Consider the following 111,353-nt stretch of genomic DNA (forward strand, 5'->3'; position numbering starts at 1 on the left):
GAAAGCGTGAGAGAGAGCAAAGAAAAACATTGTGAGAAAATAATGCCTAATAAAAATGAATGCAGACTGTTGAGAATTTGGAAAATGTACAACATATTGAATGAATATTCTAATACATTGGTGTAAAGCCACCAATGAGCACATGTATTTGAGCCAAGGTAATGTAAATGAATCTGTACACACCAATTATGACTTGCTGTACTAATTAGCTGTTGGCTTTAGAGAACACTGCCATTTCTAACTAATGAGTTATTTAGTTGTTTATCCCCCTCACCATCCTCAGAAGATAGAAATGATTCTCTGTGTTGTGGGGTGGGGGCAGTAGGAAGAGTGTCATTGGCTACTGCAGAAGGTTAATTGACTTTGCGTTTAACATGCTAAATTATTCCAGTATGCCTGCATGGCATTAGCGTTAGTGAGCCTCTCACTGCCGAGGTCAGCCCAGACCAGTCATTAATTAAACTTGTGACATTTAACCAGATGAGTTTCCTTTGAGTGAAGATGATATTATTAATATTAACAGCCTCATGTGAATACTAGCTGTAACTGACCATGTTTTAATAGTATCAGGGAGATTGAATCTTCTTTAAGAAGCAGATTTTAAAAATAGAGGGCTGGTGCTCAGACCCCCTAAGGCAACAATAAAGAGTTAAAGTAATATTGTGTGGCAGACATTTTGTGTGTGAAATCTAGTGTTGTTTGGCAGACATGTTATGGATGAGCTCTGTATGGGTTTCTCTGCTCTTAATAAGCAATGTAAGATAACAGGGTGGGGGCTGTTTATTCTACAACAAATTGCCCCAGCATTCTGAAATGGGACTAACGCTAGCCATGAGGTATGCGTAAACTAAAGGTAACTGGTGCCATGACGGACATTTTAAGGGGGCACATAAGGCTCATGAGGAGGAGTTTATTCTCTCTCTCACTCAGGGAACCCCCCCCCCCCCCCCTTAATTGCATTTTCTAACATGGGGCTATAAAATTATGATTGATGAAATTTAATTTCACAACTGCTCCCTCCAACTGATCACCCACTGAAATACGGGGTGAGTGAGTCATTACTGATTGCAGGTGTACAGCAGTGAGAGAAAGTAAATAAAAAGGAGTCTGCTATTGCTGTAACTGCTGCATGACTATAACCTCCCCCCCCTCATATTAATATTGGGCAGAAAGAGACCATGGTAGTGATTTCAGCACCTCTCTCTCTGATAGATGGGACTTGCTGATATATGATCTATGATGCTTGCGCAGAAAGGCCAGCCCATCTTTATTCATGAGTCTTGCAATGTCATTTTCTATTAAAGTGGCAGAACCCACATTCTCAGCTGCAGATCATTTCCACACCTTAATAGTGACACAACCTATGTTGTGCTTTTGTGATTTTAACAACCTTCCCAAGGGTCCTTAAGATCATGTGAATTATGAAACGCTCCTCAAAATGATACTTGTTTAGAGGATATTGTTTGTTTCAGATCTCATGAATGTTTTTCACAGAAGATTAGCTTTTAAAGGCATTAGCATTATTTTTCAGTTCCACCTTTTAAATACACTGGTCAAGTATACACCGTGTTGTCTCTCTCCAGTCAAACTCTTTTATTTATTATAATGATCATCTGGGAAGACACCACCCCAGAAGCTGCTCATTAGAGCTTGCTACATGATCTGAGTGCAGGGGTTGAGAGAGATAGCCAGGGACTGAACATATGTACATAAAATAAAAGCTAGAGATGTTTTTTTTTTTCTTCAGGGTTTTTTACCCCTCTTTCTGCCTCCCTTTCTTCCTGTCTCTCTCTTTCTTGCACTGGTTTCCTGCAGTAGATGTAGGAAGAACCTGCCGCCTATCTGTCTCTGAAATGACTTTTTAATGGCCAACTGGATTTGTTCATCTATCACAGGCCTGTGTCTTTCCTGATTCTCAGATAAACTCTAATGGATACTGTCCCTAATGCTCACAGTCACCAGAGCCAGCTCCCTGGTTCATGTGTACTATTATACGTTTTATATAAATGCAATTGTTAACGTTTTTCAGATATTGGGCACTGGTTAGAAAAATATACCTGCAAATATCACACACTGCTAAAAAAAAACAAAACAATACAGTATAGCTGTACGCACATTGCAAAATCAAACATCTTTGCATATTTCTCGCATAAAGTAGGGCTTCCTCAGGTTTTAGCAGATTGCTGTTGTTAATCACAGTCGGGTTAAGATCAGATGTAGCAGGGTGAGCAGAGCAACCATGTTCCAGGGCGAGCAGGTTGGGAGGGTGAGGCTGGGCGGGGGGGGGGTGTGTGACCAAGGCAGGGGACTTTTTTAGAAGTCAGCCCTGTGAAATGAGATGCTAATCAGAAGCAGCAGGAGCATGAAGGGGCTGCGCGTGGCCACCGTGAATATCTCACACTGATATGATAAATTATGCTAAATCTCTGACCCTGCGTGAGCCGGGAGAGGCTTGCCGTATAGGGCCGTGATGCTGTCGGGAGGCAAGATGGATGGTGGCTTGGGAAAGACAGCACAGTGGGAAGATTAGCAGCGTGGTTAGAGTGCCATGAACACTTCAGAAGGCATTGGGGGACTATCACAGGTAGGCCTGGTGTAAAGGTAGTATAGCAAAGGAGTCCGCATGGCGCACAGACTTGGGGAGGGTGTCTGGCTGGGTGTAGCACTCTGCAGCTCATTAGCATGAGAAAAGGACAATGCACAGTAGTTATGCTGCTCTGTCCTGGGTTGATAACGGCAAGAAGCGTGCCAGACAAACACACACTTAATGATACATGACATCTCACCAGGTGGCAGCGTGGCACCACATGTCTTCCCCTACTTTCTGGGCTTTTCCCCCCCATTCTTTCCTTTTCTGAAGAGAGTAAATCCCTAGAGCACCGTTTGCCCCTCGGTTGTTGCTTGCGAGCAACTCATAAGGGCTCATCTAAAAGAGAGCCTCGTTTACGTCCAGTCGGGACTGGGATTGGAAAGGGGTGATGGAAAATTGTGTGCTTGCAATTAGAGTTGAAGTGGGATTACAGTTCATTATTAAACGATTTTCAAGCATGCTTCAAGTATAGATTAGAATGACTCAGAACAGTCTTGGCATTAACTGACCCATGTTTCTTACTGATTTTGTGACGGAGAGGGAGAAAACGACTGTAATATTCTATATAGTACTATGACAGAGCTAATAGAAGAATATTTTAATACAATTTTATATTAGCACCCCCATACACATACACATCCTGTCACTTCTTCATTATGCATGATGGATAGCCCAATTTAAAAAGCTGCTGAGAGAGTCTAATTTAGGCATGAGATTTTTAACGAGATTAAACATTTCACATTCACAGCGGGTAATCAATGCAGACGTTTCTATCAGACAGACCTTGCAGCCCCAGTGTTTACATACACGTTTAAATATATCCGTCAGGGAGTAATTACATTAAAGTCATACTGGTATTCAGTCATTTTTTTTTGTTTAGACATTATCCTCTCTTTTGTGCTTATGTATAAAGAATCACCATATGTATGTAGATATTTCATGAAGAAGTATACATTTCAAATCACGATACATTGCTCTTCTCTCTTTTCTATAATTAACAGGTGATAAAGAATAATAGTTCTTTTCCTTATTACTCTCACGGTCGTTTATGTGCGATACACAATCCCAAATGTTCCTCATCTCTCTTCTGCTCGCTGGCCGTCCCCTCCTGTGACTCAGGGCAAGTAGCACAGGCACTCTTTAGTGGGCTGCAGTCTGAGGCATGATTTATTTTAGTTATGTTTGAATGTCCAGTGTAGAATAGCCCATTGTGCTCATCACAAAGAGAAAAGCCAGTCTCAGCAGCTAGGCAGATGGCACATTTTAGAATTAGAGACAATAGTGTTCACCCACAGTTCTATTAAAGAACGCACTGAGCTGCATACTAATCATGCATACATTAAAATAGTGGCCGGTGAAAGCCACACATGAAAGGTTTTACATTCTCCTTAACATAAAATCAGAGATGAGGTAGTTTTCCATATAGACCTATCATATCTAAAGCCTTCTGTTATATGTTTCCTAGGTATGATGAGATCACTTTCTAACTTCAAGTGAGCAGTTTAGAGAGTAGTCATCCAGTATCATGGTACATGTTGATTGAGGAACTTCTTAAGAGTAACATCAGTCCTAAGGTGTGATTACAAACAAAGGCCACAGAAAAAACATACAGGTAGGCACAATTTCTAACTCTGCTACTGTAAGACACATTGATTGTGTTTTCATACAAGCAAACAACTTTAGATTATGCACTTGAGCCAAAAGCCACACATTGAAACAGTTCTCTTATTTCTATTCTATACCAGCTTTGCTCTCTCCTCCCCCTTTTTGCAGGTGCAATTTAATGAGATGCAAATGAGATATGCGTACAACCAATCTCCCGTGCCATGATTAAGCACAAGAGATTAACCATTCTCTCTCTCTCTCTCTCTCTCTCTCTCTCTCTCTCACACACACACACACACTTTCTCACTCTTTTCCTCATTTTGTTAATTCCATTGTATTTTCTGTCACATCATTACAGAACTGGTGCAACAGTGATATCCAACAGAAAGAACAAGACAAGAATTCCCCCAATTTATCATGTTTTTGCAAATGTTTGCTCCTGTCCAGCTTCAGCCTGAAGTCAGCCTGAAGCAATAACACAGGAGATCCTAGCCACCATTTTCTCTCTCTGTCTCCTCCTCCCATATGTGTTGTCTCTTTTCTTTGACTGCACCCTTTTGTGGTCTTTTTTTATCCATTTGCATAATGAAGATGAGGTGAAATTAAGATCCCCAGCGGAGTTGAGATGAGAAGGCTGACGATCCAAACCTCATTAACACGATGAGATTAGCATATCCACGCGTAATCCTGCTCAACTGCTATAAAAAAGAGAAGAAAAAAAAAAGAAAATTCAGCCATGACAAATTAATTCACTAATTTCGCAAGGTCGTTAATGTCTATTTCCAAGCTGTCATAAGGAGGGTATCTCCGATAAACAATGCCTCTGTCGAAATAAATTGTTAGCCTCCGACTGTCGCTACCCACAAACGAAGAATTGAGGAGGTGATGCCAACGCAACATCTGAAGCACAAAGGTCTGTAAATCCCTCCCTTCTGAGAGAGGAAAAACAGAGAATGACGGAGGGACACAGGAGAACAAATGTGCATTATTTATAACCCTCACCCATGTCAAATATCCAGGAAAGATTCTCTCAGAGTTGGCATACTTTCACATTTTTCCCTGAGTATGGGTCAGATGAAATGGGTGTTCAGCCTTTTTGGACTTACAAACTCTTCTTGCTTTTTCCATGGTGAAAAGTTAGGTACGTTGTAAAAAGTGATGAGGTTGCTGGAATTTCAGAGGTGCAAATGTAAGTCCAAATCACTTGGAGGGATTCCGGTTGTCCATCCATTGACAGCCCGAGAAAAAGGCAGTCCTCCATGCCATGCATCCTGTGCTGCCCAACACATCACACACAGCTGCTCACCTGTTCACTGTGTAACACGTTCTGAAGTGTGACACTTTCTCAAGTCTACATGGAGACTTTTCATCACTTAAGGAAAACCCAGTGTTAAAAAAACAAGTGTAAGCATTGCAATCTGATTTCTATGTCATTGCCAAGTACTCTGAGGCCTCTAAGGTTCCTCTCTCCACATTCTCTCACTTCCTCTCCACTCTCGTCCACTTATCCTCTCGCCTGTTTTTCAGTCAAACCATGTTTCTGATCCCAGTTTCTATGGGCGAAACCAAAGACCCAAAGAATGTGTGAGATTCTCTCATGTGCTCTCTTCATCATCTTCTCCATCATCTTCTTCTTCTTCTTTGGTGTATCCCATCATTCAGCCATTCTTGGATCACCAGGAGCAGAATACACAGTGAACAAGGCAAGGGCACCAGTCTTCTGGCAGTGCTGGCATTCGCCGACGTTCCTTCACATAGCCATGCCCGCCCGTTGCTTTTGTTCTCACACGCGTTGCTGCCACATCTCTCCTCTGTGACCATATCTGTCACACTAATTAACCCAACAAACTCTGTTGGTGTTAATTAAGCTGTCGAATCAAGAGTGTTTGTCGCTCTTTTGTTTTGGGTTCCTGTCCCTCGGGCTCTTTGTCTTTGCCAAGTGGCACGCGTCAGGAGCTGTTGCCGCAGAGACACGCTGGCACCGTGCCATTCTTGAAGCCGAGCCAGGAATCCGGCACCAGACGGTGTGGCAGCGATCCTGGCATGCCGCCGAATATTAGCGAGTGTTAATGCGCAGTGCCAACGCAAAGATGCGGCATGTACCCCAAGTGTATCGGTATCCCCGTGGATGCACCCCTGAAGGATGGCAAAGACAGAGGGCAGTGCCTTGCTGGAAGAATCACTCTGTCCCTCTTTCAAAGGAGGACACATGGAGAAAATCTTTGGTGGTACACCGACCACCATGAGGTAGGACAGGATGTACCGAGTTAGAGAGAAAGCGAGAGAGAGAGAGTCGAGGAGAGAATCTTCTCTGTCTTACATTAAATATGTGACATTGTGGAGCTATCTGAAAGAATCTGTTCCATCCCTGAAAAATAAAGAGAAAAAACATATTTGTCAGCAGACTCAGAGTTCTCCTCAATGTGGTGAAAACATGTATTGCATCCACACTTACTCGGGGGAGATCTTCAGTGCCTGGTGTAGTCTGAAACGTTGCCCAACTTTTCCTAACTTCCTCGCAACACACACCCTACAAATCACTTCACTGTGATGGCAGCTGGATGATGACTATTTCTGTCTCCCTTCTGTTCCTCTCACTGATGCCCGCATGCCTAAACACGCTTGCTAGCGCCAGTGCTGAGTGGATGGCACTGTGCCAACCTAAAACGACCACCGAGCTCATTCGCCACTCCGCATCAGGCCCTTCCCCCCAGCCTCCCCTTCAGCTTTCGACAGCACTTTCGTCTCCACTACTCTCCCCTGGACTTTAGATCAGCAGATGAGAACATAATCGTTAAAGATATATAGGGCAGGGTGTGATCCTACAGGAAACACATAAAATTAAGTCACACACATAAAAACACCTGGTCGTGCGCAAGCATGCTTGCACACGTGCGCAAGCATACACAAGCACGTCTCAGGGCTCAACGTTCTTTTTTTCGGTTTGTGTGAACAGATGGTCTTAGCTGTGAACGTGATTCGGTCATTGCTTAAGGCACCCAGACTTTTGTTTCTCCAATCCTGTCAAGTGGGCCCCAACAAGTTGTTTTCTCCTTCTGTCCTTTTTTTCTTTTCTGCTCCCACTTAATTCAAACAAACCAAGCGTGAAGCACTCCGCAACAGGAGGTAACCACAAAGCAAATTAACTGTATTAGCATATCATTTAATAGCATGAATATGCAAAAAAAAGATGTGTAATTTATGAGAATCTGTTCTAAACATTTCAGATCCCTCCTAACAACTTTTTTTCTCGTCTTCTCTCCTTTTTTCTCTTTCTGTTTCTCCCCTTATCTCGTGTCTGTGTGGAAGGCTGATTCAACGATAATGATCAGGAATCAGGTCTATAAATAAGAGGACAGTGGTGACCAAGAGAAAAACTTTGATTCCATTACAAGTTGAATGTTAAATTCTAAATTCTATCTATAGCTTTAACAATGCAATTATTCCAAGTAATATTACAAGAACAATGCAGTAACAATATGAGAGCTCTGGGTTGTTTGATACTCAAATACTGCAGAGGAAAGAAACCTCTGCTGGTTCACATCATGTCTGCTCATCCTCGTCTTAAGGATTCATGAAGTGCATGAAACACCAATCAAAGAGATGAAAAGCTATCTGAAAGACTGGTAGACGTTCCTGGGGTGGAAAATATTTTAGTTTCCATTTTAGTCTGTATATGTCTATTTCTGCTCTACTGTCAATGTGAAATGAAGTGATCCAAAATCTGAATGGTAATGATTAGGATGGCCATTCAGTGGGATCCAATGATGCTGTCCTGAACCCTATAACTCTGCTTCCTGTTCAACACTGCTTTGTACAGATTTATACTTTTCTGAGTATTTTCAAACCATAATATCTATATTCAAGTGTATTTGCAAGCAAACCTATGCTCACAAATTATTTTGTTTTATTTATTTATTTATTTATTTATTTATTTATTTTACATGTTTAGCCATTGTATGTGTGTTTCAATATTTAGTTTGTTGATGAAAGGTCCTGGTCTGCTTTGATCTTGGTCACACCCCTCAATTTTGTGCAGTACATTTTTATTTTAGACCAGGTGCATTATAAAAAAAATCAAGGAATGCTGGTTAATAAACTGCACTTACTATGCTAATAAATGCCATTTGTATAAAGTTGCGCTGTAATTCTGTCAGTGCCTAAGGCCTTTTCAACTGCTTTTTTAGTTTTCTCCTACCAAAGTTCTTTATTGATGGAATTTTACTTCTACTTTATTACCATTATATAATCTAAGTAACATTACTTTTACTTCAGTATGGTTATAGGCTGCTCTACACAGCACTGAACAATACTGCAAATAAGCAGAGCCAGTGTCATCATGTTCAGGTGATCGTATTGCGTCTAAACCTAAATTTGCCACACACAGATTGGATGATCATCTTTATTCGCTGCTTCTGTTAGGTTTCTTACATTCACACAAATATGCACATGCACGCACACAAGTGAGTTATAGTAAAGGGGGACTAGCAGAACACAGTGGCATATAAATCACATTTGCCATCAGCCTTTGGTGTGACCATTGACCTGAAGAGTTGTATGGTTTTCAGGAAGGTGTATGTGACCTGGTCGATAGTTACAAGGTCTCTGCTCCACTACACCATATTATTCTTACATCTGTCCATTAGTGGGGCAGAGAGAGTAAATCTCTCTCAAGCACACTCTCTTTCTTTTCCCCTCTTTTCCAGCTCTCATGCAAGAAGGAGAAGGAGAGAAGATAGAGAGAGAGAAAACGCATGGGAAATATTAGGAACAGCATGGAATTACAATTGCCATGCATGTCACGGGGCCTTCAGGTAGTGTTGCCATGGAGATCAACAGAGGGAGGTGTCCTATTATGTGAAGGTATCATATTTGACAGGGATGCTGCCTCTTACAGGATTGTGTATGTGTGTCTATATACACACATACATAAATATATATGTGCACATGTGTATGAGAATTCCCTCTGATCTGTTTTCAAATATCCTTTCTTTGGAAAAGAAAAGCCATCCGAGTGTTTTATCTTCTTGTCCTCTTGTTTCATTCACTGTCTTCAATTCTGTGAAAACATCTTAATTCATTTTTAATGCATATTATTCTCATTTTCTTTGTAGGAATGGTTGATAACACAGCTTTTTACTAAATCTAACCAATAAATAGATATGGATTTTCTGAGTTAATATGACAGACAACAATGCCATCGGTACATTTGCTGCAGCCAAACCGCTCTGCAAATTGTTCCTACAGTGCCACAAAGGTAAAGCTATAAATGTTCACTGGAATGATGGGGATCAGCTATATATAACTGACAAGGAGATTCATGGATTATCTGAATTAAGTGAATTATTACAACATGAGTGGACATTCTGGGGGATTGCAGAGGGATCCATGCAGATGGTGATCTGGGCTGGTGACAATGAATGTGTATGAGTGTGTGTGTGTGTGTGTGTGTGTATGAGAGAGAGAGAGAGAGAGAGAGAGAGAGAGAGAGAGAGAGAAAGAAAGAAAGAAAGAGAGAGAGAGAGCACCCTGACTTGACTGCTTGAACTGGGTTAAGATGACAGTAGGAAACCAGACCATGCTATTAAATTGTCATTGTATATGAATATAAATGTTTATGTATATATGTTAAAATTTTGAACTTAAAATTCACAATATCTTAAATCCGAGTTTTAGTTTTTTCACACACTATTCACCAAAGGTCTTACATAAAAAATCACACTGAATTAATAGTCATACAGAAAAAAAAATCAAAAGATCAAAAAGCTGTTGCAGAAAATGTAGGCATAAACACCAGGGGGCTAATTCTGTGTGTCCCGTGAAATGAAATTCAACACCATTTGGAGAGCATCTTCAAGTGAATATAGAAGAACAAAGAAGCGTGGTCTTTCTTGTTCATCTTCTTGTCCCTATCTGCCACTGTGTTCTTGTTATGAGCTAATTCTCTCTTAAGCAGTATTTACTCTTTTTCACATTTCTGTGAAACATAGCTGTTTCTCAAAACACACACACACACACACACACACACACACACACACACACACACACACACACACACACACACACACACACACACACACCAGCCCCTGAGTAGAAATAGTCATATATATTGTCTGGCATTTTTTCTCTCTTCTGTACCTTCCTAGTCTGCAGTATTGCCAAGAGGAGAATACAATGATCGGCCCCTGCCAGTAAATCATGCGCGTGGTTCAGCATTCATGGGCAGATGATGACCCCCAGGGGTCATATGCTGAATTGCAGACATTATTAATTCATCTGCTGTATTCGTCACAATCATTCAACTGCTATTCTTTAAGCACAGCCGAGAGCTCTTTTACTGTACCATGTTTCGTATCAAGATACAAATATTGTTCTTTCTCACTGATTATCATACAGATAACTATTACATGAAAAACACAACCTCTCATACTTGATAAATTAGGCTAGTGCACATAATGGTTATAAGAATTTATTAAGAATTTACAAAAAATCACAAACTGTGTATAAAACTTTTGTTACATTATTTATAATGGGTGTTTTGCTTATAAATGCAATATAAAAGTCATCGCCAGTGCGTTTTCTGTCTGTCATGTTTATACCCTGTCTCATCTGCAGCTGTCTCCCTCTCTCTCCGTTTCCCCTTCCTTCGTCCTCCTGAAAGGCTGCAGTAATGTGATTTCTGTAATGTCATTTGTCTGTGGTGTCTGGTGTGTGCGGGTGCGTGTGTGCATGTGGACAGTGGGGAGGATCTTGCTCCAGTCTAGATGATTTATGATCTGCGTTCTGCCGTTTCTCTAAAACACGTTTCTCTTCATTTATTTTTAATCTGCAAAGTGATTAGTTCTTCCTGTCACCTGCTACACCATGTCTGAGCTTCGCGTTAATGAGACAAGAAAGAGAATTCATAGAGAAAGCAGGGGAAAGATGCAGGCTTTTAGGTGAGGGAAAACCAAAATGATCAGGAGATAAAATGAAGGCAAATTCCATGCTATTTTCTGTGATTCCCACTCTTAAATGACAGTTTCACTATATATGTAGTAAAAACAGGAGACACACGGTTGTCCTCTGGGACAGGGCGCTCCACAGCCCTAGCTCTCGGTCTCTCTTTATGTCTTTAAATGAACAATCAGCAAAAATGGAGGTCAAGCCACTGCACCCAATCCAAATCAGTCCGTTTATTTCCATGGCAACACCTTCCTCTATGCACTTGGTTTCTTTGTTTTCTTCTCTGCTCCCCCTGTGATCTTGCTACTGTTGTCCTTTAGCAGTGTGTTTCTCCACTTCACTGTCCTTCGCTTAAAGTCCTACTACGTGTCTACAAAATCCCTTTAATTGAATTTCTGTTGGACATAGAGTGGGGGTGTGGGTTGTGCAGCCATACAGCTGTCTACCTGGTCTGGTTTTTCAAGCACTGGGGCCCTCGTCCATGTTCAGCTTTGCATCAACAAATAAGGCTGTACAAATTTACGTTCTCATTTTCTCTGCTATACTACTAGATCATAGGCCATGCTATAGCACTATAACTGGATACCTGTCATTTAGGGCTCAATTTTATGCATCAGAATAGTCTGCAAAACAAAGATCAGTTGATATTCTGGTGAATTTGATTCACTGTCAATTAGCTATACTTTATTTATATATATATATATATATATCGTTGCATATCATGGGACAATACTTACTGTTTTAGTTTTTATTGAAATTGACAGTCTCTCTCTCTCACTCTCTCTTGCTCTCTCTAATTACTGCACATTCACCTCACTAGGGAGCAAGCTTTAAATAAAGACCTGATCAGATTTTATGAGGTCAGTAGGACAACACACACACACACACACACAGAAAGAAAGAGAGACAGAAGGGTGTTTCTCCTCTGTATTGATCTGCTGTCAGTAAGGCTTGTTCTGCTGTCTAAACATTATTGATTACTCCTCCCTCAAGTATAGGCTCTCTGTTCAATTTTCATTTTCCAGCTATTTGTTCCTCTTTAAAGGGACCTGATTCTGCTTGTAAGTCAATACACATAAAAGAAAAAGACTGTTTGACAGAAAACTGTAACACTGTTACATTTCCTTGCTCCCTTTGTGCTTTTTATCGAACTTATCTAATTTATCCCCCAAAGGTTCAGTCGTAGGATCAGCTCCTTCTTCTCATTATTATTATTATTATTATTATTATTATTATTATTATTAGGTAGTAGTAGAAGTAGTAGCATTAGTTGAGACGTGGTAGTGCTAATAGTATTGCCATTGCCTTGATGTTACCACCACCTACTGGCAAGAATTTAAATGGCTATATTTTGCTATCACTATTCACCTATTTTGGAAAATTCATAAGACTCAACTAGTAGCGTAAGGTACAATAGAAAAGTAGAGTTATATGGCTAACATGTATTAAACATTCACTTGACAATAAACTGAACCATAGGCTAGTGGTAGACTCAAACATAGATAAAATAGCCTCAAATTATTCACACCTAAAACATTTACTGAGTAGACTATTCAGAATTTATTTGGTTTTGTTTGTCTGATTGATTAAAGTTTATATATATATATATAGATAAGAAAGTACTATGTGCTCTTTTCTGACCGCACTGTTGGTTCTCTGATTACAGGAATATGGTATGTAACCTAGTCCTTCAACATGCAAACACAGGAATCCAAGAATGGAGTGATGTTATATCGGAACTTTCTAATCTGTGCTACAACATGTAGAACACGTATCTCTTGCGCAATTTGACCTAGGGACTCAACGTCTCTTTCACCGCCTTGTAAATTGCTGTTAGTCGAGCAGTTGCAGTGCGGTATAATCATGAATGACCTGGGGGAGTTTATCCAAAACGTTTGTAACACCAACTACTTCTTTATCTCGTGCTTAAGAACATTCCTTAAGAAAATTCCTAAGTTTTCCAAAACATTGCGTAACTAACTGCTGAGTTATTGCTGTACACATTTAAATGAATTAAATTACTTTCCCAAGTGTAATAGTAGCAGTTTGCGCTTCCGGTTTGCCGTGCTTCTGGACTGATGCTGGAAAGGATAATTGTGTGCGTCAAGGCTTGATATGCGATAGAAAGAAATTGCACGCGTTTTTTGTTTTTATATTGTTAATTTAAATAATTATTAGTTTTATAATGTTTCCTTAACAATACATAATAATAATAATAATAATAATAAAAAACCAATATAACTAGAAAATGTATGTAACTGAGTAGTCCGAGTTTCAACTGGCGGTGAGTTTCCAGCGCAGGTGGAGAGGCCGGGTCACAGCAATACTAAAACCTGGTCTAAGAACTGGCCTTCTCAAACTTACGTCGTTCTCAGTAGTGGTTCCTAAATCGAAAAGCTCCCTGGGAAATGCACCCCTGTACAGTGAGCGCTGCTTTCTCTAAAAATGTGTAAAATGTAATAGGCTTACACGTCTCTGAAACGTGATTGTCTCTTCCAAAAGGATCTAAAGTCGGTCAAATGCTTAGGGCACTATTGCTTGGGGAACGTGCTTAGGGAATCTGCTATCTGCTTTTCTGTTTCTGACAAACACACGTTCTCACGCATTCGGATACTTAATAAAGTCCCTTTCCTCGTTCAGCTGTAAGATACAAGTCAGTTTACAACCATATTTCTAAATGAGTTATTTCAGGTAGCTTTCGTCTACGTCCACTACGAGACCTTCTTTACATTTGAACACCACGTAGTCCTATTTTGTTCACAGGATAAGGCCCGAGAAGTGTTATGGTGTATTCAAATTAAATACAAATACCGAGATTATCCGGTTCTACATGAAGATGAATTAAAAGCGGACAGGTTTGTTTGTTTTTTTAAATCCATGACACTAAGGCTCTATACATTAACATGTGTTTTTGGTAAGCAACTTCAGATGACCGCATGAAAAGGCAGGTGTAAACACACAAGATGCACTGCGATCGGAACACTCAAAACACATCACGTAATGCCAGTGTGAACGGAATGTGTTCTGTATCCGCATACCATTACAAAAGTGGAAATGCGTCTGCTCTTACTGAAAAAGCAAAAGCCAAACAAAGCCTTCTCCTGTGCTGAAGCAGGGGATTTGCTGCCTGATCCTTTCTGCTTTCACAGCGTATAATGCACTTGCAATAGCCCGTAAAGAACCATATTTACCAGTATGCTTCATGAAGTAAAACGGAGACGATTCGTAGGTTTGGTGTGCTTTAACGCGGGCAAGCAAGATCGGATCTTGTGGTCACACCGGGGTTAGTGAAGTGTAAACTGAATCGCGCATATGTAAATACAGATACAATGCGGATACGAAACGCATATCAACGCAAGCCATTTTAGACAAAACCTCTTAAAAACAGAAACTGCGTAAGAGTTAAAAGCATGCTAGAACTCGAGATGAACATATCTATAGAAAACTGCTACCACCCATTATTTATTGCATGCCTAAAACCACTCAGCACTGCACAGCACACTGTGAGTGAAAGAAATCCACTGGTCCCCTGATTTGTGCAGTTATGATCTCCTTTAGCACAACCCACCTATGCTCAGCTATCTAAAACTAGGTGCCTCAGTCAACAATTGCACGATTTCTCACTTCCATTAAATGTGCTTGACTTTATAGTACTGGTTAGCGGTAATGACTTCTAAGCGCCTGTGGAATGCTAAAAGAGCAAACTCAAAACAAACTGCCCTGAAAGAAAAAAAACAAAAAACAAACAAAAAAAAGGCCTCAGATCATTCACCATGGTTAGTAACATTACTATTAAAAAAAAAAAAAAAAAAAAAAAAAGTTGAGAAAATGAGTCATCCTTTAATGAAAGTTAATGTCCAGCTACTCTAAATATGAGTATGGATCAGATCAACATCTGTCATCAACACAGAAATGAACAAAGTACCTCTCCCTTACAGGATGTGCTCTCCAACCTAAGTAATACTGGAAGAGTGGTCATGAAAATAAATCATGTCAAATTCTCAATCATATACCTCCCTTCAATTCACCAAATTTCACTGTACTGTAACTGCCAAGCATGGCTGCAAAGTGGTACAGTGCAAGCCTGTAGTGAATGATTACTTCTAGTCTGGATAAAACAGTTGGTTATCGTGTGCGTCTTAGAGTCTGGAATATGACTAATATAAAAAAAAACACAACAACAACAAAAGAGGGGAAAAAAAGAAGGAAAGGAGAAAAAAAGTACACCATATGCAGTGTGCAATTCACAAATGTGGACTAGAGCAGTTTTTTCCTCCAGTGGTGCCCTCCATGATCTGTTTAGTGTTTGGAGGCTAATGTACTTGTTCTGTTCTAGGTCTAGCTACACTATAGCAGCTACAAGCAGAGAAATCAGTAGTGAAGAAACAGCTGGTCCACAGTTGACCACATTGTCTTTGTCCCGCTCGACCACAGGGACATTCACGCGCATATAAAACTCAAACGCTAGTGGTTCCGGTCAGTTACTAGTCCTCTATAGATCTGACGTATTTCTCATAAGCAGCTTCATCCATTAGAGCATCCAGTTCCTCCGGTACTGATACTGTCATTTTAATCAGCCAGCCTGCACAGTACAAGAATAACATTTGTTAGTTTTATAACAATACCAACACATTCTAGCAGTGCTAATTGTAATCACTGCATCAAAATATTTTCCTCACAAAGAAATGTTAACTCGATTCAAATAAATAACAGTGACAATCCACTCGAATACATAAATATTACATAGTTAAAAGACTGGTCACTGTGGATCAGGCATTTCAAACCAACCCCACTAGGGTTGTGCAGGTAAGAATGTCACCGTCTATCGTTGATGGCTGACAGTGTTGAACCAGCATTGTGCTGCCCCCTCCTCCTCCCACCAACACTAAAGGTTACCTAATCTTTATTTTAAATAGAACACACTCACACCAGGTTTTAGTGACTAACAAAATAAATAGACTTGTTGTTGCAAAAGCTCAATTAATTAATATGAATTAATTAATTTTAATACCAATATAACATTTATAGAACCTTTGTAAGACTATTCATCCATGCCTTCCCAAACCTAAACTCTACACACCCCCTTTCAAATATGTGAAGTTATCCAGAAAACACAGGAACACTGTACACTGATCTTACCATCTTTGTAGCAAGACTTATTCACCAGTCCTGGATTCTCAGAAAGGGCATGGTTAACCTCTGTCACCTCCCCGGTTAAAGGTGAGTACAGCTCACTTGCTGCCTTCACACTCTCCAGAGCACCAAACTCGTCTATATCCATCCATCCATCCATCCATCCATCCATCCATACATGCACAGATTATTGCACATGCCTATAGCTTAACAATAATACTTGTGCGAATCCAAGATAGAAAGCTAGAAAGTGTTTGCTCAACTACATTATCCATGCACTGTATAGTGTGACATGTCAAAAACAAGTTGATTTATATAATAGTTGTAATACAAGGATGAATGACTTCATGGTATCTTGCGTCACCCTATTATTAAAGAATTAACAGCAAAGCAGGTACGGACAGCTCATTACATAGAGTACCATAAGACTGGCTTTGGAAAAGCCTGTAGAGCAATAGATCCAACAATCACAAAAAACATCCACTCAAATCGTACCCGACTGGGAGAGCTTTGCACCCACATCAGGGAGACCACAGTAGACAACGTCGCCCAGTGCTTCCTGAAAGTCAGGATACAGCAGAAGATGCTCACTAAAGGCTGCTAAACATACAACATCTGTGGCAAAGGCTTCAATTCTAAAGTAGGCTATGCAAACTCCATACACAACCTACAACCATACACAACCATCTGAAACATTCTTATGTTTCAGAGTGTTTAAAAGCAGTATTGGTGGGGAATGACAGTTGCTCTGTTGTATGTGTATTTTATAATTTATTTTAATATTTACTGTATTGTGCAAACATCTTAGGCCACTCAAGAAATTAATGCTATAAAGTTATTTATCTGGGCAAAACATTTATTTGCACATAACTTTAATGCAACATAAATAAACAAGAAAACAATAACATATCAACACAAAAACAATGACTCCACCCACCTGAGCAAAATTACTGATACCCACAGTACCAAGGCCATCTTCCACTCGTACCCACTCATGTTTGTCTGTGTACTTCAGTGCTGCAGAGTGAAACACACATGTTGCAGCTGAAGAGGGAGGACCAGGACAGTGCATCAAGAAATACATTTGCATAACATACTTACAGTGCAAGTACTAAGATTGCAGTTCATGAATACTGAATTTCTGCTACACTGTGAAGTATGAGAGATGATTCCCTGACTCGTGCAAGGAATCTGAACTCATTGATAAAAGATGAAGATAACACAATGTTCACCCATGTCATAATTAGTCCTCCATTAGATATGACACTAGTTTTTAAAAAATAATAAATAAAAAAATAAATAACAGTAAGTAATGATAAAAGCAAAAATAAAACGCGCACTCAAACTCCTTTCAGCATGGCCACCAAATAAAAGCTATAACGCTAGCTAATAGATTACGCATTGGGCAGAAAACCATTTCATGTAACCTTTCGATAGTTGGTCATCACTGGGCAAGTATTCTTAGGTGATTGTGGACTTAACTGTTTGTTTTCGCGCTATGACTTGCACCTGTTTGATGCATCACTAAAAAGGCTGCAAGAAACAACTTCACTTTCGCCTGCTTTCTTTACAAAATGTCATATACATTGTGAAATGGCCTGGCCCTACGTTGCAATATAGGCAGTTGGCTAGCGTTAGCTAGCTAGTACAGCCTGCTCCTCCTGATGTTCCTGTCTTGTGAAACAGGAAGCGAAGCAGGCAGCTAGGTTAGGTTGCTACCAGCAACGAACAAGATTTAAAGTTCAGTTCGCCACATTAGTACTCATCAGATAACTAACGTGAAATTATACATCTGCCAATCATCTGCTCCTTAGTACTAGCTAGTTAGCTAGCGTTGGTTAGCTAACGTTCTAGCCCAAAAAAAAAAAGTTCATAAAAAGTTTCGTGCATTCTAAGCAATCATGTACATACTTGAAGACACAGCCAAGGTTTCTCATACCTGTACAAAAGCGAGGAGTCATGGACAGGTCCCTTTTAAAACATGATCTCCCCAACATTCGGGCAGGAGATAACATATTTGTACACGAAAGCCGGGTCAGTGTATACGTTAAGTTGGCAGAAGCACAACGCAACAAAACACGCGCCGCCATTTTCTTCTATTACGTCTAAAGCAATGGACTACTCGCGGCGCGCCTCCGCCAAGTCACTCTTGATGGATTTCTGCGGCGAGCGCTCCAGGATTGCAACTTCAAAGTCCCATAGGGCACGAATATGGAAAGCAGTTTTAACATATAGGTTTCTTCTGAATCTACAAATGAGTAAGAATGATAATTTAAGAATTATAATTTAACTATTTAAAATGAAAATTAAGGATATCTGGTTTTTTTAAATATCTAAATATGGGTCATAAACGTTTTCTAGCAAACACACCAATGAAAAGTAACGATCCGTATTTATACTATTAATTAACAAGCAAGGAAATGTGCGCCAAGTGTTGAGTAATCTAAATCATGCATAGGCCTATTAAACTGACGTAAGTAAGGCTATACAAATGTTCATTCTACCAGACGACTAACCATACTTGATTAAATAGTAACATTTTCTTTTTGAATTTCTCACTTGGAATGGAATCGTAACTATCAGTAATGAGCAACACCTGTAAGACTACAAACACATGATACACCAATTAAATGCAATGACAATCAATGACAACTCATTCACTACAATGATAACATAAAGAGTGTTTTGTACTGGAAAGAAAACTACATATCTGTGCAGAATTTAATCATGGACTAGGCTTGAGAGGTACCTAATCAGGGTGGCACTTTTTTGTTTCAATTTTCAATTCTCAAATTAAATCTATCAGAGAAAAATATGATTGAAAGACCATTGAAAGACTTTTTTCCCCCATAAATGGATCTACTTTCTCAGACAGACATGGCAATAAAGTCATTTTATCTTAATTGCTGTGATTTCCTACAGGTTTCCTGAACAGGACAGGTGATGTGTTAAGATCTCATTAAAAAATCTCATGAAAGGAGGTTTGCTTTCATCTGCTCCTCTATAGATAATCTCTCCATTATCATAAAATCCTCAGGAGAATTTTCACTAGATAACACAGATAATAAGACCATTTATTGACTTAGAGATTGAACAGTATTTCAGTCTTGGAATGAGTGACCGAAAGAAAAGTAATCACATACAATGGAATGAATGTTATGATTTAAACATTGACTGGTTTTACCTCCAGGTACTTCAGCTACATCCTCTTTCTCTGGAAACCTTGTGTACTTCATTGGAATTTTGACTACATCTACATCTTTTACTATGTATACTGCAATTACTCTCTGAAAATACTAGAATACTGTAGAAATACAGGGATCAATGCTGATAGCTAGAAATACAACATACATAAGATCTATTTTAGACAATGATAAGTGCAATAAACAATAAGTACTAGAGTTAGTTAACATCAGTGTAATAAACAATACCCTACAATAAGTATTAGTTTCAGTTAGTCAACATAGGAGCAGGGTTAGTGGTCATTTAAATATTCCATGAATAGATGGGTCTCCAGTCTGCAAGGGACTCTGCTGCCCGGACAGCAAGCAGAAGTTAATTTCACCATCTAGGAGCCAGGCTCCATGCATCCATATACACATACATATTTATGCAGTATATATAGCCTCAGAATTTTAATTGGATTTTACAGATAATGTGCCATGGGTCATTTCATTCTGCTCTCTTTCCTTTAGTGAAGATGTGGGTCGTGGACAACACATGGCACAACTAGAACTCAAACCTCAAAAGAAAACATGTTTATTTGGTTCCTTTTTGTATATTCGGTCATTTTTAACATTTACATAAAAATGGATAGTTTTTGCTTTATATAAAATTTCAGGAACACGTTAGTCTACTTAAAGTCTGATGTTTCATTTATAGAAGATCATACAAAGCAATTAGGTGCTGTAAACAAGTATTTTACATGAATTATGTTAAGATCCAATTTGATCTTATTTTGAGTACATTTTTAAACCTCTTTAACGTCAAGTAGGCTACAGTCAAGCCCTTATACTTGATATTCTGCAGCACAAGGAATGTCAGTTATTTAACTTTTGCAACAACAACAACAACAAACTGGGTAGAGACTGGGTAGCCAACACTTGATGCGCAGGTGTACTTGACATTCTGATTCTATAACCTCGCGCACCCAGAGTAGCCCAGACCCTCCAATGTCTTTGAAAGAAGATGAAAATTGTACGCGACCCGCTGTGGACAAAAGCTTATCACTCTGCGTAATCTTTTTTTTTTTTCTACTTTAGAAAACAAAGCCATTTTAGGTTTTGAAATCGTTTACCTAAACGTCGACAACTTTCGTGAGTCCGCGAAAATGGCTTCATAATTTTAAATCGTTTCCATAAGGACGCTGCTCTGAGATGAACAAACAGCGGGAAGTGAAACCGTTGTCTCCCTGTATACTATTAATCCTCAAGCTGTTCGTACTTCAAGGTAAGTGTTATAATTCATGTGACGAGTCTTGCTGAATTTTTCTGAAGTATTTTTGAACTAATGCAAATGCAGCAGACTTACAATTCTACAATTACCACATTCTGTGGGAGATTAAAATAACAACAAAACAGCTACACTATAACGTGTATGATAGTTACAGAGTTTAATTTAAAGGCTTAATGGTGCATTAGTTCCCGCGACAATAAACTGTCATTAAAGAACATGTACACAAGTGACACACTGCCATCTAGGCTGATGTTAGCGTCTATATGACTTTAGAATAATATCTATAATCAGATTTTATTTATTAGCTACATCTCTGTGTAACCATATCTGTGAACTGTTTGTTTTCCATGTATTATTCTGTGCTCTCAGATGCTTCAAATGTAAGAGTTAATTTAAGAGTTTCTTCTTGTTAGGACTTTTTTGCCAGGTATCAAAGCCAGAAAATAGCTTGCACAGGTAAATATTTCTATATTTCTATATTATATATTATTTATATATTATATAGAAATATTATATATTTCTATATATATTATTATATATTTTCTATATATATTATTCCTTCTTCCTTTGCTTCTTTCCCCATTCTCAAAGTAGTATTATGAGGTGGCATGAATTACCATATGTTGGTAACTGAAGGAACAAATTTGATAATCTCTATTACTCATCATAAATCTTACTGTTAGTTGTGTGTGTGTGTGTGTGTGTGTGTGTGTGTGTGTTTGTGTGTGTGTGTGTGTGTGTGTGTGTGTGTGTGTGTGTGTGTGCGTGCATGTGTGTGGAGGGGTGTGTGTGTGTGAGAGACAAAGCGAAAGCAAGAAACTGCAATCTCTTTGACAATAAGTTAAATTAGTCCCTAGTTTAACAGAACATTCTGTGATGACTGTAATATTGTAGATAATGTAAGCTCCTCAAATGCCACTAATGAACTTTTTTCAGGATCACCATGCACTATTATTGAAATGACTGTGTGGCATCTCAAGTAGTTGTGCTCTCATCGTCACTGTGCTTTTAATACTGCTCTCTTTGTTCTGCTCCTAAAAGGAGGGTTAATGCACTGCGCCAGAAACGAGATCTCTTCCGTGAGGAGGTGAGTATACCTAAAAGAAATGTCTGGGGAGTGGAGCAAGCACACAAACTCACACGCACACGCACACAAACACACACTCAGTGTACTCTGAGTGTTGACAAAGCTGTCTTTGTAGAGTTTGTAGAATTAGCACAACAGCACTAAGAGCTCGGCTCCAAAACGTCTGCAGATGTCATGCCATCTTAAAGACAGACTGGCAAACATGGCCAGACATGATACTGTGTCTTCCATTCAGCTTAAAATCAAATATAGTGCTCTCTCCACATTTGCAGTATCTTTCCTTTTGCAGACCTTTAGTGCAGTGCTGTCTGATTCAGCTCTCCCTCGACGTATTCTCCACAATTACACAGTTCGAGATGCCTCTACAGGTAACACTGACACAGCACACACACAGACCTATTTAACGATAATAATAATAAGACCTAAATGACAATCGGTCATTGTCAGACCTACTTCAGTCATATACCATTGACTGAAGTGATGTCCTTGAGATGTAATTTGAGGCAAGATTACAATGTACAGTATGGTTTGTGGTTATGATTTGCGGGTATGTGTGCGTGTTCTGTTTGGTTTTGATTTTGGTTAGAGTACTGTGGGTGTCTCAATGGTGGCTGGTGTCAGGACGAAGGGCACTGTGACTGTGTTCAATTCCAGGCTGTGGGAGACCGCTGCCAGATCAGTGAGTAACAAACATTCACCACAGTCAATTGAACATAAAGCTTTGCGCAGGTAATTATGAACATGCGAAGAATGACATAATTGTAGGCCTATTCCTAGGAACTTGAGATCAACGCTAAATACCCTGTCAATATTAACACCGCATACTCTTAAAAGAAATGAGGCCCAGTAAGATCAATTTAAATGACTTTTGTGTATTTGCTGGCATTGGGTTACCAGTGTGCATGGAGCAAAGTGCTGGTGACAAAGACCCTCTGTACATATGTTTAATGAACCGGGCATAGATCTCCTATAAAGCAATCAGGTGTGTCCAGGGCAGGAGGAGGTTATTGTGAAAACTGAGCAATGACTTAAAAGAGATATGTTTCTATGGAGGAGTTTTGATACCACTGTTCACGAAAAAATAAATACTGTTTTGTAGCATCAATAAGGCCAAAAACAAATATTCCTTTATGTGTTATCCCTTATACAAAAGCAATAGGCACTAGAGATGAACATGTTGTTGGATCTGTAACTGGATGTGTTTATATTCAGAAACATACCTCAGTCACTTTCTTTTTTTCCCTGTGAATTTTTTCTTCTTCTTGATATCAGTTCCCAACCTGGGACAGGACAGGGATGGAATTTGTCGTTCATGGGGTCAATACCATTTTGAGACATTCGATGGAATGTATTACTACTTCCCTGGGACGTGCTCGTATATCCTTGCCAAAGACTGCCACTCAGCAGAGCCTCAGTACACTGTGTGGGTGAGTTAAGGATGCTTTTATGTCCTCTGTATTCACCAAACTCACATACAGACCACTAACTCACAGAGCCCTCACTGACCTACAGAATACCCAGTGACCCAGACAGCAACAACTGACACACACAGCACTCACTGACCCACAGAGCCTCCAATGATCCACAGAGCCCCCACTGACCCACAGTGCCTCCACTGACCCACAGAATACCCACTGACCCACAGAACACCCACTTACCCACAGGGCACCCAGTGACCCACAGAGCCCCCACTGACCCAGAGAACACCCACTGTCCCACAGAGCACCCACTGACCCAGAGAGCCCTGACTTACCCACAGAACACCCACTGACCCAGAGAGCCCTGACTTACCCACAGAACACCCACTGACCCAGAGAGCCCTGACTTACCCACAGAACACCCACTGACCCAGAGAGCCCTGACTTACCCACAGAACACCCACTGACCCAGAGAGCCCTGACTTACCCACAGAACACCCACTGACCCAGAGAGCCCTGACTTACCCACAGAGCACCCACTGACCCAGAGAGCCCTGACTTACCCACAGAGCACCCACTGACCCAGAGAGCCCTGACTTACCCACAGAACACCCACTGACCCAGAGAGCCCTGACTTACCCACAGAACACCCACTGACCCAGAGAGCCCTGACTTACCCACAGAACACCCACTGACCCAGAGAGCCCTGACTTACCCACAGAACACCCACTGACCCAGAGAGCCCTGACTTACCCACAGAACACCCACTGACCCAGAGAGCCCTGACTTATCCACAGAACACCCACTGACCCAGAGAGCCCTGACTTACCCACAGAGCACCCACTGACCCAGAGAGCCCTGACTTACCCACAGAGCACCCACTGACCCAGAGAGCCCTGACTTACCCACAGAACACCCACTGACCCAGAGAGCCCTGACTTACCCACAGAACACCCACTGACCCAGAGAGCCCTGACTTACCCACAGAACACCCACTGACCCAGAGAGCCCTGACTTACCCACAGAACACCCACTGACCCAGAGAGCCCTGACTTACCCACAGAACACCCACTGACCCAGAGAGCCCTGACTTACCCACAGAACACCCACTGACCCAGAGAGCCCTGACTTACCCACAGAGCACCCACTGACCCAGAGAGCCCTGACTTACCCACAGAGCACCCACTGACCCAGAGAGCCCTGACTTACCCACAGAGCACCCACTGACCCAGAGAGCCCTGACTTACCCACAGAGCACCCACTGACCCAGAGAGCCCTGACTTACCCACAGAGCACCCACTGACCCAGAGAGCCCTGACTTACCCACAGAGCACCCACTGACCCAGAGAGCCCTGACTTACCCACAGAGCCTTGGTTTACTCAGACTTGTACTTTCCTTGCATTAAAAGTATGTTTTCTCATCAACATTTCAGTAAAGCACTTCTGGCATGAAAATTCATTTGGTTTTTGAAAACTATATGTTAAGAGAAACAGATGAGTAATGAGTAAACTTAAAATGACCTGACTGTTTACGTATGCTTGATAATGTTTCCTTACCATGCTTCTCCATTCCCCCCATTCTCTCTCTCTCTGTCTTGGTCTCTCTTTCACGCTTCCGTTTCTCTTTGAATGGCAGGTTCATAACAGTCGTTCTTGTCATGGCTCAGTGTACTCCTGTCCTCGTGCTCTCAGTCTTTTCTTTCCTAACGAGGAGGAGATCCACATTAGTGGCTACCGGGTGCTGAAGGGGGAACAGAGGTGCGCCTGGAAACATCCTGAATTAAAGATGGGATGAATTAAAGAATGGAGATGGAATTAAGGAATATTGCTTGGAAACATTCATCTGACACCATTTTCCCAAAGCATTTACACTATATTTAATTTTCACAAGCAAAAACATCTTGGATGAAGATAATATATATAATATATCATTATAAGACCAGTATACAATGAATATAAGATTATTATTTTTATAATATAGGATTAGTCTATACATTTTTATAGATATTTTAGTGTTCTAAGTGTCCTTAAAATGTCCTATTAATGAAATAATCTTATCTAAATTTGTTCAAAATTTATTTCTAGAAAGAAGCAAAATTATTTGCCATTTCTGTATCATTTTATTGAAAAGATTACCTAAACTAACTTCAACAGCTAATAGGGAGGCAGATCAATATTAGATACATTGTCTAAAGTCTTAGTTCAAATCACAGAATGTGCACATCTTTCACAGGAACCACTTTTGTAGTTTATTTTTTGATGTTTTGGAATGTTGTTGTTGTATTTGTGTTATTTTTGTTTACTGGTATAGGCTGAGCCTGCCCCAGACGGTGCATAATGTGTTTATTGAGCGGCTAGCCGACTACATCCTGGTGAAGAGCACCTTTGGCTTCTCTCTGGCATGGGACGGGAGCTCAGGGGTCTACCTCAAAATGACAGAGAGCCACAAAGGCCGGCCTTGTGGGCTGTGTGGCAACTACAATGATGACGGATCGGATGATCTAAGCAACAGCCACGGTGAGACAAACCGTGCCCAGACGCACTTATCATATCAGTCAGCAACCATTTCAAGCCAATTATATCAGCTCTGTACAAAGCCGGGCTCAAACAGACTGGCTGGCACTGTGGCTGGACCATTCCCTGCAGCACTCCGGGAGAGTTTATGTGCTTCAGCAATGCATGCGTGGTCAGCATGGTAATTTCCAGGGACTGATTCTATGTTCAACACTGTTTATCTGAACATGGACCCGTGCATATTCTCTCTCTCTTACTCCTCAGATACAGGGTGAATGAGCGTCTATCATAAGCTGTCAGGCCGAGCCTGTGACACACTGTGATACTCTAATATCAGTGATGCTGTGTGTTCCTGTGCTTGGCGTTGCTCTGGTAGGCATGAACTCGGACGATGTGGCTGAGTTTGGGAACACCTGGGCTGTGGCGCTTCCTCACGAGCATCCCTGTCCTGCAGTAGATGACGACTTCCCTGGGCCATGTTCACTGGAGTCAGATATGGATGTACGTCTGTCCCTGACAGTTTTGTGGACAGGGCCAGTGTTAGAGAGCTCCTGTAACAGAGCAGATGTTAGAATGTAGGTGCACAGCTAGATGTAGGTTTGACTATGTCTGTTCATGCGTGATATCTGCACACATAGGCTTTATGTGTTCAGAGAACTGTGTTTAATGTGACTCACACAGGATGCCATTGAGAAGTGTAGCGCCATGCTCTTCTTTCCTTTCATCTCCTGCCATGAGAACATTGATCCCAATCCTTTTGTTGCCAGCTGTGTCTCGGACCTGTGTGTGTAAGTCACACTTTTATGTGAACGTATGCGTGTGCGTTTGTGTATGCATGTGCATGCATATGTGTTCATGCGTTTAAACTATTTAAACATATAAAAGTTGACAGGATTGTCCTGTAGTGAGAGATTGACTACACTCTATACATTAAACCTTTGACAAAAATATCAGTAGGTATATTTCCCCCCATGTTTATTCTTTAGTCTCTTTTCAACATTCCACACTAAGCAATTACAGCAGGATTACGGTCATTAAATGAAAGTACTTTTAGTGTGTGTGTGCATGTGTGTGCGCGCGCGTGTGTGTGTGTGTGTGTGTGTGTGTGTGTGTGTGTGTGTATGTGTGATGTGTGGTGTGTGTGTATACTCATGTGTTCTCTTGTGTGAGCATGTTAGATTGGACTAGATTGATTAAAGTGATAACATAGCTGCTTGGGTTATGAGTAGGCTCTGACCGAGCTGCTGAGTGATACGGTAGAAAGGGGATCAGATTACAAAAGCACTCTGAGTTGAGCAGTGGGATATTTGTTTAGTTTTCTCTAAGTGTCTACTGACTGTATGGAAATTTTGAACTGTATTTGAAAACATTAGACTAGTGATTGCATTTGCCAAAAGTGATTTTGATCCGTTTGCCTCACTTGTACCTTAACATGCATATTGACAGCACATTAGGTGCAACCCATATTCCTAAATGTCTCTGTTTCAAAAAAGGTAAACTGTGTTTGTCATTTTCAGCTCAAATGATGAAGAGACGTTTTGCAGAACACTGGTTGAATACACCAGAGCCTGCTCACATGTTGGCTACCCTGTCCGAGAATGGAGAGACAGCTTCCCTACATGTGGTCAGTCTAGGCTTGCTAGTTTACTTAGTCAATCCCATCCCACACGACTGCAGGCTAGCTAAGGGCAGCTGATCCAGAAACGAGGAAAAGTAACATGGGAATATAAAGTTTATTAACAGTTACCTGCATTCAGCAACACTGTAGTCCATATCATACAACACTGCAGTCTACTGAGCACTTTGTATTGAATGCTTGATCTGTGGTGTGTTGCAGCGGATGGTTGTGAAGACAGCTTTGTCCACAGAGACTGCATCAGCTGCTGCCCCCCTACCTGCACTTTTGAAAAAGAGTGTCTGGGCACCAACCTGCACTGCCTGGATGGCTGTTACTGCCCTGACGGTGGGACTTGTGCTATAATTCTCTCTGAAATTACAGATACATGTAGCACAGCAAGACTCTAGCTAAACATCGAGCTTTCTCACAGTCGGGAAATGAAAACACGTTTATATACCTTATGATATGGAATTTTTCAGATTTGTAGTATTTAAACCAACTGAGTAATCTAAGGGTGGCTCCCTGAACACGAAGCCTTGCCTTGGGGTAAACTGCAGTGCTAGGGTAAACATGAAAAATCTTTTTTATTGTAGCCGTAACCCTAGTGTGCATCTGAGAAACCATCATTAGATGTTTATTCCTGCTGTTCCAGAGATGCGGCCTCTTTTCCCTGCAGGTTAGTATAGCTAGCAGGGTCATTTCTATCCGTTCACAACTGTCTCTCCTCCGTCTCCCAGGGCTGATTCTCCAGAACGGCACATGTATAGCAGTGTCCCAGTGTCCCTGTGTGTATCACGGCACGGCGTATCCTTTGGGCCATGTCCTGGAGCAGGGCTGTACTATCTGGTGAGAAGACATCATCGTTTAGATTCATAACTGAGGTAAATTCATCCTTAAGAATGAAATCCACTATGGCTGGGGATGTCAGACCCTGGAGCATCATGGCCTTCCTCAGCCCTCAGTACACACGAGTACCCTCTTTTGTGTTATTTGAAAGTATGGAAAATTGCTAGTTAAATTATCCAGAAAACACCACTACCCTCCACCAGCAATCCCATGCTTCCCACGGAGGATTGCTTTAGACATGGAAACCGTCCCCTGGATCAGGGTCCCAGTACCCTCATTGAGAGAGACAGAGGTTACACCTGGTACACCACACAAAATTAACAAGAGCATTATATCATTTTTACATAGTTGAAGCAATAAGGATTTGCCATTATGGTTAACAACTCATGCACTAAGGCTGTTCTTCGTCAACAGCCCTAGGATGTAAGTAGATTTGGTGCAGAATATACTATGGGCAGAACGTGTATTTCATTCTGATATAAATTATGTTTTCAGCATCTGCATGGGAGGAACATGGAACTGCACTGAAAACAACTGCACTGGTAAGACTTCATGTCTGTCTTCTTTTTCTGATGGGTTATTCCCCATATTTATTTGTATCAACATATCGGCCTATTTGAATGTTTACAATTACATAAAACATAGATGTAGTCTGTAGTCTAACATGACATACATGTGCTTGTAATCATTATCGTGATAGAGGATGTCAATGTGTGTTTGATCTATAGCGGAGTGCATGGTGATAGGTGATACACACGTGACCACCTTCGACGGCCGAAACTTCATGCACACAGGCACATGCCAGTACGTGCTGGTGAAAAGTCGCAGGAACACCAAGTTCACCATCACGCTGCAGTACGCAGCCTGTGGAGAGGTGAGGGGTGTGTGTACATGTTTGCATGCCTGCAAGCAGACGTGTGTATGTGTGTGTTAGTGTGTCTTACATACAGTAAGAGGCTTGTTGATGTTGCCTCAAATTTTGTTTTTTACAAAAACACATGGGAACAAAATACGGAGAAGTTAATACAAACAACAAAAAAAAAGGAAAATACCTACAGGTAATAAACTGACTGCTTTTCTTATTCAGGAGACTTAAAAAATAATGAAAGAGTTTGTCAGTTGGGAGTGCATTTTAAATGGATATGCCCCAAATGCTGTTAAAACTGAGCACCAGGTTGTATCCAACAGTGGCTCTCTGACCCAGTCCGGGTGAGCCCATGCGTTGCTCCTTTCTCTGTGCTAGCATACCTGTGCCAAAATACCTGTGATAACATACCTGTGTTAAAATACCTGTGCTAACATACCTGTTATTTCATATATTTTCCTGTAAAATATTAGTAAAAGGATTCTCAGTATTGCTACACATTATGGAATTATACACTGTACTTCTTTGCTTTTGTGTGTGTGTGTGTGTGTGTGTGTGTGTATGTATGTGTGTGTGTGTGTGTGTATGTATGTGTGTGTGTGTGTGTGTGTATGTATGTGTGTGTGTATGTATGTGTGTGTATATGTATGTGTGTGTGTGTGTGTGTGTGTGTGTGTGTGTGTGTATGTGTGTGTGTGTATGCATCGTGTTTTATCTTGTTGGTTGTGTTGCTCAGTCTCAGGAACACTCCTGTACTCACTCAGTGACTCTAGTGGTGGATGAGGATGTCAGCAGGCAAGTCACCCTCACTAGAGAAGGAGAGGTCATCATTGGAGCCAGCATAGCTGTCATATTACCTTATTCAGATGGTAAGACCAGATGGATTTTAAGTTCTGGTGCCTCTGGTGCCAGAAAGGAATAAGACAAGGAGGAACATCATGCAAAATCTGTTAATAAACTGTTAAAAGTCCACTGGGGAATTTTGGTAGTCGCTGTTTCAACATTATTCCAGGAACCTTTGACTGGGAACTTTTTGGTTTAAAGTGACCTCACACCCATTTGTTTCCAGTCAAAACTGGCTGTTATCTCATCAGCTGAAATAGATGTCCTAGTGCTCATTCTCTGTCAAAGCGGTCTGGGGGTTTGTTAGGTCACATACAGAATTGGCCAGGTGTATACACCTATCTTGCAATGTTGCATAGGCAGCTGTCTGAAAAAACAGTGATTACTTGTGCATGTTTTGGAGGAAGCACATGTCTTCATCCTTCAGGTTTATCTGTCATGCAACAGGAGAATCATAGATTGCTTATGGTAACTATATATGTGTTGTTTGTTGTGTGTGTGTGTGTGTGTGTGTGTGTGTGCCAGATCTGTTGGAAGTGCGCAGGCTGACCTCTGTGTTTGTGGGCCTGCGGGCTTCGTTTGGGTTGAATATGCATTATGACTGGCATGGTGGGAGGATATACCTGCAGCTGGACAGCACCTGGACAGGCTCCACCCTCGGCCTCTGTGGAACTCTAAATGGCAACCTGCGAGATGACTTCCTGTGAGCTCCTCTCAGCTCAAGTTTGGTTTATTTGTCACATACATAGTCATACACAGTATAACTCGCAGTGAAATGGTGGAGTAGCTCCCCACTACTCTTCTGTCACTTTACATTCACAGTCTCATTGACATCCCATTTATGTCCCGTTTACTGCATCAAAATCAGCAATAAAACATTAATAAAGGAATAAAACAGATCTAATCATAATTGTATTTTCAATCACATATTTCAATGATGTGTGCTATTGTGCATTATCTGGTACATTTTGCCCAAAGGTTCAGTTTAACCCACTGATCCAACCAAAACAAGCAGAGGACTGAGAAGTCAAATATTGTCGATTCCCTTTGTATCATTCTGAAGGTGGACCTAAATGTACTTTGTTCAAGGTTGTGCCTGGGTCCTATGCAAGCATAACACTAAGGCTTTGAGTAAAAGTGCGTGTGCGTGTGCGTGTGTGCGTGTGCGTGTGTGTGTGTGTGTGCGTGTGTGTGTGTGTGTGTGTGTGCTCTGCTCTCTTTGTCTCAGCTCCCCTGCTGGTATGATAGAAGGGACTCCACAGCTGCATGTCAATGCCTGGAAAGTGTCATCAGCGTGCATCAGCCCTGTTAACATCCCCATCATCGATCCCTGCGAGATGAACCAACAGAATGGTACACAGCCGTTGTCATATACCAAGCCTTTCTTTAGCTTAGCCAGAACAACATACATCACACAAATAAGATAGAAGCTTATCATAGGTCTCTACTTGGGGCAGATGTAGCTCAGTGGTTAAGGTACTGGACTACTAACATGAAGGTTACTAGTTCAAGCCCTACCTTTGTCATGTTGAATAAAAGTGTCTGCCAAATACTATAAGTTTTCTCTTTACAAGACATGTCTGATTTGGGCTAAGTTTCAGTTAAGTTATAGAAGATCTGTGATTTCATGGTAAACCCTCAGTGATTATACTGGTGTCTGGCCCTCTTTCACACATTTATATAAATGTTCTTTATCTGTTCAACAGTTGAGAAGTAGGTTTTGCTAATTGAAAACATTCTTTTGGTTGTCTGTGCTCCTCCAGATCATTTGCAATAAGTTGTTAGCTCTCTTGTGGGATAACTATAAATGTATTTGCACACAGGTGCCCAAAAATCACCTGAGAAGCCATCCGTTGCATTCTTTTGATAGAAATTTGTAAAAAAAAAAAAAAAAAAAAGCACTTATTAATCCAATATGGTTCATCTAATATAGATGCACACATCATTAAAATAAACATTTTGCACTTTAATTCATAGTTATTATTTCAACTCAAATTCAGTGTTTTAGAGTATAGATCCAAAAACACCAAAACTTATGGGCTTATGGACTGCACTGAATATACAGTATATGATACTACATTTCTTTATTTCAAAATAAATATGCTGCGGTATTTGTTAGTTTTCTATCTTGATTGTCATCTTTAAGGTTGTGATGCAGTAAGGGCATGTTGTGTTGCAGTGTTCTACGCCTCCGTGTGTGATGTTCTGATGGGAGATGTGTTTGCTCCATGTCACACTTACGTCGGGCCCAGCATGTACCAGCAACAGTGCCGCTACCAAGCATGCCATTGTGGCAGCGGCTGTCTGTGCACCGCCCTCGCCCACTACGCCTACGTCTGCCTCAAACACCACGTCACCATCAACTTCAGAGCACACGTCTCAGAATGCGGTCTGTCTGCATCTCCACTTGGGTGTCTGTCTGTCTATTCAAGTGCTGTTGAGCACTACGAGAAGACTCTGCTGACTCCTGACCCGAGCCCGTGTGTGTGGGGATGCATGTTTGTGTGTGTGTGTGTGTGTGTGTGCGTGTGTGTGTGTGTGCGTGCACGTGCATGTGTGTATGTGTGTGTGCATATGTGGATGTGGATGTGTGTGCACGCGTGCGTGTATGTGTGTGTGTGTGTGTACATGCACCTGTGTATGTGCGTGTTTGTGTGTGTGTTTGCGCGAGTGCAGGCATGGTGTGTTTGGGCGGGATGATGTACCATTCCTGCACATCATCGTGTGGGAGGACGTGCCAGTCGGTGAGCAGCGGTGAGGTGTGTGATGGGGACTGCGCTGAGGGATGCAGCTGTATGGACGGAATGTTCTACGATCATGCTCGTCAGCGCTGTGTACTGCTGTGAGCCTACACACACACATTCAGCAGCAAAGTGTAGCGTTTTCATTTAGCTTGCTGCATTCTCTTTTGAGCATATGTCCCCAAGTCACATGGCATTCTGTCTCCCTAGTTCTCAGTGCCATTGTTACTTCATGGGGTCAGTCTTCCAGCCAGAAGATGTCTCCTTTAGCTCCTCTGGGCCTTGGTAAGTTTGTGTGTGTGTGTGTGTGTGTGTGTGTGTGTGTGTGTGTGTGTGTGTGTGTGTGTGTGTGTGCGTGCATACTTGAGTGCATGCTCGTGTGTATGTGCGTGTGTGTTGTTTGGTGAATTATCATTTATAAGTTCTGGGTAATGTTTTATTGCATGTTATAAATTTGTAACAAACAAATATTTACAAATGTGTAATATACACATTCAATATATATATTTTTTGTATTTTATGCTTTTTGTCACTACTCTGTTTATTAAATAGTGCAAACCCTTATGAAATCCATTTTTAGAATGGCCCTATGTACTCAAAGTAGATAAAGTCAGAATGCAAATAATGTCTACAATTAGAAACAATTAGGACATAATACAGAGAAGATTGGATAAAACAATAAATAAAGATATCAATATCAAGACAATGAGAAAACCCACTGCAGAGCCTTACGCAAAGAAAACACAATGAAATATTACTAGTAAAGATACAAAAAAATGTAAAACACATCTTCTGCCTAAACCAATCAATTAAAGGTGCTTAAAACAACTTTTAGACTACAAGCTTTTGAAATGTTAAAATATTCTGAAGTTCATTACACTGACAAAAAGCAAAGAACAACGCTACAGTGAAGGTGGTTGTAATTGTGCTCTGATGTGTTAACCGTGTGGATCTCCTGCTAGTGTAGCTGTCTGCGCACTACGTGGGCTGATGTAATGTTGCATGTGCTTTGTTCCCAGTCTCTGCAGAAATGCTCGCATGGAGTGTGTGCCTGAAGAAAGAGGTAAATATAATGTATAATGAATCAGAGAGAAAGCGAGAGGAAGAGGAAGAGAGATGAGAGTTGGTTGTCTTTATACCTTTGACAAAGTTACCTGGAAAACACTAGTGTAGGCCTCTAAAAAATCTTGCATGCTGCATCTGAAATGTCTTGTTAGATGTCTATTTTTCATAACAAATAATATGTACTCTAACCTCAGACAGCCTTTTCTACAGTATTTTTGGGTAAATATCCAAAAATGTCACACTGTCTTGCAAATAATCTTTCACTGTACTGTTTGTATCGCAAACAAACCATCCATGCCTTTGAACTTTAGCTCATTCATCGGGGGGTTTCTCAGTATCTCCCATCCCTTCTGCTTTCTTCAGAGCCTGAGAGGGGTGAGTGTCCGAATGGGAAAGTTTACTATGACTGCAGGGGCCAGCTTGGGGCGGGGCCATCTGGTGTGGGCGTGGCCTGTGAGCTGACATGTAGGAACCTGATGTTGAATCTCACCTGTTCCCCCATGACTCCCTGTGTGCCAGGGTGCGGATGTCCTGCAGGGTACTCTCCATGCCTGTCTCTGCCTACACTAGCACATGTAACACATGTGGATCACAAAACATCACAGAGGATGTTAAAAATGTTTATATACGTTAAATGTGCAGCTCGGTGTGTTTCTTATTCACAGATTGGTTGGTCATAACGGACACTGTTATTACCCAGAGAACTGCCCCTGTGCCTGGCTAGGTCTGGAGTATCTTCCTGGGGAGACAGTGGACACACCCTGCTACCGCTGGTCAGTGTGTTTACATAGAGGATTTTTTTCATATTAAAGTGGACTAACTAAACTATCGTGTGTATTTCTTAAGTCTTTAGCATGTTGTTTCTGTCTTCAGTGTGTGCCACCGTGGGTCCTTTAACTGCACATACTTTCCTTGCCCGGCTGTCTGCACCGTCTACAGTGACCGTCATTACCACACTTTTGATGGCCTGGAGTACGACTATGTCAGTGACTGCCAGGTCTACCTAGTAAAGGTACTATTGAGTGCATGTGTGTTTGTGTGTGTGCATGAGTCAGCTAGGTTCACTGTTCAAGAATAATCATCAGTGAGCGTCGCCCTTTGTGGAGAGTTTGTGAGTAAATCAGATTTTTTTTGAGTCTTAAGTAGAAAGGAGCTTACCAGCTTCCGTGAACACATCCACAAGGACACACTTTTAAACTTGCCAAAGCATTCTCAAAAACAACAAAGGGCTAAGAAGGAGTGTGTGTGTGGGAGCGCGCAAGTGAGCGAGCTGGCCGGGCGGCTCTCTGTCAGGGCGGATAGGGTGGCAGGAAGGGAATCGGCTCCCACAGCTGCTAATCTTGGGAAAATCAGAGTGGATCTTTTAATTAGAGCAGGAGCGCTGTAACGGAGCCCCGGTGAATGTCAGAGCCCGCGAGCTAACACACCACACCAACTCAGCACAGCCCCAAGGCTAACAAAGAGCAATCTGTTCCCAATCAGCCTACGCACTGCAATCTGCTACTGCCCTGAGTGTGTGCGTCTGTGCGCGTCTGTCTATCCGTCCGTGTGTGGTATGGCTGTGTCGGTGAATGGACTTTGGTGTCTGTTAAAGGGCAGCAAGTCTCAGAGGAGACCACTGATCTACTTGGGCGGGGGGGACAGAGCCCTCGACCATTACATAAAGAGTTTGAACGAACACACACACACACACACACACACACACACATTGAAACATGCCTAAGGTAACATGTTAAAATGTTTTTATGCATCATGTTTGTTATTTCTGTATATAGAGCACAGGCGATACAGAGATTTCCATCACGGCTCAGAATAAAGACTGCTACGAGAGCGGAATAGTTTGCATGAAGAACCTGCTCATCTACGTTGGGCTTACTAAACTCTACTTCAATGATAACTCAGGCAAACCTGTGAGTCACACACAACATTAACAGCTCTGATATAACAGCCTTTTACTGCAGTCCAAAAAAGCCCTCAATTCGAGAAAGTGCTTTCATTGGCCATCTGACTTCAGGCATGGTGTTTACGTGGTGTGCATGTGGAGTTCACTGGCTTTGTGTCTGTGGTGGCTTTTCAGAGCTCCTCCACGGTGGTGGGGCGGGGCTATGAGTTTGAGCTGTGGGGCGCAGGATACTACACCGTGGTCCATTTCCCTGCCCAGGACCTAACTGTGCTCTGGGATCGCAAGACTACTGTCCTCATTCGTGCTGGGCCACGATGGAAGGTTAGAGGTTCTGCTTCACTACAAGGGCACTGAATTTATGTCCTTTTGAATTTATGTCCTTCTGAATATGTCCTTCAAACATATCAGCTGTCAGTGCACACACACACACACACACACACAAGCTGAGCCTGAGCTGTTTCCAATTTGTTTGTGTTTGTCGTCAGGGTCAGTTCAGTGGCATGTGTGGCAACTTTGACATGGTGACGGTGAATGACATGACCACAGCAGGGCACATGGAGGTCAGCAACGCTCAGGCCTTTGGAGACAGCTGGGCCCTGGGCCAGGTAGACCTACTGCCATGGGGGTAACCTGAGAATGACTGCCTGCCCAGGACAATAAGAGGAAGACAGGAAGGATAATAGAATAATTTCTAGTCATAACAGGCTGTCTGGGTCTAAATGGGAATCTTGAACTATTAGAGACAGGATGAGGCATTTCTGTGATTATATTTGTATCAGATAATTGCTTGTTTCATAAGGTGTAAAATTGTCATCCTCCTTCTGTTGCATTTGTGCACATGTGCATGTGTTGTGCGTAGTGTGAGAGTGAATTTGTGGTGCGAAGGCCATGTGAAGGAGACCTGAGCAGACAGCCGTATGCCAAGCGAGAATGTGGACTCCTGTACAGTGACGTTTTTGCCCCATGTCACAATGTGGTAAGTGCGTCCCACAGGAGTTCAGCGATGCATTCTGTGTACTAAAGAAAAGGGCGCTGCTTACCCACAGCCACACACACATTTGCACCACTAACACACACCCATGCCCCTGTGCCACACATGGTGGTGATGTGTCAGCTGATAGCAATGAAACCGATGCCTCGGTGATGAGAGAATGCTTAGCAGTATTCTGTCATTTGGCCAGTAGGTGGGGTAGTATCACAAGAATAAAATAAATGGTACATACAGTATTGCTATGTTCATTTATCAAACTTGTGCTATTTGCAGAAATATTTGCATAGAATGTGTTTATTTTGAAATGTCAGTGTGTGACTGATATTACTTCCCGGTTTCTGATGGTGATTGGCATGGTATGAATGGGAAGGTAAGTCAATCTCAGTGGGCATTTCTCTCCCCAGCCTACCTGGCGGTATTGTCCTGTGGTCATTAGTGTGACTAATCTCTCTGGCCCCCAGGTGGACGTGACCTGGTTCTATAAGAACTGTTTGACAGACACGTGCAACTGCAATCGTGGTGGGGACTGTGAGTGCCTGTGTACCAGCATTGCTGCATATGCACACAAGTGCTGTCAGCATGGCGTAACTGTGTACTGGAGGTCTCCCACTGTCTGCCGTAAGGGCGCGCGCACGCGCATACACACGCAGCACCAAAACAATGATGTATTGGCCTACTTGCACTGTCCATCATCAAAGCCAGTTTAATTAGTTAGCCAACACTAAGATCTCTACCACACATATGTGGACATAGACACATTTTGATAATTTTTTTTTTTTTTTTTTTTGTTCTAGCCTATGACTGTGAATACTACAACCAAGGTAGGGATTCCTATCCTTCTTTGTCATTTAAGATCTTTTACTTAGAGGATTTTAAAATCCTCTTAACATTATTAAATCCATAATAATCTGAATTACACCTACAGAGCAGTGTTTTGTGTGTGTGTGTGTGTGTGTGTGTGTGTGTGTGTGTGTGTGTGTGTGTGTGCGTGCTGTTCAGAGCTCGGCGAGGGCCCATTCACTCTGTCCAGTACTGAGCGGAATGACTCGGTGTGTGTGTTTGGGGCGAACGTCAGTAGTGGGGAGGTGTTCCCTTTGCTGAGGAGCAGTGCTCAACCTCCCTCCATGCTCAACATCATGATCACCAGCGGCCTTTACAAGGACCGAGCTTCACGTAGGAGTGCACATTCTCACACGTTCTCACACGTTCTCACGCATCCTCACACATTCTCATACACTCTCACACACTGTTACACATTCTCACACATTCTCACACATTCTTGTTGGTGCTCAGGGGCTGTGGCGAGTGTTACAGAATTAGAGCTGATGTGATTTCAGGGATTCCTGTTGTCTTACTGGAGTCTGCCGAGAGGCCGAACTACTTCCTGTATGTCACAGCAAATCTTGGAGTGCGACTGGAGCACTGGCAGTCTGGGGAGGTGTTTCGTCGCCGGGCAACCTTCATTCATCACCAGGGCTTGTGGTTGCCTGGGCGATCATCCTTTGAGTTGTATAGTCAGAAGGGCATCTTCCTCACACTCACACACACACATGCACGTGCACAGCGCTATGACAACTCGCCCTCTTTCAAAGGGAGCAGCAGTTTTCTCGTGGAGGGTAAGCTTGTTCATGCTAACCCACACACCACGCCTGCACTGCTATTGCCTGAGACATGCTTACGCTCTGCTAATCTCTTAGCTTGTTTTAGCACGCGTGATTTGTCTTGTGTTTCAGAGAGCACTTTTGTTATCCCGTACCGCCTGATGTGTGAGTGGAAGTACCACTCGTGTGCCAGCCCATGTGCAAAAACGTGTCGCGACCCCGATGCAACGCGCTGCCAGTTCCTGCCACCGTAAGAGTCTGCATTTGTCACCTGTGCACCTCCAAACCCTCAGAATGTAAAGGTGGCAGGGAGCGGTGCTTGCGCTCACTGCCTGGGCCGCGCCCCTCTATGTGTGCAGGCTGGAGGGCTGCTTTCCCCGTTGTCCCAGGGGCATGCTATTGGACGAGGTCACCAGGAGGTGTGTCTACCGAGATGACTGTGAGTGTGAACGCCTCCCCTCCTTTGCCGTCGTCAACATCATCATCGTCGTCGTCGTCGTCATCATCGTCATCGTCTGCATACGATACAGATATGGTGGATTGTTGCTTAACGCTGATGTTTTTGATGGGTTTTTTTGGCAGGTGTAACACTTTTGCCCACTCCGACTCCATATACGTTTGTGACCCGGTCTAACAGAACCACCACAGCTACCATGCCAGTTCTGACAACCACCACAACACCTACAACTACAACCACCACTAGTACCGTGACAACCACAACCACGACCGCTGCTCCCACCACTGCAGGCACCACTAGCACGACATTAATAACTGAGCCTGTTGCTTCAAGTTCATGGCCCACAGAGTCCATCCCTCCTACCCGATCAGCCAGTACACCCATCTTTACAGTTACCGCACCCACTCCTGCAACCTCCTCTCCACCAACCACAGCGCCTCCTACCACCATGGCCTCAACCACCCAATCACCCAGCACACCCCCTGCCTCCGTCATGACAACAACTCCATCACCGCCTCCCGCCACCACATCAGAGGAAACAACCACCTTGGCTGTCACCACAATGACTCCTTCCACCACTCCCGCTGTTACCACAATGATAACTCTGCCCACCTCCGTCCCTATGGAAACAACCTCCCTCACTACAGCGACTGAGGGGTACTACCTTCCTGTGGTGACAACAGAGGCGCTCGCTGAGACCTCGGAGCTCGCGTCCATGACTCCCTCACCCTCTCCCACCCTGGAGACCACCATGATGACAACCGTGCTCCCTCCTTTCCTGCTGCCCACAGGCCCGTGCACAGTGAGCATGACCACACACACATTCCACTACACACCGCAGCATACCAAACATGCGACACACCTCACACATTCCACTACACACCGCAGCATACCAAACATGCGACACACCTCACACATTCCACTACACACCGCAGCATACCAAACATGCGACACACCTCACACATTCCACTACACACCGCAGCATACCAAACATGCGACACACCTCACACACTCCACTACACACCGCAGCATACCAAACATCCGACACACCTCACACATTCCACTACACACCGCAGCATACCAAACATCCGACACACCTCACACATTCCACTACACACCGCAGCATACCAAACATCCGACACACACATTTCACTACACACCGCAGCATAGCAAACATCCGACACACCTCACACATTCCACTACACACCGCAGCATACCAAACATGCGACACACCTCACACATTTTACTACACACCGCAGCATACCAAACATCTGACACACCTCACACATTCCACTACACACCACAGCATACCAAACATGCGACACACCTCACAGATTTTACTACACACCGCAGCATAGCAAACATCTGACACTAATGCTGCCCTCTTGCAGTTTGTTTAACAAATCCTTCCTACATAACACACAATGAATTATGTACTCACACCCTTAACTGTAAATCTGTGCCCAGGCCAATGAAATCCCATGTCTGCGATCTACCAATAACTCCTTGTATGTTGAGGCATTCTTGGTCTGCTGCCAGCACAGCCATGTCAGTGAGGAGGATGTATGACTGCAGGTTTAGGAGCATTTCAGAAGAGCTTTGGTAGAAATATATGAGCTATGTTAGCTCACATTACATCTATTACATCGCTGGCCATGTAATAAACTCATTCATAACGTTTGCTAGATTAAAGCATAATATATATAATAGAATGCATCTTACAAAATGTCATGTCAGCCTCCTCTGTGGTATGAGTCTTCTGTGTGTGTTTTGTCCCCATGCAGCCTCCGTACTCCGTGCGAGTGGACGAGTGCAGCGAGTACATCTGCTTGAATGGGCAGCTGATGCTGCACAACTCCTCTCAGCACTGCAGGTTCAACATCACACAGCCACAGTGCAACCTCCTGGGCATGCCCATTCAGATCAACACAGATGTGTGCTGCCCGCTGTGGAGCTGTCCCTGTGAGATACACACACACACACATGCAGACAAACGCGCACACACACACACACACACACAAACAAACACACACATATAACGCCCTCCCCCCCCACACATACATACACCACCACCCCCAAACAAAGACCTAAACCTCACACACACACAAACATACACAATACAGTTCACAATTCAGTACATCAGGTGATCCAAATGTGTGTGTTGACATGTGCGTTGGTAGGCCGCTGCTCTATAATCTCGGACCTGCGTGTGATCACGTTTGATGGGAACAATGTTGCTCTGTATGACAATGGCTCCTACATACTAGTCCACCTGCCCAGAGAGAACATTGTCGGCCACATCGAGAAGTGCCCCACCAGTGAGGTGACCACACGTTAACTTTAACACACTAATGAACCTCTTGCACATAAGACTTGTTTTGTGTTCTGAAGTACTGATGTAGTCTTCGAATCTCTGTTTCAGAGTGTGAACTATATCAGAAGGCCGGTAAGTTCAGCATTATTGTTAAGCATGAAAACCTCGTGGAATGGGATCAGTGGGATCAGTGTAATGCCCTTGTTCTCACGGTGATCAGTGGGATCAGTGTAATGCCCTTGTTCTCACGGTGATCAGTGGGATCAGTGTAATGCCCTTGTTCTCATGGTGATCAGTGGGATCAGTGTAATGCCCATTTTCTCACGGTGTTCAGTGGGATCAGTGTAATGCCCTTTTTCTCACGGTGTTCAGTGGGATCAGTGGGATCAGTGTAATGCCCATGTTCTCACGGTGATCAGTGGGATCAGTGGGTGATCATGGTAATCAGTGGGATTAGTGTAATGCCCTTGTTCTCACGGTGATCAATGGGATTATTGTAATGCCCTTGTTCTCACGGTGATCAGTGGGATTATTGTAATGCCCTTGTTCTCACAGTGATCAGTGGGATTAGTGTAATGCCCTTGTTCTCACGGTGATCAGTGGGATTATTGTAATGCCCTTGTTCTCACGGTGATCAAGGGGATTAGTGTAATGCCCTTGTTCTTTCATTCCGAGCCCTCTCTCCCTTTTTTTCACAGACTCCAACAGGTGGAACCTCTGGTCTATGTTTTAAGAAGTTGAACATAACCACCCACGCCTATAGGATTGTGATCAACCGCTTGGACCGCAAGGTGCACAGGCTCTTCAGACATGACATGACATGCCTTCTTTCATCCAAAGCCTTACCTTCATGTAAAAATTATGACTGTGTAATGTTTACAGCTCTTAGACTATAATGCTTTATTGTGTTTTTATGGGTTTTTTTTGTTTGTTTGTTTGTTTGTAGGTTTCCGTGAACCAGATCACAGCTCGACTGCCGTTCACCAGGTTGAACCTACACATTGATGACACAGGCACCATGTACATCATCCACACTCCTGCTGGCATCAGCATACAGTGGTACCACAGCACGGGCGTTATGGTCCTACAATATGGTGCCCCTGATAACACCTCCACCAGAGGCCTCTGTGGTCAGTGTGTATGTGTGTGTGTGTGTGTGTGTCTGTGTGTGTGCGTGCGTGCATGCGTGTATTTGTCTAAGTGTGTGTGTAAGAGGGAGTGATTGAGAGACAGACAGAGGGAAAGAGAGTTTTCTTTCTCTGTAATATTTAGGTGCAATATTTGTTCCAGTAGGATATATGTGTTCATATGTGTAAGCCAGCCTATTGCCCTGAACAATGGAGAGTGATGGAGATAGTGAGGAACAGACTGAAAAGCGGGAAAGTTTTCCCATCATTGTAATATTTGACTGATGAAAGAGAAAGGTGTGTAAATGTGAGTGTGCGTGTGTGTGTGTGTTTCTGTGCTTGGCCACATGCTCTGCCTCTCAGGCTGCTGTGATGGGAACCCAGCCGACGACCTGCGTCTGCCCAACGGGACAGTGATGCGCACAGTAGAGGACATCCCTTTGTTTCTGCACAGCTGGTTGGTGGACACGTCAGAGGAGACGGACTACTTCCGCAGAGTGGGGGACAATTGCACCACGGGCAACTGCACCAAATGCTTCCAAATGCTCAACCAGAGACCCTTCTCCAAGTGCCACCACAAGGTACTGAACACAGCACACAAATACACACATGTATTTTCCCTGCAGTCACTGATGTTGTTGCCATGTGTACCAAATGCATGTTGTAGGTTTCACCGGAGCAGTTCTGTGATAAGATCTGGGCAGGTGACCTGCACTATAAGGACCATGAGTGTGACTTCCTGGCTGCTTACGTGGCCATCTGTTACACTCACCAGATCTGCTTCAGCTGGAGGAAAAGCAACTTCTGCCGTGAGTACCATCACAGACACAGAGAGAGAGAGAGAGAGAGAGAGAGAGAGAGAGAGAGAGAGAGAGAGAGAGAGAGAGAGAGAGAGAGAGAGAGAGAGAGAGAGAGAGAGAGAGAGAGAGAGAGAGAGAGAGAGAGAGAGAGAGAGAGAGAGAGAGAGAGAGAGAGACCATATGTCTTAACCCTTCTTTTAAAAGTGCCTAGATCATCAAGAGGTTTCTTGGAAGGGAGCTATAAAACTTAAAGCCATAATATGAAAAGGCTGCCTCACCACTCTGTAGTCTGGTAGTGTATTTCTCGTATGTTACTGTTGTAAGAACACACCTAATAATCAACTCACTGAGGTATAATGGAAAAAGACAACTAAGGTCATAAAAATGGATAGTTCTGGTCCTAAAATCTGATTGGCTAAACCATGCTAGAAGCCATTGTAAAATCCATATTACTTTATTAAGATTCTTAACATCATTATTAAGTCTTAACATCAGTCCTGAAGAAAACAGGTAGCCAGTGCAGGAGTCTGAGAACAGGTTAAACATGCTTCCTCATTCTTGTGTGTCAAAATTCTCACTGCAGCATTGCACTTTCTGCAAGCTAGAGATGGAGTTCCTTGGTAGGCCAGGAAGAATAGCATAGCAGTAGTCCAGGTGAATTGACACAAAAGATGAAATGATAAATGATAAATGATATGATGTAAGATATAATATTAAAGGTCTGAGTGATGGACATGGTTTGTAAAGCATGTCCCATGCTGTGTAAGATGAAAGGAGTTCAGTAAAATTCTAAAATCCAGACATTTATCGAAGTGACTGTTAATGTCCTCTGCAAGTAGCAAATGGTCATAATCTATCCAGAATCTTGGACAGAAGGTCAGAAACCTGAATATTGTCTGGGAGGGTGACATATTGTATAACCAACATTATAGCTGACTGTTTACCATTGAGATTCATGGTAAGATATTCAAAAGTGAAGAGTTCCTTGAAACATAGACAGACAGCTACATAGGTATGATACGTTCCCACCTGTCTAATTAACTTTAAAAAGCGGAGCTGCTTCATTAAGGGCAAAGTAATTATTGCCAAGCCAGATTTCTGTTAAGAAAATTAAATCTAGCTTATGGTTTACAATTCTTATTTTTAATGGCATTACACACAGCAGCTTTTGGAGCAACAGATGATGTTTTTTGTTCCTGAGAATTTGAAGCACTGCTGAGTTTAAGAGTAACTAATTAAGCTTATTGGAACTGTTTTTTCTGACTTTTTCTGACCATCACACAGCATGTCCAGTTCAGTATATCTGTTTGTTACCTCTCTCTGAGTGCAAAAGAGGAGGGGATGCGCATTGTTCTGAGGTCCTCTGTCAGCAGAAATTGAGATGGAAGTTCATTAATATCCTCAGTGTTGTTCCTCAGTGTGGTGGCAGATCTAATGGGCGACTGGGGGCTCCTTTAGTGCACACTGCTATTCTTTGTATGTGCCATAACTGGATGCATGTGTGGTAAAGTAGCTTTGCTGTCAGCAATCAGGCAAAGGTGAAGTTAGGATGTAACCCATCCTGCTTAAAAAATCCATTCCCAGTGTACGCAACAGTCCCGGGATGGACACTTGAATAGGAAAAAAATCTAGCAGGTGGCTAAAATCCTCTTACAACATTTCTAAATGTTGTTTGTTAATGTCCTTCAAGCCAACATGCATGATAATTCTTTCTGCAGCAGGATTGTCCAGTGAGCAATCTCTGTATGTGTGGTTCCTTTAAGAGTTCTGTGTGTATTTATTGCCTGTCCATGGCAGCTCTGAAGTGTCCTCCTGGTAAAGAGTACAAGCCATGTGTGAACACATGTAAGACGAGGACATGTCAGAATCGAGACTACTACGAGGAGAGCACATGTTCCTCCATTCGAGAAGAGTGTGTGTGTAAGAGTGGAACCATCTTGCACCGCGCGGACTCAGCATTCTGTGTCACGGAGGACCAGTGTGGTGAGGACTACAGACTTTGTGTGTGTGTGTGTGTGTTTGTGTGTGTGTGTTAAGAAAAAGGCAAGGAAACATAGAATTAATTTTCTCTTTATACTTTTTACTTTGCCACAAAGCCAGTTGGTCAAATCTGTTTGCCAATACAGCCCTGTGAGATTGCACATGTGTATACTTGTGTATTAGTGGGTTATGTGTGATTTGAAGGTGTGCTGTTTGTGTTGATGTGTGTGTTGTCCAACTCCTACCCAACAGTATGCACCGATAATGAGGGCTCTCCGCGGGCCCCAGGTGAGGTGTGGAACGGGTCACTCCGAGGCTGCTGTCTGTTCCGCTGTCTGGAGAACGGCAGCGTGATTCCTGTGGAGCCAGAGTGTGCCCCGGATCCTACCCCACTGTGCGAGCGGGAGGGCGAGTATGCCATCGATGTGTTGGAGGAGGGTGCCTGCTGCCACAAAAAGATCTGTGGTACACACACCTGCCTTTACACTGCTACAAAGCCAAATGCAAGGGCAGCGAATAACCCATAGGTACGATACGAGAGCGTCTGTGTTTGTTTATATATGTGTGTGTTTGTGTTTGTATGTGCAGAGTGTAATCTCACCATTTGCCAGAATGAGGTTTCTACCTGCAAGAACGGGAACAGGCTGATTATTGGCTACAGTACCATCTCTTGCTGTCCAGAGTACAGATGTGGTCTGTTAATTCAGATGTTCATTTACTGCCAGTTCTGGTTTCCAAAATCCAGTGGATTTGCCTGTTTGTGTGTTAACAGAGGTCAATGTTCTGTTGTAGAGTGTGATCCCCTGGCCTGTCCCCATGTGCCAATCCCAGAGTGCAGAGAGGACCAGTTCCTGGTTGAGGTCAGAGGTCAACCTGCCTGCTGCTACACCTATCTGTGTGGTAAGAAGGCACTATGAAGTATTATAACATGTTCAGCACTCCAGAACTTCTATGACAGATATCAGTGAAAGTGAAAATGCACTGTGACTGTATTGTAGTGTGTGAGTCCTGCATGGAGCCCATTCCAGTATGTTTGCCTGGAGAGTTGCTGGCTGTGGATATGAACACTACAAATCATTGCTGTCCCCAATATTATTGTGGTAATCCAGCATGCATTCTCTCTCTCTCTCTCTCTCTCTCTCTCTCTCTCTCTCTCTCTCTCTCTCTCTCTCTCTCTCTCACTCTCTCACTCACTCACACACACACAGTCAAATGTATGCATGCACACAAACAAGCAAATGACATTAACCATCTCTTGCAGTGTGTGATATGAGTCTATGTCCTGAGCCCAGCATTAGTTGTGCCCCTGGTGCTGCCCTGGTTAGGAGACCTGTATCTGGAAGCTGCTGTCCGGAGACCCACTGTGGTAGTATACCATCACACACATTTTACTTTACACAAGCACTTTATTAGAGACACAGGCCCTTTCATGATTGGAGCTTCCCTGTATGGAAGTTTGAGATGTGATCCCAGAGTGCAGCATAAAATCATGTGAACTGTGAAGTTCCTGTGGCCAGCTCATCAATGAAAGGGGTCAGAGGAGGATCTCAAGAATCATTCTGATTCAGGCAGTGCAGTCAAGGAAATTACAGCTGAATACAATGCTGCTGCTCCAAATAATGTGTCCAAACTTATAATTCTTTAGGACAAATGGGCTATAACTGGAAGGATTGGTGCCAGGCCGAGGCCCCCTCCGGCCACCAGAGGGAGGCCTCGAGTCAGGCACACTACTAATCAGGCTTGATGCCCAACAGCTGGCTAGACCTATATAAGCTCGTGACCCAGTCACTCAGTGTTGGGTCTTTGCTAAAGTTTTGAGCCAAGCTCCTGGCTAGTAACTCTGGGTATTGAGGTGTGTGATGCCTCTTTTTTGCTCTGTGAGGGTGTTGGTGTTTTTACATGTTCCCTCTCTTCTCCAGATTTCCCCTCTCGAGTCTCTCTCTCTCCCAAGGCTCCCCTTGGCCATTACAGTTCCTCCCTGTTTTCTGGTTTTGTTTGGGGAGTTTTAGTTTGGTTTTCCCCAGTGCATCAGGGCTGCCATTCTTCCCGTGGTGTCCTTGGTTCTCCCCGTTCCTACGCTCGGTGTTGTGTTTAGTTTTTCCTCTAGTTTTGTCGTCCTCCATTCCTTTGAAGGGCAATATACACGCAGGAAGTTTTATAGCTGCCGCATTCTAGCAGGTATTTGTTTGCCTTGCAACAAAGCGGCTAGGGTTCAGCTCCCCACTTTTGGTTATTTACTTTTCTTGTTTTACCTCTTCTAAGATCTACCTGTTTTGCACACGGGTCCACCATCATTAAAGTGTGGTGGCTCACCCAGTAGACTGTTGGTTTCATTACCTGTTGGACCTGGGTTTGAGCCCCATTACACTAACAACAGTGCCATTGTTGTCTAAGAGAAATAGAAAAGCAAGACTCCAGTGGGCAAAAGAGTATTGGATCACTCAGTGGTGGAAATCATTGCCTGGTCAGATGAATCCTGATTTCTGTTGCACCATGCTGATGGGAGGGTCAGAATTTGGTGCAAGCAGCATGAATTGCTGAACCCTTCCTGTGCGGTGTCAACAGTTCAGGCTGGTGGAGGTGGAGTAAATAAAGAAGGAGAGGAAAAAATAAATGATCTACACTCTTGAGGTGGAGTAATATTGTGAGGAGGGTTTTTTAGAACACCATGGGTGCTGATACCTGTGGATGGACATTTGGACAGTAGGATTTATTTAAGCATTGTGGTTGACCAAGTTAATCCCTTCATGGCTGCTGCTTACCATATGGCAGGACACTTTTTCATTAGGACAGCAGTCAAGGATTGGTTCCAGGAACATGACAGCAAGCTTTCTTTGCTTCCCTGGATTTCACAGTCCCCAGGTCTTAATCTGGGATGAGACAGAATGGGCTATCAGTACCTCCATTCTAATTCCTACAGGATGATTTCAACACAGGCTAATTGCTGTGGAATATGAAGGCCATACAATCTGACTACAAGATTTCCCTTGGTGCTGACTTATCTTCCTATAAATAAAACAGTAGCTGATATTATACTTAGACACTCCAGACTTCAGAATCCTCCAGGACGATGCAGAAACCACATCCCTTTTTAATCTAATCTCCTACAGACGAGACAAAAACATCAAAGACATGCTTGTCAAAAGTGAGATAAATGATTATTCAAATAATGCTTGTGGTACAGAATCATGCAGCTGCTCTTGATGTGCTACATGTAAATTTATTAACACAGCCACTAAAATAACTGGCACAAAATGATCAATCATCATTCCTCCTCATGCATCATGTTGGGAGTTGTCTTTTGTATTACTTGAACAGCTTTATATTGGAGAAACCAAGAGAAGACTTGCTGATCAGTTTGTTGAACACCTTCAGACCTTCAGAATTAAGGATTCACCATTTCCAGTGGCAAGGCATTTTAATACTAATGGTTGCTGCATTAATCACATGTCTGTTTGCATTGCCAGTTGTTGCTATGGCAGCAATGAAATTAGGAAACTCAAAGAAAAATAAATTATCTACACTCTAGAACCCCATGGAATGAATGTTAAGATTTAATCATCTACTCTTTCATATATAAACTGGCTCCTCCTGCTACTAATTCAGAAGCACTATGCTTGCACTTCTGATGAAGCACCTCTGTCCGAAACATTCTGTTTCTCTGGAAACTCTGTGTAATTGACTACAAATTGGAATATTGGAATATTATAATACACACATACTGATACAAGCACAATGTGCTGCTTTGTTCAACTGTTATCTCTTCCTCAGAGTGTCAGTGTCACAACATTGTGCGGCCTCAGTGCTCTGCAGTGAGTTCACCCCTCTCTGTCTTTGTGTACACCATGCTGCATGTATCTCTGTGTGTTAACATATGGGAAAACAGGCATCTACAATTTGTAAATAGTATGACCTTTTTCAACCTTAAAAATATGTTTAGTTAACTAGAGTTATCTGTAATTGACCTCATTTCCTAAGAAGCCTTTGACCACTTTGACATTTTGTTTCCCAGGAAGAAATTCAGGTTGAGGAACCAGATTACAGCAGTTCCTGTGGCTGTGCTCAGTACTCCTGTAGTAAGACACACAAATATACTGACTGCTCTCCCTTTAACACCATGTAATCATTAATGGACATTTAGCAAATATACTGACTGCTCTCCCTTTAACACCATGTAATCATTAATGGACATTTAGCAAATATACTGACTGCTCTCCCTTTAACACCATGTAATCATTAATGGACATTTAGCAAATATACTGACTGCTCTCCCTTTAACACCATGTAATCATTAATGGACATTTAGCAAATATACTGACTGCTCTCCCTTTAACACCATGTAATCATTAATGGACATTTAGCAAATATACTGACTGCTCTCCCTTTAACACCATGTAATCATTAATGGACATTTAGCAAATATACATCTGCACATGTGTATGTTTGTGTGCCGGTGTGTGCGTGTCTGTATGTTTGCGCAGAAAGGGCAGATGTGTGTTTGTTTCAGGGTGGCACTGTGCTAAGTCCAGGCCAATCTATGGTTCAGTATTTTGAGGGGGAGCTGTGCTACACTGTGCACTGCCTCACACACAGGGACCCCAGCACAGGCTTCTATGCTATGGATGTCAGCTCTGCCAACTGCTCTGAAAAGTGTGAGCCTGTAAGTCCCACAAAAACTGTATTGTAGTACACAGACATCCAGTACCTACTGGCGCTAAAGCTTTTGGATCTATACTGGAACTATAATGATCAGCCTCAAGAAGATATTGCATATGGAATCCGTTCGTATCATATCATTCATATCAGCATATGGAGTCAATGCTAAATTGTAAATGCGGATTCTTAAAGGTTGGGATAAACAAAAATGTAGACTTGATCCTAACAAATTAAGGCAGGACCTACAACTACTGATGGATTGAAAGAATATTTTAATAGGACTGAAATTACAGTGCTTTTATACAATATGACAATTTCCTGATGATATGGGAACTGGGAAAGACAGCTGAAATTGCATATTTAGCAGCTTGAAAAACAAGAACATTCAGTAAGTTGGTCTTTCAGCATCTTAATGATTTTATTGAACCAGGTTACAAATACATCATCTTACTTTAAAATTTTCCAAACAGCATAAATGCATGTATATTAAATGTTCAGTGTGAGCTAGCTCACTATTTTGTGTCTTTTGCTTCCAAAGCACCAGGTATATGTCCCATCCTCTGACCCCCACGCGTGCTGCGGTTCCTGTAAAAATATCTCATGCTCGTTTTCCACAGAAAATGGAACCACAGAAGTATTTATGGTAACCTGGCTCTCCTCTATGGGTTGCACACACATATGTACACATATTACAGCAGACATGCTCAGCAGTAGAGACGGAGTAGAGTGTCTATGGCTCATGCCTGTATAATTATAGGCAGGCAGCTCCTGGGTGGCCAACTGCACCCGCTTTGACTGTATGCAGACAGCAGTGGGAGCAGTGATTCTCGCCTCTGGGGTTGTCTGCCCTCCTTTCAATGACACCGAGTGCATTCAGGTTGGCTGCAAAACACTGTGTTTTGGTCGTTCTTAAACTGTGCAACTTTATAATTCCTGTGCTTATAACTGGTGATCACTTTTCAGAATGGAGGTGCTGTGCAGACCTATGTTGACGGCTGCTGTAAGACGTGTAAGTAGTCAGTGCTTTTGGGGGTTGCTGTGTGCCGATAGAAGCAGCATGAGGGATGCCAGTGTTGGGTTTTCTGGCTGCTGGTTTGGCCTGTCCCTGTTTCCTGCCCCCTGCTGCCTGGGAGAAAATAAAGCATACGCTTCTCTCTCTCTCTCTTTCTCCCTCTATGTTCTACCCTTCTTTCATTCCCAAATGTTTTTACATTTTCTTTTCTTTCTCTGAATTAGAAGATACTGCAGGGTGGTACTGTCCAAATGAAATGCAATTGAAACACAGATCAGGTAATGAATAATGAAGCTGATTAGGAATTACATCATGTGAAACAGAACTGATTAAACCATGGTTACATTAGCTACATCTTTAGGTTAGCTTACACTTGGGTGGCATTTTCTTTCTTTCAGATTTTGTTTTTTTCTGCCTCTCAGGCCTGTGTGTCATGTTTTCTCTGTGTCTTAGCTTTGGAACTGGCTGGGTCTTTGGCTGTAAGGCTGCTGTTAAATTTAAGTTTTTAAAATGATGGTGGTTGAGTCACTAGATTGTGTTATACTAGAAAACTGAACAATAGCTTCAGAAAAGAAATATAGTTTATATAATATATAGAGGTTACTTTTTTAAGGACATTGCCAAAAAATAAACTAAGCCTTAATCCTGTCCATTTACTTCTTAGCAATTAGTGTGAAGCTATCCTTAATGATCTACTCATAAAACTCAACACCATGACATTCTGATTAGACTGGTATTGCATGCTTGGGGAACTCAGAGGTGTGGCATGTTCTTTTTCTCTATATGTGTATGGGAGGGCGTGTTTAAGGGTGAACAAAAAGGTGTGTCATGATATTAATGTTAATATATATTATAAAGTATGTTAGTGGATATACTGTGAGAGCCTCTGCATGCGAGCCAGTGTGTGGGCATGTGGTAGTAATGGTTGGTGCTCTTGCCTGTCCGGTGGCTGGTATGGTATTGGAGGTGAGGGATAAACTGCGTGGTTCTGTCCAGCTTGGCAGTGAGCATGCTGGGAGATGGAGTTTGTGACCTCTGAACAGAGTGTCAGATTGTGAACATGCCCCTGTGTGTTCCTCAGGTGCTGGACTTGGTTTGTTGCCTTTTTCGGTTAGTCCAGTAACTCCCACTGCTAGTACTAACTGTGACACAGGTACTCTCCCTCCCTCTTCTTTTATTCGACCTTGTGTGTGGCGTGTCTGTGTGTGTCTGTGTCTGTGTGTGTGTGTGTGTGTGTGTGTGTGTGTGTGTGTGTGTGTGTGTGTGTGTGTGTGTGTGTGTGTGTGTGACCGTGCACTGAGTACCACCTATATTACCAGCTAACTTATTTTCTGTTTTACTTCTGGTGAGTCTGAACATGGTAAGGTTTGTTCAAGTAAGCTATTCTCTAATTCTGTATTACATCTTAATTTCTCCAGATGCACACACACACACACACACACACACACACACACACACACACACACAGAACATTACTCCTACATACCAAACAGTTCATCATTACTTCCTCACTTGTCGCTCCCCTCAGAGGAATGATGTATCCTCTGTTGAAATGAACTGATAACTTGACCTCTGTTGTATGGGCCTAACATCCCAGGAATTTTAGTTTCACAGTTTAAATCAGGATTCTGAGATTACTAAAAACATACAATGACTGCTCACTAAACAGAAACATTCTTCATGCCTCTACAAAAATAAATAAATAAATAAAATTGGAAAAACAGCTACAGTCATCCCCTTTTAAAGCTAACTTTGTGAAGCACTACATCTAACAGCTACAATGTGGTATGGGAATCATCCCCATGGATACAGACCTGTCAGTCCAGTGGAATCCCCAACATTCAACTATAATGGAGTAGGCTCAATAGGCACTGAGCTTACTATAGGTTTTTTTGTAAGAGCGAATGATTGTGAGCGCGCGTGCGTGTGTGTGTGTGTGTGTGTGTGTGTGTGTGTGTGTGTGTGTGTGTGTGTGTGTGTGTAGAAGAGAATAAAAGAGTAACAGGGAGATAGCAAGAAAGTGTGTGTATGTGTGTATGTACTTGCTCTCTGTGAAAGGCTCATTCACAGAGTAATGGCTTTTAGTCTATTTAACCACTGAAAATGAAGTGCATAATTATTCAATAACAAATATATAGCAAAACTTGGCAGCAAACTGGTAATGTTTCTACATCCACTCTCTCTCTCTCTCTCTCTCCTTCTTTCTATTTTCCTTAAAGCTTGGGTCCTCTACCAAACGCCTGGGAGCCTGAGAGTCCTGCATAGCATCTTAACTGTTCCCAAGACTGCACTCTTCTGGACTGACATCTCAGATGTTGTCCCTGGTATCTGTTGGAGCCATCCTCCTAGTTTGGGGGTTACAGCCCCTAGTGCTCTGATTATCAGGGGAACCGCAGTTGTCCTCACCCCCCCACATCTCTTCTGTCTCTTCCCTCAGCCCTGGGTATTTCTCAAGCTTCTCATGTTCCTCTTTCCTGATGTAGCTAACACCTACTCATTTTCATTCTCCTCAGGTTTCTGCTGTTTGAGGTGCTCACTAAGCACTTTGTCACTTGGGGCCATTATCTTGGTGTATTCCTGAATCTTGGTTATTTCATCCTGGATAGTGGCGCTGACACTCACTAGTCCTCAGCCCCACTCCTTCCGCTTAGTCTCAGGGTGCTGGATTCGGGATGAAACCCTCCATGTATTGTGAGGAGTTCCTTGATGTCAGTGTCTTCTGTCTCCTCCTTAGGCCATCTTATTATGCTAGTGGGGTACCTGATGACTGGCAGGGTATAGGTGTTGATAGCTCGTATTTTGTTTTTCCCATTTAGCTGACTTCACAGGATTTGCCTCGCTCTTTTTAGGTATTTGGCTGTAGCTACTTTCCTTGTGGCCTCTTCGTGATTCCCCTTTGCCTGTGGGATTCCAAGGGACTTGTAGCTGTCATCAAAATCTGTTATATTACCCACTGGTAGTGTGATCCCCTTTATTCTAGCTACCTTCCCTCTTCTTGTAACCATACAACCACATTTATCCAGTCCGAAGGACATTCCGATGTTGTTGCTTATATCCTGGAATAGTGAGCTGACGTGGATTAGTGAGTCAGATAGTTAGGTTAATTAGGTAGTTCACTGGCATACAGCTTGATGTCATCCATGTACATGAGGTGGCCGATTGTTGCTCCATTCTGTAGCCACTTTTGGTGATTATCTCACTGAGGGGCTTTGGACCGATGCAGAACAGCAGTGGGGACAGGACATCTCCTTGGTAATTCGTGCTGTTGGCTTGAAGCTGGCCTCTAGGATTGTCTTCCATGGGGTCTTCTTGATGTTATACAGCATTCAAGCATTCCAAGATCCATGTGTGGGGCATTTCTTGAATCATAGGCTTTCTTGTAATCAATCAAGGTGGTGCACAGGTTGGTCTGTCTGGTCTTAGTCTTGAGTGGCTTTTTTATATTGAGCCATGTGCCTACTTATACCATCACTTGGCCACAGTGATGCCCGATAGGAGCTTTCATGTTGGACAGAGGCAGGTTATTGGCCTGTTTATTTATCCTGTTTATTCTCCTGGCTTCTACTTCCCATGTGTGTCTCTGTGTAACTGCCATAGCTGTTACTTGGAGCTGTTAATCTTTACTTGGCAAGGTATGGACAGCTTGTTGTACTTTGCCTTATGATTGTACTTTGCTGGCTGACTTCTCTCTGTGTGGCCTTTATCTTTATCCATGGAAGAGACAGCTCCCTGTTGATGATGGTGTTTATCTTGTAGCAAAGCAATTATCACTATATATTATAAAATGTATCAGCTTGTTTGGTTTCAGTGATTCCTACTGTTGTTGGTTTCACAATAGGGATTGTCTTTAAGGCTGCATTCACAGGTTCCAGCAACCTTTCAGGTACTTGATCTTGGTAGTCTGCTACGGCTTGGTAGTCTGTTCATCTTAGCAGCGCTAGTATTGAGCTTGATGTACTGGGCCTTGGTTCCCAATTTTGGGGTTTGGAGATGATGATGATATCTCTCCTATGACCTGGCTCCCCCTTGCCATAGCATATGTGTTGTACCTCATCAATCTGAAGTTGTGATAGCAGTTGCCACTTGCGGATGTTGTAACACTGAGCTGCTAGTTGTTTCACAGGCTAGATGTTGATTTTCAAAGCATCCATAGTTCTCACATGCTCTGCATATATCCCCTCACACTGCATTTGCTTGCACAGTAGCATTCCAACAGTCCTCTCTTCTCCACTCTCGTTCATGAGTGTCTTGTACTTTGTTCCAGTAGTCCACCTTTTTCATCGGATTACCCTAGTACCCTAACATCTGACATGAACCTTATTGACCCGGGCGACGTCCAAGTCAGTATGACTCTCTTATTCCAAACTCTCATTGTTAATGAGGTTGGCAGGCAGCGTTAAGGGCCTTGCTTAAAGGACCACACTGAAGATACTTTGGTTGGGATTCGAGCCTCCAAACTCCTGTACAAAAGTCAGTGATGTAACTACTGTTTTGCTGTCCAATTTTGCTCTAAATTTGTTGCATAATAATTATGTAATCATGTACTTAACTTTCATTCATATATATATATATATATATATATATATATATATAATATATATTTTAATATATATATTGGGAGACTGCACTGTAAAGACACTGTAGAGACTTACTGTTACATTGCAATGTAAGTAAGGCTTCAGAAAGAAAGAACTGAAGGTAAACTATCTTCCTCCTTGGGTGTAGGTAAAGAGGATGGTAAGACATGTAAAAGAGTGGCCATCAGAACCACCATCAGGAAAGATGACTGCAGAAGCAATGCCCCAGTGAGTGATAGTCACCTCACGACCAGCCATTTTTTGTCCTGATTAACTGCTTCACCCTCATATTTAACTTTCTCTCTCTCTCTCTCTCTCTCTCTCTCTCTCTCTCTCTCTCCCTCCCTCCCTCCCTCAGGTAACAGTATATTCATGTGATGGGAAGTGCCCATCTGCCACCATCTTTAACTTCAACATAAACAGCCATGCACGTTTTTGCAAATGCTGTCGTGAAAATGGTCTACAAAACCGCATTATCCAGCTTTATTGCACACGAAATGGTACAACTGTGGATTACAATTACCAAGAGCCTATGGACTGCTCATGCCAGTGGAACTAATAAATGTTAACAGTTACTGTTAGATATGCAGTAGTACTAGTATTACCAAGTATATATACTCTCTCAATGGACATACCCAGTTTTTATTACACAGAACAGTAAAACCACAAGCTACTAATACCATCTTTGTAGTTTTAAAAACACTGAGGTCTGATTTAACTGGGGGTAGTATGTATGTTAATCACATAGTTTGTAAGTGCATGACCAACAACCAAATATTAAATCAGCTAGCGTTTTAGAGATAATACCATCTGTCAAAAGTATGTGCAGAAGTGTAGTGTATTAGTAGCAAAACTGATTATTGCACATTTATTGTAATTAGGAAACCTAAAATGTCTAGATCTTTTTTTTTAATATAAACTTTTTAACATGATGTTTTATTTAAGTGAGAACTTTGTTCTATTTTTGAACCATTTGCAGTCCAAACGTTTTTACAGACCTAAACTACCCTACAGGGAAAAATAAACAAGCCAGTTCTGTACAGGCTTTTGAGTAGTGCTTCTGTTCAGACTGAAACCATGGCAGAATCTCATCTGTGTAGAGCTGCTATTACTAGTCAAGGACATAAAACATAGTAATTAGTAATCTCTCTCTGTGGTTGTTCTCTGGACATACATACATATATATATATATACATATCTTTAGTGGAATACAACCAGAAAATATTATTTATCAGGAAATGTATTTGCAGTATTAAAATACAAACAAAACAAAACAAAACAAAAAAAAACCAGGAAAAAAACAACTTCTGTAGGCTACAATTGTAAGTATTTAGTGTGCCCTCCTTTTACACTTGAGCAATAGCAGGAAAAGCCTAAATCTGAAGAACTCTGAGCAGTGCTAAAAGAATTGTGTAATAAACCAGAAGATTACTTTAGAAATCTTCAGGTCAGTCTCCCCAAGAGTTCAAGATTTGTTTAGTGCCAAGAGTCACACTACTGACGTTTGTCTGTAGAAGCCATTTAGTTTTTTATTTTGTGAACATATTTCCTGTATTTTCTGTTTGTATCTTAATAAAGAGACAGATAATTATATATGGTCATTATACCATTGCTATAACAACAAATTTTGCAGATTTTTGCACAGTAGTGTGTGTGTGTAGGACTATGAGTAATATTACACAGAAGAGTGAATTCATATACTAAAACATATAAAGAAAAGGGTCTTATATGTGACCTAGCAGGCAACACTCATTAAGGGTTGGTCCTCTTTTCTTGTCTTCACTGAAAGCCTTGTTTGTTCACTGGAACAGCCCACACCACGACCATACTCTATCCTGCTGAGTTGTGTTATAGTTTAGCGGCTGAGCAATTAAAATGTTGGAATGGTTCACCTCCTCCTCGTGTGAAAGTGCTGAATTGTGTTTTAAGATGAGTGCAGTCAGCAGCCTTTTTTTGGCATAGGGGTAACTAAATATTTTATTTTTTGGCCCCATTTAGTCTAATTGAAAAAAAAATATTGTTCATACTCTCTAGAATGCTAAACATGCCCGTTACACAAACTATTAGCAATTTACTCGAGATCTTATTGGCTGCACTGGGTAATATTTGTGATCTACGAAACAAAACAACTCTCCATGAACAATTAAACATGAATTTAAATATGGCTGTCGTATAACTGATACAGGTACAATTTCCCTTAAATAGGCCATTGTCGCTGCACATCATTATACTTTGACCTTCTGACAAAACGTGACCATCCTTGAGCTCAGCAAGCAACTAATCTTTCTTACAAGGGGTTTTAGTCTCGCAGCTTTTGGGCGCTCTTTCAAACCAGAGTTAAGCAATTCCCGTGTATTTTGTAAAACACGTTTGCGTTACTTTACCTCATGGACTCCAGCCATTTGTTTGTCACGGTAAATCCTTCAGTAATGACCTTGTACGACTCCCACTTGTGGAATGGGGTGTGTATGGGGCGGGGGGGGGGAGATGCGGGGGGCGTGGTGGTGGGGGGGGCGTGGTAGTCATGACAACCTTGGCTCGGGGCAAAAGGGCCGACTATGGCCAAGGCAGATTTGGTGAGACAGGCGTAATCCTCGCCGGTCCGACTGAAAGGGAGAAGGAATTACCTCCAGCAGCGGGGCGCAGGGGCGCGCAGGATGAAAGCGCGGTAGATTCAAAACAGATGTAAATGGGGTTTTTACCAGTACTCGGGGTTTTTTTTTATTACTGTGTTTATATATATATATATATATATATATATATATTTTTTTTTTTTTTTGGACGTAGGCATGGATTTTTCTAGTCGCAAAGAAGGCGTTACCCTTAGTAAAGTATTTTTCATCCGGAGTGAATGGAATGTGAAATGCAGATTTGTACGTCGGCGCCTTGAAGTGCATTCATGACGACGTCTGATGCCGCTAAAAGCAGACGAGTATTAACATATTATGAGCGTGATTCCTTGACTTGTTCTAAACTACGCTTCGGTCCTTTTCATTGGATATCATCTATTTCTCAGACACTGCAATAAAACCGAGCGGCTTAATGGAAAAATCGGTTTCTGTGTGGCTATTGGGACTTCTAATAAAGGTAATGATTTTCCGTGTATTGTTTAAGGATAAAATCACCCTGATGGAGTCGTGGTCCTTGCTGCTTTAATTTGCTTTGAACTGTCAGCATTTATTACTTGTAAATTAATTGATTGCGTTTTGAAATGTTGATGTATTTATCAGTAATAGTGAACTGATTAGTAAGAATATAATTACATTTTGACTAGTATAAGTTTTTTATTTCAAAATGGGAAAAGGAGGACAACGTTTGTTAAGTTCATGTGTGGGTTGGGAGCAAATATTGCCAGATCTAAACCCTAAAAATAAACAGTTCAAACCTATTCTGAAGGCAGAACTACCAAGCACCTCCACGATAACTTTTGTGGTATCACACTTTGTCTTTCTCTCAGGTGTGGTCAGTCCCTATTCTGAGCAGTCATGCATCAGTCTATGTGCAAGTGGAATTCTGTTGTTTTCCTCTCAGTTTAGAGTCTGACTCCTACACACTTTTGTTGGGAAACAAGGTATTGAAATAACACACACACACACGTGCACACGCACACACACACACACACACACACACACACACACACACACATTCTAGTTTATCTGCTGCAGGTCATATATAGGTTTATATCTCTGTCAGGTGCTGAACAGCGGTGCAGTATGTCAAAGAGTGTGTGAGTGTATCATAGATGCAAGTGTGCCACAGACGTCCAAGGAGCTCAGTCTGACTCTGCAGTCATACAGTGACCAGCAACTGCTGGACTTCAGATCCTTTCGGTTGGGTGAGAAGATCGTGCTGACTCTGTTATTAGTACACTCGTTGTGTACTAATAACAACTCCCTTCAGTTTGCTGTGGCTCCGAACATTTTAGGAGGCTAATTTTGCTCTGTGTGGTTCATTCCAGATCCTCTGCAGAGCTTCTTTCTGAGGGTGGAGGTCTCCTGTACAAGTGCTCTGTTGAAGTGGACCAGGTGGAGTAAAAGTCAAGTTCTGCAGGTGTGTGTAGATCGTCAGTGTTGGACCATCTCCTCTTCTCATCCGTCTCACCTGGTGACAGGGCTACGACCAGGAACTCGTTATAGTGTCAGTGTGGAAGAGAAAACGCATCCCTTCACCAATATCACTCTCACACAGAAGCTGCAAATGGCCATAAAGACAGGTGAACACATATGCACAGGTGCCACAACATTCTAGCAGACTCAGACACACTCAGTTGTTCATACCGACTGCGTGATTTGTCTTTTTGTGCAGCTCAGTGCCCAGAGGGCTGGCTGGCTGTCGGGTGGAGCTGTTATCGGGTAAGTGCGGGTATCCTCACGTGGACTGAGGCCCAGCGTGAATGTGAACGGGTAGCTCCCGGTGTCCAACTGGCCAACCTAAAGACAGATGTTGACTTTCTGTCGATTTCATCCCATCTACAATCTCATGACCACAACTTGCTGCTATGGACTGCTCTGAACGACCGACAGGTACCACTCGTTGAATTATGGAGACCTGACCACACACAAACATGCACACATTCCAACCCTTATTCAAATCACCTACAGCTTACTACACTCCCTTTTTCTGTCCTATCCACAGCAAGAGGGGGAGCTGAGCTGGTCTGATGGCTCCGCCTACAACCTGAGTGTTGGTGTGATATCGTCTCTCTCAGCCAATCAGACAGATTGTTTTGCCCTCCAGAGGAATGCCAGTGGAGCAGGCTACTTCCTCACCTCTCTCCCCTGTCTCCTGCAGCTACCCTCCCTCTGCCAGTTGGAATGTGAGTGAGAGAGTGAGTGCATTACTGCTGTTCTCTCTTACGATCTTGGAAGCATGTAATCCCAGTGTCTGTAAATTTGCCGTGTGTTTATCTGTCTTTTATGCACCTTACAGTGCTGCAGGAGTCAATTGCTGGGTTGCAGATGGAGAGTGTACATGAGATGGAAGCAGCTTTCCACTGGTCATACCTCTCTCTGTTCCAACACTTCACTGCCAGCTCAGAGCTCAGCCTGCTCACTGAGGATCGGTCAGGGAGACAAGTGTTCACACACACCCTGTTTGCGCAAACACAGGATAGAGTGGTTGTGCGTGGACTCTACCCTGGACATGTCTATTACTTCTCACTCAGCCTTATACATCCCAGTGGAGCATCTCAAACCCTTGGCCCTATATTCATTGCAAAAACAAGTGAGTTACAGAGGCATGCAATATAGCTAGAATATAATCTACAGACACACACAGAATTGCAGATGTACTGAGAGGGCATGTTTTGTTTGTTTTTGCTTGTTGTTTTACATATCCCCCTACAGATCCAAACCCTCCACAAAATATTACAGTGACAGATGTCACACCCAATCAGATTAAGTTGTCTTGGGCTGCCCCAGACTCTACCCAGGATGCTTTGTTTGATCGCTACTTTCTGTGCTGGGTGAATGTAGCCCTTAGTACAGGAAAGGGTGTGTGGTTGAACAGAGGGAATCTGAGTGCTGTCATTGATGGGCTGGAGACTTTTCATGAGTACAGGGTCACTGTACTGTCAGTCACAGCAGATGGAGTGCAGAGTTTTGATGCCATACCCCTTGTTGTCATTACAGGTAAAGTCTTTGGTTGCTGTTTGCTGAATCAGCCTGATTCTTTATCAGTCATGTGCTGTACACTCAACAGCCACTTTATCATAGACACAGACGTTGTATGTTGAAATACGTACAGTGGCACCGTTTATCAGCCTCCCTCTACGCCATCAACACTGGACACTTTCTGACCACAGAACCACTGCTGGCCAGGTTTGGTGTGGGTGTGAGAATGCTCTCTATACAGCTGTGGCCCTGACATGATAGTGGCATGGTTGTGAGTCTGGAGCTGGTACAAGCCTATGGGACACAGCGGGGTATCTGTGGTCTTGACTTGTGTCAGCATCACTACTGTGTTGAGAGTGGCTTCCTCACAAAATACCACGTTAGCAGTGTCCTTGAGTCAGAAAATGACTATTAGTAAAGGGTTACAGAATGACAAAAACAAATTATGCATGGCCATATATTGTAAGGGCTTACAATATAAGATTCTAATTGTAATTGTAAGATTATAAGACTGTAACTTTACAGCCACAAGGTGTAGCTACCTGGTAGGTATTTCCCCTGAAGTGGCTGTTGAGAGTATATTTTATCCCCCTCATGCCTTACAGTATTGTTTGAAAGTTAGTGTAATCCTGTTTTTCAGAGGTCAGACCCCCATACAAAATATCAATTTCTGCAGTGGGACAAGTAAACATGACCTTGTGCTGGGAGCCTCTCCGGGATGATGTAGCTGATGGCTATTATGTCCAGCTTCGCCCACAAATAAGTCAGACCCATTCCAGAGAATTCTGGGTGAACAGCTCCAACTGTGTTACAACCGGCCAGCTGGTGGCTGGTGAGACGTATGAAGTAGGTGTGGTAGCGGAAAGGGGTGGGAATAGGAGCAGGGAGAGAACCATACAGCAGACCCTCAGTAAGCATAAACTACTTTTTAAATGTCTTACTTCTGCATTCATACATGTTCCATGCATACATTCTCTGTTCATTTTATGTAGAGGTATACATTTTTGTCTGTGTGTGTGTGCGTCTCTGTGTGAGTGTGTGTTTGCGTGTCTCTGTGTGTGTGTGTGCGCATCTTTTTAGAACCAGAAAGGGTCCATGATGCTGTTCCATATCTAGCGGGCACAAACTCTGTGGTCCTGTTTGTGCAGATGCCCAGCAGGGGTGTTTATGACGGCCTCTCCATAGCTTACGGGAACAGCAGCGTCTGGCTCCCTATGGCCCATGGGAGCAGCAAGGCTACAGTGTGGAACCTGACTCCAGGCACAGTCTATGACTTCCAGCTGTTTGTCACCAGCAGAGGCATGTGCAGCACCAGCTTCCGTCTGCTCCCCGTCCGAACCTGTGAGTGCTCTGCCAGATGGAACTGGCCACACACAGTGCTCTTATCCATCCTGATTGTATTGGGTGTGTTTGTGTGTGTGTGTGCTGGGTGGGCTGGTTGGTTGTGTGTGCAGGTCTGGCTCCTCCCATGGGCGTGCGTGCTGGTCTTGTCACAGACAGCTCGGTGGAGGTGCTATGGGACAGAGCTGAGGGCTATGGCCACTCTTATGAAGCACTCTGTGTGGACTGTAGCCACTCTGTCATGGTATGACTCTGTAGAATTTCATAAGATGATTATGAACTATAGAATAAGCTAAACTTTTCAGCATAAATCCTTGTGCAGAAGATTGTCATTGGGCACACCTTTGTCTCACATAAATACACCTGAGTTCGCGTTGGGGCTCACCAGTGTCTCACACAACTACATCTGAGATTGTGTTTGGGCTCACCATTGACTTACACCACTACAGCTGTGTTTGTGTTTAGGCTCACCAAGGACTCACACCACAGATGAGTGTGGCTTCATCACTGTCTCACAGTTAATAATGATGGGCAGGAGCATGAAAACACTGTGGATGTTTCACTGTGTTCCCTCTGTTACCCCACTGCAGACCCTTATTTGTTCAGAGCACATTCCTTCACTGTAACCCATATTTGTGTTTGTGCGTGTGTGTGTGCGTGTGTGTGTGCGCGTGTGTGTGTGTGTGTGTGTGTGTGTGTGTGTTTGTAGGTGCAGAAAGTGTTGCAGACTAGGGTGGTGTTTAAGGATGTGGTCCCAGGAATGCTGTGTAACATCTCAGTGCGAACAGAGAAGGAGTTGTTCAGAGACAGTACAGCTGTGTTCCTAAGTATCAGAGCATGTATGTGCACACACTTTTCAGATCAGTTCATACAGAACATTTAGAAGTGTATGCCCATCTGTTTGTTTGTGCGTGTGTGCACGTGTGTGTGTGCGCGTGTGTGTATGCGCACGCGTGTGTGTGTGCGCATGCGTGTGTGTGTGTGCACGCGTGTGTGCGCACGTGTTGGTGTGTGTGTATGTGTGTGTGTATGTGTGTGTGTGTGTGTGTGTGTGTGTGTGTGTGCGTGCGCGGGCGCGCGCGCGTGTGTGTGTTTGTGTTTACATGTGTGTGTGTGTGTGTGTGTGTGTTTGTGTAGACCCCAGTTCAGTCACCCTCCTGCCTGTCCAGAGAACGGTATCGTCTCTTATTGTGAGCTGGAGGGAGGGCCCAGGGGTGTGTGATTTGTTCATCTTTTCACTCAGGAACGCGACCTATAACCTGCAGACCAGCCTGAGAGCCTCCGATGACAGGTATGAACTGGTCTCAGATCAACTCTTAAATTGAACTGCTTGAGCTATGAGCCATTTTGTCTTATTAGCTGATACTGGTCCACTGCATGAATAATGATTGTAACTGGTTTTCTCACCAGATCCTGTCACGTTGACCATCTTCCATCAGGAAGTGTTTATACTGTTGAGGTTACAAGTGTCAGTGGGGAAAGACACAGTGTTCCATCTGCTGTGACTGTTAACACACGTGAGTAAACATAATTATAATAAAAGGTTTCATTTATGTAGTGCCTTTCTCAAACTCGAGATCACTTTACAATGAAACGATGGAGAGAAAAAGAACAAAAGAGATATCAATTAACACATTTAACACATTAACAACTATTTAACAGAGAAAAGGTGATGAAACATTTTGAGAAAAGAGATATGTTTTAAGCTGGGATATGGAAGAGAAAAGTGAAGAGCAGAGAGAGATTGAGTGTTCCACAATTTTGGAGCCATGACACTAAAAGATCGACATTCTGCTAGGTAGGGAAATGCAAGACCGAATATGCAAGCTTATACTGAACGCGTTCAGGGACAGGGGGCCAGTGTAACTGATATAGAATTGGGGTGATTCGGGCTGAATTTCTAAGAGAATTCTCGTGGCTGAATTTTGAACATGCAGTGAGCGGATGGTTTTGTTTGGGATGCCGATGAAGAGAGAGTTGCAGTAATCAAGACGGGAGGTGATGAAAGCATGAATGAGTCTCAGCATCATGTTTGGAGAGCATGGGTCTAGAAATATTGTGGAGATGAAAAAAAACACTTCAGCACACATGCACACGTGTGTAATGCTCATTTGAAGCAAGCAGGCTTAATCCAAATTTAGAAAACTCCCTAGTAAATTTCTTTATATTCTAAGGTTATGTCATTAAAGTTATGTAATTTTCAAAGGTTTCAAAGGTTATGTAATTAATGGAGTAATTAATGGAAATAATGGAGCTAGTTAATGGATAATGGAGCACAAAAATTCCATTCTGAATGTCATCAAAATACTTTGAAGAGGTGCCCTGAGAGGCGTTCCCGGTGTTCCGGTGTCTCCTGTGTTTGATCCACTTTTGATCTAATCTGATACCTGTACCAAGAGAAATTCCTCATACATTTGGCGCATGGTACATAACGATTGTTTTTGTGATTCTGAAATGGAAAGCTGCTCAGTGCCTTACGCTTGCTACTGCAATATGCTTCCCCCTGCTGGATAGGATCAGCGCTAAGACTTGTACCCTCTCAATCAGCTGTAAGGCTGGTTCCATCAGAACAAGCCTTATTGGCAATGATTGCTATCCCGATATTGGAAAGAGACAGTGAGATGCTGGTATTATAAATGATGTCATTTCTATGTGATGTGGTATACTGCAGCTGTTATATTGCCCCTGCATAAATGAAATGCTAAAAGAATCCAAAGCTTTTAAGAGGGCTGCTGATAGTTTCGAGAAAATCTGGATGTGCAGCTGCAGAGCAAATGCCGTTATGCACACATTTTTACATTAATCCTTTTACTCCATAATATGTGAACGCATGAGAAACTTTGACCCCGTGCGCTTGCTTGCACCTTACGCCATCTCTCATGCATTTGGCTAGATTTGTATTTATACATCCTTCTTATCAATTTTTGTACTGCAGTGCCAGCCCCTCCTGATGACATCACCTTTATTGAACAGGAAGGGAATGGCATGTACATCACCTGGACACATGCGCAGGGCAAAGTGGATGGGTACAGGGTAGGCCAACTGGGGTCATGCTACCTCTTCAGTGAAAAGCACATATTGACATTGTGATTTTCCACCGCAATAATTTACACCAACGTGGGCAGAAGTACAGAGATGCTATGCATTTGATATTATGAATGGGAATGGAATGTCAAAAAAGCTCCTAAAAGAATTTATCAAGCAGTATTGTGTATATGCGTGTGTGTGTATGCGTGCGTGTGTGTATGCGTGCGTGTGTGTGTATGCGTGCGTGTGTGTGTATGCGTGTGTGTGTGTGTGCGTGTGTGTGTGTGCGTGTGTGTGTGTGCGTGTGTGTGTGTATGCGTGTGTGTGTGTGCGTGTGTGTATATGCGTGTGTGTATGCGTGCGTGTGTGTATGCGTGCGTGTGTGTATGCGTGCGTGTGTGTGTATGCGTGTGTGTGTATATGCGTGTGTGTGTGTGTGTGCGTGTACGTGTGTATGCGTGTGTGTGTGTGTGTGTGTGCGTGTGTATGCGTGTGCGTGCGTATGCGTGTGTGTGTGTGTGAGAGAGAGAGAGAGAGAGAGAGAGGGAGAGGGAGGAAAAGAGAGCGAGTGCAACTGAGGCAGTTGGGGAAAGCAGGACACCTGTTTAAACTTTTATACCACCTGCCTCACCTGAGACGTTGCCTAGCGACAGCTCCTCGGCTTTACCTGCTCAGGTTACTGACTTTTTAAATAATACATCCAAATCTCACAATATACCCCACACTGGGGCAGAGAGAGAGCAAGGCTGTGCAAAGGTATGTGCTATCAGTGTCTTTAGTTAGGAGAGTCTCTGGACGGACTTTCCCACAGAATATACACTCATACATACATTCAAACAGCCTGTTCTTTCTTTCTTTCTTTCTTTCTTTCTTTCTTTCTTTCTTTCTTTCTTTCTTTCTTTCTTTCTTTCTTTCTTTCTTTCTTTTTATTCTGTCTCTTGCTCCCTCTGCAGTTGCATTACGGACTCGCCGCCGACATTCCTCTCCCTCGCCAGGTCGATGTGCGTAGCAATAGCGTGAGGATAAGTGACCTGACCCCAGGAAGTGATTACCAGTTTGTGATCCAGTCTTTCTTGGGGTTTGATTTCAGCCAGAGCATTACCAGAAACACCTCCACCAGTAAGAGCCTGATTACATCATCACAGTCACAGAGGCTTACTGGGTAACCTTCTCAGACGGCTGCGAATCTAAATACAGGAGTCTTCAAAGTGTAGTTGCTGGTGATTAAAAGGAATGGGAATTAACAATAGGTTCAGATGTAATATTACAATTAACAATAGGTTCAGATGTAATATTACAATTAACAATAGGTTCAGATGTAATATTACAATTAACAATAGGTCCAGATGTAATATTACAATTAACAATAGGTTCAGATGTAATATTACAATTAACAATAGGTCCAGATGTAATATTACAATTAACAATAGGTCCAGATGTAATATTACAATGATAATTCAATGTAATTAGATATTATAATATATTTAGAATTTGTTTTTCAGACAACAAGTGAATCTTGCTTGCATTTGTTTTTTAGAAGTTGTATGTATCAGTTTTAGATCAGATTTAAGGGGTGGAGGGAGAGAGTGCTTGATGGTCCACTACTGATAAAAGGTCCTCAGTAAATCTCTCTTTGTAACGTTAAAGGTTTTTATTTATTTATTCATTTAAGGATTTATTTAGAAACACATTTCTGTCAGTATGGCAATTTGTAATTGAATTGATTTCCTCCCTACCCCTCATTAGAAATGGCGCAAGATAACGATTGATCCTTTGTTTATATTAACGAAAACACTCTGATAAACTGCTTTATTCTGTTAGTGTTGTTTTTTGTTGTTGTTTTTTTTGTTGTTGTTAATGTAAATTTGTAACTTTTTGTCTTTGTCTCTTTGTTGTATTCTCTTACTGCTGGCAAAAAAAAGGAACGTGAAGCCCAGATAGCCTTTGATGTCCTTGTACAGTGGGGTGAAAATTAGCGGTGAGACCTGCTCAGTGATGAGTACCATCTCTATTCCTTTCACTCAGGGCCTGCAGGGTTGTGTTTGCTCTCTCTTGTGCATGCCAACTCCTCATCTGCCACACTGGCGTGGGCCACGGCCACTGAAGGGCCATTCGACTTCCACCGAGTGACAGTTAATAACGGCTCACGCAGCTGGGTGTTCAGTGTGAGCGCGGGCATTCGGGAGTACACACTGGACGGCCTCCGTCCCGGGTGTTCCTACAACGTCACGGTGGAGCGCGTCAGGAAGATGCAGAGTGGAACCTCTGCCACGGTCTCCTTTCAAACAGGTTACCGCGCTTTTAAAAGGCTTTGCATTAGAACAACATACTGACACTTTCACGAATGTCCCTCAGGGCTTGCCGTTCCTAAAACCCCAGTCAGCTAGTTTTAAAGTTAAACATTCAAATAGAAAATAAAGATGCAGCCTTCAGGATTAAAGACAATCGCTGGTCCTGTCCTTTATTGCAGGTTAACGTTAACAAGTATTATTGAGGCATCCTTTGGAGAATGTCTAACAATCAAATGAAGAGCCCACATTTTTATAGATTTGTCAGAAGTGATTATGTATTCACCCCACCTTTTTTACATACTAGTGTTTGCATTCGTCACCATTACATCCAAACCATACATTAGTCAACATATGCAAACTGATATTCACCACCCACACCAGTTGGAACCCCTTACCACCACATTCAAAGAGAAAACGTCTCTTAACCTAATCCTAAAGAAGATTGTTTTTCTATACTGTCCTGAGTCTGGTGGAGAGGTCATATAGCATACCCTGAGGTCCACCAAAGTCTACCCAGTATCCTTTGCTGAAGCCTGCAGTGGCCTCTGCCCCATACACAAATCACTCTGAAAGGGCACAGAACCTCTCTACTCCCCTATGTCTTATGTTTTTAATATGTCTAATGCACTGTTAGGCCTCTATTCCCTGGAATTACTCTTTTTATTACCTCATCTGAGAAAAAAAAGGTTTGGGGTTTTGCAGGGTAGTTGTAAAAGTTCTCAGTCTTATCTTGTAAGAAGCGTAGTGATAAAGCTTTTTGCCTGACCTTAAGGATAAACCTAAACTACAAAAATGGTTTTCTTGTAAGAGTGAACAGCAACCAAATAATACTGCCTACAGCCACTGTATATGGAACTGGATTAGAATGTCATGAATATAAGCCTCATGTGATGAATCTGTGCAATAAAGCATATTTAAGCGTGGTGTGTGTGTGTGTGTGTGTGTGTGTGTGCGTGTGTCTGTGTGTGTGTGTGTGTGTATACTTCAGTCCCTGCTAGTCCTGAGGATGTCTGTGTGGTCAATGTGTTTTCTCATTCCTTCTCCCTCCACTGGTTGGCCTCCTCTGGATGTGATCAGCAATACTTGGTTAAGCTCATCCCAGACCATGGCAATGTCTCCTTGACAACCATGCCAAATGGGCATGTTCAGGTATCAAGCTTGCCTGGCCTTTATTCAGCATATGTATGCATATGAGTGTTAGTTTTATCTCTTTCTTTCTATCTTTCTTTCTTTCTTTCTTCCTTTCTTTGTCTCACAAACACTCACTCATACAGCCACCCTACCTTTTGAATGTCAGGTGTCAGGTGGTAGGGTATCCATGTCAGCTGGGCGGAGTGTGTGGATGGAGGTTAGGGAGGGAGGGTGAGAGGGAAGGAGGGAGAGAACAAGAGAGAGGGAGAAAGCGCACGTGTGCATTTGAGAGAAAACGATCAACTTTTAATGACTTTGAATTGCGGTGGTGGACAAGTCGTTTCGGACCTGGAGAATTCACCCAGCACAGGCCAGCTGTTGCCCCAACCTGCCACTCTCTCTCTCCGTGAGGGGCCACCATGGCACCCTGCCTACCCCTGCTGCTTGTCCTGTGTGTGGCCCTCACCAACGTACAGGTAGGCCTTGTCACCTCTGACACTGAGTGAACAGGTATAACAGGCATGAAGATGACACAAGGATGCAGACAGTTCTGTTCTGTTCAGAGATGCATGCACTGTACAGGCTTTTCATCTCTCCATCCCACACAAATACTCAGGCTCACTTTTCCCAGGTAGAAGATTTATATGGTACTGACACAAAACCAAAGCTTGTAAATGTGTTTGGCATAGTGTAGCTATACTTCTTGTGGCATGTGATTGAATGTATCTCCATGTAATCTCCATAAAAGTGAGGAACCGCAGTTCTATGATACATCAGGGAGAAAATTAGGAAAGTGCCCATGGAGATATTCTGTGAATTATTCTTCTGGTTTAGGTATAGCCAAAAGCTTTAGCTGAGATATTGAATATGTTGTATACTGAATTTAAGTCCTTCTTATATATATATATATATATATGAAAAATGATAAAAAGATTAAATATATATATATATATATATATATATATATATATATATATATATATATATATATATATATAATTTTTGCCTTATCATTTTAGCATATTTCTTTAGTCAGACAGTACTTGAGTGATCCATTTGGTTAGTCATGATGTGCTGATGATACTGGATATCTAATAATACCTAAACAAAAGCTTGTTTTGGTTATATATTAATTACTCAATTATTTAATGTTGAATAAACAGCCTATGTTTCAGATAATCTGGCATTGTTCAGTTTTGGTAATGCTTCTCTCTGTGTGTGTAAACAGATAGTAAAGCTAACATTTCATAAGTCCTGTGTGTTTGGAGTTTTATGACCAGCAAGCAGATGTGTGTTATCTATTCTGTTGTGATTTAATCTGTTGGCTGCTCTGTGTCTTTCCAGTCAAATGAGTTGTTGTGTTTGAGTGTATAGCTCCATTATCTCTTGGATTACATTTTTTGTAGCATTGCTCGAATTTTTCCAAGTTGAAATGAAGGCATGATGCAGAAGGATGATGACATTAGATGAGATGGCTCCGCCTCCTGCATGCTCAGTTCAATATCACAGCTCTGCTCAGCCTGCCTGGCTATGGAAGGACATCTTTATCCAGTACTCATGAGTCGGGTGTCTCTCTGTGTGTTTTTGAATGTATGTGTGTCACAGGCCAATGTGTCCAATGTGAATCCAGGGACATCCTACACAGTAACAGTCAGCGTAGTAGCCTCCTCAGGGCTCAGCTCTCCTGTCAGCCGTATAGTTACCACTATCGAATCTGGTGAGTGTGTGTGTGTGTGTGTGTGTGTGTGTGTGTGTGTGTGAGAGAGAGAGAGAGAGAGAGAGAGAGAGAGAGGGTATATGTGGATGTATTGAGTGTGTTTCAAGTGAAGTGAATAGGTTGTTATTAGTCCATGTGATTCATCATCACTACAATGGCTCCCCTAATAGAAATGCATAAAGCATGTGTTTAGAGGTTGTGGTTTCTTGGATTGTGAGCTGAAATGATATTAAGTGTGTGTGCATGTGTTTTATGCAAGTTTATCTGCACATGCATTATTGATTCTGATCACAATTGGTTGGGGGCACTGGAGTGCACTGTTGTCAGTGTGCCCAATCAGTGCTCTCTGACACTCCCAGGAAAAGCCAAGACACCAGCCAACCACTTGTGCAAAAGGCCATATCTTAGACCCTGCCAGTGACAATCATACAATCAACGGGTCATATGATAGCTCAGAAAAGAATCAAGGGGGATTAAATGTAATGGAACCATGGGAATCACATATTTGGCTATTCATTCTTTTGTAATACTAAAACGACACATGTATAAGTGGTAATGTCACTGTTTTATTATGTGTGTGTGTGTGTGTGTGTGTGTGTGTGTGTGTGTGTGTGTGTGTGTGTGTGTGTGTGTGTGTGTGTGTGTGTGTGTGTGCTTGTCTGTGTACATGTAGTTCCTCCTGCTCCCTCTAAACCAGAAGGTGAAAGAATGGGGTCCAATGGAATCCTCCTCTCCTGGAAGATGCCATCGCCTCCTGACACAAATATCCACTCATTTATCATCAGATACAAGGAAGTGTGTCCATACCCTGATCCCACCTTCACTGAGATCGCCAAGAACCTGGACATCCCAGAGACCCTGCTGAACACTCTCAATCCAGGGGCCACTTACAAAATCATGGTACACACACAACCTAACACACTTACAAATCAACAGCAGAATACCCAACACGTTGATTAGACTACTACCAGTTTAATGCTGTCTGTGTAAGAAACCACTGAATGATTTTAGTGTTTTGTAAGTCGTGTGCAAAGGAGTAGATTGTCATTAGGATAATATGGACTGAGACCTGACCTGGGTCAGGACAGGTATGATCAGGGGTGAAAGAAGCACACAGAACTACTATTCAACCTAGTTAAAAGTGAAGGTCCACCTATAAAAAAGTTAAAATAATAAGATATTTAACTTTTCAAAATATGCATGTTTTATGATCTTACTAAAGTAACTAGTCATTGCACAAATGTAGTGGAGTTAATAGTAAGATCCATCCCTGATGGTAGAGGAAATATTCCCTAAAAGTGTACATCGGTAAAGCATGAATACTCACAAATAACACTTAAATACAGTAATGGAGTACTTTTACTCTGTTACTCTCCACATATATATGTAATATACAGTAATATTTGCTTGATTATAGTAATATATTGTTTCTAATTTTAGAACAATAGGTTAGATGATCACCAGAAGAAAGTGAATAAAACAAAAAAGAATACAAATGAAATTCTAAAATTATTGTTATTCTATGCAAACATCAAAAGATATAGATGTATATTACATTAAAAATACACCAAGCTGTAATGCAGAGGGTGTGTTTATTAACTGTGGGTGATGCCACCAATGATTTATAGTTTGTAAAGGTATAGTACACTCTGGACATTCAGCGGGACTTGAACTGTCTGTGGGAAAGTTGCCAGTGGCATCCATTCCATTGGTCCCATTCAATTATTAATCTGTTTTGAATTATTGATCTGGTAAAGAGATCTATGGATCTATGATGGATCTCTGTTTTCCGTTATTTGTCTACTGAATTCATTATCATGGTATGTCATGACCTTTCATTCCCCTAAGCACTGTTTGTGTGTGTGTGTGCATGTGTGTGTGTGGAACATATGAAAGTGTACATACTGTGGTGTGTTGGGGTCTGTTATCATGTGCAGATCACATTTCACATGGGTCAGTGTTAATGCGCTGATTGTGTGTGAGAGGGTGTGTGTGTATATGTGCTTAAGTTGTGTGGGTTGATCATTTACTCCATCCACTTCCAACCCCACACCACCTCATAGGTTGCAGCAGTGAACAAGGCAGGAACTGGACCTTTCAGCCCAATTCTTTACTTCAAAACTGCTGAGGCCCGTAAGACCCTTATAGTTACTATTTGCATCTGCATATTTTCCATAGATATTTACGCAAACTGCGTTTCTGAGGGCAGGAGGCCAATATTGCAACAACATTTAACAAATAATTAGCAGGTAACAAATTAATATCCTTAGCATATTAATTTGTTACCTGTGTGTGTGTGTCCTCTCCTGCAGCCCCTGGCATGGTGACAAACCTCACAGCCTATGCCCAGAATCACTCCACGGTGATAGTGACGTGGTTTCTACCCGTACGCATAAACGGGCTTATCAACAAGTTTGCAGTGAAAGCCAAGATTGCACGGACAGGCCAGATAGTCCATACTCTGGAGCTGAAGGCGGAGGACATCATGAATGGAGCTCTGCCCCACTGCAATGTATGCCAGAACGCCAGTGGCAGGCTTCAACACCCACATGAGTGCATGCGTGCTTTAGGGAGATCTTTGGAGACTTCACCATACGTTCCACTCTGTCTGTATGCTCCAGGATGCTGCAGACATCTTGTCTCGTGGGACTCCCAGTCCCTCAGAGTCCTCGCTGATGACATCCGCCGTGATGCCACCAGTCACGCTGTCAGCCATTCCTTCTTCTTCCATATGGAATGTACCAATCAATGTGGCACTGGACAAGCTCCACCCCTTCACAGCTTATGTATTTGAGGTGTCTGCCTTCACCACTGATGGAGAGGGGCAGATCGCCAGCACGATGGTCCGCATGCCTGAGGCGGGTGCGCTCACAAAATAAATACAGATACATGCCATTTATAGTCACACTCATTTGTGTAAATCGTGTGTGGTGCCTTAATGTGTTAGGTGTGTGTGGTATATAATTGTGTAAAGTGTCTGTGTGGAGCATTATTCAGAGCACGTGGTGCATTTTTGCATAAAGCGTGTATGATGTGCTACTGTGTTAGGTGTGTGTGTGTGGTGTCTTTTGTAATGTGCAATTTGGTGTGTTACAGCATGAATTGTGTGTAATTGTAGCTCCAGAGGATCCTCCGCACAATTTGGTGTTAGGGAACATCACCTCGAAGTCTCTGACTCTGTCCTGGTATCCTCCTGCCATCGTTACAGGACGTTTCAGCTACATCATCCAGCTCTACGGCCCAGAAGGTAGCCTTCTCCATCAGCCTCACTAACACCTCACGAACACATTATTTACACATCAGCCTCACTGTCACATAGCTAACACATCAGCCCCACTAATGCCTCAGCCTCACTTTCACATAGCATATCAACCTCACTGACACATAACTTACACATCAGCCCTACTTACACCTCACTAACACATCATCTTCACTTTCATGTAGCTAACACATCAACCTCACTAACACCTCACCAACACATAACTAATACATCAGCCCCACTAACACATCAGCCTCACTAATACATAGCTAACTTGTCAACCTCACTAACACATAACTAACACCTCAGCCTCACTAATACATAACAAACACATCAGCCCCATTAACACATAACCAACACATCAGCCCCACTAAAACTTCACCAACACCTCAGCCTCACTAACACATAGCTAACACCTCAGCCTCACCAACACATAACTAACACATCAGCCCCACTAACACATAGCTAACTTGTCAACGTCACTAACACAACATCTCAGCCTAAGTAATACATAACCAACACATCAGCCCCATTAACACCTCACTAACACATACGCCTCACTAACACATAACTAACACCTCAGCCTCACTAACACATAACTAACACATCAGCCTCACTTTTGCATAGCTAACATATCAACCTCACTAACACCTCACCAACACATCAGCCTCACTAACACATCTGCCCCACTAACACATCAGCCTCACCAACGCATAGCTAACATATCAATCTCACTAACACATAGGTAACACATCAACCTCACTAACACATAACTAACACCTCAGCCTCACTAACACATAACTAACACATCAGCCTCACTTTCACATAACTAACACATCAACCTCACTAACGCCTCACCAACACATAACTAACACATCAGCCCCACTAACACATCAGCCTCACTAACACATAGCTAACTTGTCAACCTCACTAACACATAACCAACACATCAGCCCCACTAACACCTCAGTAACACATCAGCCTCATTAACACAGAGCTAACATATCAGTCTCACTATCACCTCAGCCTCATTAATACATAGCTAACACATCAACCTCACTAACACATAACTAACATATCAGCCTCACTAACACAAAACTTACACACAAGCCTCACGTACACCTCACTAACCTATAATTACATCAGCCTCACTAAGACCTTACTAACACAAAAGTAACACATTATCTTCACTAACACATCAGATAACGGATAACAGATAACACCTCGCTAACATCTGACTATTACATCAGAATCTAACAACACTGTTAGCAGCATTGGTGTTATATAAAAATAAATAACCTTTAGTCTCTAATAAAACTGTTAATAAACCTTTGCGCTAATATGCAGAAAACGTTTTTAAAGCACTTGGTAGGTGTCCTTATCCAGAGAGACTTACAGAAATGCTGTGTAGAGAGAGAGAGAGAGAGGGAGAGCGAGAAAAATGTTAGCTACAGATGTGGGTATATTGTGGAAATGAGCAAGGGGTAGTTGAATGGAAAAGAGTTAATAAATATAAATACATAAATACTAATATATACAGTGACATAGAGGTGAGTCTTCAGTCTTCAGCAGATGTCTACTTGATGTCTTCTTTGTCTTGAGGCATGGAGGTTCAGGTTGAGCAGTACTGGAGGCTCAAAGGCAGTACAGTGCAGAACGGGGTTGATACATGAGCACTGCTGGCCATTACGTCTTATTTCTTATCTTTCTGTATGTGCATGTATGTGGTGTGTGAGCTGTAGGCTTTATTAGTGAGAACAGTACGAATGAGCCGACGTTTGCTTATACTGGACTGACTCCCTATACGCGCTACCGCATTATCGTCAGGGCCAGATCAGCTGGGGCTACAGGACCAGCAACAGAGACCAGCATTTCAACATCTCCAGAGGGTAAGGTCTATACACACACTCTCTCTCACCACACACACACACACACACACACACACACACACACACACACATACACACACACACACACACACACACACACACCAACTAGAACCAACTTAATCCTTTATCACAATATATTGTTTCTGTAGTTTCTTGAACTGTACATAATACTGTACATATTTTCAAACACTACGTGAATATGAATTGAATACTGTTTGGAAAAATACTGGGCTATGATGTATATATTATCATGTGAAAATGATCATTAAGGTCTGTGATTTTACTGCATGTTCTGCCCCCTACTTGGAAAAAAGAACACAAGTACATTATGGCAAAGTTATAGTGCCCTACGTGTTGCAACACTACCCCAAAGTGTTTTGCAGGTGTCTATCACTATGTGACATTTTGCTTGTGTATGTGTGTCTGTCCGTCTGTCTGTCTGTCTGTCCGTTAGCTCCCAGTGCAGTGTCTGCTCTAAGAGCAGAATCAATAGACTCTATATCTGTGGTTCTATTCTGGGACATGCCCAGACAGCCAAATGGCCTCATCACTCAGTACCGTGTACTGGTCCTGCACTATGAGACACTTGTACAAGACATCACCCTCCAGGGACTACAACAGGTGAATGCACACACAACAGAAAACACAGTTGTATTATGCGGACTTCGAGAATTCCCAGGGCTGTATGTATTTGTGACTAAAGGATGCTGTGTTGTGATTACATGTCATAGGATGTGAACAAGACTGCTGATGATGTTGGTATGTTGCCAGGAGGTTACAATAACAGCAGCTCCCAAGTGCTGCATCGCTATGCGAGGTCGCTTAGCAATATTACCACAGCAACGACACCCTCAGCTCTCGCTTCCGCCAGCTCCCAGCCCACACAGAGCCCCAGCAGCTTCTCTGGCACTGACTCTGCCCACTCAAACCACACTCTCTCGCATGGTGCCTTGAGAACGGACCTTCCCCTGACGCCAACACCGCCAGCCACACCTCCACCTTGGCTTACTGCTACCTTTGGCAGTGGCACTGCTATGCCCAGTGTGGCTAACACTGAGACTGCGACCCTAAAGAGGGTGACTGACCTATCACCTGTGACCTCAGGCTCTGACCGACCAACCATTCTCAGCCCTGCCCAACCACAACCCTCCACCAGGGCAGCGGTCACAGACTTGACCAACCAGCCCCGCATCACCACGCTAGCACCAGGCACAAGCAATATTTTAGGTAACAAAGCTTCTGGAACTCTACCTCTATTACCGCTTATTTAATAGGAAAATGCAATATTGTATTGCTGTGTAATTACTGCACTATTGCCTTTTTTCATGTGGCTCACCAATTGGTTGTGTGTATGTGTGTATGACAGTTCTCCCACCCGTCGTAAGGGTTGTCAGCCTGCAGTCTGATAACATTTCCTACATGGTGGAGGAACTCCAACCTTTCACTGAGTACAACTTCAGCGTGTCTGCCTACACTGTCGTTGGACAGGGGCCCGCAACCCTAATCACAGTGAAAACCACAGAGCAGGGTAAAGTGGGCCCTCACCCACACACTGGTATTGCCAGGCAAATACGCAAGTGTCTGACACTAATGTAAACATCTGTGGGCTTCTTTAGTGCCCAGCTCGGTCCGGGATGTGCTCTATCACAACATAAACTCCACTTCGGTCTATGTGATCTGGAGCAGTCCTCTGAGCCCCAACGGCAAGATCACGCACTACACTGTCTACATACTCAACCTACAGAGCCAAAAAGCCCAGCAATACGTCAGTAACACCACCAGCATTCTTCTCACAGGCAAGTGGATCATTTAAGAGCCATGGATTGAGTGGGCACCCTGCTAATTTGGTGTGAATAAACTGTAAGGTGTTAAGGCATTAATACCCCCCACAGGTTTGGAGAAATACACGCGATACAAACTACGTGTCGCTGCTTCTACTGCGGTAGGGGAGAGCCCGCTGTCTGCCCAGGATGACATCTTCATACTGACGCCTGAGGATGGTAAGACTGTCTCTGTGGGTCATTCTCATACACATGTTCACACATATTCCATCTCTCTATCTCTCACATTCTGCCTCTGTCTTTCACTCCTAAACACACACACACAGTGTATTAATATGATTTCCTCCCACTTTGTGCTCCCGTCAGTTCCGGACTCTCCTCCGCACGATCTGATCGTAACGAACACCACGTCTTCCACTGCCACAGTCACCTGGTCCCCTCCTGACAACCCTAATGGCATCATCCGCCTGTATGAAGTTTTCTACGGCAACGGCACCTACACCAACGCCGTCAACAGCACCTTGGCCAGTGTTACCCTGCACAACCTGAAACCTTACACTCTGTACAATGTAACTGTGCGGGCGTACACCCAGCTGGGCCACGGGGACCAGACCTCCCACACCCTACAGATGTTGTCTGGAGAGGATGGTGGGTCTCTCAGGGCTTGTGTGGAACTATAGGAGAACCTCGCTCCTCAGCTAAAAACTGGGTCATGTTGTTGATTCTTTGACTATTATTGCAATGTCTTCCAGTAATGTTTTACGAATGTCTTGATGTATACTAACAATATAATGGTGGACTCACTGGTTGAATGTGGTGAAAGACATGAATGGTCTGAGTGGATCATGAGAATGGTCCAATCAGTACCCCCACTGAACACTCCACAGTGGAGGGATGTTCACAACTCCAGTCCTTTATTAGAGGGCTCATATGCAAGCTGTGACCTTTTGGAATATCAATATTGCAAGAGGGTGATATTGCAACAACAATTAACAAACAATTAGTAGTTGCTGATGTGCGTGTATGTGTGTGTACTGCTTGTGTGTGCATGTGTGTATATGCATGTGTGTGCATGCGTGTGTGTGTGTGTGTGTGTGTGTGCGGGTGCGCACGTGACTGTGTGTTTGTGTAAGCGCGCGCGCATCTGTGTGTGTGTGTGTGTGTGCGTGTGTGTTTGTGTGTGCGTGTCTGTGTGTGTGTGTGTGTCTGTGTGTGCGTGTGTGTATTTCAGTGCCTGGTAGTGCACCATATGACCTGGTCTATGAGAGCATCAGCCCCAGCGAAGTGAATGTGTCGTGGCAGCCCCCGGCTGTGCCCAACGGCCTCATTGTGTACTACAGCATGGAGTACTGGAATGCCACACACACCCTGAACCTGAGCACACAGGCTCCGGCTGCCCTGCTCTCCAACCTGCGCAAGTACGCCCTCTACCACCTCAACGTGCAGGCAGCCACCCGGGTGGGTGTGGGCAACTACACCAGTGACATCCTCAACATCACCACCCTGGAGGACGGTGAGTGCGTGTAGGAATGTTTTACTGTGTGTATGTATGTGTGTGTGTATGTGTGTGTGTATGTGTGTGTGTGTATATGTGTGTATGTGTGTGTGTGTATGTGTGTGTATGTGTGTGTATGTGTGTGTGTGTGTGTGTGTGTGTGTGTGTGTGTGTGTGTGTGTGTGTGCCCAGCAGGAGAAACCTCAGGAATAAAATGGCATTTCTGTACTGTTTCTTTTTACAGCCAAGATGGTGGCAGACTTGTCAGGGCAAAACACATAACATATCAACACTGACTCTCCAATTTTCTCTGCAGCTTCGGCACAGCACTAGTTTCCGTTTGTTTTTTTGAACCCTAACAGGCACTCACCTGCTCTCTGAAAGTGGAGGTTGTACAGAGAGAGCTGTTATTGTTTGTTCGTGTATTAGTGTGTCAGGAATGACAGATGGCAGGTGCATTTGTACACCACTCTCACCCACTCTCAGATAAACTAACGGTTGGTCTCCAGAAAGAGCAGCTTTTTTACTCTTGTGCCTGGTAACCAATAAGAACTCTTTTTCCTAAATGACAGTACCAGGTTCCCCCCCACAGTTCTTGCGTGCAAGGAAGTTGTCAGATAACCAAGTAGAGTTGTCATGGCAACCCCCTAAGGAGGCCAACTCTAAGATTCTGTACTACCAAGTGAGGGTGTGGTAAGTGTTCTTAACTATTCCTTAACCAAATCAGAGATTTATGAGACCTGGTCATTTGCAGTGTCTTAAATTTGTGTGTGTGTGTGTGTGTGTGTGTGTGTGTGTGTGCACGTGCGTGTATGTGTGTGTGTGTTAGGAACTCGAGTTCTGAGCTTGTGTTCAATGTGACTGAAACCTCGGTAGTGGTAAGTGTGGATGGGCCAGGCCAATACAATGCCTCAGTGAGTAGCTGGACTCGCCTTGGAGATGGGGATGTACTGATCCACATTACCTTCAGCACATCAGAGTCAGGTCAGTGAACACACACACACACACACACACACACACACACACACACACATCCTTACCCATCCCATCCATAGCCTTCTCCTCTCCATACATAATCCTATACATACAAAAAATCATTTTAATGTTAATCTGAAGTATTTTCCTGGTGTGTGTGTGTGTGTGTGTGTGTGTGTGTGTGTGTGTGTGTGTGTGTGTGTGTGTGTGTGTGTGTGTGTGTGTGTGTGTGTGTGTGTGTGTGTGTGTGTGTGTGTGTGTGTGTGGTGATCCTCTTTTTCAGAGCCCTCTGATCCTCCCCAGAACATATTGTACACACTACTCTCCCCTAGTACAGTGATGCTTAGCTGGAGCCCCCCATCCCAACCCAATGGGATCATACAGTACTACACCATCTACTACAGTGACAATATCACAGTTTCCATCCAGGTGCACACTCACTCACCTACACACACACACACACACACACACACACACACACACACACACACCCACAACCCCCCCCCCCCACACACACACATATGCAAACCCATATACACTCAATCACACACACATGCACATACACTCCCCCCCCACACACACACACACCCACACACATAATGCTCACATGAAAACCACAAAACAAACCACCCCCATCCCTTCACTGCATTGTGCGCTACCATCGTGAACACACACCTACCCAGTACACACCCATTCACATGCATTAAACACAGAATGCATCCCTCTGTGCCTCTCTGTCCCTGTGTAGCGGGGGGCAGGCCCAGAGGAGAGGGCGGTGTTGGCGGGCCTGAGACCAGGGCAGGAATACTGGGTGTGGCTGAGCTCCAGCACCTCCCTGGGTGATGGGGGGGTGAGCAGTGCGGCCATTAACTTCACCACGCTGGAGGACGGTCAGTCTCCTCACACAGGCAGGGCAGGACAGCAACTCTGCACCGCTTTTCCAATCGGCTTTCAGATACCTCCCCAGAAAATCGCACCGAAATGTTAGCACACAGCCCTGCACCTCACACACGTGCATACAGACACATATACACAGAGACACACATACACACGTGCATACACACACACACACACACACACACACACACTCTTTTATGCTCAGCAGGTCTGTGAAAGGGGACAGCTCTCTGGTGAGCTGCAAACTGTGATTGTCATGTCTTCCAGAGAAGCTAAGGGACTAGTCAGAAAGTATGTGTGTGTGTGTGTGTGTGTGTGAGTGTGTGAGTGTGTGAGTGTGTGAGTGTGTGTGTGTGTGTGTGTGTGTGTGTGTGTATTGCTGGTTGGGTGGGTGGGTGGTTTGGGGGAGAGAGGGATTCATCCTATTTATTCTGAGACTCCAGACTGTCCCAGCTTGTATTTTCTTTCACTGGATTTGCTGAAGTAGAGAAAACAGCTTCACTGTTGGCCGCAGTGCTGATGATTAGGCTACTGCAATCAGAACAGACGACTGAAATGCCTGCAGTGTCGTTGTAAGCACAGGGATTTAGATGGTAGATCATCACTGGTTTCGGTGTGATTTTGGGAGAAACGGTGCAGAGCTGACCCCTGACAGAGAAAAAAGTTTCTCCCCTGGTGTGCGAGGCTGATGAAGTGTTCCACATCATCAAGAACCTCTCTCTCTTCCGCATTCTTTCTATTTCTCTCTCATTCACTGATGAACTATTCCAGATCATTACAAGAACCTCTCTCCCTTTCGCTCTCTTTTTCTCTCACCCCCCCCATCCCCTCACTCTCACTCTTCTGTCTCACTCGCTGATTGGTTGTGATTGTGTTTTAGTTCCTGCAGTTTGACTCTAGTCCAGATCACTGTGGGTTTCTTTTCCCTGGGCTCAGTTAAACTCTTTTTTTTTTTCAGAGCAAACCCTTCCTTCCTCAGCTTGTTTTACAGGGCGATGGATGGCTCTTTCCCATTGAAGCGACAATAACTCCCTCTCTCCCCATTCCTTAAACACACATATGCCGTGCATGAGAGTGCAGTTTGACCTGACATTGTTGTATGAGCCATGAATGATTTTTTTGCTGTTGTATGTATGTTTTGATCACTGATTCACTGATTAAATTGTCTGTTCTTGATGTAAACTTGTTGCTTAATGTACATGTTTCATTTTGTCTGCACTGAACATGTTTCTTAATATTAATTGAATATCAATATTTATAATCACACTTCAGAATAGGGAACACGGTGTATTTGACAGTTTTTTTTTCTTTAAACTGACAGCAAAAAGACAGTGACATCCAAGCTCCTTTTCTGAGAGGAATGACTTGTTCCCTGTTCTAAAGTGTGGCTGATCATTACTCTCACACCGGTGGGTTGATTGAGGTTGTCTCTCCCCGCTGCAGTGCCCAGTGGCCCCGTCCACAACCTCTCAGCCCAAAGCTTTGGCTCTACAGCTGTAGTGATTAGTTGGGATCCCCCTCTGGAGCCCAATGGCAGAGTCTTCTACCTGCTGAGCTTGCAGGAGGTGGGCGTCACTCACCCCTCCATCAACCGCACGGACAACCTCACTATTACGAAGACAACCAACGACACAGTGTTCCTCTTCACCAAGCTCAGGAAGTATTTCCCATATTTCCTCCAAGTTACCCCAGCAACAAAAGCAGGCTCTGCCCTAAACCATACCTCTGTGCTGAATCTAAGAACAGATGAAGACAGTAAGCACCTGCAATAATTATTAAATGCAGATACACACATACACACACACACACACACACACACATACACCCACCCACACACACACACAAATACACACAAACAAAAAATCCACATACTTTGTACACATAGACTCACACACATATCTTGGCACTTTTAACCGAAGCTGAGTTGCTCATCTTTGTGTGCATGCGCTAGTCCCCAGTTCTGCTCCGTTGCTGGCCATGAGCAGGAACCTCTCGGCCACCTCCATGCTGGTGTCGTGGTACGCCCCTGTCGAGCCCAACGGGGAGATAACTGACTACGCTATAGTCCTACAGGGCCCTGGTGGCTCCAACAGCACATCCATACCCGACACCAACTTTACTCTTACACACCTCATGCCATACACACCCTACAACCTCTCCATCTCGGCAGTAAATCGCAAGGGCATGGGCCCCCCCCTCATGCTGGCCCTGCACACTGATGAAGCAGGTAAGATATATCATGTGTAGCTCAGTTTGAAGTAATTAGTTGTGAACTGTCCCCACTTGCATCTCAGGGTATAGTCTTACTCTGTTATCATCATTGCATTTAAAAAGACCATTCAACCCTTAAATTGAACTATTTTGACCCATGAAAGGGGCTGTTGTGGGTGATTGAACAACGGAAAGATAGCGTCATATTTGACTCCCTTGTCTGTGTGTGTGTGTGTGTGTGTGTGTGCAGGTCCAATGTCTCCACCACGAAATCTGAGTATCTTTAACCACTCCTCTGCCTCAGTGTGGCTCCAATGGGAGCCGAGCCTGGAGCCCAACGGCCTGGTTCAGCATTACGGCTTCAGAATAGTGGAACTGAACACAAACACTGTTACATATCAGGTGATTACCCATCTGGTGTGTACACGTGTATGTGTGTGTGTATTTGTATGCATTTGAAAACATAGCATTTATGTCTGATCTCCGTGTTTGCTGTAGAACTCTTCAGATGCGTCCACTCAGGCGGAGCTAAGTGGCTTTCGACCTCATAGCTCATATGAGATAAGTGTGTGTTCTTACACCAGAGCAGGCAACGGAGACCAGTACAGTCTTCCTGTCACCTTCACTACTAATGAGTCGGGTAAAACGCACGTACACACAATACACACACATGCACAAACACACATACACAAGCACTGTGTTTCTAAAATAAGGTGTTTCCAAAATCTGTGAACACACGGCTAATGTGTGTGTTCCAGTGTCTGAGGCAGTGGGGAATCTGACCTGTTCAGGCCTGGATTGGGATTCGGTGTATATGGAATGGGAACCCCCAGTTCATCCAAATGGCGAGATCTTGTTCTACCTCATACGCTCGGCAGACCGTGAAGTAGAGGCGCATCCTGTAAGCCCCACACGCACTTTAGTATACACGTTCGGCGGCCTGCAGCCCGCCACTGTCTACACCATCTCTGTGGCTGCGGTTAACTCTGCCGGCGCAGGGGAGAAGGCCAACTGCACAGCCGACACGCTGCCAGAATCAGGTACGCCACCCTGGGAATGTCTGTGTACTACTACAGGCTATTTGGTTTAGATTCTTTGTTTCTCTCTTATTGCACGTGTTATTTTTTGTCCGTTTTTGTGTCTGGTTTTCTTTATACATGACTGACTCAATAAACGTCTCTCTATCACTCTCTCTCTCTCTCTCTCTCTCTCTCTCTCTTTCTATCTCCCTGTCTGTCTGTCTCTTTATTTGTTTTATATTTGATTGACTCAATACATTTCTCGTTTTCTTCCTCTTCCCCTCCGTGTCTCTTACTGTCACTTTTTTGTTCTCTCTATCTGTCTGTCTGTCTGTCTGTCTCTCTACCTGCACTGCCACGGTAGTTCCTGACCCTCCTCAGTCCCTGTCTGTAGTGAACGTTAGCTCTGATGCTGTGACTCTCAGCTGGCTCCGCCCTGCCAGAGTTCCTGGGCTCTTACAGGGTTACAGGGTGGACAGCCAACGGCTGGGGAGGAGCTGTGAGCCAGAGGCAGACAGAGACTGTGTGGAACACGAGGTGGCACTGTCCGTGAACAGCACAGGAGTGAGCGAGAGCGTCACGCTGTCCCCTCTGCTTAAGTACAGACGCTACCGCGTCCGAGTGGCAGCGCTCACCCAAGCTGGGACGGGGGAACCTACAATATGGATCCACATACTCACTCTGCCAGGCAGTATGTCTATTCAGAAACGCATACCTGCATGCAATTCCTAGATGTGAGGTCAGAAGAAGTTATACATGCTTATAACAATTCACAATGTCTCTCTCTCTCTCTCTCTCTCTCTCTCTGTTTCAGATCCTGATTCCCCCCCACGTGCTGTCTCAGTGGTTCCTTCCTCCACTGGGATGAAAATAGAGTGGGATGAACCAGACATAATTTCAGGGCCCACCTCTTATCTCATTGAGATTGTCACTGTGCGTGAAGTTTATAAAGGCATGAACTAGACTGATACGAATTGATTAGCTAATGAAGAACTCGGTTTCACTTTCATTTCAGTTCAAGGTTGTCTCCTCTGTTCTCGTTCTCTTTCAGCTGGATGGTCCTTATCGCAATATGAGTATAGTGAGGCAGTCAGGAGAAATAATGACAGTGATTGTTGGGAATTTGACTGCATTTACCCAGTACTCAGTGACTGTCATTGCCTTTACTGGGGATGTGACCTTTGCCCACCGGGATGGCAAGGCCTCTGAGCCTGTTCTTGTCAGAACCCTGGAGGAAGGTGAGGGACAGTGTGTATGACTCTGAGTATTCAGGTGTTTCTGTTTTATGATAGTGTATGCATGCGTTCAGTCTGTGTCTAATAAACACAGGCCTACTGGTTCAAGTGCAAGCATGTTTTAAAATCAGAATCACTTTGCATGTCATATTATGTGACACATGCATCTGCATCAAAGGGCACTTAAAATGGACTTGCTTTCCATTAGATATGTTGCCATAACAAAAAGATGATATTTCAGAATAGAAGTCTGAGGATATTTCAGGTGCCTCCTGCTTCTGCTTCTGAAGGAAAATTTTCCATGCAGATGTTTCCAGGCAGTTTACTGGGTGGGAGGAGTTTGCTGTGGTCTTGTAGACATGTGGTCCCGTAGACTCTTGCCCAGGTGTTTGGTGGGTGGGGGGTTGGGAGAAGTCAGTGGTTTCGATCCTAGAACAAAGAGTTTTCCAGCTTAAGCAGATGATCACAGATGTTGTGGGGATGCTGTCACTGATGGCTGTGCAGGAATGATTCAGTGTTTATTTTACATCATGATATCATGATGGCAGCAATGTTTGCATCCCAGCTTAAGTTGTTGTTTTCACTCCTAGCGATGACTTATTATTTTGAGCAAAGCGTGTGAGGCACAGCCATCCTGCTAACTGATAATCACTGCATGTGATTAGGCTTATGAGGCTCAATCATCTGAAAACTGGTGTTTTGAATGAAGTTAGGCTTCCACAGGCTTGTGGAAATCATGCATGCACTTTCACACCATGAAGATTCTGCTCGTCTTGTGGGTATTGATGTAGGAGCTCAGGGTTGCTGGTCAGTGAGTAGGAGGGAGAGACCATTCTGTTGTATCATGCTGTGCAGTGCAGCACACGCCCTCACATCTGGCAGACCGCTTCTGGCTCTTCTAGCAGTTTCCCACCTGACGGAAACACACAACACCATCTGCTTTTTTTGGAAGCCCAATGGTGCTCTCCTTTGTGGAGACCGTCAGAGCGTGTGTATCACTGCAGCGTCTCCCCTCTGTGCTGTGTGGGTTATGGAATGGGGTAAGAAGCCAGTGCTTATGAGCCAGGTCATCAAGCAGCTAGAAAGCCATTGTGGTTGGAGTCATTGTGGTTGGAGGCATCACAAATTACTTGGGTGTTTGCTGTTGGATAAGGAAATCTGATATACAAACATGTTAGCTTGATTATGCCAACCAATATGGCTGGCATGATGGTGTTTTACAATGGCTGAGATTCCATGACCTTTTAGCTAATTCCCTCTGGAAGCAACCAGTTGCCAGAAATTCAAATGTTGTTAAGACCTGCAATGGACAGATATTCCCCAGTTGTGCAAAGTTGTTCTCTCTAAAACTTGGCCTCAGTACATACTTCCAAGAAAAATACATTTACTCATTAGCCAGTCATCATCACAAGAAAATCTTCGCTGTCCCTAAAAGCACATTCTCATCTTATTCAGTTGGCATGGTCTTCTAACAATGGCAAAAAAAAGTTATTGTGTCATAAATAATGCCGAATCTATGCTAGGCTTTTTACAGTCTTACAGCTGTTTGCAACCTGTAATTATTCACACCTATTATCACTCCGTATTCAGTTACAATTTCATTCAGAGAAGTGTTTATGTAGGAGACTTCAAATGGTTATCTGGAGCAATAAATATGAGTACATAGAAACAGGTTAATTAACTACACAAATAAATCAAGAAACACATCAGACAAAACAGGCTCAAAAGCTTTTCACAAATAAGTAGCCTATATACAGTAATTATGAAGCTGCATAATTTAATATGGACTGTTGAGAGTAAGGACAGTGATTTGCCCATTTTGCTTTAATTCCCAACTTTACCCCATTTTACTTGTAAGCTCCCACTCTGTAAATGTTGCATGTGGCTCTACTCATGGGCCAAAGTGTCTGTAACTATACGTCCAATTTTCCATCTAGTGTTCCTGTATATATCCCAGCTTCCGCATGGGAGCTTGTCTACACGGTTCAGACCCGTCTGCACTGTTGAATGTTAAAATCCCAAGATGGTACAGGAGAAAAGAAGGACCGACGTTTATAGTGTCCACTGAGCACTGGCTGACAGGCTCTGTAGGGAGACGAGTGCCATGCCTGAAATATTAGATCAACACTGATGTGCATGCCTGAAGTTTGAAACCTCTAATGCATTGATTTGGTGCAATATGGCTTAATTATCTAACTGCCATAGTAATTAACATCTATTTTGTATGCATTGTTAGAGCCAAAAGGTCCTCCCAGTAACCTGACCTTGACGGTGATCCCGGAGAAAGTGACCCGTGTATACGTAACATTCTTTCCGCCTGACGAACCCAATGGAAACATCAGTGCCTACCGTGCTTACATCTACTGCGAGGGCAGGTTCGACTTCCAAATCGAAAACCTGCCCATTGTCAGCAAAAAAAACAACACCATGATGGTTGTTATAGACGGTCTCAAAGGAGGCTACAACTACAGCATACGGGTAAAGAACCTCACACTCTCACATTCACATTTACATGTGCAGCATAAGTGTGCAGATCAAGCTAGATCTTTATTTTTATTTTCTTACCCGGTGAAACCCTAATGAGCGAAAGATCTCATTTTCATTATGAACCTATTTCATGTCATTAAAGCAAACCGTGAGGCAATAGACTAAATACCAACAACACTGGTGATGCATGAAAAACAGCTGAGTGCTGTGGACTTGTTTTTCCGTAAATCTCAGATAGCTGCAGTGAACGGAGCGGGATCAGGACCCACCTCCGAAGTCCGAGTCACCACGGCAATAACAGGTACTGAAAATTCTACCCATCTGTCACGTCGTTTGAATTTGTATGCTGTTCTGCTCTTTTAAAACTCAGTTTAATGCACTTGAATGTTTCAGAAATATTCCTAAACATGCTAAAGTTTTTAAAGAGGGACCGGGTGTACGCCACACTAGGACACTATCTGCCAAACATAAACAAAACTTTATTCAGCACGATATCGGGAAAGAAGATGACAGAATTATATGTAGGGGACTCAAACCTAAACACGAGCCGTACCACAGTTGCGATGTCAAAATTGTCATGTGTCACGTTATGTATGGCACCACTGATTCCATTTTGACTAGAAGTCACATCTAGTCTTGTTTACAGTTCCGAGGTGATAGATCTCAAAATGTAATAAGCTTTATTATACTTCTAGGTCTATGTAAAGTTGCCACTGTTGGGCCCCTGGGCAGGGCCCGTAACCCTCAATTACTCAAGTTGTACTCAGTCATAATTGTAAGTCGCTTTGGATAAAAGCATCAGCTAAATGCCATAAATTTAAATGTAAATGTAAAGCACTTTGAATTTCCACTGTGTATGAAAAGTGGCTGTTTTGCCAGTCTTCTAATCTGTATATCTCTTTGTTTTACTGTCATTGCTTGTACCACCTTGTCCACTTGCAAACATTGTCAGGCCTTTGCATCCTACTTCTTGTGTTTGAAACATTATCGTAAACCTGTACGGCTGGCCTCGGTAACTTGCTAGAAAAAGAATTTCCATGATGGCTCAAAACTAAAGGTGTAATTTAGACTAGGGTTCATTTGTTCAGGAATCTGGGGCACAAATGTCACCTTGCAGTAAAAAAATCTTTGTATTGTTTGATTTTTTTTTTTTTTTTTTTGTTTAAATGGGATAGTAAAAGCTGGTATGTTTATTGACTAATACTTAATGCTTGAAAAATGTGTTTTTGTTTTTTTTCTGTGTATTTTTTCTTCCTCTGACCTTCTGGGTTAATTCTATGCCAGTGAGTCAGCATTCAGTTCCAAGCCAAGCAGAATGAGCAAACACCATTTCAACACTATTGAAAAGGCTTTAGCAGTGTGATAATTTGGAAAACTGGGCTTATGTGGTTATCGCTGATGAATAACAATACAATTAAGCGTAAGACAATAATTTGCTCATTTTTCTACCTAAAAATATTTTCACTCAAGTCCTTTGGTACAACAGGTGTCTGAATCCTAAATATGGCAATGCGTGATGCTAGCTACAGTCAAAGTCCAGACGCTGTGTTCCTGGACAGTCAGGGATGTGTGTCACCATATGACTAATCCTGGCATGCGTGTAACCCGCTATGTGCCTTGGTGCCATTGCTCTGAAGAACCTCATGCTTAAAGCGGTTATTTTCTCTTTTCCATTAAATCCAGGCTGGCCGGCCGTAGCCAGCCTGGTTCCACAGGCAGTTTGTGTGAGTTCCCAGCATCACTGCTGTGTTCTGATTGCTTCCTGACAGCCCCACCTAAGCCTTACCTGAAGCCTCTGGTAGCTCTGAACAGCGAAGGCGACATCATTGCAACATCCAAAACCATTACTATTAAGATGCCACTGTGCTTCTTCTCTGATGACAATGGTCAAGTTCAGAGAATTCAGGTCATCGTCTCTGAGCCCACAGGTACCAGTAATACACTCACAATTCCAATACCACTTCACACTTCACTTATGGAACTTATGCATTGGTGTTATTAATAAAAAAAGTCACTGCTCTTTGGCTATTTTGGATTCTTGTGCTTTCTGTCTCCTATACTTTATAGTAATTACTTAAAATATCTAAAGTTTGTATGCCTGCTGTTCACTCCTGCTAAACAGGAGTGAATTATTGTTTACAGTAGAATAGGTTTTGTCTTGCAGCATAGCATTTGTGGTGAATAAATTTGGAGCTTTCAAATGAACAATTCTGTGTGTTTCTTTTCAGTGATGAACTACAATAACGTGTCTAACTGGAAGAGTGTATTCTTCAATTCGTCTGCCCCATACTTCACTGACAAAGGCTTTCCGAACCTGGTCTGCCCTGAGAATAAAGAGCACATGGACATACTAACCACCACATATGAGATAGGAGCAGATGAAACCTGCCTTTCTGAAACTGCACAAACCCTCTGCAATGGACCCCTCAAACCCAGAACTCACTACGTGTAAGGCATGCACACACACACACACACACACACACACACACACACACACACACACACACACACACACAGAGAGAGAGCACAATTTATAATAAATTCTTTTTGGCACCATACAGAAAAGTTTTTTACAGAACAACACGTTTACTGACTGCCACGTACTCCCACCCCATAAGAGTCCAAGCAATACTGCAGCTAAAATCACATGTCTTTGCAGTAATTAAGTGTTTTACTGGTTTTGTAGATTCAAGTTCCGTGCAACAAATGTACTTGGCCACCACACAGACTCCGACTACTCGGAAATAGTTAGAACAGCAGGTAAACCTGGAGGACATTCTCTCCATTAGAGAACAAAATGAAAAGAGACCGAAGTTCCTTCATTATCAATCCTCCTGACACCATTCTCCTGCACCCTCTCTGTTGTTCCCTCCCAGATGACCGCCTTTTGACTCGGAATGAGCAGATCATCCTGGGAGTGCTTCTTTCGTTTTTTCTGGCGCTATTTTTAATCTTGATTATATATGCATCTGTGCGGTAAGAAATAATATCAGAAATCATGTTTTAAGTCTTTTTTGGATGTTTATTAGAAAATAAATATTAAAATACATTTTAATAAACTATTCTGAATGGTGCAACCTTTTTTATCGGTCCAGTGTCCATCAGAAGCAAAAGGAGGGCGGAACCTACTCTCCACGGGAGGCTGAGATTATCGACACAAAGCTGAAGCTGGACAAGCTGATTGCAGTGGCTGACATGGAGCATAAAGAGGAAAAGATCAACCGGTGAGGCAGCTGAAACCCTTCAGCACATCCTTACATTAGCGTCTCCCAATAAGCCATGGCTGTGCTCGCCGCTTGGTCAAAGACCTACGTTGACAGTGTTGACGTATTGTTGTGACCTCTTGAAGACAAGCTGGTTCATAACTTTGATCCTCAGCTCAAGTCCTGGAATATGCACACACACACACACACACACACACACACACACACACACACACACACACACAGACAGTCACCTGGATCTCTCATTCTTTGTTTTTAGGTACTCCTCTTTTTTCTTTAAGAGGAAGGAGATATTTGTCATCCAGTAAGTGTGTGAAATGATGCAGCCACCTGTGTGTTCTGTCAGCATGTTCCCATTCGCATGTCCTGGCATCTGCATCTTCAGTGTCCTGTCTCATTACATTTTCATAACTTTGACAGCATCTGTTCATGGTCAGGTTTCATGCGCTTTCACTGTTTATTTGCTTTATAAGAAATTATGTTGCTTAAAAATCTGTAAATATCATTCCGTGTGTCAATTTAACCCTCATGGTGAATGCCTTGTTTTGTTGCAGTCTGTGATCTTTGTTTGATACACTAAGTTGTGTGTCTATATTGTGTGCTGTGGTGGAGAGCAGGCTTTTAGTCTTAGAACCGTGAGCTAAGCAGATAACATTGTGAACCTCTTTTTAAATTTATTTTATGACACAGTTTCATTTAATCTCTTTTATTAATATTTCAGGCTGCTCAGTTATAGGAAATCTCTCAAGTAAGTGATATATAGATTAACAAATTTTATCTATTTTGGTTAACAATCACCATCACTAAAAATGTTTGCAGTCTTCAACTGAGGCAATACTAGTAGTTTCAATATAACACACTTGCTTTGATGGAAGGTGTGTGGTAATTTGGTTTGCTTATAATTAGGATAAGGAAGGTGATAATAATGGATATCCTTATTTTGTTCCCAATTTGCTTTCCTCTCCTGTTCACCCAATTGTAGGCCCATCAGTAAGAAGGCTTTCCTTCAGCATGTGGAGGACCTTTGTGCCAATGACAACACCAAGTTTCAGGAGGAATTTGCTGTAAAGTCCAATCACTGTTTTGTGTGTGTGCGTGTGTGTGTGTGTGTGCGAGTGTGTGTATGTGTATGGACGCCTACACGTATGTGTGTGTTTGTGTGCAATGTGCATAGCGGAAGAAGCCTAACAAGTTCTACTGACAAAAATGTCACCTGTGTGAGATTTGGCATGACTGATCTGTGTTGTGACCGTTGAGTCTCTGTTTTGTAGGAGCTGCCGAAATTACTGCATGACCTGGCTACATCAGATGCTGACCTGCCATGGAACCGCTCCAAAAACCGCTTCACAAACATCAAACCCTGTACGACACGTACTCAGTGTCTGACCCATCCTTAGCTGTCATTATTTTCTCATCAGTCTAAATTCAACTGTTGATCTTTCTAGATAACAATAACAGGGTGAAGCTGCTGTCTGAGCCAGGCATCCCAGGGTCTGATTACATAAACGCTAGTTTTGTCTCTGTAAGAACCTCAAACCTCCGCACACTTATCACTGTCTACATCTATGTGCTATGCATTTCTGCTTTCTGCTTGTATGAGTACTGTGTCCCATTCTCTAACCTCTTCCTTCCTCTCTCCCTGTGCAGGGCTATCTGTGTCCTAACGAGTTTATAGCTACTCAGGGCCCTCTGCCTGGCACAGTGGCTGATTTCTGGAGGATGATTTGGGAGACCAGGAGCAAAACCATTGCCATGCTCACGCAGTGCTTCGAGAAGGGCCGGGTAAGTCTGCATCTGCCACAGATCCTAAGTACACAGGGGTCATGGCACACTGAGCTCTGCTTTTCTCCTGGCTCATGTCTTCCAGTAGATACTGATGGCGCCTGTGGCCCTTGTTGCAGATTCGCTGTCATCAGTACTGGCCAGAGGACAACAAGCCTGTCACTGTCTTCGGTGACATTGTCATCACAAAACTAACGGAGGACATGCATCCTGATTGGACGGTCCGAGCTCTCCGAGTGGAGAGGGTAAACCAGCATACAGGAGCAGTCTACTCCTGACCTCAAACATGCTGAGACAATCCCAAACGCACGCTCACCCTTTCTCCTCTTTCTTTGCATGTTGTCCTCCAGCATGGAGACTACATGGTAGTGCATCACTTTAACTACACCTCGTGGCCAGAGCATGGTGTCCCAGAGTCCAGCTCCACGCTCATCCAGTTTGTCAAAGCTGTCAGATCGAACAGAGGCCATGACAACACAACCATCGTAGTTCACTGCAGGTCAGTGATCTGTGTTAAGCCACCTAGAGAAGCATGTCTCATGGTTGCATTTAGGGTCATGTGTGCATGTGTGTGGTTAAGGGAGAAGGCTATAATAATCCATAGGTTGGTGCTGATTGATTTGTTTATAGAATATTTTGTAGTTTGTGACCATTTGGATGGTTTTGTTGAATATCAGATATGTACCTCTGCACATTGAAAATGGTCTGTTGTTTAGAAATATAGGCTCCATTGACCTTAGCGGTAGCTGGAACACTGGCAGTAACACTACCATGGAAGTAGCAGATAACTGCAGAATACTTTGAGTCATGAAGAATGACAGATCAAGAACACTTCTTTAAGCACAGATGTAGGCATGGATGTGTCAAAGAAGAGAACACAACAGAGGGTTTAGCAAAAAATGCAAGGATCTAAAAGGCCAGTCTACAATATGCAAACATCCCAATTAAATATTCTGGATACATGAGGCAGACGTTAGCCTGTAACAGAGAATGGGGAATAGGATGGTGATAGAAAAAGAACTTCTCATTGTCCAAAGTTTCACTTCCGTGAAACATGCTGGTATAGATGTGTTTGGCAGAAATCTGAAGCAAACACTCAAAAACGTGTACAGAAACCTCTTCATTGATGAGATCCAACCAAACACATCAAAGGTCAGTGAATGACTTTGAAAATGGCTGGATGGTAGGTATGGCAGAGTATCAAGGGGAGGTGAGCCAGCGTCTGGTGATGAATCCACTAATAATCAGAAGGTTGCTAGTTCAATCCCCACAACTGCCAAGTTGACAATGTTGGGTCCCTCAGCAAGGCCCCTAACTTCAGTGGCTCAAATTGTACTTGGTGATAGTTGCAAGTTGCTTTAGATAAAAGTGTCAGCTAAATGTGAAATGGATTTGATGTGATAAATGGCACAACAACTTATAGTTCTCTACAAGTGCACTATGTGTAGAATGGCTATGAATCCTATATACCTACTGTACTTGGAAATGCCCTTCAACTGAATGAAGCTTTTAAACTTTAAACTCATTTCATGTTAATCCTGCTCGAGTTTAGAGCCAAAAATGGCAAAAATGCATTGTGGACCTCACTGTGTGTGTGTGTATGATGTGTCTGCGCAGTGCTGGTGTGGGCAGAGCAGGAGTGTTTATAGCTCTGGACCACCTGATCCAGCATGTGCGGGACCATGACTTTGTGGATGTGTATGGCCTAGTGGCAGAACTGCGCACCGAAAGGATGTGTATGGTGCAGAACCTGGTAAATCTCTCTCACACACACTGTACTAGGGCCAGTATTTTACACCATCCTGGGAAAAACAACCCAAATTGACTGGGATACTTATGTGAGTCTCCTTCTCTGTCTTTCAGGCTCAGTATATGTTTCTGTATCAGAGCACTCTGGATCTGCTGACCAGCAAAGGTAATAGTCAGTCTGTCTGGTTTGTCAACTATTCAGCTCTGGAGAAGATGGACTCGTTGGATGCTATGGAAGGTAAAATACTGTCAGAGAAGGGAAGAGGAGAGAAGCAGGAGAGATGTATTACTCATTTTCGTAAATGCATGCTAAGGTGTCATTTACTGGAATAAATATAGCTAAGGAAATGTATCTGGCTTTATTCCCAGGTGATGTTGAGTTGGAATGGGAAGAAACAACAATGTAAAGATTGACATTGGTTTTTATAGACTTTTGTCTGCGATGGCTTCACTCAAGACTAAGAGACACAAAACAAATGGGTGAGCTCTGAATGTAGACTTCTGGGACACTGGGGCCAAACAGAGAGCAACCACATGGACATCCTTTCACTGGCAGTTCACACACACATACCGTGTGTCTGTACATGTAGTATACACATTTTGTAATGTATCCCCAAACCTCTACACTGCAGAACTGTGTACTGCAAATGCAGAAGAGTGCATGTCAACAGGAAATAATGTCATGTAGCAATCATTAACCATTTACCATTAATTGAAAGGGTGGTTCACTCTGTTCCTCAGGCCTATACTCTGTATGATGTAGTCTTCTAAACGTACTCAGTCGTACCCAATTCACACGGCCCATGTGGTGTCATTTATAATCTGCACCATGGGATACTTTATCTCTGCCTGCCATTAAGCCTTCTATAAAACAGAATGCTGCAAATTATGACATCATTCATTTATTCAGTACATCGCATGCATCAGATAAGGAAAACTACCAAGTCAAATTTTTATTCTTGTTTCAATTATTACGTTTTTTATTTAAATTATTAAGCCAAATGAGTGTTTGTGTCAGGAGTTAGTAATATACATAGTTATTTGAGTTTATATATTCAGATGAAGCAGTGTGTGTTTGGAAATGCATTTGCGTATTCTTCTGAAATTTGCAGTGTGTGACAGAATAATGAAAAGTTATGTAGTAGATACACATTTGCTTTTAACTTCTGTGCTGTTAATTTCAGTATCTAATTGTTAATTGTTAGCAAAAGACTACTACACTATAGTATATAATAGAAATGAGAATCTAACTATATTGCCAATATTTCTGGAGTGAAGTTCTATCTGCAAAAGAACGATTTAGGAATGACATTTCAAACAGAGACCCTTTGCACGCATAGCTGATGGAGGACTTCTGACTGAAACATTCTGTTTCGCTGGAAACCTTGTGTGCTATACTGCTACTGCATGTCAGTGTAGTTCACTCTCTTTAAATGCAATAGAAGAGTAATGAGGCAAACATTTAATAGCAATGTTTGGAGAATCCATAAACTTAATAAGGAGATAGATCATTTTAAGGCCAGGATTAAATACACACATTAAACCCTAACCCTAACTCTAACCCTAATTCTGACCCTAGCCTACTTTTTAATAGGTTTTTAGCTGGTTTAATTCACCAACTGAATTATGATCATTTTCAATTCATGGCTTGTACTGAAAATAAGTTGATGAAAACAATCATGTTCCTCCCACCTTTTTATACCACAAGAAACTTGTCACCATTCCCAATAATTTGGAGCTATGAAACTGACTTCTATGGAGCAGTCTATACCTTCAATAATAAAAAATAATTTAATGACAATATTTGTTTGGGGTTTTTTGTTTGTTTGTTTGTTTGTTTGTTTTAAATCATTAAGGCCTATTGTATTAAACTTGTCTAGGATATTCTATCCATATGTCATGGCATTACTGGAAACCTCAATAAATCCAAATTGGATTTATTATCCAGGTTTGTACAGAATGGTCCTATTTTAGTATTTTACTAACTGTTCTCACCCGTGAGTAGTACTTGGAGTCAGAGCTGAAATAATTTAGACTTAACCCAATTTCTGACAGGTTTAAGAGGAAATCTGTGGGATATGCTCTTATGTCAGTTCTTGCATCAAGAAAATGCTGTAAAGCTCTCTTTTAATGTACATTAAAAAAGTAGGGAGCTGGCAGGTAGCGTTTGTTCTTTCAGGCATTCAAGGATTATATATAAGTAGAGTGCTTCAGTAGTTCCAAGAAGTTAAATCGCATTATTCATGCTACTCCACTGCCCCGTTCCCATCACAGGCTTCAAGTAGCTGCTTGAATCTGATTTAAAACCATGAATGTACCAGCCCCTCCCTACATAAAATCAACAGTCAAAGCCTGATCCACTTTGAGTTTCAAGTATGGCTAGACTTGAAACACCATCTTTCAAGTCTCATGGAAGACATGCAGCAAGACTTTTCTCCGTCCTGGTTCCCAGATAGTGGAATGAACTTAGACCAGCTATCTGAACAGCAGAGTCCCTCACTGTCTTCAAACACAGATTGAAGACTCATCTATTAATGAAGTATATTTACATTCTGCATTTCAGTACTGTTTCTTCTTTCTTCTTTCCAGGTATCAACACTTATTAAAGTTTGGTGCTGGACCCATGATATGCCCATTTTGTAAATTTTGCTAGGCATCAGGATTGACTGTATCTAGCACTGTATTAGTTCAATGGTATCTTGGGCTCTAACCTACTGTACTGGCTAGGAGGCATTCTATGAGTAGATGACAAAGCACTTTGTAAGTCGCTCGAGATAAGAGCACCTCTACATGCAGTAAATGTAATTTTCAAAATAGTGGATGTTTAAACCATCCCATTCCATGTTCAGAGAGTATAGTTTAGTTTTTGGTCCTTAGGTTTCCTCACTTTGTTCCTGCCTTAGCAATGCAAATACATACATAATAAATGCAGTGTCCACAAGTATTAAAATAAGTATTATTAAGTATTAAAATGCTTTGCTACTGGAAATGACTTAAATACTTAATTCTGATGGTTGTTTTTTCACATCTAAAGCCAGCAAGTAGTGTTTGAATAATTTTAACTGTAAAAGATTTTTGTGCCTGGTATACTGGATGAAATATGAATCAATAGAAAAGCAAATATATTTTTTATTTTTATCTTGCGCACACAATATTGAATGGATATTTTAATGAACCTCTTGAACAGTGTGTGAGAGCACCAGTGGAAGGCATCTAGGTCCAGCACACAGTCCTCACAGTTCCCACGCAAGGGAAATGACTGAGTCAAGTGTGCCCATACATGACAAAGACACCATAGTGCTGTACGTGGGATTTTATGTTAGCTCAGTCCATCACCTGCACTATGTGGATTCTCCCGATTTACCCAAACCTTGCAGATTACTATTCAGGTCCGTTGAGTGAAAGAAAAAGCTGATGTCAGAGCTGCGTGGCTTTATCTGCTGAAGTAGGTCCCTAGGCCTGGCATAGACATGGAATTATGCGTCAGTAATCTATTCAAGCCTGTGGAAAATCCATAAAACCCTTCAAATCCCTTTTAGTTATATTACTATACATTAAAGTCCATAGGTTGAATCTGAAGTGTGCACCAGCTATGCTGTTTGATTTAATAGAAATATTAGGAAAATGGTGAAAGGTGTCTGTAATAAAAATGTATTTATTTTCCTCATTCTTGAGTTTTGTTTTTTGTTTTTATTTTTTTATTTTTAGGCTTTTTGCTTTTTCATAATACATTTATTAGTCTGCACATTTTCAGTGAGGTACCCTCTATTCATTTCAACTTACCTCTGTGCCAATCCAGTGAAACCAACTGTTAAATTAGTTGTCTAGTAAACTATTAAATTAGCTTTCTAAAAACTGCCCTGTTCCGAGCTACTGGATCTGTGTTCCCACTCATTTGTTTTACTGAGCTGATAAAAAATGTAGAGTTTGCATTCCCTGCATGCAAAACAACCAAAAGCTGAAATGCTTACTGTAGTGTCTTGAGTTTTAAAGTGTGAATCTACCAGAAGAGCAGCGAATCTTGTTTATCTGCTGTGAAGATGCAGCAGTCACTTTCAGTCATACATTAAGTTGACTTGTAGAGTTTGTGATAATGAACACTTGCCCATAGCCTGAAACAAATATTTGTGTGCTAAGAAAAATAACCTGTTTTATAGTTTAACAGTTCAGTCAGACCTAAAGACTCTGAGAGCAGAGGCTAAAACAGCTGGGTGTTTTTCTCTGTCAGTTTACAAGTAATCCTATATAAGTTGTAGAATTTCACTTAGTGTTAAAAATATGCTGTTGAATTCGCAAAGATAATGTCTAAATGAGTCTATTGTCTAAATAATGTCTAAAAGGCCAGACTAGCACGTACTAATGAGTCAGCTTAATTCATTAAGATCAATAATGCATGATAATTGGAATATTGTAATGGAAGTGTTTCTTTTGTCTATGTGTGTATTGGTGTGTGTGTTTTCAGTTGTTTCAAATGTAATAGGAATCACAGACAGCAAAATTCCTACACATCTGAAGCAGACGGCAGGCAGGCAGACTTGAACCATCAGATTGCTTTTGTAATAGTAGACTGCTGTTGCAACAGGAGTAACAAACGTTAGTAGTAATACGTTACACACTTCCTTTGTCTCTGTGCGACATAACCTGTCTGGTTCGTGGTTAAAAGTGGAAAAGCTATAAATAAGTGGTCGTCTAGAGTTCATGTGTAGAATGCAGCTGTGCTTTCTTCTCCTTTGTTGTTTTACTTTGGATTTCGTTTCTGGTTTTGTTGTTGTTCTCCCTTGAGACATTGTTTTTTATTCATGTATATTTCATTTTTGTATAAAGCTTTCAACTTCCTACCAACTTGCCTTTTTATCACAGTATGTACTGCTCTAATTCCCCTCCACATGCCGCAGAGAAACAGAATAAACATTTTCAGGATGTTCTGCTGCTGAGCCTGAGAGAGTGTGGCCCAAGGCCCACAGCTAGCAGTTAATGCCCTGTATTTCTTGTAGACCGTTTAGTTGATCCTGTTTCAGTGATGATTTAGGCTTTAGCATTTTCAGTTTATCGGGCATGTAATACATAGCACTACTTCCTAGTGTGTGTTTAAGATTAGGGCCTGCAAAAAAAAAAAAAAGAAAAATCAGACAATTGTATTTTTCCTTTTCTTTCATTTGACATTTAATGGATGCTGAGCTATCACTTCAGTGGCACTGCATTTACCATTTGTGCATGAGTTTTTTGTTTTTTTTTAATCAAGTGTCTATACAATATAAAATTTCATGACTCAATAAAAATCTTTTTCAAAAAGAAATAACAATGACAGCATTGATATTGATGAATTGAAGGTGATGCTCTAGCTATACATGCAGTTTGATATCTGAATGTTTTATATTCATAAAGTCTGCCAAAGGATACTTTTGGAACTCGGGTTTAAAAATACATGCGCCTTCAGTCAGGAAATAGCACAGAGTCTTCAGATGCTATGTCATGGTAGAGAATGTTGCTATGTTGATTCTGAAAGAATTGGTTTTTAAACATGAAGAGCAGACATTCCAAACAGAGCACTGCAGGTACCGATAAGGCACACTGCATCTGATTAGCCTATCTCCCATCAATCAACACAAGTGTGCAAACATCACAATAAAGCTATTTGAATATATTAATAAATAGAATGTTCTACATAAAATTTTTGTTTTTGCTGTTTCTTAGTAATTCTGTGTCTGTGCACAGCATGACATCATTTATGTCCCAAATCCCCTATATATATATATATATATATATATATATATATATATATATATATATATATATAATATATATATTTGTGTGAAAAAGTGTTTGCCCCCATCCTGATATCATGTTTGTCACACTTAAATGTTTCAGATCATCAAACAAATTTAAATATTAGACAAAGATAACACAAGTAAACACAAAATGCAGTTTTTAAATGAAGGTTTTTATTATTAAGGGAGAAAAAAAATCCAAACCTACATGGCCCTTTGTGAAAAAATGATTGCTGCCCCCTGGTTAAAACATAAATTAACTGTGGTTTATCACATCTTTGGAAAGCTGAGTTCAATTTCTCTAGCCACACCCAGGCCTGATTATTGCCACACCTGTTCTCAATCAAGAAATCACATAAATAGGACCTGCCTGACTAAGTGATGTAGACCAAAAGATCCTCAAAAGCTAGATGGCATGCTGTGAGCCAAAGAAATTCAGGAACAAATGAGGTTAAAAGTAATTGAGCTCCATCAGTCTGGTAAAGGTTATAAAGCCATTTCTAAAGCTTTGGGACTCCAGCGAACCACAGTGAGAGCCATTATCCACAAATGGCAAAAACATGGCACAGAGGTGAACCTTCCTAGGAGTGGCCGGCCAACCAAAATTACCCCAAGAGCGCAGCAATGACTCATCCAAGAGGTCACAAAAGACCCCACAACAACATCCAAAGAACTGCAGGCTTCACTTGTCTGTTACGGTCAGTGTTCATGACTCCACCATAAGAAAAAGACTGGGCAAAAATGGCCTGCATGGCAGAGTTCCAAGATGAAAACCACTGCTGTGCAAAAAGGACATAAAGGCTCATCTCAGTTTTGCCAGAAAACTTCTTGATGATCCCCAAGTCTTTTGGGAAAATACTCTGTGGACTGACGAGACAAGTTGAACTTTTTGGAAGGTGTATGTCCCATTACATCTGGTGTAAAAGTAACACAGCATTTCAGAAAAGGAATATCATACCAACAGTAAAATATGGTGGTGGTAGTGTGATGGTCTGGGGCTGTTTTGCTGCTTCGGGACCTGGAGGACTTGCTGTGGTAAATGGAACCATGAATTCTGCTGTCTACCAAAAAATCCTGAAGGAGAATGTCTGGCCATCTGTTCTTGACCTCAAGCCGAAGCGCACTTGGGTTCTGCAGCAGGACAATGATCCAAAACACCCCAGCAAGTCCACCACTGAATGGCTTAAGAAAAACAAATTGAAGACTTTGGAGTGGCCTAGTCAAAGTCCTGACCCGAATCTGATTGAGATGCTGTGGCATGACCTTAAAAAGGCGGTCCATGTTCGAAAACCCTTCAATTACAACAATTCTGCAAAAATGAGTGGGCTAAAATTCCTCCACAGCGCTGTAAAAGACTCATTGCCACTTATTGCAAACGCTTGATTGCAGTTGTTACTGCTAAGGGTGGCCCAACCAGTTATTAGGTTTAGGGGGCAATCCTTTTTCACACAGGGCCATGTAGGTTTGGATTTTTTTTATTTTATTTATCCCCCCCGCCCCCTTAATAAAAACTCATTTAAAAACTGCAGTTTATGTTTACTTGTTACCTTTGGTCTAATATTTACATTTGTTTGATCATCTGAAACATTTAAGTGTGACAAACATGCAAAAAAATAAGATATGAGGAAGGGGGCAAACACTTTCACACCCATGTGTGTATATAAAACCCTGAATTATCATCCTTGACCGTCACCAAACAAAAATAAACATTAGTGAAATGCATTTATAATATACTCTGCACTCTCAATTAAATAATGTGCTCATTATATATTTATGCATATTGATATTGAACTTCTATGACATGCAACAGAAAACAAGAAGGTTAAGACATAAACACAAACATGAGCCAAGAAAATTGAAAGCACAAAGATATTTGCAGTGATAAAATAAAACAAAAAAAACCCTTTTTGTTCAAAACTCTCAATTTATGATATTCATGTTGTCTAATCCTGCCTAACAGTTGAGCTTTCAGCAGTACTTTAATATAAACCTGGCTTCCACTGAGTACCCCATGCCAGGCCCAATCAGAGTAAAACACTAGACAGGCTCCATACAGAAGTGAACACACCTCAGTGGTTGGCAGGGCTATGTGGAAGGACATAAGATAATTGTGTCTTTTACAGAGGTGTTGGTGTAATTATGGAATGTTTTCATTATAGTTTTTGCTGATGACAACTGAAGTGAAGTCAGGGGTCTCTTTCATACTGTAATAAGGAGAAAATCTACAAAATGCAATAGCCTGTGTCTCATAAATTATACCTAGATACAATCTCTTAGAAGCATTTGCCAAGTAGGTAGGTTGTTCTTTCAGTTTATACATAAATCCATTGAAATGTGCAGTATCAAAGCACTGAAGACTACAAGCAAATGTTCCCTTTTATGCTATTTATACTGTGAACTAGGACATGTAGAGTTCAGGGAAATCCTCATTAGACCACAGTTCTGAAGTCCATGACTACACTAACAGTGCTCATGGTTATCACTCTATACATTAAAGGTTAAAGAAAACCACTGCAGTGATAGAAACTCATAAGAGATCAAAATCTAGGGAGAAGTACATCTGGCAAAACTAACTACTCTGTATCTAAAATACTCATTCTGAGGCCTCTCGGGCCCTGATAAATTCTGTAACTAGCTTATTTACACAGAAGAAATCCTCTGAGCATGTGTTCGAGGAGTACAAAATTGTGTGTGTGTTTGTGTGTGTGTTTATGTGGGTGTGTGAGACAAAGTCCATACTGGACTGCTTTGTATGATTTGGGAAAAGAAAACCTTGCAAAATGGGGCATAGTAGACAACAGGCCCCTGTCCTAAAGTCCATGCTCCAAGGTTTTGGTCCTGTTTAACTGCACATGTATGTGAACTATTTCTGGATTTAGTAAAAGTAAAGAAGCACTTTTTAGTACTATAAGTGTATTTTCATCTTAAATAACAACTAGAACAACTAGGTTAGTTGTTGACGTTTTGTATACCTCAACTGTTACATGGACAAGTCTACTCAGTACTCCCAGCAGCTAGTACATGTTATGTGCTTTGTGTATGTTAAATTAAGATTATATAGCTAGCTTGATCGTTAGGCTACTAGACTTGCTCTAGACAACTGTTTAATACATTCACGTAAAATATCAGTTGTTAAATGTTGTAAACAATGTTACACAACAATTTTAAAGATGCAAACAAAAATGAAAGGGAACTAAGCACAAGTCTCCAGATGATCAGTTTAATGAAACGAACAAAAACAAAACAGAATATAAAAACGCACTGAGTAGAACAAAAGAAGCCAACATAACAATAATGACCGCCACAGGCACACAAACAGAACAGCCTTAAATAAGAGAAAGCATAGTAACGGCGCCGAAGTCATGAGACTACCGATGGACAATACACACCACCTGAAGCAGGTGTGGTACAAACACAACACAGACACACATGCAAAGACAACAGAAACATAAACAAAGCCCACATGCTCAGCCACGGCAGTCTAGCGGAGGCTACCGGCAGCAAGTCACCATGACATTAAATAGTTTAAAATAATGTGAATAGCAAATTCTTTCCCTAGGATCATCGAATAAGAATAGGATCACAATTTAGATGGATTGTGGAAATATTCACTTAGCCTAATAGCTTGCTGCTCTGATTCAGTGAAGGAAAGTGTTTAGTGTGGTCTTGGACCAAACACATTTGAGAAATGAATATACAAAACCACTTGCGTGCACTTTGGAACAGGTTTGGAGAATTTATTCAGTCAAACTCTGTGTGTGTGAGTGACTCAGACTAGACTGCGTGTCCCACTGGAGTACCTACGATGGCTCAGCACATGATGTGGAGGAGGTGGAGTTGGAGGGCAGAACTGGTGCTTGTGATGATAGGGCGGCGGAGGGGGGGGGAGGGGCGGCTGCTGTGTCCCGCCCTCTCGTGACTTGCTTGGGCTGGAAACAGCTGACTGGATTAAGCGGTGGGTAGGGTTGTGGCTGAGGAAGGCCTCCACATGTCCCTGGCCGGCCGAGTCCATGACAATCACCTTGACAATCTGCTGGCACTGGATGAGCGTGTCAGGGGAGATGGCGAGGGCGGACCCGGGGTCAGAGCTAGGCAGGATGGCCAGCTGAGGCTGAGCGTTGGGAGGAGCCGGTGGAGAGTTGAGTTGGTACGTTTGGAGCCTGTTGTGAATTGACACCTAGTTTAGAAACAGCCAGAAGCAGGAAGCGTTATCAGCCTGGCCTGCAGCACTCTTATGGCCCTCTGGTGCGGACAAGACAATAAGGCCATGCCACATGCATGCAGGAGTACACACACACACACACACACACACACACACACACTCCCCCATATAGTAAGCCATGGAGCCCTGGTATACAAACAGCTATCTCACAGCCGTGGACTCCACCCCTATATTATGATGCAGCTTTGTACATGTAAAAGTAGCTGTAAGAGTAAACATGCTGTGGCCCATGGTTAGCAAAAGCCATGGCAGGAGACCACATACTTCAAACTTCTGGGGGGTTTGTTTAGTGGGGGGGGGGGTTTAGGTGGCCCTGAGCGTAATAGCGTTGGCCGTTGGGATTATATGTGTTTGTATTATTTTTGTTGGTGAAAATTAGGGTGTTTGCCTAGAGAGAGTACACAGAGGACTTGGTGTCTCTGGAGGGATAAGATAAACTGGGGGGACAGACTTTGTTTGGAGCGCAAAAGTGCAAAGATGGTTGAGGCAGGTGGAGCATAGGTCTCTAACTCAACAGGTTAGGACAGAGGAACAATAGGACTCAAATAAGCTTGACAGGCAACTTTTATAAGATTACATGCAGATAGCAATCTTGCAGGAATCACAGATACACACAAACACATGTACACACACTATTGGTTAACACAAACCTCAACTGTATTGTTTCCTGTCTTGTCATAGATATCAAGGTCCCCTGAAAATCACAAATAAATGACTATACATAATATTAAAGTAAGTCTTCATCAGTTGAGTTAGAGCAGTGTGACTGCCACTGCTTGTGTAGGTGTGTTTGTACCTGCAGGAGAGACTGGTGTGGTGTGAATCTCCAGCTGGGTGCCATTACTCTTAGCAGAGCGATTTCTCACCGCCTGCTGTCTCTCTAATTCCCCTGATATACACCACACACACACACACACACACACACACACACACACACACACACACACACACACACACACAAACAGACACACACATCAGTCAAAGCCATAACATTCCTGAGAGCAGAAGGTACTTTCAAACAACCACTTCGTGTGACTCACATTCAATGCGAATGTGTTCCATCTCTGCTACCTCAGCGATGCTTTCCCTCAGGTCCTCTACAAACTTCAGGAGCTCCTCAGACCTTTGAGAGCAGAAACTTACCACCTGTTTCTTCTCAGAAGAGAATGGAGACAAGATCGTGATTCCATGAGGATAATCTAAGACAGAAAACACACACACACACACCCAAATACAATCACGGAGATATTTTAATTGACGTCTTATCTTTTTAAGTTTAAAAAAATCTACTTTTTCCTACATTTTCAAAGCTGTAGGCCAATATGATTAATGTCTAAATTGTTAATTCTAAATGAATTTCTAAACTTTCTAAACAGGCAAATTTAAATAAGAATAATTGTTCCCCAACAACCTAAAAGATACACCAACACCATGTTTGTTTGTTTTGATTCTTTGACTGATTGATTGATTGATCGATCGATCGATTGATTGTGCTGCACATACTTTATGTGTCCATGCTTACACTCATTTTCAAACAGATGGAACTGCATGCCCAGTAGGCCCATGGCTTTACAGAACGTGTATGTGGCAGCATTCTTCTTCCTAGGGCACAGCTTCAGGATCTAACAACATAAAGAACAAACCTGCATTCATAGCAGCTCTGTTAACCTTTCGCTGGGTCATCCTCTGATGTTTGAGAATGTTTCCAGTGTGTGACTACGCACACACACGTGAACATATTTCTCACCACTATAAGGTCATTGAAGAGGAACACTTCTCTCTGATGCGCTGCTTGTTTCTGCGGTTTATTCACATCTGTAACTTCATAGAGCCGACTGCAGCACACCAACCTCCGGTGAGGCACAGACAGGATCTGAGCATGAGTGAGCAAGAGAGAACTAAGGATAGGCAATCGTTCAATCTAGGATGCGTGCATGTATAAAATGCTTGTACTTCAAAAGATTTAACCGAAGCTTGTACCATCAGCAGAATGCATCGATACCATGTTTGAGTCAAGCCAGGAAAGAAGAATTATGTCACACAGGAAGAACAAAAACTTCACAATCGTGTTATCTGAAAACTAAAATGAAGCCTGATGAATAATATATACAACCAACCTTCAGCCTTAATGCCCCCCTTCCCTCTCTCTCTCTCACATGAACATGAATGATGCATTTTTCTCATACACAGCCTCTGAGAAAGCAAAGGTATAAATAGTTTATGAGTAAATTAGTTCTAATCTGACTAGACATTTACTGTCCCTTTTTATTGCCATGGTCTGCATTGCTACTTAATGTGTTTTCTGCACTCTCACTGAGCCCTGCAGCAGACAGCACCATCAGCACAAGCCCAGCGTTGAGCCACAGCAGTCAAGCAACAAAACATGAGAAACTGTAGTTATCAGTGCCTCAAAACATCCAGCTAATAAGGTTCTCTATGGCACAGACATTTCAGATTTTTACACATAAGTCTACAATAAAGAAAAACTAATTAATTTATTCATTTTTGTCCATATCTAATGCAGTCAAGCCTTTATATGTCTGTGAATTCTATCGCTGAGTGGACAGCAGGCGACTCACTGTCTTCATTCCCTGGATGCTCTGCTCCACCCTGGTGACATAGGTCACATGGTCCTCGTTGGAGCGCAGTTCCCTCTGCTGGATTCGCTCATAAATGCCAGCCACCATCTCCCGTGGAATATCGGCGCCATCATCCACTCCTGAGGGAAGCGCAGCAGGGCGGGCATTAGTGAGCACATCTGCTGCCTCCTGGTAATTGGACGTGAGTGCTATAAAATCGGAGGCTACCCAACTACACTCAACTGAATGCTCATAGATGACATTCCTAATGAATGTGCAGAGTAGCACAAAGAGAAGAACACTAGTCACTTATTTAAATAGCTTATATATCAGGTTGAGTTCAGGTTGCATCATATAAAACCTAAACCATATTTCAGACCCTTTAACAATGAGCCTATATAATGAGAAATATATATGATGATGAAGTTGTTTGTCATCTTATCCGCCAACTGACCAACTGCAACGTTATATATGAAATTCAACAATGTAAGGAGTGTATTTAATTAAAAGGCCTCAAATATGCACTGTTGGAAGCTTCTTGTCACTGAAGCAGTAATTGCTATTTTTATTTTCTTTTAAGTAACTTGTTACAAAGCAGTTAGATGGGGTATGGGTTGCATCCTTATGTGTAAGAAAGCTTCCTATGAACTGTTAAGCAAAGTCATGCAGAAAGAAAGGTGCATCCATGTGTAAATTCTGTCTTTTGATATATTCCACAGAAACAGGAAAGACACCCTGACATCTTGTGAGCTTAAAAGAATGGATGACAAAAGAGTGTTCCGACAGCTCCAATATTCCAATGACACCCACAACACACAGGCAGAGCTCACCTCGGAGGTTGCGTATGAAGTCCTCCAGGAGCATCTTACGCTCAGGTTTGATGTTGGGGCTGTACATGTCAGTGTTGAGCAGTATGATGGCAAAGGCCAGGATGAAGATGGTGTCAGGGTTATGGAACTGCTGGACCACATCTGGATTGCACATACAGTACCTCTGACTGACAGAGACAGAGAGAGAGAGAGAGAGAGAGAGAGGGGAAAGAGAACAAAAGAAAGATAAAAGGTGCCCATGGAGCAAATGTCAGAGAGACAGAGTAGACGGAAACAGAGGAAATGAGAGAGCGCCCAGAGAAAGTGGGAGGGGAGAGGTGACAGTGCACTTAGTCTGCCTCATGCCTGTGGGCTTGTATTTCTGCTCATGAATTTTTCCTGTTAAGACTCAGTGGTTCAGAATAGCCCAAGGAGACCATTAACTCTCAAACATAAGTATACAAGTACACACACACACACGTTTCAGAAGTAAAAAAGTAAGCAGCTGAAAACATGCTAAAGAAAAACATACATTATTATATTTAAAATCTATTTTAATTTGTCTTAGTACATTGTAAATACAGTATGGATTTTATGTTCCTACTTAAAAAATTTAAACGTGTATTAACGTAATTCTTTCATCATAACTATAATTGTGTTATCTATATTTAACCATACTAAAATGGAACTACTTTAAGTATTTTTGAGTTTTCCATATGTACTTTAATTCCTAAGAAGAAAGCATAACTCCCCTGGTGACCTTATCATCAAGACATCGACTCCTACCAAAGTCTGTCTAGTAATGCGGGTTAGTATCACAAGGTTCAGGAGATTCAGCCAGCAAGTGGGAACTAGCCACAACTGAAATCATTTGTAAATTAAATAATATTAAAATAAATGTTATTTTAAATAAACTACAAAATGTGTAGAGTACACTAGAAATATGTATACTATTACACTTGTGCAAATGAATTTATTGACAATCAAAATATGACGTATGACATATGTTTACCTAAATATACTTGAAATGTTCCATTTTGGTACAGTCAAGTATAATTAACAGTTAAAGTCAGGATTTAATACTACTTTTGTATAACTATAGAAGCGCAAAGTAGTTGCTCCATTTTAGCACATTTTAAGTGTATTATTAGTGTAGCTAGTACAGTCAGAGCCATTTTAACAGAGGCATAGAAGCAAATACTACTATCTAAGTCGTTGAAAATAAATAACAAATCAGTTAATACATTGGTCATGACAACTTCCTTCTGCACCTGGCTGTTTAGTGCCAAAGCATATGTTGCAGAACCTACAAAGCCTGTGAGTTGAAGGAGATGTGTGTACGTGTCTCTGTAAGGACATGTCCTAGTGGTAGCTTTTTACCTGAATGCCTCGATGAGTCTCTCCACTTTCTGAGCCTCTCCCTGCACACGCACATGAGCCTGAAACTTCCGGAGAGCCTCGTCCAACTCCAACGTGGAGAAGTCCATCTCATCCACCACACAGCTGAGAGTGAATGACGAGAAAGACAGAAAGGCAGTGCACTAAAATTCCCACTAAGCTCATTTTCATTTACTCTGCTTGCGGGCTGTTCATGTGTACACCCTGGGGGAAGCTTCACTATCCTAGACTCATGGCGCTGTCATTTGATTCTGACCATAAAAAGCTCTTTTCCTAGGCAGATGAAAAAGAAACCGCCTACTCACTCTAAAACATCTCGGTTGAATTGCCTCTTGCTGCTGCCCAGAAATTCTCCAATCATCTGCCGGCTTAAGCCCTTCCTCTGCAGTAGGAAGTGAGCCACACCTATGGACGTGTCGGGGATGAAACCTCGGGAGATCAGGAACTGGATGCCTTTGTCTGGGTTTCTGCAACGGAGGAAAATATGATTATGGCTAAATGTCTAATGCCTTGGACACACGGCTTTCAGTAATCAGATCACGGTACTGTTTACACTACACAACTTGCAGTCTTGTAATTGGGAATCTTGAAGTCTTTGTTGTTTACATACTACAAGACTGAACAGAGAGAGGTGGTCACACATTACAACAAATTTCACTATCCAACAAGTTTGTCTGGTCTCAAGTCTACTTTTTATCATTAAAACAAAATGCAAAAGCGACATAGGGAATGACATGATGCACAAGACAGGGATTTTTTCTTCCAGAAAAGGACGTCAGCAAGATGTAAGTGATCCAAATTGGGCGCTGTGTTGCAGTGAAAAGAACGGGGAGGAAAGAGAACTGTTGTTCCAGCCATGCTTGTTGATGTTGTGTGACTCCCCTGGGTTTCCTCTCATTGATCTTATTGATCACCTGGTCTCTGCCATTCATAACCGGGTCCCATTACTTTTCACACTAGAGGGTTTGGACACGGCGACTTCAATTTAGTCTGCTTGAAGTTTTTTGAGCATCTGCAAGGCAGCAGAAAGCCTCTCAGATGGTGTACTGGAACAAATCACAAAGTGAACAAGAGCTAATTCTCAAGCCGCGAGTGAATGTCGATATGCCTCTGAACTGGGGCTTTTCTTGACAATCTCAAAAAAAACTGTTGGTGAGTGGGAAATAGGGCTACAATCAAGTAGTGTAGATGCAACATAAGAAGTGTGTGTGTGTGTGTGTGTGTGTGTGTGTGTGTGTGTGTATGTTTGTGTGTGTGTGTGTGAGTATTTGGTCTACAAACTTCCATGATGTATATTCTGTCAACATTTGCATTGCATCTGTTGTTAAAAGAACACCATGTACATCTTCTGTCATTAACCATACATGAGTGTGCAACACACACACAGACACATGTACACGCAGACACATGTACATGCGCACACACACACACACACACACACACACACACACACACACACACACACACACACACACACACACACACACACACACACAGTCGTCACGTGCATGTGTACATCAACATTACATTCAACACACACATCAATAAATCAGAGAATATGACAACTTTATATTCAAACTGCATGGTTTTACAGTTAACAGAATAATAAAATCTAATAATACATAAAATCCTATAACCCATGCACAGCAAAAACAATTTAAAAATTCACTTCAAGTATGTTATTAACACACTTAATAATACACTTCAGGTATGCTATTTATAGTTCTACAGAATCTATGCAAACACAATGTCAATTCCCCTAACAGCACTCATTAGCAAAAACTTATATAACAAAAGCACACACGCAGACTCACACAGACACACACAGACACATTAACTGCAGGCTTATATAAAGGTGTGGCAGCGGAAGGATCCGTGGGGCTAACCGAGTGCTGTTCACTAACTCTAATGCCCCTGAACATCTGGGCCCTGCTGGGAAACAGACCCATCCTAGAGCGTGATACACTCATGGGCCCTCACAAAACACACCCACCACAACAGCATTTACTACTGACCCCTGCTGTGTAGGCCTCATGAACCACAGCTCAACACAGGAACACATCACCCCCCACACACTCCTCTACACTGCACTCTAAACCCTGAGTCCTCACCCAAAATGCTGGACTCCATATCCCTCCATTCAGCACCCCTACCAACCTCCCCACATTATTCTGTAAATCTCCATCAATACTGAGCCTAAACTAACAGAACATGACTCTTCAGATAATGACTCTATGCCCATACATCAGAAATTAGTTTAATGATATGCTCAGAAAATATGTGTATTCAGATGTCAGTGTTTGATTCTGTTG

General features: G+C 42.5%; 5 protein-coding genes and 1 long non-coding RNA gene across 21 annotated transcripts in view; 3 read left to right on the plus strand and 3 right to left on the minus strand.

Moving 5' to 3' along the window:
• Nucleotides 1–3,150: 3,150 nt before the first annotated feature.
• LOC145658534 (uncharacterized) lies at nucleotides 3,151–6,882 on the minus strand. The gene is made up of 3 exons (XR_014124109.1): nucleotides 6,651–6,882; nucleotides 6,516–6,563; nucleotides 3,151–4,893 (listed from the first exon to the last, which is right to left on the minus strand). It is a non-coding gene; the product is annotated as an uncharacterized LOC145658534 (long non-coding RNA).
• An 8,078-nt stretch (nucleotides 6,883–14,960) lies between these two features.
• gcsha (glycine cleavage system protein H (aminomethyl carrier), a) lies at nucleotides 14,961–18,391 on the minus strand. The gene is made up of 5 exons (XM_026999609.3): nucleotides 18,213–18,391; nucleotides 17,211–17,290; nucleotides 16,769–16,832; nucleotides 16,280–16,411; nucleotides 14,961–15,722 (listed from the first exon to the last, which is right to left on the minus strand). The coding sequence occupies exons 1-5, from the start codon at nucleotides 18,361–18,363 to the stop codon at nucleotides 15,625–15,627; spliced, it is 525 nt and encodes a 174-aa protein (XP_026855410.2). The 5' UTR covers nucleotides 18,364–18,391; the 3' UTR covers nucleotides 14,961–15,624.
• Nucleotides 18,392–20,541: 2,150 nt separating this feature from the next.
• Nucleotides 20,542–56,749, plus strand: otogl (otogelin-like). The gene is made up of 58 exons (XM_035525448.2): nucleotides 20,542–20,722; nucleotides 21,142–21,184; nucleotides 21,770–21,815; nucleotides 22,105–22,183; nucleotides 22,402–22,494; nucleotides 23,088–23,242; nucleotides 24,870–24,991; nucleotides 25,545–25,750; nucleotides 26,124–26,248; nucleotides 26,429–26,535; nucleotides 27,265–27,371; nucleotides 27,585–27,710; nucleotides 28,103–28,211; nucleotides 28,707–28,753; nucleotides 28,940–29,085; nucleotides 29,813–29,945; nucleotides 30,445–30,622; nucleotides 31,148–31,272; nucleotides 32,099–32,308; nucleotides 32,596–32,761; nucleotides 32,871–32,945; nucleotides 33,680–33,723; nucleotides 34,089–34,263; nucleotides 34,391–34,498; nucleotides 34,599–34,737; nucleotides 35,501–35,635; nucleotides 35,803–35,949; nucleotides 36,114–36,233; nucleotides 36,488–36,604; nucleotides 37,081–37,237; nucleotides 37,414–37,440; nucleotides 37,619–37,792; nucleotides 37,957–38,235; nucleotides 38,353–38,470; nucleotides 38,580–38,659; nucleotides 38,803–39,479; nucleotides 40,462–40,639; nucleotides 40,858–41,000; nucleotides 41,100–41,123; nucleotides 41,690–41,782; nucleotides 41,938–42,121; nucleotides 42,482–42,699; nucleotides 42,786–42,927; nucleotides 44,716–44,901; nucleotides 45,151–45,363; nucleotides 45,487–45,591; nucleotides 45,691–45,798; nucleotides 45,897–45,998; nucleotides 46,160–46,264; nucleotides 48,670–48,710; nucleotides 48,911–48,974; nucleotides 49,380–49,558; nucleotides 50,093–50,197; nucleotides 50,312–50,431; nucleotides 50,518–50,563; nucleotides 51,648–51,719; nucleotides 55,292–55,371; nucleotides 55,502–56,749. Exons 1-58 carry the CDS (start codon nucleotides 20,650–20,652, stop codon nucleotides 55,700–55,702), a joined length of 7,677 nt encoding a protein of 2,558 aa, XP_035381341.1. The 5' UTR covers nucleotides 20,542–20,649; the 3' UTR covers nucleotides 55,703–56,749.
• Nucleotides 56,750–57,752: 1,003 nt separating this feature from the next.
• Nucleotides 57,753–96,060, plus strand: ptprq (protein tyrosine phosphatase receptor type Q). 12 transcript variants are annotated; one of them, XM_081715768.1, is made up of 59 exons: nucleotides 57,753–58,230; nucleotides 58,601–58,714; nucleotides 58,837–58,978; nucleotides 59,102–59,356; nucleotides 59,449–59,666; nucleotides 59,779–59,959; nucleotides 60,073–60,366; nucleotides 60,489–60,773; nucleotides 61,396–61,665; nucleotides 61,836–62,096; nucleotides 62,210–62,340; nucleotides 62,806–62,935; nucleotides 63,234–63,387; nucleotides 63,507–63,613; nucleotides 65,032–65,129; nucleotides 66,077–66,242; nucleotides 67,149–67,412; nucleotides 68,403–68,563; nucleotides 70,151–70,262; nucleotides 70,936–71,162; nucleotides 72,326–72,395; nucleotides 72,575–72,774; nucleotides 72,884–73,124; nucleotides 73,381–73,509; nucleotides 75,264–75,410; nucleotides 75,865–76,031; nucleotides 76,142–76,169; nucleotides 76,515–76,637; nucleotides 76,777–76,938; nucleotides 77,027–77,206; nucleotides 77,303–77,410; nucleotides 77,558–77,839; nucleotides 78,423–78,704; nucleotides 82,002–82,313; nucleotides 82,510–82,785; nucleotides 83,020–83,171; nucleotides 83,268–83,409; nucleotides 83,528–83,809; nucleotides 84,153–84,479; nucleotides 84,603–84,721; nucleotides 84,840–85,026; nucleotides 87,260–87,501; nucleotides 87,745–87,811; nucleotides 89,280–89,438; nucleotides 89,739–89,958; nucleotides 90,197–90,270; nucleotides 90,387–90,486; nucleotides 90,606–90,734; nucleotides 90,994–91,038; nucleotides 91,456–91,482; nucleotides 91,717–91,798; nucleotides 92,006–92,096; nucleotides 92,180–92,256; nucleotides 92,382–92,516; nucleotides 92,636–92,761; nucleotides 92,867–93,015; nucleotides 94,134–94,269; nucleotides 94,380–94,503; nucleotides 94,635–96,060. In XM_081715768.1, the coding sequence occupies exons 1-59, from the start codon at nucleotides 58,186–58,188 to the stop codon at nucleotides 94,670–94,672; spliced, it is 9,552 nt and encodes a 3,183-aa protein (XP_081571894.1). In that variant the 5' UTR covers nucleotides 57,753–58,185; the 3' UTR covers nucleotides 94,673–96,060. The 12 variants fall into 12 exon arrangements, 10 of the variants coding, with proteins under 10 accessions (XP_081571894.1, XP_081571889.1, XP_081571888.1 ...); XM_081715763.1 differs by having other exon boundaries at nucleotides 57,753–58,075; nucleotides 58,160–58,230; nucleotides 76,142–76,637; XM_081715762.1 differs by having other exon boundaries at nucleotides 76,142–76,637.
• LOC145658544 (phosphatidylinositol phosphatase PTPRQ-like) lies at nucleotides 78,729–80,884 on the plus strand. Its single transcript, XM_081715772.1, has 4 exons — nucleotides 78,729–79,379; nucleotides 79,516–79,670; nucleotides 79,945–80,090; nucleotides 80,410–80,884. The coding sequence occupies exons 1-4, from the start codon at nucleotides 79,252–79,254 to the stop codon at nucleotides 80,647–80,649; spliced, it is 669 nt and encodes a 222-aa protein (XP_081571898.1). The 5' UTR covers nucleotides 78,729–79,251; the 3' UTR covers nucleotides 80,650–80,884.
• A 7,177-nt stretch (nucleotides 96,061–103,237) lies between the features above and the next one.
• The window catches only part of iqsec3b (IQ motif and Sec7 domain ArfGEF 3b), a 17,000-nt gene continuing 8,884 nt past the window's right edge, over nucleotides 103,238–111,353 (minus strand). Inside the window, exons 6-15 of one of the 5 annotated variants that reach the window (XM_026999434.3) lie at nucleotides 109,347–109,508; nucleotides 109,024–109,146; nucleotides 107,665–107,831; nucleotides 106,835–106,974; nucleotides 106,003–106,128; nucleotides 105,778–105,877; nucleotides 105,296–105,454; nucleotides 105,052–105,144; nucleotides 104,906–104,949; nucleotides 103,238–104,210 (exon numbers count right to left, since the gene is read on the minus strand). In XM_026999434.3, coding sequence (XP_026855235.2) covers nucleotides 103,803–104,210; nucleotides 104,906–104,949; nucleotides 105,052–105,144; nucleotides 105,296–105,454; nucleotides 105,778–105,877; nucleotides 106,003–106,128; nucleotides 106,835–106,974; nucleotides 107,665–107,831; nucleotides 109,024–109,146; nucleotides 109,347–109,508 — 1,522 coding nt within the window. In that variant the 3' untranslated portion in view covers nucleotides 103,238–103,802. Of the gene's footprint in view, nucleotides 104,211–104,905; nucleotides 104,971–105,051; nucleotides 105,145–105,295; nucleotides 105,455–105,777; nucleotides 105,878–106,002; nucleotides 106,129–106,834; nucleotides 106,975–107,664; nucleotides 107,832–109,023; nucleotides 109,147–109,346; nucleotides 109,509–111,353 lie in introns of all 5 variants that reach the window. The other 4 variants (XM_026999435.3, XR_014124182.1, XR_014124183.1 and 1 more) reach the window with 4 other exon arrangements.

Source organism: Electrophorus electricus, chromosome 6 (genome assembly GCF_041902795.1).
Source record: "Electrophorus electricus isolate QZ-2024a chromosome 6, ASM4190279v1, whole genome shotgun sequence".
NCBI lineage: Eukaryota > Metazoa > Chordata > Actinopteri > Gymnotiformes > Gymnotidae > Electrophorus > Electrophorus electricus.

Excerpts from the sequence above, each read along its gene's own strand:
- gcsha (XM_026999609.3), bottom strand. The coding sequence starts at position 18,363 with ATGGCGGCGCGTGTTTTGTTGCGTTGTGCTTCTGCCAACTTAACGTAT. Across the intron at positions 17,291-18,212 it reads GACTCCTCGCTTTTGTACAG|CACTGAAGTACACAGACAAA; the intron begins GTATGAGAAACC and ends TTCACTCTGCAG. Across the intron at positions 15,723-16,279 it reads TAAGTCTTGCTACAAAGATG|GCTGGCTGATTAAAATGACA; the intron begins GTAAGATCAGTG and ends TGTACTGTGCAG.
- otogl (XM_035525448.2), top strand. The coding sequence starts at position 20,650 with ATGAACAAACAGCGGGAAGTGAAACCGTTGTCTCCCTGTATACTATTA. Across the intron at positions 35,636-35,802 it reads ATGATAACTCAGGCAAACCT|AGCTCCTCCACGGTGGTGGG; the intron begins GTGAGTCACACA and ends GTGGCTTTTCAG. Across the intron at positions 37,441-37,618 it reads CTGTGAATACTACAACCAAG|AGCTCGGCGAGGGCCCATTC; the intron begins GTAGGGATTCCT and ends CGTGCTGTTCAG.
- ptprq (XM_081715762.1), top strand. The coding sequence starts at position 58,186 with ATGGAAAAATCGGTTTCTGTGTGGCTATTGGGACTTCTAATAAAG. Across the intron at positions 59,667-59,778 it reads CTGCTCTGAACGACCGACAG|CAAGAGGGGGAGCTGAGCTG; the intron begins GTACCACTCGTT and ends TCCTATCCACAG. Across the intron at positions 73,510-75,263 it reads CCAGCTCTACGGCCCAGAAG|GCTTTATTAGTGAGAACAGT; the intron begins GTAGCCTTCTCC and ends TGTGAGCTGTAG.
- LOC145658544 (XM_081715772.1), top strand. The coding sequence starts at position 79,252 with ATGACAGTACCAGGTTCCCCCCCACAGTTCTTGCGTGCAAGGAAGTTG. Across the intron at positions 79,671-79,944 it reads CTTCAGCACATCAGAGTCAG|AGCCCTCTGATCCTCCCCAG; the intron begins GTCAGTGAACAC and ends CCTCTTTTTCAG. Across the intron at positions 80,091-80,409 it reads ATATCACAGTTTCCATCCAG|CGGGGGGCAGGCCCAGAGGA; the intron begins GTGCACACTCAC and ends GTCCCTGTGTAG.